Source organism: Podarcis erhardii (assembly GCF_964252035.2).
Source record: "Podarcis erhardii genome assembly, chromosome: 10".
Taxonomy (NCBI): domain Eukaryota; kingdom Metazoa; phylum Chordata; class Lepidosauria; order Squamata; family Lacertidae; genus Podarcis; species Podarcis erhardii.
In genome coordinates this window covers 73810533-73954711 of record NC_138500.1, presented here as the reverse complement: position 1 = coordinate 73954711, position 144179 = coordinate 73810533, and the positions used below count along the sequence as shown (strand labels likewise).

Genomic DNA, 144179 nt, shown 5'->3' with positions numbered 1-144179 from the left:
ATTAAAGAGCCAGAAAGAATGGGTCATGAACAATATGATGTAGAAGAGCAATTCAGAGATACTGGTGCTATGCAATAATAAGAGATAACAGCATGCAACTACCAATAAAAGGAGCTTCTTAAAATGTGGTTTATCATCTTCTATTTTATTCAACTATATTTTAAAATTTAAATGTATGCATATTATGGCAACTTGAATATATATGCCCTTCTGAGGATGTTGGAATAAGTTTATCATTGCTTCTATGTAGATAGCCAGATTCAACTGAATAGTTGCACTGGCGGGAGCTGGCACAATGGGTCTCTCTCTCCTCTTCTGAAGACCTCTGGACCCCAAATTAGCTCTGCAGGAGAACACTCAGAACTGTTTGTGGGGTAGGGGAGAGCATTCTGACTGACAAACAGAAATTCTTGCACTGACAGAATAATTGTATTCATGTGATGATGATGATGAATTCTGCCCATAATTTACTACTATATACTGCTCTAATGTTCATATTTTCTGAAGTTTAAATCTGTTTTAAATTTTGTACATGATATTTTTAATTTTTTTGTAAGACATTTTGAAATACTTCATAAGCCACTTTTTTTCTTTAAATAATAAAAGGGAAATGAAATGAAATAAATTTGATTTGAAGAGTTACCCATTATTATTAAAGGTTTGTATGCCATCACTCTCAGCTTTTCAATGACTGGTCAAGATGCATGATTCCACGTTTTCAGATGAGTGTGCTCTGCTGGAGCACGTGATCTGAGGGGGAGGAGCTACTGCTGAGAGAAAGCCAGGCTGAATGAGGAAGTGAGTTGAGGAAGGAGTTAGCAGTCAGCAGCTGTCAAACGTAGCTCACTGCAGCTCCTGGGAGTTCGCGACCAAGAGCTCACAAACAGGACTCCAAAACAGGGCTGTTTGCAAGGGTGTTGTGTGGGAAAGTCTAAGGGGGAGGCCATTACTCTGGTACTGTCCCATGGTGTGCATAGGACTAAAAGACATGGAGGGCGAGGGAGCTGCTGCAGAGACCTGCAACATCTGTGCTACGTTTGTCTTTCTGCCAGAGAACATCCAAACGTACACTTGTAGCAAGTACAAGCTGGTTCTCTTGCTGGAACTCGAGGCCCACCTAGTCACACTTCAAGCTACAGGGCAACATGCAGAGTTTCTCGTTGGAGCTGAGTGGTCTGTGATGGAACAGCAGCACAGGTGGGATGCTCCTAGGGAGAAGGAAGAGCGCCCATTGCAAGAGACTAACTCCTGGAGGAATGCATAGAAGTAGGACAGTCACGAGCCATGCTTAGTCATTGGAGTTACAAAATCACTTCCATGCTCTCACCTCAGACACCAATTCTGGGCCAGAGGAGCTAGGAAAGCAGTTGCCAACCTCAGAGTACACCAAGGTGGTTGTCGATAGCCACGGAGAATTCTTGGAGAACAGGGGAAGTCCCTACAGACTAGGGGCAGGCAATTGTTGTCCCATCTTCAAAAAGTTGGTGGGGGGGAGAGAAAACCCAGGAAACTACAGACCGGTAAGCTTAACATCAATACCAGGGAAGGTCCTAGAAAACACAATTCAACAGTCAGTCTGTGAGCACTTAAAAAAGGATGCTGTAATGACTAAGACCCAGCATGTGTTTCTCAAAAGTTAGTAATGTCAGATGAATCTCATTTCGTATTTTTGATGGAGTCAAAAGCCTGGTGGATCAGGGGGATGCTGTGGACATAGTATATCTTGATTTCAGTAAGGCTTTTGTCAAAGTCCCTCATGATATTATCATGAGGAACAAGGTGGATTTGTACCTGGTTGACTGACTGAACCCAATGAGTACTCATTTATGGTTCATCATCATCCTGAAAAAAAGTGACAAGTTGGGTGCCGCAGGGTTCTGTCCTGGGCCCATTGTTGTTCAATGTCTTAATAAATTACTAAAGGAACTGAGGGGGTGTTCATCAAATTTGCCGATGACACCACACTGTACAATTCTATGATTCCATTATTATTTCCTCCTCCTCCATTGCTCTGCATTGCTACACACTGCTGTTGCATCCAGCTCTTTTGTTATTCTGATACTGGTTTTTCTGAATGTTTAGTTGGAATCTCCTTTCTTGTCACTTGAAGCCATTGCCTCAAGTCCTACCCTCCAGAGTAGGAGTTTACCGTAATTATATATTGCACTTATTTAATTATTATACTGTTATAACCTGCCCTGGAACCATCTGGGGATAAGCTATAAGTAGTAATAATAATAAAAACAGACAAGCTTGGCAAAGGAAGGAAAGAGTAGCTATGCCTGTACATTTTACACAGAGGTCTGCACATTTGCATTGGCCTGACTGATTAATTAGGGGCCTGTTTTAATGCGCAATTATAGCACTAGCTCAGTAACTTCCCACTTCAGGTGATTGAAATTGGACTTATATGTGCAGGTGGGTGGGGCTATGAAGTACATTGTAATGCCCAAACGTCAGTTAGGGAGTTAACATCTGACAGAAATAAGAATTTCTGGCTCAGGTGATGCGCATTGTCCATGAGCAGGCATTATATCTCAGGGGCCCTCTTGGACCGAGCTTTGGCACTCTTCAGAGTGGGACACACACTTTAGATGGCACACACAGAAGGATAAGGGACAGTGCTTTGTGTGCCCCGTGTAGCTCCTATATTAGCCCACTGTCCTCGGGTGAACTACCATTGTCCTATTGCTGGTGCTCCTGCCAGCCTGCTTGTCTTGCCTACATGGAATAGGAGGAGGTGCCATCATCTCCTCTGCCTAAGGTAGCCAAATAATTTGGACTGGACCTGTTCCAGGTTGTAACACATCAGACTGCAAGTGGTGGCTCAGTGGACCGAATACGCCTCCAGATAACAGTAATTTCCTGCACATAGAAAGGCAGGTGCCAGGGAGAAGACAAGACTAGAACTTAGAATTCCTTTTCCCCATGACACTGACTTTTCTTCATGCTTGGATCTCCCTGTCCCTTCCTCCATCATTCAGTTATGTAAATCCTACCTGCATTCTCTGTATTACAAATAGGTTTGCGAACGTGACATGAAGGCTGGCAACATTAACATTGCCATATGGGAATCCCTTGCAGATGATCACAGCACCTAGAGAGAAAGTCAGTTTGTATATCCACAGCAGTGACCAGAGAAGGAATGACCCTTGGGAGGAGCACAGAGAGAAGAATTGCCCTGGTGCACCTGTAGCAGCAAAACCAGACGCCTCTATCTGCCCCACCTGCAATAAAACGTGTCTCTCCCATATCAGTCTCTACAACCACAACATGCACTCTAACTCTCCAATGGTGTGACTTTACCCCCGAGACAGACAGATGCCAATACACCTGCAGTCTTCTCTTAATTGATACAATCAAAATATATGTTTACTACATCTATAAAAACAATACTGTAATTTTCTGGAGCTGTATAAACTATAGCAAATACCACTCCATGTTGTTATAAAGCAAGCACTTATTGCTCCATTGTCCAGGGCTTTATATTGACTTTGCAAGTAGCTAAGCATTCTCTCTCCAACACAAAAGGAAAGATTAGGGATTGAGTTTTTAAACACACACACACTGCAAATGTGGTGTATGAACATGGCATAGATAATCTCATGGGCAACTATATTATAGAGCCAGTAATATATGAGAAAGGGAATGTCTTGATGATTTCCTGTGACAATGGTAGCAGCAGGAGGATTATTACTGATAAGAATAGAAGAAGATTAGATGGAATTCTCCAGTTTACAATAAACATGTTTTTCCACAAAACAAATGGCAGCCTTCAATAGTATGTATATAGCCTGGCTTGCCTGAAGTGTTCAGTACAAAATGCTAAGCATCAGTTGAGTTTTTAATAAATACATACAAAAACGCTGAAATTCATGCTTTGCTATTTTGAGACATAAAATTAGATTGGTATTTGCTTGATACCTTGCCAGTAAAATAAGTTTGGAGATGACTGCATTGTAAAAAGAACAAAAGAGGGGAAACAGTAATTGCATTTCAGCCTTGTTCAACTTAGAAATTTCAATAGTGAAGGACTATGGCGGAGGCAGGAGCTTCACTCCTTAGAGCAGAGGTGAGGGGTGAGTGGCCCTCTGGATATTGCTGGACTGCAACTCCCCTTATGCCAAGCTGGCAGGGGTGAATGGGAGTTGGAGTACATCCCTGCTGTAAGCACCACAGAATTCTACAATGGGCATTTTTTTTCCATTTCAGCAGCAAGAGTCCCCTAGCTTGAAAGGATGGGCAGCATGGCTCTCCAAGGTGAAAGCAAGAAAGAAAGCTACAGAACTGTAATATCGGAGGAATGTTTTAAGGGGGTGCACTGTTCTGTATAAGAAGCCAGTGCACAGTCATGACATGAACCCCATAAACCTTAATGGCATTAGGCACTCCTCCCACATTTATCATTTTATTAGAAACAGTTAGTCATGAGGATTGTGCTCCAGAAATAGTTAGCAGAACCAGATTTTCTGTCTGGATTTCTGACAGGTTTCCGGGACTGTCTCTGGAATTGGCTTCGACATTTTAGAAGTGGCATTTTTTTAATTCTAAGATGCACATGGGCAGAGGCGTCCGATGCCTTGTCCAGGGACTTCTAGGGAGACAACAAACCTGGTCAGCTGCAGTTGTCAAAAGCTCCAACAGATAATTAAGTGGTAGATTTATGATAGAGATTTTCTATTATTTTTATCTCTGATGACAGAGATAATGCTGAGATGAACTTCTAAAGCTCTAAAAAGGAACATTATCCGCCATGGGATCCAGAAGACTTCAAGGACGAGTGAAACCAGAGTGGAACAAAATACAAGCTTCCCAGTCACCACTTACCGTATCTTTTGCTCTATAGGGTGCACCGGACCATAGGGCGCACCTAGATTTTAGGTAGGGAAATAAAGAAAGAAAAATTATTTTCCCCCTCAGCCCCAAAGAGCAAAGAAGCCAAGACAGCAAACGGGTCCAGGAGCGGTGGCAAGGTTGCGCGCAACCCCGCCTTCGCTCCCGGAGCTTGCTCGGCTGGGAGCTGGGCTGGGAGCTTCCCCCGACCCCAGCCCCCAGAATGGGTCTGGGAGTGGGGGCGAGGTTGCGCTTCGCTCCCGGAGCTTGCTGCTATACGCAAGCCTTCTGAGCCCAGCAGGAACTCCTGCCAGGCTCCGAAGGCTTGCGGATAGCTGCCTGAAGCCTGGGGTGCGCAGTGGGAGTTGGTGCTGCCCTCCCTGGGCTTCAGGCTGCAGGCTGCTATCTGCAAGCCTTCGGAGCCCGGCAGAAACTCCCGCCGGACTCAGAAGGCTTGTGGATAGCTGCCTGAAGCCTGCATTCACTCCATAGGACGCACACACATTTTCCCTTCATTTTTGGAGGGGGTGCGTCCTATAGAGCGAAAATACGGTACTTTCTAGGGCAAAAACCAGTAAAAACAACCTTTCTTCAATTAATTTTGAAATCTTTCCAAAGTATTACACAGACGTTATCTAATTGTTGGTTTTAATAATCTTTGATTTAATAATAAATCAAAGAAAGTTACTCACTGCTGAGAGATCCTTAACTTTGGAGAGGTATTTTTGTTATATTTTATGGCTTTCCTCTCAGTCCAATATGGCAATTGAGGTTAGAGTGGAAAGCTGAGAATCCATTTTCTAACTGCGTAGTAAGAATTGTAAAGATTATTTACAGAAATATTGTAAAATTAATGAGCTATAGAAAAATGGTGGAGTGAAGTTATATGGCTTTGGCAGAAATGTTATAAGGAACTAGGTACAGATAGACTGTTAATGTATTAAAGGGAAAAAACAAGGTCAGAATATGTTAAGATTAATTACAGGACAGAAAACAGAGGAAGATGGAAAGGAATTGCTGAAACAGTTAATTGAAGTGGAATACAAAAAGGGAGGCGTGAGGAAGTCAATGAAACAAGTGAATGAAAGATAAGCTTGAAAATACTGGAAGTGTTTTTAATTGTTCTTGTTTTGTTTTGTTAATTTAATGTTTTATGTAGTGTTTTTGTTTCTGTTTTTGTATTGTATTATATTGATTTGTTTAATTCTTTTTTTTTCTTTTTGTAATCTTTAAACTCTTAATAAATATTATTTTTTAAAAAAAAAGAATTGTGAGAGGCAAGGACTGTGAATCTGTAAGATCCAACCCAAAGATGAAGAACTCTAACTGTATTCCATTAGCCATTGCTCTGGCACAACAACTCTTTGATGAGAAAAGACAAGCAATTAAAATGGAAATCCATGACAGAAACATCAATCTATCATCAACTGGTTGTGATTTAAACAGTGGTGCCGTCTATATTTGCCCAACAGGTAGAATAACTATCTAGTGAATGATCCTTGTTCAGAGTGACATCCTTGGTTAGCAGTTTTTGGCATCTCTAACATTTGGAGTGTGACGTTCCCAAAGTTGTAGCCTTCTGGCGGTTCTGTCACTGTGAGAAATGAAGTTACAGGGAACCAGGCAGAGGGCCTTCTCGGTAGTGGCGCCCGCCCTGTAGAACGCCCTCCTGTCAGATATCAAAGAGATGAGTAACTATATAACTCTTAGAAGACATCAGAAGGCAGTCCTGTATGGGGGGAGCTTTTTAATGTGTAATGTTTTATTACGTTTTTATATATATTGGAAGCTGCCGAGAGTGGCTGAGGCAACCCAGTAAGATGAGCGGGGTACAAATAATAAAGTTGTTGTTAAATTGTGCACCAGTTACGAAGAAGAAATGTTGATTTTTGTTTTAAGATTATATATATATTTAGTACATATTAGGAAAAATCTGCTGCACTGGAGAATAATTATGTTAATTTAATTTAGGCAAAAATTATGGTAATTGGGAACATCTCCTGTGGCAGGCATTTCCATGACTGCAACGTTCCAGTTTTGCTGAACTTGCTGTGTTTGGTAATTAGGGTGGCTTTGCAAAACATCTGAAATTTTATGCAAATGTAATGGCAGTTGTTTTCTAAAAAGCCAGCTAGGTGTAACTCCATATAATTTATTTTATAGCATGCAATCTTAGAGGACTAAAACAGAGCAGGCGCATTGTGAGTTGCGCAAGTGCAAGATTTTACTCAGATATTTCTGTTAGAGAGTTTATCCGCTTCAGGAAAACACTTCTTGAAGCAAGAGGACTAATGACTTCCCTTACCCAATTAAGAGTTTGCTGCTTTTTGCATGAACCAATTTCCATAGGTGCTGCTGATTTGCAGCCACAGCAATCCTAGATTTTGCGTTATGTTCTGAGTATATTTATATATGAGGCAAAAACTAAACCTGTGTGTGTGTGTGTGTGTGTGTGTCTTTCCCATATTATGCTCTGAAGTATTCTGGAATTTCTCAGAAAGCCTATCTGTGATTCTTTGAAGAGGAGATTGGTAAAGGTAGACAAGGTACCCTAAAGGCAGCTTACCTGGAACTACTGATCAACCCCTGCAATATGCAGGTGAAGGGAGTGCTCTCATTTCAGCCAGGCAACAGTGAAACCCAGCTGTTTGGTCCACATAAAGTGCACTTCATACAACTATGGTAAGGTTACCAGATGTCCCCGTTTACTGGGGACAGTCCCCAGATTTAGAAATCAGTCCCCATACAAAATCCTATCATTCCTATTGAAGTTGAAAAGTGTCCCCGGATTCATTGGAAAAAATCTGGTAACCTTAAACTAGGGTTTCCTTATTACCTGTTTGACTGGGTTTCACGTGGATTCCAGCTATACCCCCAGGGTTCATTACCACCATTAGAGGGCCCAGATTCCCAGAACCATGTTCAGGTCCTATTCTGCTCAGTCATTTTGTGAGCAATGGGCCTGCCACTACCCTTCAGTGCTTTTAGCCAATGAACAAAGTCACAGCTATGATTAACATTGAAGCAGTAGTGGGTGGCAGGGTGGAGGAGCAGCACTCCTGTTGAGTTACAGTTGCTTGCTGGGAAGGAGAAGGGGGAACGGTGGTGGAAAGCAAGGTACAGTGCAGAGGCACAGGAAAAGATGCCAGGCTGGCTCGGCCAACATGTTTACACCATGTCACCCTCTCTGCCAACTCCTCCCTCCCTCCCTCCCTCCCTCCCTCCCTCCCTCCCTCCCTCCTAGTAAGCAGCAGCGACTAGGCTGCCAGGAGGTCAGATGAACACGGCCACCTTGGCCCACCATTGACTGCTGCACTTAGGTGAATAGATATGCACTTAGGCATAGATATTTTTTTAAAAAAAAAATTAGAAGTGATATATCCATGGCCTGGAGAAGGAACCTCCTGGTTCATCTTGAATCCATTTTGTGCGTATGTCTTCCAGCTGATGAAGTTATTACTGCCCACAGCCTGTGGCGTGAAATTTAGCCTCCCCCCACCATAGCGCTGCAGGTCTGGCTCTTGTAGCTTGTCGCCTGAGGACCAGCTTCAAACTGCTGAGACGATGGAGTTCCTCAGCACCCCTGCAACAGGCAGCTCCGGAGACAGACCAGGGACTTCCCAACCAGGCAGGACTTCCCAGGGAAGGACGGAAGCATCAAGCAGCAGCAACCGGGAGCAGTGTGGGTTAGAAGAGAGATGGGGGGGGGTGTTTGTGCCTTGGTTGTCCCATATAGGGTGGTGGAGGATGGAATGAAGCAAAGATCAGCCTCTCCCGCCCCCCTTAGTCCATTTGACCTCTGGAAGATGATAATTACCATAGGCATCCGAACAACATGACCAGTCCAACAAAGTTGATGTTGAAGAATCATTGCTTTGACACTGGTGATCTTTGCTTCTTCCAGTACACTGACATTAGTTCACCTGTCTTCCCCAAGTGATTTGTAAATTTTTTCGGAGACACCGTTGATGGAATCTTTCAAGGAGTTGGAGATGGTGTTTATAAGTGGTCCATGTTTCACAAGCATACAGTAATGTTGGTAGTACAATAGCTTTGTAAACAAGCATTTGGGTTTCCCTGTGAAAGTCCCGGTCCTCAAACACTCTGCACATCAATCCGGAGAAAGCCAAATTAGCAGAGCTCAGGTGATGCTGGGTTTTGGCATCAATTCCCTTGTGGAAAGATACAGGTAGGAAAAGTCATCGACATTTTCCAACATTACACCATTGAGTTGGATTTGTGGCACTGCAGAGGGGTTGTTTTGTGCTTATTGGTGCAGCACTTTGGTTTTTTGGATGTTGACCATAGGCCAAGCTTTCCGTAGGCTTCTGCAAAGATATTTAGGATGGTTTGGAGGTCATCCTCTGAGTGTGCACACACTACGTTGCCATCAGCATATTGATGCTCTATGATGAAAGTTATGGTAACCTTACTCTTTGCTTTCAGCCTGCTCAAGTTAAAAAACTTTCCATCTGTTTTATATATGATTTCTACCCCGGTGGATAGTTTCATTTTGACAATGTGTAGCTTCATGGCAATAAAAATAATCAATAGAGTTGGGGTGATTACACATCCCTGTTTAACACCTGATCCCCCTGTGAACATATATGTAACAAAGAGGGTAAATAACAATTGGGTTTAATTTGGTGTTATGTACTGAGTTGAATAGGATCCAAACTGCAGCAGTCTGATTGGTCCTAGAACAATAGGATCCAGAATGCAGCAGTCTGATTGGTCCTAGAACAATGCAGCAATATGATTGGTTGGCAGGAACCACCCAATCCAGCTCCAGGTGGAAATGAATCCACAACCTGATTGGCCTACAGGAGAATTCCGGAATTAGCCAATCACGTGCAGCCCATTGTGTAAATAATGTATATAAAGCAGATACTTTGAGGGGACTTTCATTCCCTCCTCACCACTATGAGCTGAATAAAGAGCATGAAATCCACTCTCGACTCTGAGTATATTTCATTTGGAAATGCAGAAAAACAACATAAAAATAAGGAACTGAAGAAAGAGGGGGAAGGGAGTTGAAATAAGAGAAATGAAAGATTGTTTGTGTTTCAAATTTTTGATTTTGTGAATATTGTAAAAGCTTATAAATAAAATTAGTTTAAAAAATATTATGAGTTATACTGAAGTCATTCTGTTTTAAAGTTTTGTGTTGTATGCTGTTTAGTATGTTGTAAACTGGAGACAAAGTGCTAATACAAATGCAGGTCACATCTTTCTTCCCTAATTGTGAAACTCTGTACATATTTACAAGGATAGGAAATTCAGGTGCTGTACAGCATACTCAGTACTGCCAGCCAGAAAGCTCTTCCTTGCCTGGGTCTGAAGCTCCTCCTCATTATTTCATCTTCCTTAGAGTAAGTAGGCCCAAACCCACTTCCTAATTGTAGGGATTGTACAAATCTGTCAATTTCAGTTTCTCATTTTCCCCATCTGTTTTGCACATTTCTGTATCCATTTGCGAATTTCTCTAATGTAAACACAGAGAGAGAGAAATCTGCATGCCCTTTTGTGTGGATTTCTGCATTGTTGTACACAGCTTGGTCTAATAGATACATTGCCGCAAGCAACAGTCCCTCATATGCTGTTTTGAACATTATTTTAACTAACATACACATTTTTCAGTGCACACTTTCTGGTTGGCGAACTGCATCACAAAATTCGGAGAACTGCAAAGGATAGCTGTGTTTTGGTTCACTTCTTAGTTCAGGAAGTGTGAATTAGGTATGCTCACATGAAAATGTGAATTCCTTCCCCATTCCTGCTATAATAGTAGCTGGGTGGCCAGCTCATTTCATCCCTAAGAAACTCTTTTCCCAGGTGGGTACAGATCTTCCTCGCTGTGCCACACTTGGGAAGGTGTGCTTTTCAAGGCTAATCTGACAGATGCTTCTTGAAATGCTCCACTGCTCTCTGGAATGCTCAGCATCTGTTTCTGCTGGGAGCGATGTCAGAAATGGTAGGATATGGGTGACAGCTGTTTCTGAGACATGTCATGGCTGTTGTTCCCAACTGCATTGGCAGCATCTGTTTGCCAAACAACAAACACAGCTTGGGTCAAAGTGTTTGCCTCTACTTGACAAATCTGAAAGAGAACAGAATCGTTCTCCTTGATCACAACAGTTTGTGTTGCTGAACAAAGTGCCTTATCCTTTACTCCATTCTCCCTGCCCCCGTGACCCCAAAAAGGAAGTGCAGCTTTTGAAATATAGCTGTGTTTCGGTGTGCATAGTGGTTTCAGAGGTGCAAATTCAGTAGATTCTCGTTAAAATGCAAATGAAATCAAATTCCCTCTACTCCCTGCCCCATAGTTTTTGTTGCCTGAGGCAGGTGCCCATCCTGAGCACGCCTAGCCCGAGGAAGGCAAACAGCCACTAGTTTAATTCTTTCTTGACAAAGCGCACGCTTAATGGTAGCTCCCAAAGTGCACAGAACACACTTCTGGTGACTAAGCAGCTGGCATCCCCTCCCCCAGCTTGTGCTCTGAGCTGGACTGCTGAAGCAACAGCATGGCCCAACTTAAGTACCCTCTACCCAAACTTAAGAACCCTCATCTGATGGGGTCCATGCAAGCAACCTGTGACCTCTCCAACATGTTGCTGTGCCTGGGGTCAGCAGCCAGAGTCAGGGGCAGGGAAGCAACAAAACACTGAGTGTCCGTTAACTAAAACAGTGCAGGCCTAGTGATCACAGCAACTCTTCCTAGTAGATCTGGCCCTAGTGAGGCAGTTGCAAGGACTGAAGGTCCTTCCCAGCGCTCTCTAAGGCTTCTCCCCCAGCAGACCAAGGCTGCTTTGTCACGTCTCTTTGCTCCACCGTCTTCATTTCTCTGCACGTTCTGGGAGATCAGGAGGGAGGGGAGCTGGTCACATTGGGAGTGTTAGATTTTTTGGCTTCTTCAGCAGCCTGCCTCCATTCTGCCTCTTGACCCACCTCTGATTCTGATTCTAGACTGCTCTCTGCCACAGCCTCTACCTGCTCACAAAGTCCTGTTACCTCTTCAGCTTCTGATGTCTCCTCCCATTCTAGTCCTCTTCTCCCTCTGACCACCCATCATCGTCTCACCACCAATCCCCTGGCTCTGAGCTTTCTTTCCCTGGGGGCTCCCTTGGGGGCTCCCAAGCTGCTGCCTCCCACAGCTCCCTTGCATCCTGCCTCACAGGAGCCACTAAACCACATAAATTGCTATCCCCTCTGACACTGCCTCAGTCTGCCTCATGGTAGGGCCGGCCTTTGCTCCTGGTGTTCCTTTTCTTTCTTCTTTAGAGGACTGTGTCCTTCTGGACCTTTCTGAATATCGACAAACGCATTCTGCACAGCAACGAGAAAGGAATGTGATTGTCCTTTGTGTGGTTTCGACAGGACTAACAGCTAGGACAAAAGTGCAGTAGCGCAAGTTTCAAACGCAAATGAGATTTCTTCCTTAAATAATTGGCCTGCTTTAAAGAGCACAAGCATCCAAGCACTAATTAATTTTTTCAAATGAAAATGGACATGAGGAGGTAAAGAGGGAAACAAACTGTCAGAGCTGAAGTGGTGGTAGAATGGGTTCCTTCACTGCCCAGGATTCTCTTCAATCCCTAGAAGGGTCTCACTCTCGAATCATCACAAAATCCCACCCCACTCTGGCAATCAGTCTTTAGAAATTGTACAACTGGACTATTGAATGAGCTGCCAGTGGTGACTGAAGCACTACATTGGCAAGGCAGTGTGGAAAAACTGCAACTGCTCTCAACAGGCATGTTACTGTGACTGCATAACTTTATTTTTGGTTGGTGACTGATTTTTCCATGGTAACCTGCACACCACTGATATGATAGAATTCTGTTTCAGGATGAGGGAGAAATCAGATTCAGTTTGCATTTGAAGGCAAACCTACTTACTTTGCAATTTCTGAAAATAACCCAGAACGGAAATGTAGCTAATCCATTTGAATCTGCACTTCTCTGAATTTTGCAGTGCAGTTCTTCAGCTATGTAATGTGCACATAAAGACGTATATAGGAGCAAAATGTGCATAAAAAGTCAGAATATACAGAATATAACATAAAGATATGTATTAGGAGAACTGTGGAGATCTGAATTTAAGAATGGAACAATGAGATACTCAAATTGACTGATTTGCCCATCTCAACTACTGTTCCTACTCAGACAGTCTAAAAAGGCTGACTAAAATCTCAGCTCCAAGAAATTTTCAGCTTCATTTCCCCAAACATACAGAAATGAGTTGAGTAGTGTGATGTTGGTTTTTTTAGTAAAAAAAAAAAAAGTATGATTGAAAGTGACACAGTGGAGGGGGCAGAAAGCAGATCAGGATCTACTCATAGCACTGTAGCATTAGAAGGGACCATGAGAGTCATCTCGTTCAACCCTCTGCAATGCACAACATGGGGCTCAGACCAACAACCCTCATGTGCTTTGCTGCAGAGCTCTCCAAACTCTGTGTGGACTGCAGTGTGTAGGTGTGTCACGCAGACACTACCTATGCTCCTCCCGGGGCTGGAAAGGGGTTAGTTTAACTTCCGGTTTGATAGTAAAACTGAATTACTGTGTTGCAAAATGATGCATGTCCAAAAAGTGTGTCACCAACATGAAAAGTTTGGAAAGCTCTGCTCTACTGACTGAGCTAACCCAGGCCTGGTAGGTTGCTGGATTATTTGATCAGCAAAGTTTCTGACTCCCAATAGCAACATGGCCCCCACCCCTTGCATTAGGCTGGAAGAATGCTTTATCTGTAGTAACTCTAGGGTTGCCATACATCCGGAATATTCCAGACATTGCCAGGATTCGGCCATTGGAAACTGTGTCTGGGCTAAAATTGCTTTAACATCTAGGAAAATCCGGACGTATGGCAACCCATGTCAAAATTTTAACCCATGTTAAAAATAGCCAAAAAATCTCAAGAACTTTTGTGTCTAGATTTTCACTTTTTTAACTACGGCAACCCTAAGTAACTCAGATGTACATTTGCATCTGAATATGCAGTTCCTCACAGAGTATGGCTCTTGGAATGCAGGGGAATTGACCCTCCTCCTGTGCCACTTACGCTACCCTCAAAATCATCATGCAAATCATCATGAAGCCTAAATTCTTCCCATGCCTGTCATGGGAAAATATGCCCAAAAAAGACCATTCCAATATTGCCTTGTACAGGATTTCCATGCAAGTACTGAACTCAGCCATGATATTTTTCAGGTTAAACCCACTCCAATGCAATCCTATGCATGGTTACTCAGAAGTGAGTCCAACTGAATTTAGTGGGCCTTCCTCTCGGATAAGTGGAGTCAGGATGGCAGCTTAAGTGCATAACCAGTTCAGCAGCAGTAGAACTGGCCTTCCTCTACCTCTGTTTATTCCTCTCCATGTAAGCTATAAAACTGCCGATGTTGCACTGTGTTTCATTCATCTTAGTGCACTGCATCAGGCAGCCCCTGCAAGGGTGACAAACCTGCTTTATGCAGAGTCAGCTGATGAGATAACAAGATCCTTTATGTATTTAAAACTGGGAAAGAAATGGGTCATGTTGCCGACATTAGCATAATTCTCACCAGAGGCTCTGGGAGAAGGTAGGTCACATCACATCGTTTCTACAGAAATGTGCGATGTCAGGAAGGTTAGCAGACAGCAGCCCTTGTGGCAGATCTGTTTGCTGGTGTGCACGCTATAGAATCAGTGAATCAGACAGAATGAATCAGCGAGGGCAATGGTGGATCAAGGGTGCAAAGTATTTCCCTCTACAGAGGATCACATCTAGGATCAATGGAGGAAAATCAAAGGTGATATAGCCAAGGGAAGCCTGCTTGTCAGTGCACATGACCCTTGATGGAGTGGAGCATCTGCACCTCCTGCTCAAAATGTCTTCCTCCTCGGGATTGGGGCCATTGTTCTCCCCCACCCCCACCCATGGCACACTGACCAGCTGCCGTTGCTGCAAATGGTTGTTGCCATTTTATTAATGGTGATAGGGCAGGTCTCCCAGCATCTGTGGATACATTTCACCCCACAATCCTTCACTTTGTGTGGGAGCCATGAAGCCATGGCAGAGGCTTGTAGTGCCGCTGGTGCCTCGCTGACCTCGGTGACGCGGCATGTCTGTGCTTTGCAGTGTATTGAGTGTATTGACCTTATATGGAGTTGTGTTCCCGCTGGGCAGTAATACCATATATGGTAATGAGTGTTGTATAGCCATGATCGGGCGATGTGACGTGGGACATTGGCAGATGGCCACATAGGCTGTTAGAGAAAGGAGAGGATAATAAAAATACCGGAGAAGAGGAACGTTCAAGTGAGCTGCCCTCCACCCTGAAGATACTCGCTGTCTCTGTGTTTTCTCTATGCTGCGCACCACCCATTGACGGCTGGTTTCCGTCAGCTTTGAATGTTAAAGGGGTTCTTCCTCATTGTGGGCAAGGTGAGCCAAACAGAGCCTGTGCTGTCACTGTTTTACAGTGGTAGGAAATGTTGTTGTTTAAAAAAACATGGTGTGCTACCATTATTTTTTAAATACTCTTGGCTACTGCCACAAACAATGCCAAACAGCCATAGAAGACGAGGAATTCATAGAATCATAGAATCATAGAATCATAGAGTTGGAAGAGACCACAAGGGCCATCGAGTCCAACCCCCTGCCAAGCAGGAAACACCATCAGAGCACTCCTGACATATGGTTGTCAAGCCTCTGCTTAAAGACCTCCAAAGAAGGAGACTCCACCACACTCCTTGGCAGCAAATTCCACTGTCGAACAGCTCTTACTGTCAGGAAGTTCTTCCTAATGTTTAGGTGGAATCTTCTTTCTTGTAGTTTGGATCCATTGCTCCGTGTCCGCTTCTCTGGAGCAGCAGAAAACAACCTTTCTCCCTCCACAGTACTCCAGGTGAGGTCTGACCAGAGCAGAATACAGTGGCACTATTACTTCCCTTGATCTAGATGCTATACTCCTATTGATGCAGCCCAGAATTGCATTGGCTTTTTTAGCTGCCGCGTCACACTGTTGGCTCATGTCAAGTTTGTGGTCAACCAAGACTCCTAAGATCCTTTTCACATGTACTGCTCTCAAGCCAGGTGTCACCCATCTTGTATTTGTGCCTCTCATTTTTTTTATTTATTTTTTTGCCCAAGTGCAATACTTTACATTTCTCCCTGTTAAAATTCATCTTGTTTGTTTTGGCCCAGTTCTCTAATCTGTCAAGGTCATTTTGAAGTGTGATCCTGTCCTCTGGGGTGTTAGCCACCCCTCCCAGTTTGGTGTCATCTGCAAATTTGATCAGGATGCCCTTGAGTCCATCATCCAAGTCGTTGATAAAGATGTTGAATAAGACCGGGCCCAAGACAGAAACCTGTGGCACCCCACTAGTCACTCTTCTCCAGGATGAAGAGGAACCATTGATGAGCACCCTTTGGGTTCGGTCAGTCAGCCAGTTACAAATCCACTGAGTGGTAGCATAGTCAAGTCTGCATTTTACCAGCTTCTTTACAAGAATATCATGGGGCACCTTGTCAAATGCCTTGCTGAAATCAAGGTAGGCTACATCCACTGCGTTCCCTTCATCTACCAGGCTTGTAATTCTGTCAAAAAACGAGATCAGGTTAGTCTGACATGACTTATTTTTCAGAAATCCATGCTGACTATTGGTGATCACAGCATTCCTTTCTAGGTGCTCACAGACTGTTTGCTTAATGATCTGCTCCAGAATCTTCCCTGGTATTGATATCAGACTGACTGGGCGGTAATTATTTGGGTCCTCTCTTTTCCCCTTTTTGAAAATAGGGACAACATTTGCCCTCCTCCAGTCTGCCGGGACTTCGCCTGCTCTCCAGGAATTCTCAAAGATGACTGCCAGTGGTTCTGAATTGTATGCAGGTGAGTGAATGAATTGGTGTAAGGATGGAGAGCTCTGTCAGTCCTCAGCACCCAGCAGAGAAAGCAAGCAAGGTGTCAGAAGATGGAAGTTCCCTCCTCCACAACCACAACCAGCAAAAATAGTGGGAGAAACAAAGCCCTTCATTCCTCCCCAGGGGGCTAGTAAGGACTTTTCTTGCTTGCTTGCTTGCTTGCTTGCTTGCTTGCTTGCTTGCTTGGCATGCTAGTAACTCTTGCGGACTTACTTACAAGGCTGATGTAAGCCATTTTAACATCATTTTAAACAGTTTAAAATCAGTGCCTGGAAAAGCAGGATTCCACAACAAGTTGTGCAAATTTACCTAGGTTTTATGCATGTGTGCCTGCAAATTACTCTGCATTTTTTCTGGGTTTTGTGTTGTTGTTTTTTAAAAATAATCCATAACTCCTTATGGGTTTGCTAGTCATGGGAAAAGCATTGAAACTCTACCCCAGCTCTGTAGGTTTTGGACTTTCATGGACAGATCTTTTGCAGGCATAGGGACTAGAAGCCTGCTTTTTTTGAAAAAAGAACAAATAAGGATTTCAAGATCCTGAGAAAGTTGGATTCTGAGCTCTGGGCTCCTGTTGAAACACACAGAGCCCTAGCCATGCCGAAAGTAAAGGGAAGCCATGACTAGTGGGACAGAATGACTAATTTCAGAGTATATTTTTAAAATGTTACACATGCAAGTACACACCCTCTCTCAGACAACTCAATACTAAGCAGATGTAGTTCAGTGGATATTATTACATCTTAGTAATAAACAAGTTTAAATATAAAGTTAATCTGCCTTCCTGAAAGCTTAAGGCCCTGCAGATGAAGTTGAGGCTGAGCAAGGCGGAGAGAAGCCTCATTGAAATACATTGGCATAATTTGTTTTCCTGGCAGCTGGGTAAAAATAGGATAGGATATGCGCCGTTTATATTAGGGAGATATGTTCCTATCTAACCCAGACATATTTCATCAGTTTTCCTTTCTGATAATCCGATTGCCGTTTTTATAGTCCATAAAATCATGGGCCGACGTGATAGGAAATGACTTTCAAATATCTTCTTGCTGCCGCTGCTCTATTTTTCTACATTTGCTTCACGACTGATTGACAGCTCAGTAATCAACTGCAGATCAGATTTAGGGAAGCCACAATCTACTCTTGTTAATTAATAAGGGCATGTATTCCCCCTCCCCCGGTGCCAAGAGGCTGTGACAATAGGGCCAACATCCTTTGGCATGGTTCTAAAGAACTTTCAACATATATGTTTCAGTAAAGTTATAATGCACAAAGCAGATTTGTATATTTGAAACCCAGGTGTTTGGGTTCCATCACATTCCAATGAACCCAAGGAATGTCAAGACGCAGCAGCAGCAAGGTTTGGAATATGGGGATAAGCGGTTGCTCAGGTGTTTGTGGGTTTCATTGAGCTCATTGGGACTGGTTCATCTATGCCTGTGCTTATCACATGAACAATAGTGTTTGAACTGAATGTGTAAACTAACTGACTCATTTTGTTGTTGTTGTTTTGTTACCCACCCTTCATGCTAATGTCCCAGGGTGGGTTCCACAATCTAAAATGCAATATTAAAAGCAATTTTAAAAATTGTCAAAGAATACAATCACAATAAATAAGAAGAGTCCTACAAATAAACATCTCAGGTGTCAAAGGCCAGGATGAAGAGATGCATTATGTAAGAGGTACTACGAAAGTTCTGTCTCTCATGTTAAATCAATAGCCCATCCATACATGGAAGTTATCCATTGATGTCATCAAGTGATAAGTGCATGAAAAAGTTATCAAGCATTCAAGGGCAAGCACTATTCTTTTAAATGCAGTTAAGAATCCAATTCACCTTTCTCTCTTGCTGCCAACTTGTTAAATGAATATAAATCAGAACGGCTGTATCAGTTATTGGTGATTGCCCTTCTGCAAATTAACACAAATGACGTCTTTGTGCTCCAACCATTATGGGCTATTTGAAAATCCTTACTAATTTTTTACCCCATTGATCTTACATACAACGACGAATTCTGTCTACGTCTACGTATTGTTTTAGCTAGCAATGACTAAGCTATGAGGATTTGTCAGTCTTGTTTAGCCCAATTTCATGGAGGTCCTTCTTCCCTGGAGATCTTGCAATAGAAGTGTTGCACGCCATGATGCCTCCATTCTTCCCCCTACAAAAGCATTTACCATAATCCCACAGATGATCCATCTGCATGTCCAGATCCACAGGCTGTTCTGCAGCTAACCTGTGTGGTTATTTCTTTCTCTCAATAACATGAAGATTTAAAGGAAGCATGGGCAATTATGCTTAATCACATAAAATGTCACATGAGGATTAATATGTGGTTTTTATTGTTATTATTAATAATAATTTATTTCATTTATTAATTGCTTCCAATTAGGCATCTCAAAGTGATTTACAATGCAATAAAACCATGTATAAAACACAATTTTAAAATAAAAAGTTAACATTTAACAGTTAAAACAACAACAATTAAATATATAAAATCTTTTCAAATTTAGTACAGATACCGACTGGGATAACAATCTTCAATTGCAAGTCTCATTGAAAGAAGAAGCTTTTAATTTCACACTAAAAAGACAGTAGAGCTGATGCTTAGAATCACAGAATTGTAGGGTTGCAAGGGACCATAAGGGTCATCTAGTCCAATCATCTGCCATGAAGGAAGCTTTTTGCCCAATGTGGGGCTTGAACCCATAACTCTGAGATTAAGAGTCTCATGCTCTAGCAACTGAGCTATCAACTGATATTGTCTGATATATGGGAGGCAGTTACAGATAGGTAGCCATGTTGGTCTGCCATAGTCAAAACAAAATAAAAAAATTCCTTCCAGTAGCACCTTAAAGACCAACTAAGTTAGTTCTTGGTATGAGCTTTCGTGTGCATGCACACTTCTTCAGATATCTGAAGAAGTGTGCATGCACACGAAAGCTCATACCAAGAACTAACTTAGTTGGTCTTTAAGGTGCTACTGGAAGGAATTTTTTTATATGGGAGGCAGTTCTTAAGTGCAGGTGCCACCACACAAAAGGCACTATTCTGATACCTTGTGAATTGCATGGTATCTGCAGAAGGCCTTCTCTTGCAACACAGTGATCAACTGAGTATACAAGGGATAAAATTATCTTTTAGTTATCCAGTTCTCAAGGCTTGCATACCAGTAGTGGCTCCTTGAATTAGGTAGCTAATTGGCAGCCAATGCACTTTTTTTAGCATAGTATATGTATGCCAGGGACCTGCTGGACAATGAGGAGTTGTGGGAGGCTGTAGCCAGAAAACCCCTAGGGAAGCCTTAGAGGAGGAAGAATCAAAACCAGGGGAGAGGTGGTGGTACAGGTCAGAGGATTAAGGGGGGTAGAACGGTTGGATGTTGAACAAGCAACAAGCTTGAGTGAGAGAGAGGAGACAGAGGCAGAAAGCACTGCAGATGCAGGACAGGCAGCTGATGAGGAGGAGACAGAGGCTGCTGCAACTTCACAGGAGCCTGCTGGCCCTACTGTATTAAGCTCCCTCCCTTGTCTCCAAGGGCATGAAGAACCCTGCATGTAGCAAAACAAAGAACAGAGAGAGCACAGAGGAGCACTCCCCAATGGAGTTTAAGTCTGCTTGGAAAACATCCGGCTTAGGAGAAAGTGGGAGGCACAGGTTGTCATTTCTGGCAGCTGTTTTACTGGAGGCCAATGTTGCCCATAGGTTTCTCTGTATTCTGTTTCCTTGAATAAAGAATAAACTTTACTGCTTGTCTCTCAGTCTCTGTGCTGACCTGCAGCTGAACCAGCCCTGACAATGTATCATCTAAGGCAGGCATCAGCCCTCCAGATGTTTTGGTACTACAACTCCCATCATCTCTAGCTAACAGGACCAGTGGTCAGGGATGATGGGAGTTGTAGTCCTAAAACACCTGGAGGGCTGAGTTTGGGGATGCCTGATCCAAGGTGTACATATTAGGGATTTGCACCAGTTGCAAAGTTCACATTTTTTCTGTATATTTAACATTAGGATCTGTATTTCTAGTTTGACTTGTTATTCAGATCTGTGTCAGATACATTAATGCTGAAGCTCTGTTTTCCCCATTACCTGTAATGCTGAACCTAAACACAGTCTATAGCTCTCCCCCTTTTCACAAAAGTGGATGAAATTTGCAGGTGAAGAACTCCTTGCTGAATGGATAATGCATGCCTAATCACAGACTGGACCACTTCCTCCCTTCTGTTCAGATATCAGCTTAAAGCAGGTGTAGGAAACCTGAATGCGGTTCTCTGGGCCTCTCCATCTGGCCCTTGGGGCTTTCCTCAGCTCACAGCCCTCTCTTGGCTTGCTTCACACTCTCCTTGAATGCTTTTGCCTAACTTGAAGGCATCCTTGCACTCTAATAATAGCCTGGATGGAAGATAGTGGGTGGTGTGTCAAAGCTAGGCTACTGTGCAATGCTCACATTTATAGTCATGGTTCTGTCCACTTTTGCTTCTGCCTTTGCCCACCCCTGGAAGGTTTCTCAAAAGAGAATGTGGCCCTTAGGCTGAAAACAGTTCCCCACTGCCTTAGAGCTTTCCAGTGCAATTAGATGCACAACTATGGTCATGGTTGCAACTGTGCTTTTAAGAGTGCCTAGATTTACAGTTTTCAAATGTTAAATGCATGTCTGGGGGATATTACTTGGCATTCAAGAAGGCTACCTCTGGGTGTTGAAAAAACATCTGCCCTCATTAAAATCATTTAAAGGAAGCACCATAGCAGCATTCTGGGTAGCTTTAATTGAAACTAGTTGAAATGGCATATGTTTTGACTGCAAAAGAAAAGATTGTTCTGATCCCTGCTGTGTGGGAAATGACCACAATTACACTATCTGGTGCCTAATGCACACGTTTCTTTCATCACATAAATTTATTCATTACAGTGCACCAGGGCTTGTTAAAACTGAAATAATAAAAAAATTGTATGCTGTTAGGAAACAGGTTTCATAAACATCGTGCATCAGTGATAAGCTGTTATACTGGGACAAGGAGATCTTAAAGACTGAAGTAATCTGCACTAAAGTCATATTGGTCGGCTAAATGGGAAAAGCTAGTTAACTCCATTATCTCAAGGAAATGGATCTATCAAAGCTGGCAAAACCCAAAGAACAATGTTTTTCTTCCGTGGTTGTCCCACTCAGGTTTCCTTTTGCTGTGTCCACAAAGATGTATTAAAGAATGCACTTAATGGGTGATCCTCCATGAGTCAGCAGAGATGACTCATTCCCCACAATGCACCTGCAGACATCTTGTGACTCTCTTATCTCTATTACTGGGCAGATTTGGCAAGTAATTTGTGTATAGAAGGACTCAGGTTACAGTGTACTGTGGGTCGTAGCAGGAGAGTTCACAAATTTTTGAAGGCTATCTGTTGGAACTGTGGATTCAAGTGAAGACTTTTTGAAGAGAGAGTCTGAGGAAGAAGCTGGGAAACTGCCAGACTGCAAAAGTCAAAGAACTCTATCAGTTACAGCAGCGGCACAGCATGGAGGGTACCAGAGGCGCTGTTGCCCTGGGTGCACAGTCTGGGGGGTATAAACCACCCCCACCACCCCTGCAGAGATCCTTGTTGTGCGCCCTCCGCGCTCTGCCCAGCGTCCGGTGGCAGTGCAGGGTGGGGGGGGGCAGAGGGTGCTCTTCACTCTCCGCACCCTTCCCTTGCCTGACGCACAAGCACCTGACCAGTGACGGGGGCTGGGTGTGTGCATACTCGCCCCAGGTGGGGGCAAACAGCGCAATGCCCCTGGGTTACAGGACTTTGCAAGCAACTGAACTTAGCCTTGGCTGTGGACTTTAACACAGCAAGGACTTTGAAGCAAATAATCCTTTGTGTATATAGTATGTAAATATAGAGTGTGCTTTGAGTGTGCCAAGTAAAATAACATAGCTAAAAAAAAAACTTTTTCAAGCTGGGGAGCTTAACTGCTTGACTGAAGTTTCCATGGTGCATAACAAAGAGAAGACCCTAACAAATTTTGCTTTTGTGTTGTAGTTGGGAAATTTGGGGTTCATCACACTGCCAATTTCCTCCACTTGGTTGGTACACACTCTAGAGACTATGCCCCTTCTCACTTCGCTTGCCAGAGGCACACTCCCCTCGGTAAACTTGCATGCGCACCTTGCCAAACCTCCCACACACCCTCACCAACTCCGCTCCCATTCGCACCCAATGACCCCGTTGCCAAATAGTAAGATATGGGCTAGCGTGAACCAGACACTAGACACAGGAAGCCAGGATTTGTCCCCCAAAGCACAGCCAATGCAAAAAGCCTACCAGAAATAATGCTGGCTATGCAAACAGGGGTGAAACTAGGCTTTCCTTCACCCAGGTCAAAGACTCAGTTCGGCAAACCCACCCACCCCCATGCATGTTAGCATACACATGCGCACGCACACGCACACCTCTCCACACATTTGTTCTTAAAGGGCATAAAAATAGGCAATGTACTATCTGAATATTTTGAATAAAATATTTTTATGTAATATTTTTATTGACTTCAAACATAATTTTCACAACAAAATATCCACCATAACTTATAACAAGTAAAAAAAAGTATGCATTTTATAGCATTGGGAGATATAATGTATATCAACTTATAGCATTATAATTTTAAAGCTAGTATCACTGGATCAAGTTACTCCATTTTGTTGAATTGATTAAATAGCTTTGATTAGATTTTGAATAAATGTGAAATTAATTGTTACTGTTCTGAATCATGCTTTTATAAGGTATGGGGTACTGGGGATGAGTTTATGGACTCAAGGGACGGTGGCCTGAAAAAAGGGGGTGCAGAGAAGTTTAGCATCTCTTGGCCCTCAAGGGACAAACAGTTGTGAGGGGAGGAAGCTTCAGGGGAGATTGTGCAATGGAGACCATGCAGCTGTTGCATCTCCAATTTGCAGCTGGATTGCATGGCTTCAGGCCCCTGCCAATGGGTCCCAGGAAAGGAGCTTTTGTGGGGTGGGGTCTCTTTGCCCGTTCTTCTTTCTCCCCTCTCTCATCACCATACTGCATCTTTACCTCATTGTCCTCTCTGGAGATCCACCTCCTCTTGCTTGCTATACCAATTTCATTTCCTTCAATATAAAGGGGGGGGGGGCGTTTTCCACTGTCACCCCTCCTCCCCTTTCTAAAACCTCCCATTTCTTGAGATGCTCGTTTAGTCTGCTTGGAAACTTCTGGTCCATAGAGCAGGTTGCAGAGCAACCCCTGCCTTTGTTGGGATAAGAAAAAGGACGTGTTGGCTCTGCCTTTTTACCTCCTGCTCTCTGGGCTCTGCTGGGAAATTGCCCCCTCCCCATTTACTGGGAAAGTTGCTGAAGGAGGATCAGGATTAAAAGTTGGGGGTGAGTGGGGAGACAGTATCCCCCTCCCCACTACCTCATAAAGGCTCCCCCCCCCTTCACCTGCCATGAAGATTTGCATTGCAGGATCCTGGTGCGAATCAGCTGGGAGTCTCCTTCCCACAGCGGAGAGTCTGAATGGTGGTGGGAGGAGGGGTGGCTTTGAGTGCAAAGATAAAGATGGCAAGCTAGGAACCTTAACAGTGTCCTCTGGAGGCATAACCCACAGCAAAGGTCCTGGGTACCCCCCCCCAAAAAAAAGTTTCACCCCTGTGCACACTCTTACATTAGCCCATCTCCACATGGTCCTGCATCTGGGTATGCAATCCCATGGGTGGATTTAGCAGTGTGGCCCCTGCCTTGCTGCTCTCCTTATGGGCCTTTTCTTAAGCAAATTTGAGACACGCTCATGCTTTGTGTGTCGAACTTCAGTACACTGAATGAGGTAGAATGATGCATCAATTACTCAAATATAGGTGGTAATTGTGTTTTGCTGAATTTTAAACATCTCTGAATTTAAGCAGTGGGTTTCTGCAGCTGCACTTATTCCTCACATATTTGGGGAGATTACTGGAGCATGCATAAGGCCAAATGGACCCAGAAAGGCTGTGGGGCCAGACAACTCTGTGCTCATTGTCTTATCTAGATGACATACAGGAATCCTGTGGCTCTCCAGGAGTTGCTGGACTCTGGATTCCCATCAGGCCCAGTCAGCATGGCCAATGGTCAGGGATGGTGGGAGTTGTAGTCCTTCTACATGCTGAGGGACACAGATTAGACACCCTGATCTAGACAATTAATTTGGGTTGCCAAATTATGCAGACTAAATTGGCTCACAGTCTTCCTCAGATGTTCAGTATAAGACCAATGAAATTGGAAACATGTATTTTGAGTACTGAGACCAGTTTTAATGTTTTTTTAAAAAGATAACTCATTCCTAAAATTCACGATTTCCACCAACATCTCCCTTTGTTTTTCTTCACCTTTACATAGTAAAATGTTTTTTACTTTTCATTTAAACATTCAGAAGACAGCTGAGGAGGGAAAAACAACTGCCAATTTTTTTGAGGAAGAAATGGAATCCTTTTAAAATATAATTTTATAATGTTATATATTATGTGAACTTTGTAAGGAAATGGGTTTTGTGAAGCACTGTCCAAAATGAAAAGCAGTTGTCTGAAAATGCAGTCATTATATTCAGGATGGATTCTTCTAGCCTCAATTTAGAAAAATGTGACTGGCTTACTGTGTGCATAAATTTGCCTTGATTGAAAAACCACTTTTTTTGTAGAGAGCTACATACTTCAGTCTTTTGAAAGTGCATTTCCTTTACCCAATTCCCTTTTCTATAATAAACCAGGGAAACTATCTTGTTGAACCAAAGGTGAAATGTTCTGGAAGGTCTGCAAACGCCATCTTGGTAGTCAAGATAACCCCAAAACTAATTGGTAGGTGTTGTAAGAATGAGTTCATATATGTTTAAATTCACTTGCTTTGATATATGCTAATTGCCTTGCTTTGATGTTGTGCTTATCTGTGGACCCTCGAATGCTGGGCTCTTGGGCCAGAAAGGGGAGTTATCTGTAATAATAATAATAATAATTTATTATTTATACCCCGCCCATCTGGTTGGGTTTCCGCAGCCACACTGGGCGGCTCTCAACAGAATAATAATAATAAAGCAATGTCTTCTAAAAGTCAGAGAGTTGTTTCTTTCCTTGACATCTGATGGGAGGGCATTCCACAGGGCGGGTGCCACTACCGAGAAAGCCCTCTGCCTGGATCCCTGTAACTTTGCTTCTCAGTGTCCGGGCAGAACAATAGGAGTGGAGCTGCTCCTTCAGGTATACTGGACCAAGGCCATTTAGAGCTTTAAAGGTCAGCACCAGCACTTTGAATTGTGCTCGGAAACGTGCTGGGAGCCAATGTAGGTCTTTCAGGACTGGTGTTATATGGTCTCAGCGGCTACTCCCAGTCACCAGTCTAGCTGCTGCACTCTGGATTAGTTGTAGTTTCCGGGTCACCTTCAAAGGTGGCCCCACGCAGAGCGCATTGCAGTAGTCCAAGCGGGAGATAACTAAGGCATGCACCACTCTGGCGAGACAGTCTGCAGGCAGATAGGGTCTCAGCCTGCGTACCAGTTGGAGTTGGTAGACAGCTGCCCTGGATACAGAATTGACCTGCGCCTCCATGGACAGCTGTGAGTCCAAAATGACTCCCAGGCTGCACACCTGGTCCTTCAGGGCACAGTTACCCAATTCAGCTCCAAGGAGTCCCCCACACCTGCCTGCCCCCTGTCCCCCCAAAATAGTACTTCTGTCTTGTCAGGATTCAACCTCAAGCTGTTAGCCACCATCCATCCTCCAACCGCCTCCACACACTCACACAGGACATTCACCACCTTCACTGGTTCCAATTTAAAAGAGAGATAGAGCTGGGTATCATCCGCATACTGATGAACACTCAGCCCAAACCCCCTGATGATCTCTCCCAGCAGCTTCATATAGATGTTAACAAGCATGGGGGAGAGGACGGAACCCTAAAGCACTCCACAAGTGAGAGCCCAGGAGTCTGAACACTCATCCCCCACCACCACTTTCTGAACACGGCCCAGGAGGAAGTTTCAGGACCAACATATAACAGTGCTGCCAGCTCCCAACTCCTCTAGATGGTCCTGAAGGATGTAATGGTCAATGGTATCAAAGGCCTCTGAGAGATCCAGCAGAACTAGGAAACAGCTTTCACCTTTGTCCCTAACCCACTGGAGATCATCGACTAGCACAACCAAGGCAGTTTCAGTCCCATGATGAGGCTTGAATCCCAATTGGAAGGGATCCAAATGGTCCGCATCCTCCAGGCGTGCCTGGAGTTGTTCAGCAACCACCTGCTCAATCATCTTGCCCAAGAATAGTAGATTTGAGACAGAGTGATAGTTGACCATATTGGCTGGGTCCAAAGATTTTTTTTAAGAAGCGGTTTAATAACTGCCTCTTTCAGCGGGTCTGGGAAGGTTCCCTCACAGAGGGAAGCATTCGCCACCCTGCAGAGCCCACCCCTTCCCTGCTCACTTTTATGAGCCAGGATGGGCAAGGATCAAGGAGACAGGTGGCCTGTCCACATCCTCGGAGGTAACAGATTGGAATTGATCCCTTCCAACTGTAAGCTTTGGATAGTTGCTACGTATGGACTCAATGGTCAGGTGTATTGATGGGGGGGTCTGGCATGCTGATTTGTATATAAAGAATGTATAAATGTTTGCTTGGGTGTGGACAAGTCATAATGACCTCCCACTGTTGTGGTGTCTGTGGTGTCTTTGAACATTTTGGAAGTTGAACGGAATTCCGGAACATATTCCATTTGACTTCCAAGTCCTTTTTTCTTTAATTCCACCCCACCAATCCTCACAGGTTAAGAACGCCTCTTCTCACCCCAATTCTAAACTTAGTCACTACATAGCTCATTTGGCTTCTTGTCATTCCTAGGAATGTATGTATGTAGGAAGCTGAATTTGTCCTTCTCTGCTGTGAGGCTGGATGCAGAGCTGACACCTCTTTTTTCCTATGGATTGCTCAAGGTTGTTGAAACCAAAAGAGATCATAAAGGTAAAGGTAAAGGTACCCCTGCCCGTACGGGCCAGTCGTGACTGACTCTGGGGTTGCACACCCATCTCACTAAAGAGGCCGGGGGCCAGCGCTGTCCGGAGACACTTCCGGGTCACGTGGCCAGCGTGACGAAGCTGCTCTGGCGAGCCTGCACCAGCACAGCACACGGAAACGCCATTTACCTTCCCACTATAAAGCGGTACCTATTTATCTACTTGCACTTAAGGGTGCTTTCAAACTGCTAGGTGTGCAGGAGCTGGGACCGAACAACGGGAGCTCACCCCGCCGCGGGGATTTGAACCGCCGACCATATGATTGGCAAGTCCTAGGCGCTGAGGTTTTACCTCCAAAAAAGTGCATGAGTGGTAGCATGGCCAATGAGTTTCCTCCCAGGTCAGGAAGTTAAGTTTAATCTGCCCCATAAAGCTTCCTCATCCACCGTTCCATCCAAACTGAGAACTACCCTTCTCACGGTAATTGGACTCAAACCATTCCATTGCTTGTAGGTTTGTGCTCTGAGTAGCTGAACTGTTCAGTGCCATCACACCAACTCAGCCAGTTAAGGAAACTGCAAGCAATGAAACAATCTAACTTAGCATGGTCTATGCCCAGTATGAGGAGATGTTTCTGCAGTGCTCTTATTATTGCAGCTAATTGTTTGTAAATAATTGATTTAGGTTACATTAATTGTTTTGCATCTGTTAGGCTTAGATATAAAAATGCAATCTTAAATGTTTATTAGCTTACCCACTCTCTTTTCAAGTCTCAGCTGAACAAAAAGATAATTAGTCCTAGAAACAATTTCTGAAGGACTCCATTTAAGTAATTATTTTGTTGTGTCCTGGAATATGTTTGGTTTAACAAATGCTGTCCCCTAGAGTTTGCAATTTAATGGTATGCTTTGGGTAGGGAGAGGGGGAACTGTGTCCAAAGAGAGTAGAAGTTTCATTTTTTAAATACGAATTTATTTTCAACAAAATTATTCTTTTGCAGTCTAAAGGCTCCCCCCCCCCTTGTGTTTATATCACTTTAAAAATGTCTTGCCTATAAATAACTATAAAGGAACTGAGCTTCTTGATGGCTATGAGCACTGATCTTTACTTCACAATTCAATAAATGGAATGGATTTTGCTGGGTAAGCTCACTGTTAAATCTCATTTTAGAGTGAACCACCTACACATTTCATGTTGCAAGACCTTGAAACACAAACTCAGGATGATGTCCACATTTTTGAGAGGTGAAACATTAAAGCAGTTTGGAAGTAAGTGTTATAGAAAAACTCCAATGCTGCGATTCTGCTATTTTGCTTCCTCTCATGTAAAATACATGATAAGTGAACAAATGTTTGTTTGCTGCTTATATTTGTCAGCTGCAAGCCCTTTTTTAGATGTGCAAGGACCTCTAGAGGAATTTTTGCTAGTGTTTTTGAAAATCTTTTGGTTTTCCTTAGGCTAGGATGTACTTCACATTTTGCCTTGTATAAATTCACATTGTGCAATGTTCCACTGCTTATAATAAAGGTTTCAGGGAAAACACTTGTATCCACAACAAGGATCTTTGTTGAACTGAAACTTGGATAAGTGGCTTGTTGATCAAGTTAATGGTAGTTGCTATAGACTTGGTGCCCATATTCATGCCTTCATGAACTTGAAGACTCATGTCTAGCAGGGCCAACCCACCCATGAGGCAAGGTGAGGTGACAGCCTTGGATGGCAGAATCCACAGGGGCAGCAAATCCAGCATCCAAGGAATGTATCGTCTTCTGCTGCAGTGACAGCAATGTGCGCTCCCTGGAGGCAGCTCCCCATTGCAACCTTTAGAGCAGCCTCTCAGCAAATAGGTGGTGCTATTGGTCTCTTCTCACTCTTAAGGAGGAAACAGTGGGGTTGCCCTCAGGGTTTTCTGAGCTCTGCACCCACCCAACATGAGCCAGAGTGGGCCCCTTTGCTAAGCATAGTGATTTAATTCACTGAAATTGGGAGTGCTTAAACGCATTACTGTGTGTTTCATTCTGGAATGTTCCTCAGTAACTCTCATCTGTTTGGTTAACTCTGGTCACATGGGAGGTATCTTAATATATTCTCCATTTTGTTTTGTGTGTGAGTGACTTGACTGTAATGTCTGCATCTCCATGAACACTGAAGAAGAGACCGTGCTAGATAATTCTCTCTCTAAACACAGTAGAGGAGTGCTCATGCTTTTGTGTGAATGTATGTGACAGAAAGAAGTAGAAAAGTGGGTGTTCTCCGAAGCAGTAAGGAGAGGTCTGCTGGAAGGAGAACATGGAAACCTTTCTGAAGGAATTGCATGGCTGGGCTGGGTCATGTGCAGAAGGCTGAGTGCAAGTACTGAAAGAGAGAAAGACACAGTTTGTTTGAGTGTTTAAGGAAGAAACTGTAATCTTCAGCTAAGAAAAAATAAGCCCATGCTGGGATAAGCATGTGAATGTAAATATTCTGCATCTATTCTGCTTTAGCTATATGTTCTTCAAGTAAAAGCTTTTTGAATATTTTAACAAGTGTTTGGACATTGTTTTAATTTCAATAAAAGTGCCAGTATTGCACATGATTTGACTTCCTACCTGCGGTTTAGGTATTCTGCCAAATCCTTTATCCCCATGATGGCCCACTTCAACCATCAAGCAAGGTTTTGATTTGATTTTCCCCTTGTTCCCAATATAAATCTTCACTCCCTTCTCCCCTGGGGGGTGGTGTGCCATTTTGTGGGTCTCCTCAGGCGCCAAAATGTTTTGGGCTGGCCCTGATGTCTAGACTACTGTTATCTGAACTAAATGGGAAACACCCTAGAAGGTTGCCTGGTGCAGAAAGCGATGGCACGTATCCTCATGTGCATTTATGAGTGGAAGCTCCTATGCTTCAGCATTGGCAGTAGCTCCCAGCTGTCTTGTAGACACAAATCAGCATTCTGATATTGACCTCTAAAATTCTTAGGAACTAGTGCATTGAAGGCCCACAGTTTAAAAATGAATTGAATAAGGCTGCTAGCTTTGCCTATTGATTTATATTCGGTAACCATTTATCGTAGAGGAAAGTAAGAGGCAGATGAGGCTCATCAACCTGAGAAGATAACCCATCTAGGAAAAGGAAAACTCTGATCCTAAACCTCCCCTGCCTTGTGGGTTTTCTTAGGGAGAAGAAAGGCTAAGGAGGAAACCCTACACAAATCCAGAGTGGAGTCCCTAAGACCATTTGATGGCATCTTGTATGCCTCCTTTCAGCAGTTCCTGCAGCTGGAACCTATTGCTCTGCTTTCATTTGAACCAGATCAGTAAGGCCAAGAGGAGGGTTTGATCTTCTGGGCAGCCCAGGACCTCCTTACTCACTGCCCAGGCTTCCGCCCCAGGGAGCTTACTTCAGCGCTGCTAACACAGTGGTTTGATTTCACCCCTGGAGGCGCACTCCATTGTCTCTTGAGACAGACAGATGCCAACAACAACATATTTGGATGTAGGGTTGCCATATTTCAAACAGTGAACATCCGGATAGAAAAGATGTTGGGCTTTCTTGCCAAATTCGCAAAAGAAGAAGAATTAGTTTTGGAGCTATTTTTTAAGGAAAATCACCAAAAACGACACTGCCATCATAGGCTGCCATACGTCTGTATTTTCCAGGACATTTTAACAATTTCCACCCAGACACTGCTTCCAACTGCAGTATTCTGGATATGTCTGGGAAATTTTGGGCGTATGACAACCCTATTGACGGGAATATAAAAAAGGTCATCAATTTTCTGTGTAAGGAACAACTGCATCATTTCATAACTACACCAGTTGTCATGCAGGCATCAAACATTTTCCTTTTAGTTCCTATTCACTTTAATTTGAGGGCTGGTTTTGAGCTTTCAAAACCTGAGCAGCCTGGCACCAGGGTACCTGAAGGATCTCATCCTTTCATTTGCACTGACACATAACTGGGCATTGTAGGATGTAATCGTTCTTGCCCATGCCAGTTCTCCCTGTTCCATGTGGATTTGGAATGTCTGATAGACCAGACAGAGGTCCTATTTTGGCCATGGGCTTGGCCTGAGGTTTCCTACTCTATGGTACAAGGATCGGCTCTTTCAAATATTCAATTGAACATGCTAAGGGAGCAGAATGGGCCCCATGGGCATTCAGACACACTTTTCAGCAGGGCTATTATGGCAAGTGTAGGCATGAAATGCTCTTTCAGTTTGGGTTCTCTCAGTTTCTCATTTTCCCCACTTTAAATTCAGTTCTCCACTTTTTAACAGCAATTTGTGGGGGGTTTTGAGTCATTGTGAAAATTCATCTTGATTTTAGTGTGAATTTCTCCTAATAAACATATTTTCGTTTGCAATTTTGACCAATATACACATTTTTGCATGTTATTGTCACTAGCATGTGCCATTGCACATTTCCTCAATATTCATGCATTCTTGTGAAGATGGTTTGGCTGGAGAACATTTTTGCAAAATTAAGGTTAGTGCAAATTTTGAAGGACAGCTTCATATTATTTCTGAAAGTGCAAATCTCATTGATTCAGTTTTAAATGTGACCTGAATCACATCTCTCCCCTATCCCTAGTCTAGAATTGTTCTATATTGATATGTATCTAAGGAAAATCTTCTGTAATGGATTATGCAATCGGAAAAGTAGCACTTTTAAAACACAGTGCAGCTAGGATAACATAGGATGATAAGAACCCTTCTGGAAGAGGGGCATGAATGTGTTACGATGAAATGATATCTCAGGGAATTCTTCTGAAATACTTTGCTTAGTTCTAAGTGGCATCTTTAAAGGTTGCATGAGGAGCTGGTGCTTGTTTTATAAGACAGAATATTCAGTGACATATAGAAAATCAGGCATTTAAGTGACTGATAAGGCTTGCCGCTTCCTGCCCTCTTTCCCCCTTTTCATTTGCTACGCTGAATATGCTTTTCTGTATTCTGTGAACCATTTATTTCTTCTGCCTAGATAACTGCTGTCTTGTAGAATAGCCTATCACAATACATTTCAAACATTTCCCCCCATGTACACTTTGAGGTTTCTGCCAGCGTTTTGCTTTCCAATTGTTTTATTATCATCATCAAAGATTGCTGAAATATTTGCTGTAAAACATTCTTTGGTTTCTTCAGTTTACAAGCAAGTTCAATTGCCTGGCCATTTTATGGATTTATTTATTTATTTATTAGGCAGAAAGGAGTCTGCTTGGCATGAAATGATCTATGCTCAGGTCATTAAGCAGAAGAGAATGCTAAGCAAAGACCATCAAAATTAGCCATTGGGCAGGTGGCTAACTCAGCTCTGGCTAAGTTGTCACTAATGAAAGTTGCCACTGGTGTCTGTCTCTTTTGTGTGTGTGTGTGTGTGTGTGTGTGTGTGTGTGGTGAAGCCGCCATTTCCTTCTCCCCACAGTTATCCAGTACAATGTTGCATCTGAAGATTGTAAGGGTGGCTGATCTATCAAGTGGGAAGTTCTGCTTGCTGCAACCTCACTTGTAGCAGCAGCCACTGCCAGCTAACAAAAATGTTTGGGGAAATTTAATGGAGCTTATTTCCAGGTAAGTGAGCATAGGCCTGCAGCCTGAAAGTCACTTAAAAACACTAACACCAATAGCCCTGGTCCTTCCAAGGAGTGTGTGGCTCTGTAATATGGTGATGTGAATTCTCTGGCCTTCCAGAAGTTGCTGGACTTTAAATCATGGGTAGCCAATATGGCAACCTCTGCATTCTTTCTGTATTACATTCATCAACCCCAGCCATTATGGCCAATGTTCAGTGATAATGGGAGTTCAGGAACATCCCTGGCACAACATATTCCAAATTCTCCAAATGAGAAATGCTCGATGAACCAACCTGTGTTATTATCATTTCCATTTCACTTCACATCAAGCAAGCCTTTTCAGCATTTATAAGCAACATTTGTGCCTGAGTCATCTCCTGCTGTGGCATTTGATTAAATAAAATAATGTATATGTACAGATCAATATTGGGGTTTCACTGGAGAAGATATTATCACAGCAGCATTACTACAAACCCTGGAAATTTGTCCTGGCTCCTAAAACTCTTGTCCCAGCATTCTGTGTGATGTAGTTCACAAGTGCACACTCACAAAATAAACCACATGTCCTCACTGAGGTGTCAGTGTCAAGGACCTAGGTTTGCTTCCATTTATACTATATAGTTTTCTCCTTCTCGGTGAGAATGTAATCAACTCTAGAGAACAGAAAGATGCAGCAGCACCACCTGCTGACAAATGAATACACAGAGCTTGAAGCAGTTTACAATAAAGATAAATCTTTATTATTATTATTATTATTATTATTATTAGCTATTTATATACCACCCTTTATCAAAAGATCCCAGGGTGGTGTACAACATTAAAAACACATTACAGAACATCAGTGATAAAAATGATAAACTCAAATGAGTTACTTTAAACCCAAGCACATGATATCTAGGGACGCGGGTGGTGCTGTGGTCTAAACCACTGAGCCTTGGGCTTGCCAAACGGAAGGTTGGTGGTTCGAATCCCTGCGACGGGGTGAGCTCCCGTTGCTCAGTCCCAGCTCCTGCCAACCTAGCAGTTCGAAAGCATGTCAAAGTGCATGTAGATAAATAGGTACCGCTCTGGCAGGAAGGTAAACGGCGTTTCCGTGCACTGCTCTGTCCTGCTGGCCACATGACCCGGAAGCTGTACGCTGACTCCCTCGGCCAATAAAACGAGATGAGCGCCGCAACCCCAGAGTCAGTCATGACTGGACCTAATGGTCAGGGGTCCCTTTACCTTTACTTTTACATGATATCTATATCTAGACAACTAAGATTTAAGTTGTTTAGATCTTTAACTCCCAACCAATATAAAAAGCATGCTGTTCACACAACCACTGACACAATCTCACTCTCACACAGCCACTGCAACCAATGGATGCCTTTAAAAGAGAAGTAGCCTTATCCTTCATGAATTTATCAATCAATGGCTACTGGCCACAATGGTTATATTTTACCTCCACTGTTGGAGACCTTATGCCTCTGAATACCAGTTGTTGCAGTTGGTGAGAGGGTTGTTGTGCTCAGGTTCTGCCTGTGGCCACTATGAGAACAGGACGCTGGATTAAATGGGAGTCTGGCCTAATTCAGCAGGGTTCATTCCCCACGTCATACAATATCTCCACCAATCAACCACTCGTACCCAAACCACTCACACTCAGCAACACTACAACCCACAAAGACTCACTCTGCACTCATATCCTTCCAATTGCTCTTGTGGGTTACAGGGTTGTTTGTTCTCCTGGCTTCCCAAAACTGCGCTGCCACTTACTGAATCAGGAAGGCAGCAGCATGCTCACAGCAACTGCAGGGAACCCCAAAATGGCACCCACTGAGGGAAGAAAGGGTGTGTGAAGAGCTACGTCACAAACAAGGGGGGGGGGATAAAGATCTACATTGGGAATAAGGGTGGGAGGAGACCAGCAGCAACACCTATTTGTCAGAAGCTCACTGTAGAAGTGGTATTTGGGGGGGCCAAGGAGAAAGTACTTCTGGCCTCCAATGAGTTGCTGCCACTGCAGTGACGCTGAGAGAGCAACACAGCCTCACAAAGACCGCACTGTCATCGACTACTGGTCCCTGTGATTGAGAGGAGGTTGAAACTATTGGGTATAACTTACTATTTTGTAACCTTTATCAAGATCTCCGGAAAGAGGACATTAATCTCTGGCAACAGTACCTTAAGTCTTATAATAAATAAAAACGAGTAGCCTCGATGTGACTTGCATTATTTACACAGTTTGGTTACTTGGAAGCAGAGGGTAAGATATAAGTGAACCAATGTCCTGTGTTGAGAGTGCTAAGACTAGGATGTGGTGGGCTGAGGTTCAAATCCCCACTACAAAGCTCACTGAATAACCTTGAAAAAGTCACTGTCTCTCAGTCTAACCTACCTCACAGGGTTATGAAACATGTTTTGGTGGTGGAGGAGGAACCATGTATGTTTCCTGAACTCTTTGAAGTCACTGAGGGGAACTGCAAGCAATAGGAATGAGTGGATTTCCCTCATTCTGTGGGTTCATCCAGCTGTTCTGACTTGAAAGGTTTCAAATTTTGGAGCTGGTGTTTGCATAGCTTGCCACAGCTTCCATCTGACTCTTTTCTCAGGTTATTGTCAACAGTCCACAACTGAATACAAAATGCAATTACATGATAGATATTTTTGCACTTTGATTTAATCACTGTGAGTGTGAATTGACAATCCAAATTTTCATGTGGCGTGCAGTGACCAGGCAGTAGCCTGAACAAGGAAAGCCTGGGAATAGAACTTAAAAATGGAAAAATGGGGGGATTAGTAATATGCTGATGCATATTACTACATCTTATCTACATTTATGTAGATAAATAAGAATAAGGGGTAATTTAGAACTCCAAAGTTTGGGATGCCCACATAAGCCTATAAGCCAGGGAGGTCCAACTTTTCATACTAAGTGGCCCACAAGAGTACAGTCCACACACTGTGTTGTTGCACATGAAGGGAGAGTGAGGCAGGATCCTGCAGCCCTGCTTCCCATAGCTGGGAAAGCATGAGCCAGGCTTTGAGGAGCAGCAGGCAGGAGTCATCATTGTGGCAGCTTCCCAAAGCCAGGCGTCTCACTTACCTGACTTTGGGAAGGCAACACAAGGGCTTCGGGGGGTGGGGTCAAATTTTGCCCTCGCATGACCCTCCCATGTGACAAGGCAGTACGTGGGCCGTGGGAAGGCAGTGTGAGGGCTGCGCACCAGGGGGGCATCAGATGTTGCCAAGGGCTGCCAAAAAAGCCCTCAAGGGCTGCATGCAACCCTCAGGCCATCAGTTGGCTCACCCTCCTATAAGCATCCTGAGAGCAACAGCACTCTTCCCTCTTGCAGTTTCCAGCACCTGTTGTTCAGAAACATGCTACTGTGGTTTGCTATTTGCAGAATTCAAAGCTAGTTTAATGAGCTCCTTTCATGGGGAGGAGAGACTCTTGCATTCTGGATATGCTTAATAACATACCCCCCAAATGTCCCAATTTTCCAGGGACGGTCCTGGTATTACTAAAGCCATCCCAGCTTCTGATTTTATCCGAGAATGTCCCTATTTCCCCCACCAGTGCTGCCGCCACTGAGCTAGGGCAGGCGAGGAGCCGGAGCTTGTTCCGAGAGGGGACGAGGGAGCATCCTTCTGCCTCTGCATGGCCTCTCCATGGCTGCTGCTGCTGCTGCAGGCCTTCTCCTTTGGGCAGCTTGCAGCGGCTGCTAGAGAGCCAGTGAGGAGGTCAAGACACTTCTGCTGCAGAGGCCCATCCCTGTGTGATACGCTGGCTCTGAGGGGCAAGTAGAGGGCAGGGCCTCCCTGGGCAGGAAGAAAGGGGGAGCAGAGCAGAGTGCAAGGAGTTTTGATTTTTTAAAAAAGAATGCTTTGTTCGTCCGCATCTAGTTTTGCCCCTTTCTACAATTTATTTATTGGGGTGTGTTTTTCTTTCATAAATCTACCAAAGAATAAAATAAAATAACATAAAATAAAAATTAAGAGGTTTTCTCAGGACAGTGGAGGGCATGTGTTGGTGGCACTCACCCTTCTTCTGATAGGGAATGATCTGAAGGGGGGTAGGGGGGGAAATGGGGGGTCAAGGAGGGTCAGTTGGGAAGGAATGAGAAATGTCCCAATTTTCTTCTGAGGGATGTTGGAGGATATGTAATAAGACCTGGCAGAATGCAAACTGTGTGGGTGCTGCCTATTTTAGAATAAAGCTGTGAGGCGGGGAGAAGAGAATACATCTTGAAAGATGTCAAAAGATAAATTCTTGCCTTTTCTCTGGAAAGTGTTGAGGGGAGAGTTGCAACATTGTTCTCATTATCTCAGAGGAGGAAGGGTAGCATTTGAAAGTCAAATAAATTGCATGGAGACAGATTCATTTAATTTTTTTTAAGTACCCATATTGCAGCTTAAGGCATTGACTCTCCTGTCAAATGCACAATAGCAAGGGATGGGGAAAGTTTTAAGTTATGAACACTTGATTGAGACTAGATTGTCAGCAACAGAAAGGCTACAGCCTCGGGGGCTGTTTAATCTTTTTCAGGAGAAAAGAGGAAAGCTGCTGGATGCTCCTGCCTGCCTTTCAGAGTTGTGGGGCCAGGAGGCCAGGTGAGGTGACTGCCTCAGGTGGCAGGGTCCACAGGGTCCGCAGATTCCGGTGCAGACCTTTCTTCCTCCTTGTTCCTGAGGTAGATCTTCCCTCAGACATTTTTCCTTGTCAGGAGGAGCACTGCTGGGTGGTTTGCTTCAGGTGCCAAAATGTACTGGGCCAGTCCTGGGCTGTGGGGAGAGAGGGACCGGGTCTGAAATAATGACAATTACAGAATGAATAAAAATATTGAAGCACTGTGTCTCAGGCTGTGTACATACCACACCTTTCATGTGGGTGGGATGTGGGTGGTGCTGTGGTCTAGATCAATGAGTCTCTTGGGCTTGCTGATTGTAAGGTCGGCAGTTTGAATCCACACAGTGGGGTGAGCTCCCATTTTTCTGTCCCAGCTTCTGCCAACCTAGCAGTTTGAAAGCACACTGGTGCAAGTACAGTGGTGCCTCGCAAGACGAAATTAATTCGTTCCGTGAGGCTCTTCGTATAGCGGTTTTTTCGTCTTGTGAAGCAAGCCCATTGACAGCTTAGCGGATTAGCGCTATTAGCGGTTTAGCGGCTTTTAGCGGATCAGCTGATAAGCGGCTTAGGGCTTAGGAAAAGGGGGGGAAAGGGGAAAAAACCCCGCAGGAACTCGCAAGACATTTTCGTCTTGCAAAGCAAGCCCATAGGGAAATTTGTTTTGCGAAGCGCCTCCAAAACGGAAAACCCTTTCGTCTAGCGGGTTTTCCGTCTTGCGAGGTGTTCGTCTTGCAGGGCACCACTGTAGATAAATTAGGTACCTTTGCAGCAGGAAGGTAAACGGAGTTCTCATTATCATTTTAAATGCAAATTAGGCATGCTTACTATTAGCTGCCTCTCCTAAGACAATTTGAAGGGGAAGTGGAATGAAAGGAAAGGAAGGAGTCTTGGTACAAAAGTCCTTCTTCTGCCCATAGGAGCCAACTCCTGGGGACCAAGGGGTCTCTGCCCCCTAAAATATTTGAGGGGACTGCCCCCCCAAAGTTAAGCCATTCAATTAGTGTGTGCGCACCGGATCATGTGATCGATTATGCGGGGTGGGGCTTGCCTTATAGTCTCATTTTTGAAGAAGTGCCCTTTCCCACAGCTAGTCAGCCATTCTTTTTGACTGCTGGATCATGAGGGGAAGGAGAGGAAATTAGGAGGAGCTTTGGGGGGGGGGGTGGAAAGAAAACCTTTGCTAAGTTTTACAGACATACATCATCTGCATGTGCATCTGTTCCTGTCTTGGGCCAGGCTGTGCTGCTTCTCTTGATCTGCCACCTTCTGTGTCCAGTGAGGTCACACAGCCCGGCCACTGCAGAAATATTTGGAGAAAACCTTCCACTAACCATTCTGCATTCATAAAAAGCTCAGTTCATCTGTGTCTGGCTGGGGGGATTTTATTACTGGCATTATCATCTACTCTTTGCTCTCAGCTGACAAACGCATGTTGCAGTGGTGTGCCCATAAAAATACTCCGGTAGATGGATTCCCCTGCTCCTCTGTAGCCTGCCAAAAGCATATGACACTTCTCAGGCATTACACCTCCTGTCAGATAATTGCATCTCACTCTGAAGGAAGCCCAATCAAAATCGCCTTAGCCTTAATCGGTTTTATTGATCATTAAACCCCAGAGTCACCAGGTCTGCTGGATTTTAACAAGCGCCTCACAAGAGAGCACTTTCAATCAAAGCTAAATGACGACTTTCGGAAGAGGTTCAAAAGATTCTTGTTTTCTAGCTTTTGCTTCATTAAGCCTGTCAGCCTTCCGTATAGATGAGTTTTGTCAAGATATCAGAGTCCCACAGGGGCTCCAGTACAGCATTTGTCAGGCACCTGGTGCAGATTGTTGTAAAAATGTGGCTATCTGTGTGGCTTAGGCCTAGAGCTGGACTGGAGTAGATTTTCATGGCACTTTGGTTCCTGCAACAAAATATGTGCTTTCTACAGTATAGGTATTTATCAGATCAGTAGGCAAGTTGTGAAAATTTGACCCAACCATAGGTGCCAACTTGCACCCCAGATTGCAGGAGGGAGGCGCAGTGTTGTGCATTGTGTGATGTTGTGATGTTGTGATGTCACACGTGTATGACCCTGAGCTCCATGCATGGCCTCCTAAGGTGTGTGTGATGCTTCCCACCAGCACCACCAGCACCCTCTGCCTACGGACATGACCCAGACTGCTGCCACCGCCTGCCTGCCTCCCACCACCTTCCCTTCGCAACTAGGCCAAGGCTCCCACCTCCGCCGCAAGGCCTCCATTGAAGCCTGCTGCAGCCCAGCTTCCAAAAGGATGTCTGCAGATGTAGCGGACCTCAATGGAGGCCTTGCAGAGGAGGTGGAGGCCTTTGTGGGTGGTGGGTGGGCAGTGGGGGTCCTCTGGCCACTGCCACAGGCTGGGGGGCTGCTTCCTCTCTGTGGAGCCACCATGCTCCTGGCTTCTGCGATCAAACCCGAACACGAAACTGAACCCAAACAGTAACTGTAATCGTTACCCTAACCTTGTTAACCCTAACCCTAACCCTAACCCTAACTGTAACTGTAACCTTAACTCTAACTCTAACCCTAACTCAAATCCAACCATAATCCTCAACCTGTGCCTTTTTTTTTACAACACTTTGCCCCTTTTTGCAGGGGGGGTTTAGTTATTGCTTCATTTTGTAGGTTTCTTTGTTTCTTGCTGTGTTGCTTCATTTCACAGGTTTTTAATGGGCTTTTGTCTTTCTTTTGGTATTGCATCATCTTTATTAGTTTTTTTGCTTTCTGATGAATAGCTTTTTTTTGTCAGTTCATAATAATTTTGCCTTTCCTTCAGTTTGCATTTGTTTGGTTTCTGGTAGTTCTGCTTCTTTGCGATTCATTTTTGCATTTCTGGGGTTTTTTTGGCTTGGTTTAGGGGGATTATCAAATCTCATAAAATTTAAGAAATACCACAAGAAACACAAAAACCAATAAATATTCCCAAAATGTAGCAACACCAGAAGAAACATGGAAAAACAAGCCAGATCAAGGGAAAAGAAACAATTCACCAAAAACCCCAGAACCAATCATAGTAAAAGAAGCAAAACAACAAAATGCAAGAAATAAGCAAAACCGCCCTAAATTAAGCAAATCAGCAGAAACCAAAAGAAGAAGCAAAGCCACAAGAAACTGGAAACAAATATAAAAAGACAACCATAAACCCAACAAGCAGGCAACTTATGGGAGTCCAAAAAGGGTGCTCATCAATGGTTCCTCTTCATCCTGGAGAAGAGTGACTAGTGGGGTGCCACAGGGTTCTATCTTGGGCCCGGTCTTATTCAACATCTTTATCAACGACTTGGATGATGAACTCAAGGGCATCCTGATCAAAGTTGCAGATGACACCAAACTGGGAGGGGTGGCTAACACCCCAGAGGACAGGATCACACTTCAAAACGACCTTGACAGATTAGAGAACTGGGCCAAAACAAACAAGATGAATTTTAACAGGGAGAAATGTAAAGTATTGCACTTGGGCAAAAAAAATGAGAGGCACAAATACAAGATGGGTGACACCTGGCTTGAGAGCAGTACATGTGAAAAGGATCTAGGAGTCTTGGTTGACCACAAACTTGACATGAGCCAACAGTGTGACGCGGCAGCTAAAAAAGCCAATGCAATTCTGGGCTGCATCAATAGGAGTATAGCATCTAGATCAAGGGAAGTAATAGTGCCACTGTATTCTGCTCTGGTCAGACCTCACCTGGAGTACTGTGTCCAGTTCTGGGCACCACAGTTCAAGGACACGGACAAACTGGAACGTGTCCTGAGGAGGGCAACCAAAATGGTCAAAGGCCTGGAAAAGATGCCTTATGAGGAACGGCTAAGGGAGCTGGGCATGTTTAGCCTGGAGAAGAGGAGGTTAAGGGGTGATATGATAGCCATGTTCAAATATATAAAAGGATGTCACATAGAGGAGGGAGAAAGGTTGTTTTCTGCTGCTCCAGAGAAGCGGACACAGAGCAATGGCTCCAAACTACAAGAAAGAAGATTCCACCTAAACATTAGGAAGAACTTCCTGACAGTGAGAGCTGTTCGACAGTGGAATTTGCTGCCAAGGAGTGTGGTGGAGTCTCCTTCTTTGGAGGTCTTTAAGCAGAGGCTTGACAACCATATGTCAGGAGTGCTCTGATGGTGTTTCCTGCTTGGCAGGGGGTTGGACTCGATGGCTCTTGTGGTCTATTCCAAATCTATGATTCTATGATTCTATGAAAATCACTACAAACGCCAAAATTAACCAACACTTAGCATATTCGTTTTCACTGGTTCCTGGGTTTCTGGTGAATGTGCCTCATTTGGGGTTTGTCTTCTGCTGGTTTCATTTTTTTTCCATTGGTTTGCCTTGTTTTTTGCACCTTTGCACCATTGCTTCTTTTGAGAAGTTTTATTCTTTTTGTATTCTGGTGGTAATACTCATTAGACATTTCTGGTAGTTTTGTTTCATTTTGGGTGGTTTTCCTTTTTTTCTTGGGATTATCTCATAAAAATGAATCACGCTGCTATGCTTTAGAACTGCTAGGCTGGCAGGAGCTGGGACAAAGCAACGGGAGCCCAAGAGGCTTAGTGGTTTAAACCAGAGTGCCACCCGCATCCCTAGATAAAGAGGTACTGTGGCGGCAAGGTAAACGGCATTTCCGTTCGCTCTGGCACTCATCACAGTGTTGCATGTGCCAGAAGTAGTTTACTCATGCTGGTCATATGACCCGGAAAAGCTGTCTGCAGACAAACACCGTCTCTCTCGGCCTGAAAGCGGAGATGAGTGCCGCACTCCAGTCAAATTTGACTGGACTTAACCATCCAGGAGTCCTTTACCTTTACTTAACATAAAGGGCTGGTTTATTTTACTTGCTCAGGCTGAGTTTATGTCTAGTCACATACAAAAAATCATTGACAGTGAGCAGCTAAACTAAACTGACTTGAGGATTTTTGTTTGTTCATTTTGTTTTTAAGCTGCTAGTTGAAGACCCCCCTCAGGGAGCCCTAGTATAGCATTTCATCTCCTAGATACCAAACTGGCCTTCTCCGTCATTACAAGAGAGATGAACTGGGGAAACACCATCATAATCTCTTAAGGATGATTCTCAAGTAAAGAAACCTTATGTAAGTCTTGTATGGGTTTCAAATGTTCCTGCCTTGTTAACTTTAACAATGCTTTGTTCTTCTACAGTTCTGACCTTTGTGATGAGACAACCACATCCACCTTCCTTGATTATTCCTTCCTATCTAAGAATGGCTGCTTCAGACATTTGTCTTTCCTCAGGTGCCACTTTGCTGCTGCAGAGGCAAATTCCGATGGCTCTCTCCTTGCTCCTCAGCCTGGTCTATCTCACCACAATCAGGCCGGCTGCTGTTGCCAAGGAACTGCTGCATAGGACATGTGAAGAAATACAGGCCTTGCAAGGAGTTCAAGATGCAAGAGCAGTTGCGGGGAGAGTTTTTTCTTATCCCATATCACCATTTGCTTTCCAAGGGAAAATAACTCACTACAAGGTAATGTAGCATTGCTGGCAATAATTCTGTCTGGTACCTGTCACAGTATTTAAATGGTTTTGTTCAGTTGTAAAATATGCTGCAGGAAAACAGCAGGGCATGGATGCCCTTTAAAGAGGGAAACGGGGGTTATTTCTCCCTGTATGCATATACCACAGAAACACCTATATTTTTGGTCAGTGGTTGTTTGACTTGTGTCAATAACACCAATGTAGTTTTTTATGAGGTATAAATACAAAATTATAACAACTGCTTCTAAAATATGCAGCTTTTTAGCAATTACCAGCATGATTCTTATCTCACGAATGCATACTTGGAAATACTTGGAAATAAAGCCCACAGTGTTCCCTGAGGCTCGCTTCCTTATAAGTATCTTAATTATATCTAAGAGTGTTCCTTTACATCTTGCTGAGAAACTTGCACTCCTATGTGTAAAATCTGAAATGGCAGCCCTGCAACACAGGTTGCTTCAGGTGAGTTGTCTAAACAACCACATCTTAAGGTAGAACTAGATGTGGTAACTCTGACTTCTGATGAGGAAGCACCTGACTTCTGCTGGTGCGCTTTTTAAACAAAACTGGTAGAGTTTGAAAACTGTAAAATGGTGGGGGAAGCATTTGAAATCAACTCATATTCTTCCCTTTATGACTATTTGATGGTCTGCTCACAATACATCTAGTTTGGCTGTGAAAAATCTAACTTCTAGTTGTTCAGAGTATTATGGGAACTTGGCAATCTTCCTTTGTTCTAGAAATTGCTTGTTATTGACCAGAATGACTGGTAGATGTTTCCTGAATGGGAGCTAATGAGTAAGAAATAGCTGGCTGTGAAAGACCAGTATTAGTTGTCCTGCTGTGGTGTGAAAATCAGGATTCGCCCATCACCATCTGCTTGTTCGGACAGTCATCTGCAGGTCCATATACCAGGCAAATTAAGAGAGTACCAAATATATATATATTACATCTTACGAATCTGAAACAAGCAGCCCTGTTGCATCTAATATGATGATTGTGGAAACAATATATTTTTTATTATTCATTATTTTGATTATACTACATTCCATCTCCTGTGCCCACATCTTTTTAATAATTAAACAGGTTACTCTGGCTAGTGGTACAGCTTTACCAATGTGGTTGGAATATAACCCTAACACAAATGCTCTTCAAGGACTGCCAATGGTGGAGGAAAGTGGAGAATACCATCTAACTATAGTTGCATATGGAGAGTCTTGTGGCTGGAAAACACCAACAGCTAGTGCAAACTTTGCAATTCATGTTCACAACGGTGCTCTTGTCCATGAAAAGGAAGTGGTCACAGACCCACAGCATAACAGGTAAGTTGCAGTGATTTCCAAAAAGGAATGTATTTGATTAAATTGATCATTATTTCATTTATTCTGAACTATGTGCAAATATATATATGTGTGTGTGTATAACATATTCAGAACAAAGTTGGAAAAAGACACAGGTTGGATTCAAGGTTCCATCAGCAAAACAAGGCCCTCTTAGGTCTCATCCCCTCCTTCTCCCTGCAGCCCCCTATACCTGCCATCTGCTCTGGAGGGTTGGGGGACCCTCTGAAAGAGTGAGAAGCAGCACAGATGACTGCAGAAAACCAGGGGGAAATAAATCACCTCCCTTCACTTCTGTTCAGAGAACCTCTGCTAGATCCAAGCCCTTTCCTCAAACAGAAAGACACATTTCGTATAGTTATTAAATAACATTAGAGATAAAATAAGTGCCCTTGGCATCCCTTGGAATAACTGCCAGGGGGTGAAAAGCACTCTGCCAGCTGACTAGGAGTGCCTTTTCCAGCTTGGGTTTTTTGTGGACCAGGATAACTTGACCACAGTAGTCCAGGCACTGGTAACTTCAGGTTTAGATTACTGCAATGCAGTAATTACTGCCATGGGGCTTCTCTTGCAATTGGTTCAGAAGCTGCAGTTAGTGCAGAGTGCTGCAACACGGCGGCTGCAGGAATAAGACAAGAGCATATTTACACCTCTGCACAAAGGTCTACACTGGCTGCTGACCTGTGCCCGGCCCAAGTTCAGGGTTTTTCTATTGGTGCCTAAAGCCCTTAACAACTTGGCCTTGCCCTTTATGTACCTACTCAACCACTTTGATCTACAGAGCTTGCATTATTACAAGTGCTGTATAATAATCATTCCACAGTTGTAAGGAGTCAGTTTTTCAGTATGACAGCACCTATGCCTAATAACTACCTGCCTATTAACATTAGGCAGGGACCCTCACTATATTTAGACACCCACTACAAACTTTATTTCAACAAGCCTATTCAGATAGATAATCTACCATTCGATTTTACATTTCGCTGACTTGATCTGCATATTTTGCTTTATGTATCCTGTACTGTTCAGAGATTTATTATTATGCTGTTTATATGTTTTTTTCTAAATAAGTAAGATAACCCTTTTTAATGCCAAATTATTTTAATAGCACATGTTTTGGGGCTTTCAGTATCTGTTCTGCAGCACTGTGTGAAAGGGGAATGTCGGTCACCTTTGCTGAGATTATAATTCATACAGAAAATTATTTAGAAATTCAAAAGCGACTAGATCTAGTTTGCACCATGGCAGACTATCTCCATTTGCATCCCTCTTCATTGACACTTGCTTCATTTGAAAGCCCACTTAATAAACACTATTGGAATCTAACCATATTAGCTGAAGACATTCAATACCTCAACACTATGAAAAAGCATTGTGTTGGAATCCACTGGCCAGTTGGGTTTGGAGTGTTCACTATGCTTTATGAATTAGTACAAATTCTACAACACAATGTGGTGTCAAACCATCTCTCACAGCTGCTGGGGTATGAAATTGCTGGCTGGAGAATACTTAAAAAAGAAGGCAATGGAAAAAATCATTTAGGAAAGCGGCAGAGGAGGCAATTAATGGCCACCCCTGGACTCGTACTGAGACCAACCAAAATAGAGTCTTTAACAATTTTGTCAACTACTATGGCATATACACAGTCTGTTATAATACCTAGTGAAAGTTCATCCCTTTTGTATGAAGCTGTAAAAGAAGTTATCCCCACTTACATGGGTAACTTGGGGTCCATGGACATTCAAATGTTACTGAATGGTCAGATTAAAACCCAAGTATCTGGCTTTTTCCAGTCGCTTTCTTCTGAACTTTCACCTTCTCTGGTATCACCATCAGCAGAATTTGAGGGTAAAGTGGCTTCCAGAACACCAACAATATTGGAGGAACTACAGTCTCAAGTGCCACAACAAAATGTGTATTCTGTGCCTAAAAAATCCAAGCCAAAGCACAATTCCACACTGTATTTTTTAGATTTTTCTGTGCCAATGAGCAAAACCCAGATCTCAATACCTGCTCACAACTTGGAAACTTCAGTTTCACCAGACGTAACTGCTTCTAGAACAGAATCACTAGCATACTCAGAGGAATTAACAAGAAGTCTCGATTATACAGGCCCATATGCACAGCTAACAGCATCTGGATTACTATCTAAAGACACCATATATGTTGCAAATCTTCCTCTACCATCCATATCAACACTGATGAATTTAAGAGCATCATCTAGAGTCCTGTTTTCCAATGTTGTAGTTTCTTTGCTCTCATCAGATGGTAGCTACGAGATTCAAGACCTACTCAGCAACTACAAACATGCCTCAGAGTCATTTATATCTTTACCACAAACTACAACGCTGATTGATGTGCCCAGCAGGAATGTAGGCTTCAGTTTGATTGGTATTACATCACTAGGCATAAATGGTGCTTCCGTCCACAAATTTAGACTGCCGGTCAACACAAGTCCGTCTCAGTTCTATTACAGTAACAATGCTTCAGCTTTGGCAATGCATAGCAGTCAGCAATTCAGGATATCTCCATTTGTCCATTCACTAGAATTTGGATTTCTATCAAGAACAAGCAACACTCCAGCAATGGCTTCCTCTTTAACATTATCAACACCAGCAGAATTCCCTGTATCATTTGGACATAGTAATATGATAACAATGGGGGAAAATTTGTCTGAAAGGACACAGGTTAGCCAACAGGTAATTAAAATATACACACTTGCATCAGAGTCTTTTATGACTGTTCCAGAGACGGACAAATTTTTAATTTCAAAAACCAAACTATTAGCTCCTACCACATCCCAGATGGACACTCTCCTGTGGGAAACACAACATTTAATTTATGATGCATCATCCAGTGCTTCAGTTTCAAGCAGCAGACTCCGTGAAGGTGACCCATCTTCTAAAATGAGTCCATCCTCAGAGTGTGATTCTCATGATGCTTTGCTGCCTACCTGGTCTACAGAATTTGCTGGCACCCCCAAATCAGCTTTTTCTACAGATGAAATTGGCTCTTACGACTGCAATGCTGTTAGAACTCACAAGCCATGCTTTGATGCTTTACAACTAGACACAAGTGATCTAAGCTTGGATAGCTCATTTGGAACCAAAATTAACTTCCAAATTACCAGGGACTTAACTTTAGAACTGTTGGAAAACTCAGCTATTACTTCCAATAAAGATATGTCCAAACAAACTGGATTCTATGTCACTACTTTATACCAAGGTAAGCTATTAATATTGGTGCGTCAAATTTTGATCCATTGTGAGTAACTCACACCAGGTTTCATTAGTTACTACATTGTTACTACTGCTACAACCTCAATTTATGTATATACCTCCTTTTGACCAAAAGCCCCCCCCCATGACTAACATAATAAAAGAACAAAATGTACAGTATAGTTTAATAAGTAAGCAAAAGACAATAAGCAAGCAAAATAATATGACAGCCAAATCACCATATAGAAGGGCGGTAAGAAGAAAGTGTTCCCAAGCTAAAGGGTTAAAAGGTACTTAGCTAAAAGGTACATTCTAGACTTAAAAATCTAGACAATGAGAAATATTCAGAAGTGTGCCCTAGTTCAAAGAATTAAGGGGCACTCACAACAACTCCCATTCTAACTAATTTTCAGGGGTTTGGCCCAAATAACCTTAGTAATTAACAGTTGTCCAATAACATTTTAAACAAACAAAAATAAAATTAGGAATACTAGCAATATTAACAGTTGCCACAAAAGGAAGAGACCCACAGCCCACCCCATGCTTTTTAGGTGAGTAAAGTCTCCCAAGAGCTTAGGATAAATAGGGTGCAACTCTTGCCTTTGGGCCAACACAAGGTGAGGCCTCTCTCTCACACAGCGGCTGATTAGTCTCCATATGTGGTACAAATGGGACCATTCCTCCTCAGCTGCTACACCTCAGGCCTTTCAGGGGAAATAGCTGTCAAGATGACACATAACACATAGGTTTACACAGAGAGATGTTTGGAGGTTTCATGACTCACGACTGTTTTTGACACTGAAGCTATTTTTTACCAGTTTAATTTGATTTTTAATTATGTTTAAATTGTTTTCATGGTTTTATTAAGTGTGTGCTTAATACCCTGGCATTCAGACAAAATGAGGAGCAGTAAATACACATCCATTCTCATGTCACCTCAGATGTTAACAAGTCACTCCCCATCTGTTGTATACTTTCAAATTATTTTACCCATTTCATGGCTGATTTGAACTTGTGGCAGCATTACTGTAATAAAACCAATTACCTTGAATAAGCAAAAGCTTTCTTCTCTCAGTTCAAGTGAAATGCTTAGTTATGTTTTTTCACATTTCTGTCAACTGTCTGTAGTCAGTTTACAATTCAGTCATACACTGAACTAACAGGACAGCAATTTTTTCATATATTCCACATGTATTCCCTCCCCCAACCCCCCACCTTCTCCATAATTTGAATTTTTTGGTAGGGGCTAGAACAATGATAAATGTACAAAGGTGTAAAGGGTGCAATGTGTGTTGAGCAGTGAGAAGCGGTTTGGAAACAAAAGGAAGCATGGAAGATTGTCACAACTCCTATAACTGTTATATGTTTTGTGAGTCTTTGGGCTTTAGTGGCCCTTAAACACCGAACAATCATCCAGCCCCTCCCTCAAGCACAGCACCCAGGTGTCTGTCCCGTGATAGGTGTAGGGATCCTAGTGAGAAGACTTCCTTCAAGGGGGAGTAAGGCTGCATACACACCTGTGTTTTAAAACACATGGCTCCCCCCCCAAAGGATCCTGGGAACTGTAGTTTACCCCTCACAGAGCTACAATTCCCAGAATCCTTAAGGAATTAGCTCCCAGGTTTCTTTGAGAGGACGTCATATACTTCGAACATCACCTACTTTGCCTCTGTCTTCACTCAAAAGGAAAGCGATGCCCAACCTGGTGATAACAGAATAAATGAGGAGGGAGCTGTGGCCCCTAGCTACTTTAAATGAATTCACATCTCCAGGGCTGCATCCAAGGGTACTAAAGGAGTTATGGATGTAACCTCAGTGCCTTTGTCTATGATCTTTGAGAAATCTTGGAGAACATGTGAGGTCCCTACAGATTGGACAGGCAAATGTTGTTACCATCTTCGAAAATGTAACTACCGACTGGTGAACTTGACCAGGAAAGGTCCTAGAATAGATAATTCAACAGTCGGTCTGTAAGCATTTAGAAAAGGATGCTGCAATTACTAAGACCCAGCATGGGTTTCTCAAAAATAAGTCATGCCAGACCAATCTGATTTCTTTTTTGGATGGAATTACAAACTTGGTGGATATGGGGAATGCCGTGATTTCAGTAAGGCTTTTGGCAATGTCCCCCACAATATTCTCATGAGGAAGCTGGTAAAATGTGGGTTGAAGTACAGTGGTGCCTTACAAGACGAAAAGAATCCGTTCCGCGAGTCTCTTCGTCTAGCGGTTTTTTCGTCCTGCGAAGCAAGCCCATTGACGGCTTAGTGGATTAGCGCTATTAGCGGTTTAGCGGCTTTTAGCAGCTTATCGGCTTATCGGATAAGCGGCTTAGAAAAGGGGGGGGGGAGAAAAAAAAAACCCGCAGGAACTCGCAAGACATTTTCGTCTTGCGAAGCAAGCCCATAGGAAATTCGTTTTGCGAAGCACCTCCAAAATGGAAAACTCTTTCGTCTAGCGAGTTTTCCGTCTTGCAAGGCATTCGTCTTGCGGGGCACCACTGTATTAGGTGGATTTGTAGCTGGTTGACTGACCAAACACAGTAAGTATTCATTAATGGTTCCTCGTCATCCTGGGAAAAAGTTACAAGGGGATGCCACAGGGATCTGTCCTGGGCCCATTGTTCAACATATTTACTTGGATGAAGAAATTGAGGTGATGCTAATCAAACTTGCAGATGACACAAAACTGGGAAGGGTAGCTAATGCCACAAAAGACAGAATCAAAATTCAAAATGACCTTAACAGATTGGAGAATTGGGCACAAGCTAACAATAGGGACAAATGTAAGGTTCTGCACTTGGGCAGGAAGAACCAGATGAGCAAATATAGCGTGGGGGACACCTGGCTTACTAGCAGTACATGTAAAAAGCATCTAGGGACCTTGGTGGACCACAAACTTAACATGAGTCAACAGTGTGATGCAGCAGCAAAAAAAAATGAATGCTATTCTAGGCTGCATCAACAAAAGTATAGTGTCCACATCAGGGGAAGTCATAGTACCACTCTATTCTGCCTTGGTCAGACCACACCTGGAATACTGTGTCCAGTTCTGAGTATCTCAGTTTAAGAAGGATGTTGAGAAGCTGGAACATGTGCAGAGGGGGGCAACTAGTATAATCAAGGGTCCAGAAGCCAAGCATTATGAGGAGCTGGGTGTGTTTAGCTTGGAAAAGAGGAGACTGAGGGAAGATAAGATAGCCACCTTCAAATCTCTAAAGAACTGTCACATGGAAGAAGCTTGTTTTCTCCTGCTCTGGAGCGTAGGACTTGAACCAATGGCTTCAAGTTACAAGAAAGGAGATTCTAACTAAAAATCAGGAAGAACTTCCTGACAATAAGAGCTGTTGAACAGTAGAACGGTCTCCCTCGGGAGGTGGTGGACTCTCCTTCCTTGAAGGTTTTAAAGCAGAGGTTGGATGGCCATCTGTCATGGATGCTTTAGCTGAGATTCCTGCACGGCAGGGGGTTGGACTAGATGACCCTTGAGTCCCTTCCAACTCTAAGATTCTATAATTCTATGGTGTGTATGCAGCAGAATTGAACTGGCCAGAATTACACCTGGGATGATCTACCTGAAGCAAGAGGACAGCTGTCTTAGTGGGGGTGAGACACTAGGGCTTATCTCAGAAAAATTCTGTGAGATAAATTGACATAAACATTTTACAAATTCCTCTTGTCATTTTTTGTCAGACTTCTCAAAACTTGGTTTTTATATTTCCTCTCTGTTACCTTCACTCCTATGTAGGTCCAATAAACACCTCCCCAAGAGTTGTTAATGCCATTAAGTGGATAACAGCAACAATTGGACACAATTTTTCCTTTTCAGTACCTCCAGACACATTTTATGACCAGGAAGATGGAGATACAACCCACCTGACCCTTGGAATAAACCCAGCCGATGGTTCACCAACAGGTTCGGAAAGCTGGTTGCAGTTTAATTCAGATTATCAAACCATGTATGGTTACCCACTTGATCACGATTTTCAGTATTCACCTCAGGAATTTTTACTCTTTGCCACCGATTCAGGAGGGCTGAGGACATCCGATACCCTCACAATTGTACTACTCAGGCCAACCACTATCCCATGTCATACTTATACCATAAGAACAAAAAATAGTTACCACTCCTTTCTGAGAGACAGGGATAGAGTCAACTTGTTTTTTGAGAAGCTTTCCAAGTATTTGATTTCTGGCTGTCCTGGCAATATGACACTACTTGATCTCAAACCTGGGTCCACTGTGATCACCTGGTACAACAGCTGTTTCTGCACAAGGGCCAGTGGATGTGCAAGGGATGAAATCCAGGCTGTGCTGAGGAAACTAAGAGTACCTGGTGGAAATATAAATCCACATTTTGTTGAGGCAATGTTGCCAGCCTACAAAATTGATCGAATTGAAGAAGTTGCTTTTGGTGGAATCTGCTCACCAATCACAAAACCAGTGAATGAATCCCTGATATCAAACAGCACCTTGGCTACATTTGACAACCATTGCTGGATAAGAAACATTTTTACTTCCTTGTTAATAAGTGTATGCATTACAATTATAGTGATTCTGATAGTTGCCTTCCACTGCTGCAGACATCCCAAGAAAATAACTGGATTACAATCTACAACATCTCATGGAAGACCCTTCTTCAGCTACATTGATTTGGAAATGGATATGCTGAAATCCCGGAAGTCACCAATGCTTGAACAAGAGAGCCCACCATCAGCTCAGTTATGGTTGCCTGTTCCAACACCTTCCCCTCAGCATATCTACAGAACAAACAGAAATCTTGTTGCCTCAGGTCTACCTCCGCCACCAAAATACAGACTACCACCATTTTATGGAATGCAAGAATCTAGTCAGACTCACCAGGATACCAGTCCCAGAAGGTATTATCCCAAAGCTAGCCTATACTGAGAATGCTATTCTGGGAGGGGCGGATTTTTTTCATTCTTATATAGAATTATATAGGAATTATTAATGATGATACATTAACAAAGAAGCTAAAGAAATGCCAAGTACAACAGATTTAGATACAAAATCCTACTACATAAGGCAATGTGTTTATTGTAAACACAAATATCTGCCATGTACAGAAAGCCTAGAAAAAACACAAGCTGCTTTTTCACAGGCAAGGACACCAATAACAATGAGAAACACCACCACTTCCACCTGTTTCATCTCTTATATACTCCCTGGGACAATAAAACAGTATTCCCAGTGGTACTGTAGATATGTTAATGATTTTGTTATTTTCTTAAAATTTCTGTAGATAGTTATTGGCAGAACACTTAAATGTTATGAATCAAAGCCAGGAAATCCTTTTTGAAAGTGTCAGTTTTTTATGATGGGAATAGTGTGGCAGCTGCTGTTCCATGGCTTCATCCATCCCATGTCAATCTAGTAAACTTAAGAATATAAAATTGTCACACGGGAAGAACTATGCCAATATTGCCTCCTCTCATCCAGCATGAGCATAAAGGACTTTTCCACACAATTGCTTTCTTCTGATGTAACTTTTACATGTGATTGAGGGATCAGGAAGAAATAAACCATGTCACTTAAGACCCAGTCCTTTAAATAGCATGATGCATGCTGTAGGCATTAACTGTTTTCTCTTGCCTAGATGGTGTCAAAGAAATACTGGGAGACCAGAGTTCAAATCCCCAGTTGGGCATTAAGCTCACTGGGTGGTCTTGGGCGAGTCATAAAACTCTTTGCCTAGCCTACCTCACAGGGTTGTTGCAAGGATAATATTGAGGTGGTGAGAGCCATGCATGCATGCCACCTTGAGCTGAAGGAATACAAATGCAATAAATAAAAAGAAATTAACTTCTTACTAGCTTCATGTGCAGCAACTTGATCTGTAGACATTAGCAGATGTTTCTCAAAGCCATTAAAGATTTAGATTACTGCTGAGATGGCCCTTCAGCTGTTGTGGAACAACTCACTGTGCTGGCTGGGGGCTGCTGGGAGCCATGACTCCAACAACTAGAAGGCCACAGCTTACTCACCAATGCAATCCTAATGTCTGCTTTCAGAAGCACAGGAGCAGGCCAGACTTGTGCTTGGGGTAAGCTAGCCATCCTTAGTCTTTTCTTGTGCTATGACTGCCACAGGTTCCCTGAAACCAATGTTATCAGTTTTGAAAGTATTAATTTAAAGGTGTTATAAGTAAGGAACATTGTTTTACTTCACAAGTTTTTAAAATAATTTCCAGATTGCTTAAGACTTGAAGGGTAATCTAAGGTAAGAACTGAAAAGGGCAATTTAATCATTCTTATACCATCCCAGTAAAGCAGGCATGCCTAAAATGCTAAATGATTAATATAGGATTGCTCAGCCTAATTAGGAATATTTCTGAGTGCCTTCACTGAACTCCATTATGCTTTCTTGGAACCAAACATCCCCTTTACTCCCAACACACAAGCAGGTAAAAAGTTGACAAACACCAAATACACCTTAACAATTAAATCAAAGCCACACCCACACAATTTGGAACCAGAAATCATTTCCCATCTAAGAAGTTTGTTTTTATATATCTGAACCATGGCCTATTTCTGAATAATAGATTACAATTTAATTTAACATGCTGAAATGGCTGCTAATCAAAGAATCAAATTTGATGCCAAATTCAGAAGGGGGATTAGTGTCTGAGCTCAAAATCACGGAAGGAGCCAGAGTGTTGATTTTTGGCTCGACCAAGTGCTTTTAACAACCAGCAAAAAGTAGCTGAAACGGTTTTAATTTAGGAATTAAATTAAGGGAGCGGTTTTAATTTAGGAATAAACATCACCAACAAAAATTTGGCTTATTTTGCTGAAAAACCAAGTTTATTCTTAAACAATTGTTCTCATGCTTCCCTCTCCCATCACCCCACAATTCAAAAGCTGTGCTGGCCAATACGGAGTTGCAATCAAGAATACTATCTTTGTATACAAAGCACAAAATAATGCTATCTTTATAGCTTTAACAGTGTTGCAGAGCTACTTCCCCTTCTGTAACTGTTTTGATCTCAGGTATTAGTTGTGATAGTTGGCAGGATGTCTATTCCCCTTTGCAACAGGGTTTTACTTAATGTATCAGCCTTCATATCCACTACAGTGGTGCCTCGCAAGACGAAAATAATCCGTTCCGCGATTCTCTTCGTCTAGCGGTTTTTTCGTCTTGCAAAGCAAGCCCATTGACGGCTTAGTGGATTAGCGCTATTAGCGGCTTAGCGGATCAGCTGATAAGCAGCTTAGCGGCTTAGAAAAAGGGGGGGGAGAAAAAAAAAACGCAGGAACTCGCAATACATTTTCATCTTGCGAAGCAAGCCCATAGGGAAATTCGTTTTGCGAAGCGCCACCAAAACGGAAAACCCTTTCATCTAACGGGTTTTCCTTTTTGAAGGCATTCGTCTTGCGGGGCACCACTGTATGCAGTAAGAGAACTAATGGAGAAAGCCCAGTGTGAACTGGACTGTACAAATACCCTGTAGCCATGTTGTCAATGAAACCAGCTGCAGCCTGTCTTTCTGTATAGCCCAGTTTAGACTTAGGTTTCTTGTGCCTTTCAATACACAAAAGATTATTTGCAGCCCCATCTATATCAATACATGTTTAAATAGCACACACTAACCCAAACAACTGATCACAGACAACCATACTTAAATCTATATTTCTTATTATCTAGGACTGATATAAGCAGTTCAGCATTTTAGATAGCATTTTATTTACGGAATGTGCTATATAATCTTTTTAGCCTCAAAACAATTGTGTGTGGCAGGTCTCTGTTACCCTCAACTGCCCCTTCTTTAATGGAATTAAGAGCCCATTGTTGCTCTATAACATACCCAGACAGTTTATCACTGTTCTGTCATTAAAACCAGGACATTGTGTCCAACAACAATTGTCTTTATGTAGCACTCTGCTAAGGTACAATCTCCTAAAAAGTTTTAATGTATCTAAAAGCACACCTGAAAACACAACCCAGGTAAAAAAAAAATACCGTGTTTCTCCAGAGGGAATCAAAAACATTTTAAAATTCATTTTTTTATAAAGACCTTACTATTAGTTGGAAATGAAGTCTTGCTTTATTTGATCCTAGAGTAAAAAGGGATTTGGGACAAATGATTTACACATTTAATATAATATTGAGATTTTCTATTTTTATAGAAAAGTGCTAAAAATAGGAAAAAACCAATCAAAGCAACTGAAGTTTGAATCAATTTTAAGCAAGAATAAAATGTTTATGCAACATAACAAAATATAATTCTTAGATTCCATTTTCACTGCCGGCTGGCTTTCCCATTTTCTGTTGTTTCCATTCTGAAACAAAGCAAATAAACAAATAAATTTTGCCTTAAGAGCATTCTAGTAATTATTTTTTTTAAAAAATGGCATTTTTCTATTTACAACAAAATTGATTAGTATGTTTCAAAAATATTTATGCTTCTAGACTAAACCTGACCCAACTGCATGCATAACTAATTGCCAAAATAACACGTGTGTCTCTTAACCTTTCATCATTATTTTGAGACTGCAGAAGAACAAGATAAACTGAGGAAAACAAGTTTGCTTACTCCAATTTTGTTTTGCTTACTAAAATCCTATTTCTGATTGTCAGTTTGCATTTCTTGGTGCAGAAAGTTTTGATCTGATGTGTAGAGATCTTTCCTATTCTAATTAATTCAAGAGGGTTCTGGAAGCTTCTCTATGTGAAAGAAGCAAGCAGAAAGTTCATGATGTTTGGATTATACCTTCAGAGAAGCTGAGAACAGCTGGTTTAAACTGGTTCTCTTTTCTCTTCTGTCAAGGTCATGTTTATAAAAATAGGCCAGAAGGAGTCTGGGTTTCACTTTCTCTTTCTATCTCTTTTCCTTCTGGTGCAGTGTTCTGTACATAGTATGTTTAGTGTTAAGTTTTATTAGAAGTCTTATTATAAGTTATTGTAAGCTTAAGCTTAAGTGGGGGACGCGGGTGGCGCTGTGGGTAAAACCTCAGTGCCTAGGACTTGCTGATCGTATGGTCGGCGGTTTGAATCCCCATGGCGGGGTGAGCTCCCGTCGTTCGGTCCCAGCTCCTGCACACCTAGCAGTTCGAAAGCACCCCTAAGTGCAAGTAGATAAATAGGTACCACTTTACAGCGGGAAGGTAAACGGCGTTTCCGTGCGCTCCACTGGTGCTGGCTCGCCAGATGCAGCTTCGTCACGCTGGCCACGTGACCCGGAAGTGTCTTCAGACAGCCCTGGCTCCCGGCCTCTTGAGCGAGATGGGCGTGCAACCCCAGAGTCGGACACGACTGGCCCATACGGGCAGGGGTACCTTTACCTTTAAGCTTAAGTGAAGTCTGCTGCAACTGGTTTTCTTATGGACTGTGCTTATCCTGAATGTATTGGATTTGTGACCATTAGGCTCATTTGCCTTCAGAAGCAGTAAAGCTCTGCTGGATCAAATATTAATTGCCTCTGGTCTATTTTCTGGGAATTCTGCAACGTGTTTAAGTTTTTACTCTGCTAATTATATGCTGGAATCTGCTCTGGATCAATACTGAGTAGAATTCCATGACACTGATATAATTATAAATATGATATTCAGACAATTTTTGGCTAGTAAAAAAAAATCACTTCAAGTAACATGCTATTTAGTAGTACAAACCCATTCTCGTCTTTAAGATGTTGATATAACTCAGCTTTGTTGTTGACAGAGTTCAAGCGACCAGTAAATTCCTGATGTTTCCTAGAATTTGCAGTGTTAATTCTGTTGCTCCATAAAGACAGGAGAGAAACTGGCCCTAGGTTTGGTAAACACAATTTAAGTACGTTCAATAGTTTTCATTCAAAAACTCATACAACAAGCAGCATACATTTTACAGATACATGAACACAGCATTTCCCCCTTGTTCATATTTCACCAGCAGTGGATCCAGGATAAATAGCACCTTCATTTCTAACAGACCAGGGAATATCTAAAAGCAACCCACATTTTAATTCAGGGACAAAATCCAAAATTAAGCTCTATCAGTACAATTTATCACAGGGACAACAGAGCCTCCAGACCTTCTTCAACCCAACTGGTTTCTTACAACACTAGTTTCTCAATGAAAGTACAAAACAATAACGATTTCACTTCATAACTAGGGACAGACATTTTTCACAATTATAGTCAAACCTCGGTTCCTGAATGGCTCTGTTTTGGAACGTTTCGGCTCCCAAATACCAAAAACCTAGAAGTAAATGCTTCTGTTTTCAAACGTTTTTTGGAAGCTGAACATCTGATGTGGCTTCTGCTGAGTGCAGGAAGCTCTTGCAACCAATCAGAAGCCGCACCTCAGTTGTCAAACATTTTGGAAGCTGAATGGGCTTCCAGAACAGATTATGTTTGACAACCGAGGTTTGACTCTAAGTGAAAAAGCTCTGCCAGTTGTATTATTTCTGTCACCTCTTACGTCATATTTTGTAGACACAAGGATGTTTATTGCAGTTCTATCAGTGTAACCCTGATCAGCAACTGATCATAACAATGGGTCACTGAGTTGGGAAGAGGAAATGTGGTCTGGTCCTTCCTTGTGCTGGCAAGGCCACCTGTCACTCTTCTAGAGCAGCAGCGGGCAGTTTCTTTGGCATCAAGATTGTAGAGTTGAAAGGGACCAAGTGGGTCACCAAGTCCAACCTGTTGCAATGCAGGAATCTTTTGCTCAAATTGGGGCTTGAACACACAACCCTGAGATTCAGAGTCTCAAGTTCTAATGACCGAGCTACCTAGGGAAGTTCTTTGGCATCAAGATGAGAGGGAAGAATGTGTGGTGAAGAGATTCCTCTGCATAGCCCTTTGGCAATGCCGATTCCTATCTTGCAAAGACAGAAATGGCTCATAAAACTGAAACGGAAAGGGGAACAGGAAAGTATGTAAGCAACAGGATCCCTCCTGCTGCCATGCCTTCAAAGGCATGGGGGGGGCGTCACCACTGTTGCCCTGGGTATATTTTTTGAGGGGGCACAGCTATCTTATCCCTGTTTACCTAGGAGCAAGTCTCACTGAACTCAATACATAGGATGATGCTGAAAATGAATTGGGTTGGGGGGGGGTGAGATTGTGGCTAAACCTGATTTGAAGGGTGGCTGAAGGCTATTTATTTTTGTGCTCCGTTTTGTTGTGCAAGTTTTCTCCTGCCTCCTTGCAAAAGATCTTTCATCAGGAGCTGAAAGGTACTACCTCCTGAATGGTAAATTGGGGTTCTTACAGGAAATTAAAGGAAACAACAACACACGCTTTGTACAGAAAATATAGCATTTCAGAAAGAAACTTTAATCTTCATACAGCAGTGTGTATGTATATTCCTGTGTTAACTGGGACTGCCTAGTAAATTATTTCTTCTTATTCTTCATTACATTTTTATGCCACGTTTTCTCCAAAGGAGCTCAAGATGGTGCGCATGGTTCTCCTCCCCATTTTATCCTCACAACAACTCTGTGAAATGGGTTAGGCTGAGAGATGGTGAGTGGCCCAAGGTCACCCAGTGAGCTTCATTGCCAAGTGGGGGTCCAATACTCTAACCATTGAGAGCATTGCTTAGCTTTGTCTGGTATGGTTGGTTTCTAATTGGATGGGGGACAGCATGTTGAGAATTCCTGCATTGCAGGTTGGACTAGATGACCCTTGAGGCCACTTCCAACTCCACAATCTGATGATTCTAAGTTTTGTGGGGTCTTTAAAAGACTGGTCATTGCAAAAAGCACATTGGGCTGGTGTTGTGAATTAGTGTGTTAAGCTTTTTAATTAACCCCTTTTGAGCTTGCAAATAAATGTTTGTGTTAGGCCATGACACCGTTCACCCTCTGCCCAGTCCATGGGGGGGGGGGAGTGCAGCACTTGTCCCACCCTGTGCTACACCACTTACATGCCTCTCTCCCCACAGGAACACTTGTTACATTGCAGTACTTCTTTGCAGAGACATTTAAGAATATTTGAGTCGCTTCTTCTGAAGGCATCCTGCAAGCATAGTTTGCATTCTATAGCCCCAGATATACGACTCTTTCATTCACTTTTATTAAAACAACATTGGCAGCATCCAGCAGATATACAGGCCTATGTCTTGTTGAAGTTATTCTTCTTCCACCCAAACAAGCAAGTTTTCTAGTTATTTACAGCACAAAAGTAACTCTAACCTTTACACTTTATAAATAATTTTTTAAATCTCCAAGGTTACTGGGTGTTGTTGTTGTTGTTTTAAAAAGCTTAATGTTAGGTCACACATGATAATGCACCTCAAATCAGTTTTTAACTTTTTCTTTCTTTCCTTTTTTTAAAAAAAACCTATTTGGCAATTATTCAAAATCTACCTTTAGTTTTTTCAATGGTTGGAATTTCATCCACTGCAACAAGGGGCTTTTTGTTTGGTGGCTCAGGAGAATCAGGTGAATCTTTTATTACTTCTGCCTCTGCTAGTTCCTCTTTTTCACGCTCTAATAAGCCTTTTAACCTGCGGAAATAAATAAAAAGAATTACCACTGCAATTTCAACGCCAACAGTTCCGTTTAGTAAGTTGTGAGACAGTGATATTACCTAGAGAATCAAAGAATGGGCCAAAAATGCTGGAGACTTGCGCTGAAAAGAGCTTGTTATTTAACAAACTATGTTGGGAAGAAATTAGAATTAAATCTATGGACAGCAAATTACTATACAGTGGTGCCTCACAAGACGAAAAGAATCCGTTCCGCGATTCTCTTCGTCTAGCGGTTTTTTCGTCTTGCGAAGCAAGCCCATTGACAGCTTAGCGGATTAGCGCTATTAGCGGTCTAGCGGCTTTTAGCGATCAGCTGTTAAGCGGCTTATCAGCAGAACAGCTGATAAGCGGCTTAGCTGCTTAGGAAAAGGGGGGGGAGCGGAAAAAACCCGCGGGGACTCGCAAGATTTTTTCGTCTTGTGAAGCAACCCCATAGAGAAATTTGTTTAGCGAAGCGCCTCCAAAACAGAAAACCCTTTCGTCTAGAGGGTTTTCCGTCTTGCGAGGCGTTCGTCTTGCGGGGCACCACTGTACTTCTGTTACTTTTGAAGCATGAATAACTACTTAATTTGTATCTTTTTAAATTAAAGCCAGCTTTTCTTTCTTTTTTAGTTTAACCTTTCAGTTCCCAGTGTGTGTAAACACACAAACATTCATGAGGTAAGCACATTATGCTTGTAGGCAAATCGCAGAATACACATTCCACAAACACTTCTTGATACTCGGAACTTAGCATGAACCTCAAGTAAAAGGTAAGGGCAGATGTAGCCTGGGTTCTCCCCTCTGCTGATGGGGGGTTCTTGAACAATTTTTTAAAGCTACTAATACTTTCTGGAGAGCTCCCATTCCATGCTTTGGGCTTCGTGCTAGAGTCTCCTTGGAACAGGCCAAAATCAACTCTTTCTAATGGTGCTGAGACAAAGAAAACTGGCCTGTCACTCCTGCCGTTTATATAAATATAAAACCTGAAATAAAATTCTATCGGTACTGATAAAGCACCTTTCCGATTCCTGCCAGGATTTTTCTGGTTCATAGTCTTTTCCTGCTTTCTCTGACTTTTCTTCTTTTTCTTCTCTTTTCCTCCCCCGTTTCTTGCGCTCCTCTTCTTCAGGTGGTTTGCTTCTGCAAGCCAGAAGGCACTCCAAAACTCGTTGATGTTTATCCGAGTTGGCTATGTGTGCTCTAACAAGAGTCTCCAGTTCATTCCACATGATCCTGTACTGTTCATCTCTATTGAAAAAGACAACATGATTTGATTCTTATCTACACAAATTCTCCAATCTCAAGTATCTAATTTATCCTCACTTCTATTTTAAGACTTCTAGATTCATTTCAACAGTTTATTCTGGAATGGACAAGCTTCTGAGTAAAAAATAATTATTAATGCAATACCTCTGATGTATGTGGTGCACTGCACAATCAATGAGTAAAAAGGAGAGGGGCAAGGGGGTAACTTCTGCTTTCAAAATATAATTTGAGTTAAATGTACCAAAAAGTCATATTTACCTTTTAGGACCCTTTCCTCTTGTTCCAACTGTTGATATGGGCAGTGGGTCATTTTTTCTTTCCATGTCTACTAAATTGTAAATTGTTTTCTGACAATTGAGGACATCTTCATCTGTCAATGCTTCCTTGACAATAACACTGGCCAATGGCACCACCTATGAGATAAAAAGAAAACAGATGTTCTTCATGAACACAAGAAAAGCCTGCTGAATCAGGCCCATCTAGTCCAGCATTCTGTTCTCACAGTGAGCAAGCAGGTGCCTGTGGGAAACCCGCAACCAGGACCCAATGGGGTTTCCATCAACTGGTATTCTGAAGCCTCTGACCGTGAAGACAGAGCAACTCCATAAGGGAGAGCCTCATCCTCCATGAACTTGATGGCAGTGAAATCATTATATGCTGAAGAGTTAACAATGCAAGTAACCAGCAGGAAGCCATAAATTGGTTTTATTAAGACACTTACCCAAATTCATTCCATCTAATAGCTCAGTGCCCTTGTCCTGACAAAAATGGAGCCAAAATGGGTTCAGGGAGGAGTCAGCATGCTTGGAGGAACCTCAAGTTTTAAAGAAGTATCAATAATAATGATAATAAAATCATTAAGGGGGGGCAATCTCTCCCGCAAACAAAACAGCTCAAATAGAACTGAATGTGTTCAGTGGGACGCGGGTGGCACTGTGGGTAAAACCTCAGCGCCTAGGACTTGCCGATCGCATGGTCGGCGGTTCGAATCCCCGCGGCGGGGTGCGCTCCTGTTGCTTGGTCCCAGCGCCTGCCAACCTAGCAGTTCGAAAGCACCCCCGGGTGCAAGTAGATAAATAGGGACCGCTTACCAGCGGGAAGCTAAACGGCGTTTCCGTGTGCTGCGCTGGCTCGCCAGATGCAGCTTGTCACGCTGGCCACGTGACCCGGAAGTGTCTTCGGACAGCGCTGGCCCCCGGCCTCTTAAGCGAGATGGGCGTGCAACCCCAGAGTCGGACACGACTGGCCCGTACGGGCAGGGGTACCTTTATCTTTACCTTATGTTCAGTGAAGCCTAGAAACCACACAATACCAGAAGGGGAAATATCCCTGAAAACTTGGGGGGTGTAGAAAGAACAGTGAACTTGATTGCCTGAACCCCCAAAAAGCTTAAGAGTATTCTTGTTAAGGGCTGAGGAGATATTGTAACATTTTGAAACTACCACGTGTATAGATTAATATTAAGCAAACATTAAATGCATAATGCATTCCCAACTATATTTAATTGCCTATTACCAAGTAAATTGTGGTTTAGGCCTGGGATTTAAAAACAATCCATAGTCACCTACTGCTTGCATGTTGAATATAGTAGTCTGTGAGATGATCATGGGCCAGTAGCGAGTATGCTTCTCTAGCTGATCTTTGGCTCGCTCCAAGGGAATCTCAGAACTTTCATCGCTCTTGTATCTGGGTTCCAGAAAAGGAGTAAGCCTGTTTTCCCTCATAAATTCACCAAAATCCTAAATAAGCAAGCAAGATAAAATGAGAATCTTTCCCAGCATTTCATCATTATTGTTCAATTATAATATCCTGTCTGATCATCATATATTACATGCAACTTAGCTTAAATAGGCTTTTTTAGTTTTCAGTATCAGTGCCAAATCTTGCAGTTGTTACCAACAGGGAAAGTTTAGCTGCACAAAGTTTTGAAAAGTTTTGAAACATTCACACATTAAGTTGCTAAAATATTGACCAGAATTTTTTTAATGAAGCCATTTCAGATCCTGTAAGCGTTGTTCAAGATTCAAGCAACATCTATTTAAAGCTGAGATCACATAGCAGAAAATGGCACAGTGAAGAAGAAAAGTTGTGTTTTGTGAGCTTCAGAGTGGATGTTGTTGACTGGAATTTCTTGAAGTACTGTACAGTGGTACCTTGGTTTATGAACTTACTCCATTCCGGAAGTCCATTCTTAAACCAAAGCGTTCTTAAACTAAGGCATGCTTTCCCATAGCAGGGGGAACTCAATTTACAAATGGAACACACTCAACAGGAAGTGAAACATATTCTTATTCCAAGGCAAAGTTCACAAACCAAAACACCTACTTCCGGGTTTGCAATATTCTTAATCCAAGCTGTTCATAAACTAAGCTGTTCTTAAACCAAGGTACCACTATATAGTTAATGCTACCAATGCTACGATAAAGCTGGATTTTGGGCCAAGGACAACTGAGACGTCCGATTATAATAGACCCAAATAAGTTTAAAAACCAACCATTTATTGCTTGCCCAGATCCCACAAAAAACCTGTTGGTGGCCCCAATTTCAGTCCAGAAGGATGAAAACTAAGGTTGCCTTCAAAGTCCAGGTTATTCTGTCATTCCTCAAAGGAGAAATTAATCAGTTTCACTTTTTCTTGAAATTTCTTGAAAAGTAGGCCCAGCTTCCTTTTTCCCTGTCCCTTAATTATAAGCTCCCCTCTGTGACATTAGTACAAGGGTTCTGCCTAGCTTTGTGGCTGTGAGAGGATAATGGCTTAAAGAAAAAATACATAAAGACATTTACTGTAATCCTGTAGTCTGTGACTCTACCACCACATCCTTCACTAATTGAAGGAGGATCTTCCAAAATGGATCGAGAACTGCTTAGAACATGAAGAAAAATCTCTCCTCCGTGGCTACTAAGCATATGACTAATTACTTTAGAGCCAGACTTCCGTGGTTGTTCCAACAACACAGAACGACCTATTGAAAGAGAAATTAATTCATTAGTTACCTAGCTTAAAAATTCTACAAGATACCTGGTTATCCAGCTGTATTTTTAAAAAGCACATAAAATATTTGTCGGAAAGGACATTTTCATTTGTTTGCATTATTAAAAGATTTTTTTTGCCTACTTTCTGAAATTGATCCCACACCCCTCTTTCTTCTGCCTCCTGCTCGCCCATCTCACCCCTTAGCAGCCAAGTGAAGTTTTTTGATACTGAAAGAAGCTGACCAAGAATATCCTTGAGCTAGAGGAAGCTAGTAGATTATGCAAGCACAAATTACATTTTAAAACAAATATTTATATCAATCACTTGCTGGAAAAGTAAACTTACAAGCTTTGGAAATTGTGTCTTAAGAGTGGCAAACATTATGTTGAAATTAAAATAGTGGCATCAGTTATGTGGCATACACCTAAGCAGTTTAAATTCCAACCTCTGTCCCTAACAGTTCCTATCTCTGTCCTTGGTATTAAAATGAGGCTTGAGATTAACCCAGGAGCATCATTTTATATTTGTGACTGTTTGGTACACTAGCAGAAGCCAATGTTGAAAAGCAGCTTATGGCTTGTCTGAAAGGTGTGGAGAAAAAAACACCTGCTTCAAGAAAACAAAAGCAGTATCGAACTAAACCCTTGTATGCACAGAACAACTTCTGTGAGTGCAACTTAACTTTCCCTCCCTCTCTTCCCCAGTTTACCCTGGATTCCCCCCAAACTTCAGGAGCAGATTGGGAAGAGGGGTGAAGTTGCATTGTGCTCACAAAATTCCTTCAAGCATGCAGTGATTTAGTTGAATACAATCCTAAGAATCACAAGTGAACAAACTTAATTGTACAGCTCATGGCATCATGGCCAGAGTTCTTAACACAATGAGACATTTTCCACATTCAAATAATCAAGGAAATCCTACCAGAGACAAAAGCAAATCTTTTGTGGGAAGCAGCCCAAATTTTAGGCAAGGCAACATAGATATTGCAAGCAGAAGTTACACTTCCTGAATCTATGCAACTATCAAGAGTATAAGCACTTGTATATTATGTTCAGACAATATGACTGAATACAAAGTTTCCATTTTGTAAGGCCCCAGCCAGGATGCTCGGGGGGGGGCAAGTATGGGGGGCTCTGGGTGCCTGAGGTCTTGCAAGGCCTTGGACAGCATCTCCAAGGCCTTGAAAATGCTTTCTGAGGGCTTGCGAGAACCAGACTTCTGGTGACACCGGAAATAAGATTCGGACGTCTTAGAAGGCCTCAGACACCATCTCCGAGGCCTCTTGCCTCAGAGGTGCTTTCCGAGCTCTTGTGAGGTCTCGGAACCTGACTTCTGGTACCATCGGAAGTCAGATACCGAGGCCAGGGGGCCCAAGTGAAATGACGTCATATTACAACGTGACATCAGAACGTCACACATGCTGGGCACCCATAACCAGGGGCCTAAGTTGGCGCCTCTGGTGTGTGTGTGTGCACATGCGCATGTGCACACATGTCCACACAACCAAAACTGATATTTGATCAGCTCAGTATCATTAAGGACAGTGGCTTGAAATGGAAGTCAAGATGTAGCCAACAGAAAGCACTACACGGCCGAGCAGTCAAATGCAAGAGGTCAGGCTCCTCTTATTCATACCAGGCCTGGGCAGTCCAGAGACTTCCAAGTGCCTGCACTTCAAGCAAGTTCCTTGGCACTCCAGAAGACTCACTAGGTTAGATTTCACATTCTACAGCTCTGAGTTCAAACCTGAATCCAGAACAATTAAAATAAAATATATTTTTTTCTGAGTTTTTAGCCAGAAAGTATTTTACCATTAAGGAGAAAGTTGGTAAGGCAAGAAGAAGGCCGACTATTTACATCTACAGGTGATATTCTGAAAGCTCCAGTACAATAATGAAGTTCTAAAGGGGGGGAGAGGAAGAGAAACTTTAGTTTGATTACAATACAGGAAAAAAATACCTAATTCATAAAACAAACAAAAATTAAACACCATAGAATGTAATGAACATTAACCACACTGCAAAACAAGCAAAACCGATATTGGTGGTAATGTAAGTGGTATAAAAGCAAAAGCAAATACTGGTCTTCGTGCACACATACATGAAGAATATGTCATTCAGTTGTGCACTAACAGGGGCTTTCATATGCTCCCCAGCACAATAATAACTTCTAAGCGTATATGATTCATTTCTGCACATTCTTCAACATTGTTTTGAGATGACACTTTCATGTAAGCTCACATAGTCTCCATTCAACACTCATTTACTGCAGTGTATATCTGATAATTTTAAGTTATTTTGACCCTCTCTCTCTTTTTAATTAAAGCTCACAAAATTATAGGAATTCAGTCATGAAACAAAGATCAAACTGTCATATTTAAAACAAATTAATGTGGCACAGGTCTCCTGACTCTGTGCAATGCATGATCAACAAAAAACAGCAAGGTGGAGGAAAAGAAGAAATAATAATGTTAGCATTATGCAGTTCATGGCCATATCTGAGAGAGAGAAAAGGGGCACCTACCAACACTGTTTGTTCTTGGTGTACACCATTTTAAAGTTACAGTTTCTTTTAATGTACCTTCTTTGCTACTACCACCCATATGATTATCACCTGCAAAACAACATTTGAGATAAATGTAAGTACACAATTTAGTAAAACACGGAAAATAATAGAAGTCAATATACAATAGCAAATGAATATCACAACCAATTCATTTGCTTGTCGCCTTGTTGGTGATTAACTCTTTCAGATACTCTGCCCTATAACTGCTATATCTGTACTAGATCCCTGGTATTATTTTTAGTTCCAAAAATTCTCAGTTTTCCTCAACATTTAAATTGCATCATCTTTCCTATTTTAAAAATTCCTTTTCACACCTTCTATACCTGTAATTATGTACATAACTGAGGCAACTTGTGTGCCTTCCACTGTTGGGTATCAACCCTGAATTGATACAGCTGGGACCAGAGAGAGGGTCTTCTCCCCTAACCTTATACTGCATACAGCATTAATGTCTCAGATCGAACGTAACAAATTTGTAGAAAAGACTATGACCTGCAAACAGAGACAATGCACATACTTTTGTAACCCAAGAAAATCTTTAAGAAAAAATATCCAAATGAACAATAAGTAGAGTTCTGTTGAGTAAATAGAGCTTTCCCACCTATTCTTCCTACACCAGCCTTTTAGATCCCAGCAAAGAAGCCACACTCAACAGTTGGGAACCCTTGGAACAATACGGGGTATGGAGCTGAAGATGGGAAATTGGAGGAGGGTTTTGGCTTGTGCAAGAAGCTCCATAGAAGTTGTAATGGGAATTGGGGTTGCTTGTGTGTAAGCCGCAACTGCTCCAGGCTGGGTTGTCTGGCTAAATCTTTTCCCTGGCCGGACAGCCCTTACACCGTGGCTGTCTTAATCACTGGCAGAATCCGTCAGTGGGCGTTTCCTGAACTTCTTCCAACATAAAAGTTCTTTTACACCAAGTCTCCTCCTAGCCTCCCTGCGCGGAAGCTTTCTGCGCAGAGTGGGCGTGCCAAGCGGAGGTCCTGTGCTCTCCCCGCTGGTGGAAGAGTCTCGGAGCCCTCCCTCCGAAGCCCTCTCAGCCTCCCCTTTCTTCCTGGCGTCACGCTGATTTCCTTCCCCAGAGGAAGCTCTCCCTCTCTCCTTGCTGGTTCCCTCTCCGGCGTCATTGGGGAGCCTTACCTCCACTCTTGGTTCCGATGGCAGTTCCCTGACAGAAGTTAACCAATAAGCTTTCAAAAAATCATAAATTCTAAAAGCAGTCCCAAAATACAAAACAGCCTTAATATCCACAGTTGTAACTATATTATATCTCAGATTATATTATTATATATTATCTATATTATTTGTTCTACTCACCACTTTTTAAAAAGTCTACGTGTGCTTCCTTGTGATGAAGTAGTTCCACATCATAATTGGCAGATGTATTGGCATGCTGCTCTTCCTTTTAAAGAAACACACACACACACACACACACACACACACGTATGTGTGTGAAAGAAGATTAGTTTTAAAAAAAGAAACAAAAGAATACAAGGATAATTTTATGTTTTGCCTTTCAATATAAGACTGCAAAAGGAAAAAGAACACTTAGACATGAAAGCATTAATGAGTTGGAATTGAGGAAATTTATTGAGTTATTGACTTCTTTAACGATCTAGCAGCTTATAATCATAAACAGAACAATCTTATGCATGTTTTCTCTAAAGTAAATCCCACTGTGTTTAATGAGGCTTACTTCCAGTAAGCACAAATGCTTGTATCCTTCAATTACTTTATTTAGATTACTTTTTAAAAATAACTACAATGAATGTTCAAAATCCAATGCCAAATTAAGATGTGAGTTCATTCAATAGCCTTGTCCTTGTTTATTTCTACACATAAAATTAAGTAGGAATGCAATATAAAAACCGATCCAACATCCACTTCCATTCAGAGATAAGTTATCCAACAGGGAAGCATTTTCATTTCATAAGCAATGAACAATAATTATGATTATAACACCACCATCAGCAAGTGTAGCCATTTCTCATTTTATGGGGATTTCTTTCACTTCAGATTAAGAAGAGAAACCACACATAGTCTTATCTGGCTTCCACAGCTGGATTAGCAGCTACTATGGTTCAAACTGCATGCATAAGGGTAAAAAGATAAAAGGAAACACCAACTTTTAAATAGTTGAGGCAGATTAGCAAACACCACATATTGCAGATTAGCAAAAGACATTCACTAGGACTTGTTTTTGAATAAATAATACAAAGGGAACCCAACATATATACTATTACTAGAAACAACAAAAGGCAAGAAGAGAAAGCATAGCAGCAGCACACAGGTCAGTAAGTTGCAAACAAGGTATTTGCAAACATAAAACATTGTATGCGATGGTTCACTGAAGTTTAATTCAAATGGCCAGGGTGCATCATTCACAAAAAAATGTAACTGCTGCCTTAGGTTACACAATCCAGGCAGTACAATTAATGTTCAGCAAAAACAACAACAACCACACACAAACCCCACTGTTTATTAGTGTTACAATGCTTTTCCTTTTGTGCATTCTTTTAACCAATACAAATACTGGGTATGTTCTTTCCAAATAGTGCTCAATTACAACATATAATTGAAATTTCAGGCTAATAAGGAGGACAGGTTTCTCCAATGGCCACTGCAGGGCCAAGTAAGGCCAATAATAAAAGGAAACCCCCCACTAGGGCTGCAATCCTAAACATGCTTACTAGGGAGTAAGCCCCTATGAACACAGTGAGATATACTTCTGAGTAAACATGCATAGGATTACACTAAGTATCAGCAGGGAGAATGTCAAAGCCAGGTAAAGGGCCACATTTTTTATAATATCTCATCAAAATTGTTTTCCTGTTTCTACCTTTCTTGCTGAAATAGCACTAAATCGCTTGGGATTTATTTTTTAACTCCTGTGTGTTTCTTCTACTTGTTACAAACACCTTTATGTTGGAAGGAATGCATGGAAATGACACAGAGGAAAGAAAGGCTCACTATGCCACTAAAATGCACAAGGGGCAGAAATTTCTAACACATGTATTAAAAACAAAAGAATCACAGACAAAGTAATTTGAAGCCAACTAGACTACATTTATGTAAAATAAAGGAAAACAAATACTACTTTCATAATTGAACGAATCGCTGAATTTTGTTCTGTGATCCTTTTTTTCTCCTTCATAAAATTTACTAACCTGGTCACAGACATTGAATGTGGGCTAATAAAAAACAGAAAAAATATGATATGGAGAGAAAAAAACAAATGTAAAAATATCATTAAATAAACATTAAAACCATTAAACAAATTTAAAAGAAACGGTGCAGCTACTTCAGCACAGAGCTGCTGACACAACCTTACCTTCATGGGGATGTTAGTTATAGTGGTTGAAGCCAGATCAAAATGCTGCTGTACTAAAACATTCAGTCTGGTGGCCAGATGCCGTCCAGCCCGAACACTATGTACTTCGCTGGTTAAGACAGGAGAGAGCTTTTTAAAAAAAGACAAATACACACATACACACACAGAATACTCAGTAGTAGCAATTATGGTATGGCAGCATATACTTCAGTAAGAATATCTAGATAAGAACAGGAAATTTTTTATCTAGTGAATGGCCAATCTGTTAAAATGTATAATCTTATATTCACAGATAAATCTCTGAAAATGTGGTCCTAGTCTTTTATATAATATACCGTCTGCAACTATCCCCTCTTCCAGGACTCACTCATTCATACAGATCCCATTCACGCAAAGTTCTCATTGTCAGATTGGTGAAGGATAGCCAACTTCTTTAGCCCAATAAGTTTCTGGCAGATAGTATAAAAACATGGAATTAAATCCTGGATTATGCGAAACCCATCTTTACATATCACAATTTACGCACTTTTAACTTGTGTGTATTCAGTTTATGTGCTTGGCAAATAAAAATGAAAATATATTTTTTAAATAGGCTGGAAAAGGGAAGGCATCCAGGAAAAAAGACTGGCAATCCCACCTGCCATTTAACCCAATGTGTCTTGACTACATGTGATTTTGGTTTTACCACTCCAGAACATAATGCCCATGTAAATTGTGGGCTTTGTGTGCTGGAGGCAAGTCATTTCTTTTACTCCACTACAGTACCAACATTTTCCTATTAACAAAAAATATTTAATTTTACATGTATGCAGCATAAACACCAAGATAAAATTCTAAACACACGAAAGTGCTATATAAAGTTATGCAGTAATTTAAGAGCCTTACCTCTTTTTTAAGATGATCTGACACAAGACTTTCCTCACCAACAGGGTAAGTGTGAATTAAGACCAGCTCACATCTCTGGATCTGCATAAGACTAGAAAGCACAAAACATTCTGTTACCAAGGCAGTAATGCCACATCAACTGCAAAATACCTAGCATTCAGAAACTTTTAACTTATTTCATGAATATGAAGCCAGACAAAAGCACTGATTGTAGTATAGTACAGTTAGCACACACTGCAATTTTCAATTTCTTGATATACTTTCAGGATCACGCTTCCATTTCCTGTAAGTAAAACACACAATTTAAATTTTAAAGATTTGTAACTTGTACTAGATGGCCATGATGATGCCAGATATATTGTTTATATGTGCCAATTGTAAGCCAAAAATGTTAACAATAATTATTATGGCCCATTTTTCTTGTCTGAACCCGTAAACTGTTCAAATTCTCCCAAATAAGATAGCAACATGATTTCATGCAATATACTCTCTTGTTTCCATTGAGTCAGGAGTGTGTGGTTTTATGTGCTTAAGGAAGCTTTAGTGCAGTCTTTTAATAGAGAAGAGTCATTCCCAAATATAAGGTATCTTTGGGCTTTTGTTTGCTCACCTACTCTCATGAACAAACAAATGGACTACATTTAGTATACCTAAGAATTTCTTACTGCAAGGAATATTCCAGATGCTTTGCACACAATCTGCCCCACTTTTTCTCACTAGGGAATACTTGACTACCATATCTCACAATACATGGGAAATAGATTGGGCACAGAGTACAAGATGCTTCTCACAATGCTTGTAAAATATGCTAATGAAAGGTGAAAATAAGGTTTTAGTAAAAACAAACTCCATGCAAGACACTCTCATCCTTCTCTCACCTAGGAGCATAGGAATGCTGTCTTATAACTTCAGTCCACTGAACCATTTAATTCAGTAATATCCACATTGCCTGCCAATGACTTTCTTAGAGTTTCAGACAGAAACCTCTCTTACCCCTTTCTACAGATGCAAGGGATTAAACCAGGAAGCTTTTGCATGAAAAGCGTGTGCTTTACACTGAGCCACAGCCCCAAAAGGTCTCACAAATTCCATTTTTAGCACCACAAATACAGAATTCAATAAAATTATGCATTCAAATGGAATAACTAGTCTGCATACTTACTGATCTGAATTAGCTGCTAGTTTGTTGTGTTCATGTATCGTTTCCTGGACAAACTCCTCAAGCATTCGTACATGGCTGTCACTGGAATGGAGGAACACATTTATCTTAGAAAAAAATATTGAAAATCAACTATCATGAGAAAATATAATAATTCATTTATTATTACAACTGGTATTTACAATGATGATACTGTAGTATTGTTATTCTAACTGCTAAAATTATATACTGTGTACCTCTATGTGCTACATTCTATAATTTTGGATAAAAACATTTTTAAGAACTTGAGAGCCATAGTTCATATAGGAATTCCGGTCTTTATTATCTGAAGAAGTGTGCATGCACATGAAAGCTTATATTCAGAACAAATAAATAAATAAATTGTCCAGGAGAACCTTCAAGACCAGAACAAACTTGGTCTCTAAGATGCTACTGGACTATTTATTTATTTATTTCTCTATTCCACAGTTTGCAAAATAGAAGTGCATTTCCCTCCTTACGAGGACAGCTAAGAGAAACAGGTATTTGACAATTTACTCTAATTTTGCAATAGACACATGATGCTTGCCATACTTTCTACTTCCCCTCTACACACCTCTGTAGCAACACAGATGGTCACTGTCAGACTCTGAACATGGGTTAATTTTTCAGCAGTCTTCCACCAATATATTAATATGCAAGAAGTCTTACAGGTAAAACAGAACCTAAAAAGCTTTGCTAAGTTATAAAATTGTTACATTAATACAGGAGGTGCTACAAACCTCTTTGCGTTAGTAATACAGATTATTCGTCCTCTGTTTCCAACACGGTCAGCATTCTCCATTAATAAGGTTCGGGCCTCATGTTGGTATTCAGTAATTTTGCAGAGTGCCTCTACTGCTGCAACTAAGCCATGAAGTATACTGCAGCATTCAGGGTCTGCACGAGGATTGGGAGGTCCAACAGCTGCTAAAGCGGCCATTAACTGATTAAAAAAAAAAGTTTTGTTGCAATCCTAGTTCTTATTACTGAAGAGATCATGTCACAAAAACAAGTTATTCCATACACAAAAGCACATTGACAAGAAAAGTTCCAGAGGTTTTCCACTATACTATATTGCTATAAAGCATCTAGGTCTATTATCCTCTTAAAATAACAATGCACATTTTGTCTGCATATGTCTACAAATAGCTAGATCATTAATCTGTAGGGATATAAACTGCTACGACCCCAAACAAATTCTTTTTCCATAAAGTACCTAACCATGGCTACTCAAAAGTAACTCCTAGTGAATGTTAATGGAGCTTACTCTCGGAAAAGTGGGGTTAAGATTGCAGCCGTAGCCAATAACAATGAAAAATTAATAGAACAAACCCAATGAAACCCTGACAATCTTTAATACAAAAAATTTCTTCCCATTCAAAATTTGTGCTCTATAAATAACATTTTAACCATTAACCCAGGTCGTATTTGCTTTCCATCACTTTTATATTTGGAATCTCTCTCTTTGCCTGTCATGAAATTAGAAGCAAATTTGATTTTCCCATTAATGATGAATTATTCCTAGACTTTGCTGATGAAACTTTCTTTTGAAGCATAGTATAATAATGTGTAGGGATGTGCTAGAGACTAGTTCTCAGTCCCATAGATAATACATATGGGCTGGAGCCAAAGATTCTCTTCCTCCATTGGAAAAGGACTCCTTTCATTGGAGGAAGAGAACTTTTTGATGTAATCCTTTGTTATTTTAAAAAATATTTTAAATATTTCAGATACACAATACTGAACAGGGTTGGGATGTTCACTGGTCAAATATGATCAAGTAAGAACTCAATTGGCTTCTTGTTATTATTATTTTCATTTAAAAATAGTTTATTTGCCACAGTATATATTTCAAACATTCTCATAATCTTAAAAACCATAAAATAACATGTCATGTGTTCCAATCTCATTAAAAAGGAGTACATTATATCTGCAACAATTTGAATGGTTAAAATGTATATTTCAGGTGTTCCAAACTATGTTACCCCCCCCAAACACTACTCCCACATGTTCCTCACTACCTATGCGTTCAATAAAATTGTTTTTCTTTTGACCTCTTGCTACCTGCAGTTTCCATGTTAGCTTTTCCAACAAAGCTATCAGCCAGACCACTTAATACCACTTAGCCACAGTTGCAATGTTTTCCATGTTCTGGCTATGGTTGTTCTTGCCGTGGTCAATAAACGGGTTATAAGATCTTTATTTCTAATTCTTGGTGAGCCCTGACTATACAAATTAAGCAATGCCAGTCCTGGGGACATAGGAACTGTCTGCCTTGAAATGAAATATATGTCTGCAAAGATACTTCCCCAGAATTTTTGAACACTCCCACCACATATGTCTGTATGTCCCCCTTTTCATCATGAACCACATAAGCGCAAAAAATGGCTGGCATCTGCACTGGATGCCAATTATTATACTGTACTGCAAGCTATCTACAATTTAATTCAAATTCAACTCCACTATCTGCAGTAGCCTCAGTCAGACCTTTGAAAAAACTCAAATAGTCTAGGCTGATTCTATTTCAGTATTGGACTACCCTATTTTTCGCTCTATAACACGCATCTGACCATAACACGCACATAGTTTTTAGAGGAGGAAAACAAGAAAAAAAAATTCTGAATGAAACGGTGGATGTATCATTTTTGTGCTTCATGCTGTGGCCACAGACATGTGATTTGACGGTGAGTTTGGGGTAGCCCAATGCAAAAATCCTGAGAATCTATGTGGATCTGTGCTTTGTAACCACGTTTTTGCACCATTGTGGCCCCGGGCAACAGTGGGTACGTGGTTTTTTTGGTGCAGGCTGTAGCCATGGACATGCTATGTTATCTGATGGTGAATTTGGGGCGATCCAATGCAAAAATCCTGAGGATCCATGTGGATCCGTGCTTTGTCACCACGTTTTAAATGGGGAGGGAAGGAAAAACACAGAAGGGACAAGGAGCACGAGAGGGGTGTGCGGAAAAGCAGCTGGCTAAGAATGCAGGGGAGGGATTTAACGGGAGGGAGGAAAGGAAGGCAAAAGTTCCCCCCCCCACCCAAGCCAGCCCTCCCCCCCCCTCTCTCTCTCCCACCTGCATGTTTTTCGGCTGCCTGCGAGTCCCTAGAGCAGGGAGAGGAGGAGGTGGTGGGCTGGAGCCTGCGAGCAGTGTGACTAGGAAGGAATTAGAAGGAAGGACTCAATCCTTTCCTTAACCCTCTGCTTGCCAGGAGGGCAGGGGATTTCCCTGCTCTTTGTTGCGTTTGAGCAAACGCAGCAACCCAAAACAGAAGCGGGTGGGCAGTAAGACCCTAAGGCAGAATGCAGGAAAGCAGCAGCTTCCGCCTTCCCTCCGCCCGCCCGCCCGATCTTATTTTTGCCTGATTTTTGCCTCTGCGCTCGAGCGAGTCAACTCCAGGGACCACACATTTGCTCAATAACACGAACAAACATTTCCCCTTACTTTTTAGGAGAAAAAATCTGCGTGTTATAGAGCGAAAATTACGGTAAACAAATCAATTGAAAAAGGAAAGGAATAAGACTTCATGGTGCCTCAATATCCCCAAAAGATGAATACAGGATAGGGTGAAGAAATAACTTGCATCTATGTAGGCCCTTCCTACATTTTGGCTCTCCAGCAAATAGTTAAGGGTAGCTTTATAAATCATTTTTAGGACCCACCTTATTTTTGTGATTGTAAGTTGTTTTAAACTGTTTTTAATATTGTGTTTTAATGTTGTAACCTACCCTGGGATCTTAGTTACTATAATTTATTATCTTCCCTTAACCCTAACAAAAATCATACCTCTTGCAAACTTTGATCTTCTTGGTTCCAAGAGTTTAAGACATTTGCTCCAGAATCACTTACAATGAAGTTCACCTGAAAATTTACAAAACACAGCTTAAGAAAACATTTTTAAATCTTGATACTGTAACAATTAACACTATCCATAGGGTCAGGGAACACGTGCTGAATCTTCAAGCTCCTCCCAACAAATTATAATGGTATTACAAAAAGATGAGCTGAAGATGCATAGAACATCACATCTGGCTGGTTCACATAACACACTAAGCCAAAGCTTGGCTTAGCATAAATGTGCACAGAGAATCTTGGACCTGCTTTGCTCCTCCCAGGTCCCTTTGCTGCTGCACTGCATCAATGTTTAACTCTTGGTTTAACTCTCATTAATAGCAACCTGTAACCACAAAGTCTGACGAGGAGAAAACCTAACCACAAATCCCAGTTTGGGCGGCACGCTATGTCAAGCCCTGGCTAACTTGATCCAACAATTCCTCCCCCCCCCCCCCGGCAAACAAATCTCACTGCAGCCAACTAAAGACAACCAATCACACCCTGCTCCCCCCCCCACCTCTCTCACTACCAAGAAATAATAAGCGAATGGGGGGGGGGGACCTACCCAAGTGATGGTGACAAAAACCCCACACATATATTAAGTAAAATAATATGTTTTGCCACCCCAGTACCCCTCTTTTTTCTTCTCCAACCTTATACTGTATACAATACTAATGTCTCCCAACAAATGTAATTGATCTGTAGAAAACACAACACGAAAAAAGACAATGCACGTACCGTTGTAAACCAAGAAAATAGTTAATAGTTTTTTTAAAAAAGGACCAGGGAGCAGCGAAGCTTTTGTGAGCATAGGAGATCTCAATAAGCCAAGGTTTCACTGAGCATGTCATACAAACCAGACCATTATGTTAAAAGCTAAAAAAAGTCATTGTGTCACCTATGTTTCATAAAAAAATTGAGTTGATTTTTTTTTAAATAACCTGTTATTCCTTCAAGTGATGTGTCAATAATAACTAGTTAAATGAATGTAACTCCTATCAGAAAGAGAAGCTGAAGCTCTGAAAGCTTATACACACACTGTAAAATCTAATAGTAAGAAGTCCCATTAATCACAATGGATAATTTGAATTTGCCTCTACCAATAGCTGTATGACTGTAGGTAGTAAAGATCTAATTATTCTACTTTAGAATATTCAGCTGGCAAAGATAAATTGCTGCAGAGAATCTAAAATGAGAAAGGTATTGCCACTTTTAATACGCCAAACCCTTCATCTAAACAACTATAGTGAGGGGGGGAGGTCTGGAACTTTAGTACAGCAATGCTAATGTTTTTATTCTGAATTCTGTTATTCTTATTTTTATTTCATTTTATTTTTATTTCTGTTAGTGTATGAAATTAATTTTAAATTAATCTTAGAATGGATTTTATTAATTTCATCTGTTTTTATTAATTTTATTAATTTCATCTTAATTTTATTAATTTCATCTGTTTTTATTATATTTTATATAATTTTGTTAAATCACCTTACCATATCATTTTATCAAAATCCGAGCACAATATGAACATTTAAAAAAAAATATGAAAGGGACTAACAGGGGAGGATGCCTCATTGAACATAGTGGAATAATTCTGAGTACAGGCATACCTTGTTTTATCATGCATTGCTTTATTGTGCCTCACAGATACTGCTCCTCACAAGGACGTAGGTGCAGCCACAGGCACCCTGGCTCCTTCCAGGGGAGGGAAACCACCCCACTTCTGGCCATGGGAGTGAAAGTGGCTGGTTTTTCGCTGCCCACCCCTGCAGCCAGGGTGGCTGCGCTTAAGAGACTACAGTATAGTGTAAACATAACTTCAATTGCACTGGGAAACAAACAAAAAATGTATGACACACTTTATTGCAATATTCACTTTATCGCAGTGGTCTGGAACCAAACCTGCAATATCCCCAAGGTATGCACAGGATGTGCAGTGAATTGCATGTCAATCATTACTGAAAGCTGTAACTAATTGTATTTCTTAAGTGTGAAGAAAAATGTGGTAGCAAGTACCAAATTCAAAATACAGATTTCTATTCAGTGATTTTTAGAAAATAAAATGAAAGAGTTGCCAGTTTCTACTAACACAATGTCCCCATGGCTATGGAATGGGTTGAGCTTACCATGGCTACCAATTCTTTACAAAATATGGTTACTTCCATACCTTTGCAAACTTATTCATCATCTCTTCTGTATCTCTCACTATCTTCAGTTTCAGCAATTTTGTCTTAGGCACCAATGTAAATGCAGGCACAACTGTACTTTACACAATACTAAAATCAAAAGACCAACAACAAATTGTGCAACTGCATAAGGTGGCCAAAGATCAAGATTGCAAATTTCAAGAAGCACTAAACTGCAATCATGACCACTAAAGTACAAATCCTACAGAACTCAAGAGTAAACATAGTTATGATGCACTATTAGTGTAGACTCCCCTAAATACAAAATATAATTTTACCTGTTACTTACTAGTTTTTTAAAGGGGAATATATCAAACATTATTCTACAATATTCCATGGATGATTCTACTGAACAGGTCCATAGCGATCGTGATATAGGTGCAAGAGGTATGATTCCTTGGGTCCGATTCTTCATTAACATATCAAAGTCAACATGTTGTCTGCAAGATTCTGCCATATAAGGGCAGTGATCCACCACAAAAACTGTTTTGTGTGATTCTGAAAAAAGTTTCATTTTCTTCCTACAAGAAATGAGTAACAGAATTAGTAAACACTATGCAAATTTCAGCACAATCATACATATCTATTCAGACATAATTCCTAGAGTTCAATGAAGCTTACTTCCAGCAAGTGACTATAGGATTGTAGCCTCATAAGCAAGCCTAAAAGTGAAGATGTGAATAAAAAATACAAAAAGGATTGGGAAATGTTTGTAAGGTATTTTTAAAATCAGTATAAACAAGTGAACAGATTAGTAGGACTTGAATAAATTCATCAGTGTAAGAGAAAGCAGGAGATAAAGCGTAAGAAGAGTAGAATTAGGGAATTTAGAATATGCAGAAGGGGTAGAAAACAAAAGAAACCAGCAAAGGAGAAGAAGGGGAGTCCTTATGAGTTTTGTTCTTTGTTCTTATTTTTGTGGGGGGGGGGTCCCTTTTTCTTTCTTTTTATGTCTTTTCTGAATCATATGCAAAAATGCAAATAAAATTTTTATATATTAAAAATAGTGTAGTTGTGAAAATACAGTGGACGCTCGGATTGCGAACGTAATCCTTGCAGGATGCACCTTTGCAACCCGCAGCGGCACGTCTGCGCACGCGTGGGTTGCGATTCGGCACTTCTGTGCATAGCGCAATTTAGCGCTTCTGCAGCTTCTGCACATGTGCGACCGCCGAAACCCGGAAGTAACCCGTTCCAGTACTTCCGGGTTTCGGCAGTCCGCAACCTGAATTGTCTGTAACCCAAGGTATGACTGTACTTCTTTTGATGCACTTTTGCAGTGTACCTATTGGCAATCCTTTCCTGCTTCCTTTGATGTGTGGTTCAGTAATTACTTTGAAAAAAGCAAATACGTACAGTGCCCCCGTTTGCACAATACAGTAAACAGTAATGATTTGCTAGGATGGGCTGATTTGCTCCTTCCTGCTTGTGCTGGGGAGAAACAAACCACTACCCCTGGGCACAGTTTTACGTTGTGATTTGCTTCATTCCAAAAAATCATGCTTGGTATGTCAAGGGCATTTCCTTCAAATGGGATCCAATGTAGGTTTCCAAGTCAGTAATGCTTTTAAAGACACAAATACCAACATCCACATTTATTAGGACTAAAAGATATTTATGAAAGTTTCCATCTTACTAGGAACCTTCTGATATTATAGATCAGGCATCCCCAAACTCGGCCCTAAAGATGTTTTTGGACTACAACTCCCATCATCCCTAGCTAACAGGACCAGTAGTCAGGGATGATGAGAACTGTAGTCCCAAACCATCTGGAGGGCTGAGTTTGGGGGTACCTGTTTTAGATTAATCATTTTAGTGTATTAGTTGGCTTCTCAAATAGTTAGCTCATAATATTTAAATTAAGAAACTTTGTTCAGTACTGTTGCACTTTTATTCTTGTCTCAATTAACACTGCATAATATTGCTTTTCCATGTGTCACATCTCTCACAAGATTATGTAAAATGTAAAATGTGACACTTTTACTCAGTGCTAAAGACAACCAATTTGTTTTCCATCTCATCTTAAACATTTCTTCAATTTATGAGGGGTAAGCAGTACTCAACTAATAGGTAAAGGGTAAAGGGACCCCTAACCATTCGGTCCAGTCATGACCGACTCTGGGGTTGCGGCGCTCATCTTGCTTTACTGGCCGAGGAGCCTGTGTACAGCTTCCGGGTCAAGTGGCCGGCATGAATAAGCCGCTTCTGCCAAACCAGAGCAGCTCACGGAAACGCCATTTACCTTCCCGCCGGAGCGGTACCTATTTATCTACTTGCACTTTGATGTGCTTTCGAACTGCTAGGTTGGCAGGAGCAGGGACCGAGCAACGGGAGCTCACCCCGTCGCAGGGATTCGAACCGCCGACCTTCTGATCGGCAAGTCCTAGGCTCTGTGGTTTAACCCACAGTGCCACCTGCGTCCCTTACTCAACTAATAATAATAATAATAATAATACATAATTATTCTTCTAAAGAAGATTTCAAACTTAAGAAAACAATCTGTGTGAAACCAAGAACCACAATCCCCTTTCAACAGATTTTGAAGATGTGAAAACCCAAGCCATGTTGATAGTGATCTGGTTGAGATTCCTGCATTGTAAGGGATTGGACTAGATGACCCTCAGGATCCCTACCAATTCTACAATTCTATGATTCTAATTGTCATTCTTTCTCAACCCCCCCCAACAAAAAGACAATAAAAACTTTTTGTAGATATATGCTTGTTTATAGGTCACATGCCCATTCACCTAAAACTCTGAAAAGACAGCAGCTGAAGGGGGAAAAAGCCCCAAATGAGTTAAGAATTGGGATTTTTAAAAAATCTTGAACTTCCGCACAATTTGCTTCTGCATGAGGATTTCTAGGATAGAAGCCCCTCTCCCTTCAGTGGAAACTCTTTAGTTAGTTAGCAAGTTGTTGTTGCTGTTTTAAATGTAGGTAGGAAAAGAATGTGTTCTTTTGTGGATCTTGCAAGCAGTTGTCTCTAGGGCTGGTAGTGATGGTAGAATTCTCCAGCTTGCAGAATTACAAAAGACTGCTCCATTGAGCTAGGGGGAAAGGAATCACAGTGCGTGTTTCATCTTGGGCTCCATCAGGGCCTGCCCACCCATGAGAGGAGGCAAGGAGAGTGCCGGGTCCACTGGGGCAGCTGTTCCTTATGCAGATCTCCCCTGACCCCTTTCCCCCCTGGTGGGGACGAGAGCAGCACAAGTTGGGGGTTTGCCGCAGATGCCAAAATGCCCTGAGCTGACCCTGGGCGCCAGGCAACCGAGCAGCACCTATTCAGATCTTCCAACCTATCCAAATGCCTCCTCCACGAGAGGTCCAGAGGGCAGCCACACGAAAATCAGCCTTTTTCTGCAGTGGCCCCACGTCTGTGGAATGCTCTTGGCCATGAGGCTCACCTGAGGCCTTCATTACACACCTTTACCTTTAGGTATCAGGCCTTGTGGCTGACGAATATCCCACAGCCTTTTTAAATGTGTGTTTTTTTTTGGGGGGGGGAGTTTTTGTTTTGTTTTTGTCCTTGCTTTTCTTGTGTATCTTGTGTTCCTATATTGTATTTCGATGCCGTGGAGCGCCCTGAGATTACCAAAGGGCGACATACAAATTTAATAAGTAAAAATAAAAGGGGCTTAATTCGCGCGGGTTTTATCGAAAAGTAGCATTTAGTCCGGCTGGGGCTGACGGGGTTGGCGCGCAGCGGCTGAGGGGAGGGCGCGAGAGGGGCTCGGAGGGTGTTTCTTACTGTGGCTCCTGACACCGGCCGCCCTCCCGAAGTCTCGCCGCACCGAAAGCGGAAGAGGCTTCGGCCGCCCTGGGACTCGCCTGACGGGAAACGGGCCAGCCGGCGCCTTCCCGCTTCTTCTCGGAGCCGGCCCAGCCGCCCTCGCCTTTTCCGCGGCGGCTCCCTTAAGACATCGCGAGAGCCTCCGCCGGTTTCATAGAGGCGAGAAAGGCGAGAGGAGGGCTCCGGCTGCTGCTGGGAAACGCCAATGCCCCGGCTCCTCCTTTCGAGAAACAATGCGGGAAGGTTCTGGATGCTGACGGGCATCTGTGGCCAGAGGAGCCACAGGGGCTTTGGTCCCCGCAAAGTGAATGGGCATTGTTGCCATTCCAATGGAGAGCATGCCTTGTGTCATGTGATCACTGATGTGGGGCGGGGCTTACCTGGGCTCCCACAATATTCCGTTTCAGTTGGCGCCCCTGCCTGTCACTTCTGACAAAAAGTAGCTCGAAGTCAACCCAGAAGCAAGCTCCTCAGTACACGTCTACATGCGCACATCTGTAATGTCTGCTTCTCCCTTGAGGGAGATTCTCGCGATATCTTGGCGCAGAGTTCTATTAGCTGGAGAAATTGAGAGGCATTTCCTCCTCTCCCCTTCAGGGAAGTCCCGCGATACTGCATTGGCGCCGCCCTTCGGCCCCGCCCCCGGGAGAGCGGAGGTGGTGCTGGGTGAGCTCGCCGCGAAGTCTCGCGAGAGCCGCTTTTGAGTGACGCTCGGGCCCATCCTTCCGCCGGCGTCGAGCTCGCTCTTCCCCACCTACCTCACGGCCCCCTCATGGGGTCTGTCGGCGGGTCTGCGCCGCCTCCGCGTCCTCCGCTCCCGCCAGCCGTCGCCGCCATCTGAGGAAGCGCCGCGGCGGACGAGAGGCGAAGGCGAAGGGCTGCGGGGGCCTCGCCACATCCCCCCCCCGCCCGGCGAGGAATGAGGTGGAACCATCGGTGAGCGGGGGGGGGGGGAGAAGGGGGGCGGCGACCAACCCCCGAGGGCCATCTAGTCCAACCCCCAGCCATGCGGGAAACTCAGCTCAAGCCTAAGTGACAGGTGGCCAGCCAGCCTCTGCTTGAAAACCTCCAGGGAAGGAGAGTCCTTTCCGCTGTCATCCAGCTCTTCCAAGGAAGGAAGGAAATGAACTTTGTGACAGTAACTTGAAGCCACTGGTTCAGGTGGGGGGGGGGAGGTGCCCCTGCTAGAGAACTGCTGGAGGATGTGGATTATTGGCATGTGTGTGTATGTGCTCCTTGATTGTGTGCTTAAATGTAAAAAAAAAAAAAACCACACACAACAAAACATGCATTAAAAGATAAGGAACTTGGGTTTTGTACCCATCACAGTCCCTGCACTGATAGCTGCAGGGCTGACTGTAATGTACTTACTTACTTCGCATGATTTATATCCCACAACTTTGACACAGTTTAAGGTTTCCAGGGCACCTAATAAAGTAGAAAGAAACACAAAGTACCATTTAAAATAAATACTATTATAAAAACAAAAAGTATAAACTAACACAACAAATTAAAAAAACAACAAATCAAAACATTTAATAGCCAATTTAAATTGCTTTCCCCATCTCTGCTCTAAGGTTTCACTAACATTGTAAACCACCCCCACCCCATATCATAAATGCTAACACTGGAAAAACACATTAGAAATTCACTGACAGTCACAATCCATGCCTGCCTAGGTAGTATTTCAAGCCACCATACAAATAAGAAGTCAACATGATTATCCTGTCTTTGATTGTACACTTCCTCTGACACATCTTTTGGTAATGTAATTTACATAACAGGACACTTTACACTAGCAAAGTTCTTAAATTCAAAATGTAACACCTAGTTTTAATCCTGCCCATTCTAATGTGCAAATTCTTTTACTCTCATTGCTGTAGTTTTTGTTTTTAAGCGTTTATATTAATGCTTTTAGAAATTGGTTGGTATCTGTATATTTTATTCATTATACAGCATCATTTATGATTATATTGTGTGTCATTATGGGTACTGTTAGTAGACGAGCAGGATATAAGTTTTGAGAAATGTGTGAAACAGCACCAGATTTAGGGTGATACAGGTGGTTTCCCAGCACAAGGCGCCGAGCTGAAGGGGAATTTCCTCCATCATCATTAACATTTTTGACAGATTGTCTTATGCTTTAGTGGGGGGGGGGGTGGCACTTGGCATCAGGCAAGCTGACACCCTGGCCAGTCCGCCACTGCACATTCATGTGGTTGATACACTATAGCTACAATGGTAATCTGGGGTGGGGGCAAATCTTCAAAGAAACCAGTGATCTTTAAATGGTGGAGTATCCCCCTACTTTTTAAAAGAATTACATGAGTGCTCCTGTACCATTTACAGGGAAATGCTTTCCTTTATAGAAATAAAAACATTAGAACTTTGAAAATAATCCTGTTATGTGGGCATGACAAAGTGAGACAATGTCCCTCACTGGCAGTTCCACCTATCACAGAAGCTGTGACTTTGCAAGCTAAAAGAAAAAAGGTTTACTCCTGTGAGAGTCAGTGTGGTGTAGTGGTTAGAGTATTTGTAGGTCTAGGACCTGGGAGACCCAGATTCAAATCCCCACTCAGCCAAGAAGTTCACTGGGTGTTACTATAATACTAATACTAATAATAATTTTAATATTTATACGCTTCCCATCTGGCTGGTTTTCCCCAGCCACTCTGTCCTATACATGCCTAAACTTAAGTCCCACTGTGCTGTCTGTATGACCTGTTTTGCTATGGCTAGTTACAACTTTCCAAATACCACAAACTGCAAAAAGAACCAAATTATGAAAAAATAAATAGAAAGTGCTGTTGCATTGGAAAAAAATATGACTAGTCATTCTGTTTTTGCGCCCATAACCCAGGTTCCAGGAGCCATGTGACGAATAGCTTTTCTATCTCAGTTGCTAACACTAGAGTACATATTAAAATGGTTCCTCTGGCTGGGGAGTAAGATGATAATTATATTTTAATGTTTCAGAATATGGGAACACACACGCCACACATCTTGCAAGTAATGACTTTGTGTTTACATTATGCAACAAACACTTTGTCCAATCATTTATTATAGAAATGAGTTGCACAATTGAGAAGGCCCTAGCTGATGCAAAAGCACTAGTGGAGCAACTGAGAGAACATGATAATGCAGCGGAAGCTCTGATTGAACAAACTACGGCACTCAACAAACGAGTGGAAGCAATGAAGCAGGTGTGTGGTCTCTTGTTTATTGTTCCTATTTGGAAATAGACTGTTTAAATGTGACCGTTTAAGATTATTTGCAGTGGCCTAGGGAGTAAAATGAATTACACAGTCAGTTAAATGTTTAATAAGGCGTTTGAATTAGTTGATGTAATCTGTATATTGTGTGTTGTGTGTGCGAGAGAGAGAGGACCTTCAGCTTTTTGCATATAAATTTGAGACCAGTTTAAATAATGTAGTGTTGTATAGTCTTGCAAAATCTTATGCATCCACAATTGAAGCCTAGGGATTCTTTTGCATTATGTTGTTCAACTTTGATCAGATTTTCCTTGTATCAATCATATTGTAAATATATTAAATTTTTGGCAGGCACTTGGACTTTTAAACTCATTTTTCTGCAAAAAAAAATCTCTCTAACACATATTTTAATAATAATAATAATTTATTTATACCCCACCCATCTGGCTGGGTTTCCCTAGCCACTCTTTTTTAAAGCTTCAATAGACTCTTTTACCTGCTAGGACTTGCATCTGAACACTCTACTGTTGCTTTCCATTAGTATTCTTGTCCTTTATTTAACTTTTTAAAATTTAACTATATTTATGCCTTGCCTTTCCATCCATGAAGGCTCATAAATGGCTTAATAGTATTAAACCTAGAATTAAAACAGCAGTATAAAAAGAGAATAACAATCTACAGCACAACATGGGCATAGAAACAATCAATAAGCTGTTATCTGCAAAGACCTTTCTAACAGTAGCATTGCAGCCTGCTACCTAAACCACATTCGTGAAAGAACCAAGTGAGCTCTTTGGAAGGTATTTTTGCTGAGAGAAACATATATACTGTGCTTATTTTGCATATATTTAAGTTATAATCTAATAGTCACAGGCATTTTTGTATGTGTTTCATTTCCATTCAATACCCCTGCCACACCCATAGGTAAGTATGCCAGCCAGCTGAAAATAACAGTTCATACATGTACTGTAACATAAGGGTGGTGGGCCCATTCTGATGGCCAACCCTCAGAGACTGATGGAACCTGATGCATTTCTGAATGCTCTGGGGGATTTTTCTAGTAGAGAAAGGTGATGATCTTGTTGAAGCCGTGGTCTTGCTATGGCAGTGTTTCTCAAACTTGAGTCTCCAGCTGTTGTTTTACTACAAATTCCATCATCCCTAGCTAGCCGGGCCAGTGGTCAGGGATGACCCAAGTTTGAGAAACGCTGTGCTATGGAATGGCAAGAAGAATGGGTGGTTGACACAATCATTCCTGAGTGTCCACTCCAGTGTTTTGGAGCTCAAGCAGCTCCTTGATACTCTGAGAGGCTCTATACTATAAAGCAGGCTGGACAAATACTGGAGAACAAGTGGCGCAAGTTTCGCTGTGAAGCTGACTGAACAGAGTGTAGGCAGCATGCAGCTGCAGACACTGATTTAACAACCCTTTCCCCCCATAAGATAAGGGGGAGGGTTTGGTGAAAGGATACTTCAGAGTACAATTATGGAAATACCACAATATTATGCAGTACAGCATGCCAATTATGAAAAATTTGCCTACTTTCAGTACCAAGAAGAAATTCAAGAACTTAATGAAGTAGCAAGACATAGGCCCCGCTCTTCACTGGTACTGGGAATCCAGCAGGAAAACAGGCAGATCAGGGAACTACAGCAAGAAAATAAAGGTGAGTAAGCATTCACTCTGGAAGGAGATTCTGCACCATTTACATAGTTTATAATGTAAGTTCCAGTAACTGAATCCCAAAGATTGTTCATTAACTTTAAAACATTTCATTGAAACTAATCATTTGTTTACTACCACTGTTACTGTTACTACTACTACTACTACATCTGAGGTGCATATACACTGTTAATTCATTAAAAGGTCTGAAGCAATAGGTGGATGCTGCTTTGAAGATAGATGGGATGGGCGCCTGATTGGACTGAAAGCTCTAAGGAAATGTGTCAAGATTCTGCAGATGATTGGATAGCTAGAGACTAGTAGTAAAAATGCTCAGTACCCAAGATAAACGCGGGTGGCGCTGTGGGTAAAACCTCAGCGCCTAGGACTTACCGATCGCATGGTCGGCGGTTCGAATCCCCACAGCGGGGTGCACTCCCATTGCTCGGTCCCAGCGCCTGCCAACCTAGCAGTTCGAAAGCACCCCCGGGTGCAAGTAGATAAATAGGGACCGCTTACTAGCGGGAAGGTAAATGGCGTTTCCGTGTGCTGCTCTGGCTCGCCAGAGCAGCTTCGTCACGCTGGCCACGTGACCCAGAAGTGTCTGCGGACAGCGCTGGCTCCCAGCCTCTAGAGTGAGATGAGCGCACAACCCTAGAGTCTGTCAAGACTGGCCCATACGGGCAGGGGTACCTTTACCTTTACCTTTCCCAAGATAAAAGATGATGATGATTTATTTGTAACCCTTTCATCCTGACGGGGTCAGACACTTATAAAGATTGGATGGGTAAAAAGTTCATGGACGTATGCTTATAATGCATTAATGCTAACAACTAGACCTACTAATAGAATACTTTATTTTTTTCTGTGTGACAGTATTGGTGTAACTCTTATCAGATTGAACAGAAACTGCTTCCACATCTGGGTTTTAGGAACTAGGGGTGATTGTTATGGAATGATTGAACAGGTGGTCTACTGTTGCTAAAGAAATTATCTGAATACAGAAAATTTAAAAGGGGAGTAATTAGCAAATCTTCTACAGATAACTTGCAACTTGCGTGCATTTAACCTGTGCACATTCAGCTTTACACGCTTGGGGGATGGACAAAGGGAGAAGAGGCCGACGTCTGGGGGAAAATAACTGGCAATCCCACCCTCCATTGAACCCAATGTGCTTTCACCAATGGTGTCCAAACGTTTTCCAAAGAGGGCCAGATTTGATGAAGTGAGGGCCAACCAAAGGACCAACCAAAATTGTTAACCTTTTTTTAGCATTGAAGTTGAGCTTTTTTTAGGATTTTACCCCAGGAAATAAACTGCCACAGGGGCCAGATTAAACCGACCACCGGGCCGGATTAGACCCCGAAAACGGACTTTGGGCATGCCTGGCTTTCACTATATGCAGTTTTGGCTTTACACTCTAGCCCTGGAACATAACCCCTATGTAAGAGTTGCCTGTAGGTAGTTGTTTGGTTTGATTAAACATGTTGCCACGTATATTAATGGTGTACCAACACACATTTGCTTATCTGTTTGTTGTAGTGCTAGACACTATCAATTCATAGTATCAGAAATTTGGGTTAGTTTCATATATCCACCCCCCAATTAATTAATACTATGGCAACTATAATGAAATGGGTAGTTCTCCAGTAGTCTGAGCAATATAGTGGATTGTTTGTATACAACATTAGCCTGCTCAGAGCAAACCCACTGAAATGAATGGACATTACTAACGTTGGGCAATTCATTTCCATGGGGCTACTCTGAGTATAATTCAGTTGGATACAACACAAGCAGAAGCACCTGCTATGTTTAGATAGTTTCCTGTGCACAAGTGAAATGTATTGAACTTATTTCGACAGAATTACGTACTTCTCTTGAAGAACACCAATCTGCCTTGGAGCTAATAATGAGCAAATACAGAGAGCAGATGTTTAGGCTGCTCATGGCCAGTAAAAAGGATGATCCAGGTATAATAATGAAGTTAAAGGAGCAGCACTCTAAGGTAGTATGCCTTTTAAAATTCTCTAAGCCTTTTGCAGTACTAATGTTTTACCTTCTGATTTATGCACCTTCAGTAGTTTTAACTTCAGACTTTACTTTTTTACTCTAAGACTAGAGCTGCGTGGCCAAGACTCATTTCCAGATCTTCACCCTCTTCTACTGCACATTGGCACTGGGGAAAAAAGATTTGCAAAGTAGTAGGTGATAGCAGGAGGAGTACTTAATTCTTTTTCCATCCACTACTTTTGCTTGTAACTCCTGATTTCACCTAGCCAGAATTCCAGACCTGTACACATCTAAACAAATTTAACTGCATACCATGCATAGGTTTGGTGTCATACTGAAGACATATTGAAGACTACAAAATAACCTGAAGTAGTCAATGGAATGCTAACTCTCCAAAGAGCTAAATGGAAACTTTTCAGTTTGTCTAAAGGCCAGTGTATTAGATAGAATACACTGCCCAAAGAACTGGGTTGTTTTTCTCAGGGCTGATAACCCAATAGAGTGCTGTTAGCCTACGCACTTGCTTACTGAAGCTAATTTAACAGATTTGTTTCCTTAGTTTCCAATCACCTTTTGAATGACTTATTTAATGTTCCTCCTGAATTGATGTGCTACATGTTCATTGCAAAGTGAGATGAGGTGCTTTAATTGCTCAAAAAATGGAATGCAACTCCTGTTTGAACACTATGTCATTGATACCCCAAGACCCTTGCACATAGAAGTATAGTGTACCATCATGGAGAAGGCAGTTGTTCATTATGTCTGTTCTCCTGAAGGTGGCTCTAAAACCATGGTTCCTAATGTGGGACACATGCCCCACGGGGGGGGGGGGCAATTTGATTTTTATGGGGGGCAATTCGAGAATGAGTTAGACCAAGTTAATGGCCTTTTAGGCTTCCTCCACATGAATAGGATTTCACTTTTTGAATAATAAGAATTCTATGTCATGGGAGGGCATCAGGATTTTAGAGATGCTTAGGTGGGGCATGGCCAAAAAACCGGTTGGGAACCACTGCTCTAAAAAAACCCCTGCTGGATATGAAGAATGGGAAGAAATTATTTTGGAATAGTAATATTACCAAAGACTACCTGTGGTTTATTGTGTTGGAAAGACTTATAATAAAATATTGAAATAAAAAAATATTATGCTTTTTATAAACTTTTATTATTTACAACTCAGTTGGCATTTTAAATTTGAAATGTTACTAGTGGTTTTTATTCTTTTGGTTTAGGAGCTACAAGAACATGTGGACCAAATCACAGAAATGGCAGCAGTCATGCGAAAGGCCATTGAAATTGATGAACAGCAGGGTTGCAAAGAACAGGAACGCATTTTTCAGCTTGAGGTAAATATTCAATTCTATGGAAATTGAAAAAATAAGTGATACTTCTAAACTGATGAATTCAGATCATTAGTAAATGACAGAATTCATTTTCGGAATCATTTTCCGTTTTGAATGAAATTGGTCACTTAGCACGAGGCAAACATTTTACACAATTTACCTTAAAATGCATTTTTAATTACATTTGGTAGTCATACCTTATGTGGTAAACAGACTTACTTTATCGTGTAAAAAACACCATTTGGCATCTAGATCCTAGGGGCTGGCTTTCATTGCAGTGGCCCAAGTAATGGCTTCTGCTGCTGCTGTAAGCTTATTTTTAGTCTTATGATTGTTTCCAGTAGCATATTCTGGGAAAGAATTTATTGTGTAGCCTCATGGGAAACCTAGCAGATGACACCAAACTGGGAGGGGTGGCTAACACCCCAGAGGACAGGATCACACTTCAAAACGACCTTGACAGTTTAGAGAACTGGGCCAAAACAAACAAGATGAATTTTAACAGGGAGAAATGTAAAGTATTGCACTTGGGCAAAAAAAATGAGAGGCACAAATACAAGATGGGTGACACCTGGCTTGAGAGCAGTACATGTGAAAAGGATCTAGGAGTCTTGGTTGACCACAAACTTGACATGAGCCAAGAGCGTGACGCGGCAGCTAAAAAAGCCAATGCAATTCTGGGCTGCATCAATAGGAGTATAGCATCTAGATCAAGGGAAGTAATAGTGCCACTGTATGACTTGAACTTTATCTGTGTTTTCCAATTTTTTTCCTTTTACGTGCTTGAAATAATTTAATATATTCCCTCCATAATGTCTTCTCTGTTCAAATATTATTTCATGCTTTACTATGCTACATTTAAAAGCATTGTGTCCTTGCTTACAGCAGGAAAACAAAGGACTGAGAGAGATCCTGCAAATAACTAGAGAATCATTCCTGAATCTCAAAGATGATGCATCAGAAAGTACATCTCTGTCAGCATTAGTAACGAACAGCGACTTGAGCCTGAGGAAGAGTTGAAGATCCTAAGGAAATTTTGTATGGCCAACTGCACATAAGATCATAAAGTATCAGGGTTCACTTGTTAAGCAGCTGTTTCCCAATGCAGCCTTGACAAGTTAATGCATTCTAAATTAGATGACAATTTGATACTTTTTATACCATGTACGGTACATTCAGATTTATTTAAAATTGTCATTACTGCCCAATATTGATTACCGGAAACATAATTTCTGAAGGAAACTGGCTAACATCAGTTAAAGTTTTGAAAACAGCACCACAGCTGGTGGTGCAAAGAGCTGCAAAACTACACACATGTATTTAGAAGGTTCAAACTACTCCTATCGGGTGCTTAGAAATATAGATAAAAACAGAGGTTCCTTCTCTCTTGGGCACATTCACAACATCATCTACCCACATACTTATTCCATTCATGGACTGAACTTGAAGAAAATCAGTTGTTTTGAACAGTACTGATTGTCTTACACCTTTAGTCTCTATCTGCTCCAGGTCATGTGACATTTTACAAATGGGTTGTATTTAAGAAAAATAAAAAACAAGGTACCAAATAAATTAATGCATTGTCCCTTTTTTTAGGTACAATTCTTTTGTAAAATATTGTAATCTCTGTAGTGAGGAAGGGAGAAAGTTGGGTTTTTCTTGCTTGTAGAAAAGATTGCAACAATTGTTAATACTTGTACTCATTGGTAATCTAAATAGAATGAAGTCCGAGGTCTAAGATCAATCTGTAGCTAATAGTTACAGTATTGTTGCACATCCAGTGCACTTCTAACATTAATTGCCTTTCAAATAATTGGTAGTGGCTCCTTACAGTGGAAAGAAATGTTGGGAGTCCAGGGAAATAGTTCTATTTCACGTCGCCAAATAATGGGTTTAAAAATACAAGGCTTGCTTTTCAGCTGTAAATAAATCAAACCTAGCAAGCCCCACACCTACTTGTAGACAAGGAACTAACGATCTTTGAGATTCTAAATCCACTATCTTGTGGTCTCTATACTATATTCATTTTTCAAAGAAATGTAGAAAGTAAATAATTTTTCAGAATATTTTTCTAGATCAATAATAATTTTGCTCAGCTATTTAGTGTGAAGCACTTCATTTTCTTCCACTATAAATTAAACACAGAGGCTTGGATTCAGTAGCTGTCTATGGTGTTAATGTGTTTGCACTCTGGGTTTCCCACTGCAGCTCCCTATACCCTCTGGGAAGTCACTTCCAAAGAGTTTTCAGAATGGTGTGTGCAGGGCTGCAGCCGAGGGTGGGCAGAGAATGGGTTCCCATTCCCCCTGGGGTTTCCAGTTGTGCATGACACACTTTGGGATCCAAGCCTAAATATAGAAGCTACTCATCTACTAAAACAAGTTGAAGTTTCAGTAATATTTTTTTGAAGCACCTGGAACATTATTTCTGTGTGTCAGTCTTCTGACAGATGAGATGCCCAAAAATAACATTGTGGAACAATAAGATTAATTTGCTCTGATATACTCAACTTTGACCATTTGTCAACCAGAAACAAATAGTATATATTTGATAAGAAATCCCATTCTTCAAGCCGCATGATGGGCTGCAGTTATTTCTTAAGTACTTTGCAGAACGCTCCTGTTTATGAGAGGTGTGCTATTCTAGTAGTCATGTACTAGACAAAGGAAATTTTAAAATGAACAGTTTATGGAGGCAAAGCTTCAGAAGCAGCATGAGATACATCCTTGGGGAAATCTAGAGCTAAATCTGGACAATTTAGAAACATGTAGAAAAGCGGTACTTAACTTGGCCTCAATTTATAAGCAAAGTAGCAGCTACGCTTTATTCATAACACAATATTTTGTTTAGATTGCAACCACACATGGTACAGTGCACACTCATCTAATAAAACCACTTCACCTGCACTATCAGCCCAAATAGTAGCCAGTTGGAATATCTGTTTAATCCTAAACATTTGCAATGCCATATCTAGGCATAGGGCTGGATTTTTTTGATGCTAAAAACATAGCTTTTGAAAATACAAGCTGGTCAAAATATGTGACTTCTATTTCAACTTTATTTAAAACATTTTGTCCTTTATCTCAATCTGTTTAGTCTGCTCTGGTGTATGCAGTTAATTGTGGTAGGCACTAAAGCAACTTTAAAATAATTGACAAATGAACATAATTTATTATTACCGCAATGGAAAGGATCTTGTTTATAATTTGCGCTTAGAAATTTTATAATCTGACTTTCTCAAACAAATTGTTTGTCAAATAAATTATTAGCCTAAGCACAAACCTTTTGTATACATTTTTTTCTTCCAGGTGGACAAGAGTGGAATTTCTAGCTCTACTTAATCCTCTCTGTAAATTATGAAATATTTATGTAAATAGTTTAACGAAAACCTATTTTCATTATATTTGGAGTGTAAAATACTAACTAAAATGCAGTCATCTCCAAGCTTGTGGAATGGATGTAGTAGTAAACTCACCAGTAATTCTGTACGGAAAAAGAGGCTTGACTAATGATTTGTAACTGTAAATTATTGTGATTGTCTAGTTCAGATTTCCGGTTGTCTTGAGTATTATTCTTTTGCATGCCCAAAGCAGCATAACTTTCTTGGAACGTGGCATGAGTTTTCCTTATATCATTATTTTTGTAAGGCAGATGCTTGTAATGACCTTGAAATGCATCCTGTACAGTAAACTTATTTTTGCCAGTATTTTGGGTCAGGTAGATGTTTAAACCATTCAAGTTTTGTCAAATGCCAACATGAAGTGTCTGTTCTGGTACAGCTGCCTCAGCTCCTAGCAACCAGCACCCCCTGGCCAGCTCCAGAGGCACCATTCGTCTGGGGAGCTTATAGCCAGAGCTGCTGCAACAGACAGCTGTGCAAGCCTTTGGGAGGCAGAGACACAAGAGGGCATCAGAGGAGGAAAGAGGGACAGAGGCCAGTGTTGCCATGGCCCTCCTGACCATTGTACACTGGTTGGAAACCACTGCTTTAAGAGGCCCATCAGGTTGAGAATGACATATTTTTTCAGTGGTGGCACCAGTTGCAGTATTCCATTGTCAAGAAAGCAGCTGGAAAGGGCATGCATAACACCCCACCCCAGATACTCACTAAGCCTGCTGTGGCCTGGAACTGGTTGTATAAAGTGCAGGTGGCCAATTGCTGAATGGACACAGCTATGGAAAAACTCCATCAGAACTTGGTGGCTGCCCACAAAAACAAGCCCTGCCACAAGTGTTAGGCCACCACCACTGGTGCTGGCAAATGGACTTAATCCCTTTGGGTTACCCCTCAGAAGAGTTACAGGACAGGAGTGCCACTCATCTTGATTTCCAACCACCATGAAGTTTGCACCAAGATAGACTAGGGGGCTGAGGTCACCTGGGTGAGAGGCAGGAGAATGAGAGGGGTTGAGTGGGTAGGTGTTGTCAGGCCTGTGATGGAAGAAGGGGTGTGTGGTACAACCAGTATGCAATTATGGTATTGATATTGTTATATAGCACTTTATGAGATGTTGCTAGCATGTTAATCACTAGCACACACCTTGTAGCATTTATATAAATTCCCAGTTTGCATATTGTAATGGATTGTATGTTTGGGGGGTCATGGGTTGGGTTGTTTTTACCATTTTAATGTTTTTTATATGCTATAACCCCCTTTGGTACTGTCTAGTAAAATGTTGATAAATACAAAATCACTCCACCTTTCTGGTTCCCCCCCCCCAAGCCCTTTAGTGGTCCCCTAAAGACTTTTTATTCTGCTAAATGTTTTAATATGCACTTTATCTGATGTTAAAACAACTGAACGCCATTTTGTAAACATTTTTATTGCAAAACTGCCTTTGAGAAATTGCCCTAAAATGTTGGGATAGAAATAAAGAAGTACGACCAGTAACCATGAAATGCAATATATGTAGTAGATTTAAGGACAGAGTTTGAGAGGCCATCAACTAATACTCCAGTGGCAGACTGATGCGTATTTGATCCTAATGTGCAGGAAGTTTCCATACAGAAGCCAGTCACTGCTGTCGTAGCTACATATTCACTTACCTTGCAAAGCAGGAATTGTATTTCCCATTCCTTCACTTGGAAAAACACATATAAGCTGCCCTTCCCTTCAAGATAAAAAACATGAGACAGAATGAACTCAGACACACAGATGAGTCCCTAAAGGGTAACACACACAGGGAGATCATGCAAATAGCACACCTTTCAAGTACACCTTTATTATAAAAAGGAGTAGAAAATGGGTTTGTTTTTTGTTTCTTTGCATTGTAAATAATGGCAGTTATAAAAACCAAAGCATTTGGAACTAGTTGCTTTATAACAAAGTGTGGCCTAAGCAGCCAATATGCAGCAATTACTGTAATTATCAGTACAAAAAGGTCAGAGCTAGTAAAATGAAGCTGCCCTTGACAGAAAGGGACACAGTATATTTCATCTACAGCTTCTACTTTTCAACATTAAAATGGAAATAATCTCTGTCTAGTTGCCAAGAACTATGGACTTTTCCATCTTCTTTCCACCACCAACTATTGCTTTCAACTGTCAGCCTTCTTGCATCTGAAAATGGTTTAGGTTAAGTATCAAGGTCTGTTTGTCACAAGAATGTCCTACAGCTCTTCAAAAAGCTAAATAGCTTAAGGTGGAATCCAGCACCCCACAAATTGACTTCACCTTCTTCCCCCTCACTGCAGCCCCCGCCCCCATGCACACAGCCCAATCCATGCATTCTCAGAACAGATTATGGGGGTACTGCAGTGAGTTTGAGAAGGTGAAGTCCCATAGTGCAGGCAGACGTTCATCTTGTTCATGGATATAATCCACAGTTTGAACATATGTGGGAGTTGCTGGGATGAAACCTGGAGATCCACACAGTACCTTTAAATTCCTTGATGCATACAAGGCGAATGAAGCAGTATCTGCCTTGTATCCCCTTCCTGATGTACAGCGCACATGAGGCCTTGTTATGCGAGGCAGGGAAGAGGTGAATATCAGAGCCAGGAGAGGAATGGACCGGCTCATCTCCTGCACATGGAGAACTGTAAAAGGTGCAAAGCATCTCCTCTGGTTTCTACCTAGCAGCCTTAGGGGCCTGAGATACAAATAAAGCATATTTAAAATTAGGTAAGTTCAGATATGCACCTTCCAAGATGTGCTCTTGTTTAGAAGGTGTCCTACCACAGCAGCTTTCCTGGACTAGGAGTGAGTGCAGTCCATGCAGTCTGCCAACAAACCTACCCACCCTGCAACACCATTATTGCTAGAATATACAAATGGCACAAGCAGCAAGCAACTCGAGCATCAACATGGAATGCAACAGATCCAAGTTGTGTTTGAACAGAAAGGGGAGATAATAGAAAACAGTCTTCTGTTCTTACACCACCTGACTGCAAATCAAAATACAGATTATGCACATAGTGCCAGGTTCTGCAGTGATGGGGCTCCTCCACCTTGAATAGCTGTGTACATCTACAGGCACAGCTTTTAACGCTGCTACAATGAGAGGACAAACACACCTGCTGAAGTTCTCTCTGCTGGCTGCCTTCTGAAGATCAGGAACCCCAATTCAAACACTGGAGGAATCTTACAACCCTAGCCAAGCCAGACACCTCCACCAGTTTCCTCTCCCACGATAAAAAAAGCCCTGAGAATAAGGCTTCAGCCTGGGTGCACATTGACTAATGCAGTCACAAACTTCAGGTTTAAACTGGATGTTTATCATGCTTCACGGCACTTTTGCTCCCTGCACCCACACAAGTGGTTTGAGCAGTTCATTACAGGAAATGTGTTCGTCAAATAAGGTACTGGTATAATGTTCAACTAACTGCTTTACGTATAACTGCATTACTCCAAGCCAAAGGGTTATTATTGGGGAGGGCCAATTGATAAGCTAAAGAGGCACAAAGGCAGGGGCAACTCTGTGCGTGAGCTGCAAAGCTAGGAGTAAACGGGTATATGGCCAGAAGCAGGAGATTAAATGGTTCCGTTTTCTCCTCTGCCTGCAGAATCCTCTTCTCAGAACTCGGTGTCCCAAATATAGGCTTGGGGACCACCCCACTCCCACTCCTCTAAGCCTAGAAGTGACACCATGGCTGAGGGTGATCTGGTCTGGACTCCTAGGCAAATTACCCAAGATCTGCCCTTCTTTCCCCACCCTCAAGGCTCTGGAAGCTGGCTGCCCTAGATGTCTGTTACATCTTTCTGAGCAGCAGTGCCCCCAAATGCCTGCAAACTGGGTTTAGGGGTTTCTTTTCTTCTCAAATATTAAAAAAGGAGAGAGAGAGAAAGTCCAGTGACAATTAGTGTGGTAGCAAACACTTCAATATGAAAAGAAACTTAAGCAACTGAACTGCCGTAAAGGCTACTCATTGTGTCTTGCACCACCGATCCTAATAAAAACAACCTTCCATTTCAAAGTGCATCAAAAGACTATCCTTTTTTCCAGCCTTAGCAGCCACCACTCACTACAACCAGATTTACAGCCTAGTAGAAAATTGAGCGCTAAACTTTCAGAAAACTTTTTCTCCTCTTGGGTATTGGAATCAAAATTACTTGAAGAGAATTATGCGTGTGCTTGAAGTATCCATTTCCATCTCTCAAGATTTTGAAGTTGCACATCTGTCCATTACATTCTCTCCCCATCTTACCCACCCATCCCCATATTTTCACACATTGCACATACGTATACTCCATCCTTGTGGCGAACTACCAACAGATGCAAGTGTGTGCCACAGCAAACCATCAAGCAGGACTACTTTAAGTAAACTAGTGTTGATCTTCTTCCAGTTCATTCTTATTTCTGTTTAGCAAGGCAAGGTGACAGAGGAAGTTCTCAGCACCACTGGGTGTCTGCTGGCTCCAGAAAAATCTCTGCCTGCATTTCCCAAGTCTTCCCAGCTGCCTGACAGTTTACAAGAGTAGTGGTGTTCTCTCCCCTGCTGGCTGCTCTTTTTGGAAAAAGTCCTTGATCTGAGATAGCTTGCTATGAATTCTTTCTTTCAAGGGAGGGACGTGGTGACTTGGATCTAGGATGTTAGTTATCCTGCGCTCTCTTTCACGCCTCCATATCAGGTAGGGATGTGGTGGAAAAGGGGCTTCGCGTTTCTCTCTGCGCAGCTGTATCGTTATTCCTCCAATGGCCAGCATTGCCCAGACCGCCAAGAGTATGATGTCTGCAAGATGAGGAAACCAACAGGTAAGTCTCGACTGAAGTGGGATCTCTTCCTTCTCTTTTAGTAAGCCAGACCAACCTCATTTACTTATCCAGGCCAGTTTTCCTTTACAGTTTCTAACACCTACACCTGCTTTTTGAAATCCATCTTCACATCTACTTTCCCCCACAAAGGCCTTGGAACTGCTACTCTGCCCCACACCCTCAAGCGATTTAAGATGTTCCATAAAAGTGTGAAAAGGAAGAAAAGTATGCTGCTGAGTCTTGTCTGAAGGGACAAGGTACAGAGTATTCATCTCCAACCAGGACAAAACACATGCACCTCTCTCCTTTCCCTTTGGCCAAGACCCAGAAGCTTGGGAAAGAGCAGCATAGTCATTCATGCGTTTGGAACATCCAATGCAGCGCTAAGCTAAGTGTATCTGCAATGGCACTCTTCAGGCACAATTCTTTTCTGTCCTCTACTTTAAGCTTTTTGGAAGCATTCTTGGTTGCTACAAACTTCTCTTCTGAGGTTCTCAGTTGCAAGCCTCCAATCAAGAAGCTCACTCATCTGAAGACACACTTACCGTTACGCTGAAAGGGCACATTGGTGAAAGCTCTTTTGAAGTTTTCATCTAGAATCCTCCGGAGCAGGTCGATGCTAATGTAAGAGAGACTTGTGTACAAGTAACATGCTGTAGCCAAGACTATGGTGTAGGACCCTATGATGCCACATGTCAAGATGTTCAGCTAAAGAGAAAGAACAGACTGTGAATGGCTTTGAAAAGAGGTTGGCCACTATCTATGAAGGTAGAAGATTGCAAAGCACCATCTAGACAGCTACAAATTCCCTTTCCCGAAATTAGTGCTTTGTAGGGGTTTTTTAGAGCATGTCTTTCATAAGGGAAAACTACTGTAGGTTCCACTGTAGCTCATGAAGACATACAGAACAAAAAGTTGAATTGCTTAGAAATGCAGTTAAGCAGATGCAAAATGTAGCCAGGCTGAGCCAATGCAATTCACCAAGGATGGGTCATTATTAACAGAAACTGTCCTTCTACTGTAAGGTACACCTGGAGCAGCAAACAATTACAGTAATAAAAAATTAAACATAAAATAAAGTGGGGCTGTGGGAATTGGGTGGGTGGGTGGGGGAAAGAAAACATAATGAAACAGGAATTCATATATCAAAAGCTTGCCTCCGGCAGCTTGTCTCCCTGGTTATGTAACATATGCATAACAGAATGTAAATGAGAGGGAGTAAGCAAGCACTAGGGACACGGGTGGCGCTGTGGGTTAAACCACAAAGCCTAGGACTTGCCAATCAGAAGGGTGAGCTCCCATTGCTCGGTCCCTGCTCCTGCCAACCTAGCAGTCTGAAAGCACCTCAAAGTGCAAGTAGAGAAATAGGTACCGCTCCAGCGGGAAGGTAAACGGTGTTTCCGTGCGCTGCTCTGGTTCGCCAGAAGCGGCTTAGTCATGCTGGCCACATGACCCGGAAGCTGTACACCAGCTCCCTCGGCCAATAAAGTGAGATGAGCGCCGCAACCCCAGAGTTGGTCACGACTGGACCTAATGGTCAGGGGTCCCTTTACCTTTACAAGCAAGCACTGGTTTTTCACAACTATGTCCAAAAGGGGAAAAGTTTAGTTACAGCATTCTGCCCACCATCACTCCAAAATGTACAAGAACAGAAGCTGAAACAATTACACTTTAAAAAATCAAATAAGGTACTTACAACTCTGGGGTATCCAACAAAAAGTATTGGGACTATCAAGGCAATGCAACAGAAGGTCACCCAGAATACTGCATCATCTTGGAAAACTTTATAGTCTCCTGTGAAGGTCAAGTCAAGTCAAATCATTTTATTATAGTCAATGACCAGTATCAAGACAAAAACACCAATTACAAAATTTAAAAGCTCAAAACAAGATAAAATTGCATACACCTTAAAAAAGCAGATCTGGGTGGTCACTTATCTGTCAGAAAGGAAACCCTTCTGACCTAGAAGTGTGTGAAGGCATCAGATTAATGTGAGTTAAATGCAATTCCAGGTGGCATTCAAAGTCCTTTATCAATGTTCAAAACCGTGCCCACATAGGGAAGTATCTTGCAAGAGGCATCTGGAGGCCAATATCCCCAGTCCATTATTTTGAGAGAAGTAACTGCATTTAAAGGAATGACTGAGGAGCAAACTCATTGCCAAGTGTTGGCTGCAATACTTTCCTCAAAGTGGATTCTTGTTAAAACATTTGCTGAAGTATATCTGAACTCCTATTAGATAACCAACACAAGATTTGCCATGTTTAGAAAAATAATATATAAAATATGACCATTCTTACACAAGTCCATTGTAAATAATACATAATACTTTAGAGTGTAGCTTCTTTTTATGTAGCAGTTCTGCCTCTATGACATTAGTATACAGGATAGTTTTGCTATAAGCCACCTTGGGAAGGTTTTGCCCTGAAAGGTAGTACATACATTTTTGAAAAGGACAGAAATTAAATTGACAGCACTCTGTTTTAATACAATATTTTTGCTCTCAGAAGTGCAACTGGTAGCGCCCTTCTCTTCAGACCTAAATCAGTGGAAAGCAAAAGACAGCAAGAGTAATCGCAACACAAAACTTCATAAAGTAACAAAGAATATTCACATTTCATAGGAATCATAACTATGTGACATACCTATTGGAGTGAAGAAAACTGTAGAGGCGACAAGGAAGCCCAGCACAAGCCCCACAATCAACATACAGAGGATCACAAAGCCAAATCGCCACCAGTAAGCGACCAAGAGGAGACCTCCAAGAACTCCAGCTACTGCAGTAAGACCAAGATTGACTGGGATGACCAAGGAAGGAGAAGAAGAGGGAAAAGTGAGGTTTGTTTCTCCAACATCACCCACGCCTGTGCAAATGCACTTTGATTTTTAAAGAATCCATGCCAACACATTCCCAGAAAGGTAGCTATGTCAGTTTGTTGTAACAAACAAGGAGCCTTAGAGAATGGTAGAAAGACTAACACATTAATTATGGGATGCATTTTTGTGGACTAGCCTCTGGGGTCCTAAAAGACTAAGTTCTGCTAATCAAGATGACTCCGGCTGCATGTTGGACTCCTCCATACTGGTTTAAAAAGAAAAGGGAAATTAAAGGGTTGCTGATTAACCATGTTGCCCAAGTAACATTTTGAGTAACCACAGCAGTGCAGGATCATTCATGGGAAATCAGCAGCTACACAGCACTAGAGATAAGAATAACAGAAATAGCAGTAGTAGCAGTGGTGGTGGTGGTGTTTATTTATATCCTGTCTTTTTCTCTGACAGGGACTCATGGCTGCTTCCAGACAAAATGAGAACAGCTAAACAATTATGAATGTAACTTGTAGTTTTAGCTACTTATTCCACGACTACCTGTGGTCCTCTCATTAATCAAGAAATAAAATAAATATAAAATTTTCAAGGCAACAATGGGATTTACATTTGCCTGAATTTTTCAACTGGCTATATGAGATTGTCAAAGAGGATTCTGAAACCACTAGCATAAAAAATTATCAGCCTCTATAAAGAACTGTGCATCTGTTACGCTAACACAATTCATTTAGTATCAATATGCAGAATTCTGCTACAAAAAAATGGAAATAAATCTTGGTTGTATCTTTCTGCATAGTTTATTACACTTTATCTTCTTTCCAGGATTTACTTTTGTTTTGCTCATCATGGCAAAGGGTAAAAAGTTATGCAACATACTGAATCTTACCGAAGCAAAGAAAATAATAACTTAACCATCTATTTGGTTTTGAGTGTCGGCAGCAACCGCCCACATACTTTCACACATATCTTCACAGCAAGAAAGGTGAGAACCTTTGGTTTTTTTAAAAGTGAGAGTCAAAATATTCAGGAAACTGAGTTCTGAACTTGCACCCGCCATGCTGTTTCTAGAGGGCAATGGAACTGAAGTACAGTGGTGCCCCGCAAGACGAACGCCTCGCAAGACGAAAAACCCGCTAGACGAAAGGGTTTTCCATTTTTGGAGGCGCTTCGCAAAACGAATTTCCCTATGGGCTTGCTTCGCAAGAAGAAAGCCCATAGGGAAATCTCCGGGGACCTCTTTTAAATGCTGGCGGTGGGGAGCAAAGCCTCCCCCCCCCCGGCCTTCAGAAGAGGTCCAGGAAGGCCGGCGGGGGCCGAAAGGCTTTGCTCCCCACCGCCAGCATTTTAAAAGCAGTCCGGGATAGCAGGGAAGCGCTTCCCGCTATCCCGGATGGCTTTTGAAGGCAGGCGGGGGGGAGCAAAGACTCTCGCCCCGCGCCAGCCTTCAGAAGAGGTCCAGGACCTCTTCTGAAGGCTGGCGGGGGGCAAAAGTCTTTGTCCCCCCTGCCTGCCTTCCTGGGGGCTTTTAAATCGCCCCGGGACAGTGGAGAATTCCTCTGCTGTCCCGGGGCAATTTTAAAATGCTGGCAGGCGGCAGCGCTGCCGCCCGCCAGCATTTTAAGATCGCCCCGGACAGCGGAGAAGTCCTCCGCTGTCCCGGGGTTTTTAAAATGCTGGCGGGCGGCAGCGAAGACTTCGCTGCCGCCCGCCAGCATTTTAAAATCGCCCCGGGACAGCGGAGAAGTCTTCACTGTCCCGGGAAGGCAGGCGGGGGGGGAGCAAAGACTTTCGCCCCCCGCCGGCCTTCAGAAGAGGTCGGGGGACAGACTGTCCCCGGACCTGGTCTGAAGGCGGTTTCCATAGGAACGCATTGATTGATTTTCAATGCATTCCTATGGGAAACCGTGCTTTGCAAGACAAAAATCTCGCAAGACGAAAAGACTTGCGGAACGAATTAATTTCGTCTTGCGAGGCACCACTGTATACACACAGTCATGGCTTATGGAGTTAAACTTCTGCAGCTCAAACCTTTAACTGAAAGAAATGCTGACAGATTTATAGATGTAATGTGGACTTTGCTTTCTCCTAGCACAAATATTAGTACCAGATTAAGGAAAAAACAAAAGTCATTTCTGTTGATTCTAATCCATCCTTAAATCTTAGCCATGCACTGTACCTTTCAGTATTACTTGAAAAGTCTTCTTTAGTCACTGTTCAGTAATTCAGGAGTGAGATGCAACTGTTAATCGCACCACAAAGGTACACAGCATCAAGCTGGCCAGCTGATATTAACAAGAGGACCTATGTTCTAATGCTGGTCTTCAAACAAACATTCCCAAGGTATTAATAAATCCATACTTGTCTCTGCTTACCATCATAACTGAGAGCAGATGTTCTCGAAATGGTTATGAAGAAAAAGAATGCCGTAAAGATGAAGCCCATGAAGAATAAATCTAAGAGGGGAAATTAATATATTTTTAAAAACAGTATTTTCCGGATTTTGAATGAGAAGGGTCTATTTGGATTTAAAAGAGTTCTACAAGTTCACCACCCCACAACCTGGGCGTGTAACCTTTACTGCCATGACACTTTTATATGTACAGGGACTCAAAAACTGATAAAGCCCACTGTCTTGTCCTTGAATAAGCCAGTGAACATTTTTTGAGACAATGGAACTAGCAAGAGCCATTCTGCAACACCAATGTATTCCTGCAGCTATGTGATTTCACCTTTTTTTTTCAAGGCAACAGTCCACACACACACACACACACACACACACACACTGGGTTGTAACTGACCATTTGATCATTCCTGATGCAGAGACACTGCAGAACTGCCTACCATAAAAGAGGCTACCTGTTAACGTCCAGCTCTGGGATGGCCTTTGACCAAATCACCACAGATTAGTGATGTGGTACTCATACAGTAACACAGGGAGTATATAATTCTCTTTCAGTCTTTCTAAAATGGGTGGGGAGGTCTTCCTTTTCAGGTGCAACTAAAGCCACAATTGCACAGTGGCTTAAATTCAAGCCAGGAACGCAAATTAAGAGTTCTTGCATTCTTCTTACTTTTACCAACAGCTTGAACTTTCCCATGCCCCTCACGTACAATACCAGGGCCAGGGGAAGGGAATGTGGTTAGCCCAAAACAGCCTGATGAGCCAACCTCAGATACCTGGCTATAAGAATTAAGTATGCTTTCTATTATAATTGGGGAAGCGAATAAGCGGTGCCTCTGCAAAAATAAAGGCACTGCTCTCTATTTTTGTAATAATAATGCTGATAATGATATTATTATTATTATTATTATTATTATTATTATTATTATTATTATTATTTACTTGTACCCTGCCCATCTGAATGGGTTGCCCCAGCCACTCAGGACAGCTTCCAACAAAATATAAAAGCTCATCAATTAAACTAACCTGCAGGGATCAGAATTGGCAAAATGCAATTGTGCTGGGAACCAAGACTTTGTAAGACATACACTCTCTCCTTAACCAGTACCTGTTTTCCAGAATCTGTGTCCATGAAAACAGATGAAGAGGCCAAGGACAGCAAGCACGGTGAAAAATATTTTGGTGGAGAGTCTCTCTACAGAAGAAAAGAACATTTCATGGTATGCCATTAAACAGGGGCAACGGTGTGCAACTTTCATCCAAGGAATGACCACCATGTCTCCTTATGTACACTGAGTTGGGAGGAGGATATAGATACACTCCAATGACTTACTAAGAGAGGAACAGTTATCCACCGAGCCAGAAAGGCTACACATGTATGTATGAGCAGGCACATAGGCAGCAGAGGTATTCCACAGTGGATCCTTTACTATGACATTATAGATCACTCCTTGTCCAGGAAGCGAGGAGAAGAACAAGTCAGTTTTGTCTTGGTTCACTAAGGTCATCATCTGTGGAGGACATATAAAGAGTAAGGGAACAAAAGAGATTGGTTATGTACACATGCCTTACTTTTCCCACACCTCAAGTTTTAGAGACAAGTTGTGTGTTGCCTCTTAGCCCTCTGAATTATTGAAATAAGGATAGCCCACTATTTGACTGAAGAGTCTCCTAAGGCAGTTGACATACTGGAAGCTATATAAAAACAACAAAACGCAAAAAGGTTCTAGCACAATAACTATATGAAATATCATTAAAGCAAGTCACCGCAAACATGGACTACAAAAGGCTTCAAGAAATCTTCATTCAAAACGGACTAAAGAAATTAGCACAGTCACACCACGGGATCTGCAGAGCGCCACTCATTCATACACTGAGACTGCACAACTTACTTTAGTGCCATGCCTTCTGATGCTTTGCACTTCAGACATCTTTCTCATGTGGCTCACAAACGATGCTTCAGATAAGTCATTCTCTGGCAAGAAATACTGATAGACTTCATAAGATAGTCGCCACCTAGAGCTACTGCCCAAATCACACAATGGTGGGTTTGTACCTCTGGAAAATTGCAGGGGAGAATATTAATTTGAACTTGTTAGGCTCATTTTCACACTTCGTTTTGAGGCTAGAGTTTGTAGTGCCAATAGCTACTTCCCTCCCATACATTGCAGAACGGTTTAATATATCTTATTGTGATCCACAGGCAAAAAGCCTAGCTCCAAAGTTACAAATCACAGTAAATAACCGGGAAATTCTGTTTCACAAAATGTTAAGCTGGAGCCTCTTCCTTCCCATCTACTGCAGATCCATTATTAAAGAGGCTTGGAGTGGTGGGTCATTACCCAATCTCAAGAGGACTGCAAAGTTGCTACTTCTACCATTAAAGGTAAAGGTACCCCTGCCCGTACGGGCCAGTCTTGCCAGACTCTGGGGTTGGTGCGTCCATCTCACTCAAGAGGCCGGGGGCCAGCGCTGTCCGGAGACACTTCCGGGTCACGTGGCCAGCGTGACATCGCTGCTCTGGCGAGCCAGAGCCGCACACGGAAACGCCGTTTACCTTCCCGCTGGTAAGCGGTCCCTATTTATCTACTTGCACCCGGGGGTGCTTTCGAACTGCTAGGTTGGCAGGCGCTGGGACCAAACGACGGGAGCGCACCCCACCGCAGGGATTCGAACCGCCGACCTTTCGATCGGCAAGCCCTAGGCACTGAGGCTTTTACCCACAGCGCCACCTGCGTCCCTGCCACTTCTACCATTAAAAAAACCAAAAACCTGACTGCTGATAAAAGATGTATTTTAATTTTGGGGTATTTATGTCAGCTTGTTAATTTAGCAGAATTAATATACCACTTAATCATCTATAACCTCTCAATGGTTTAGTGAGGTTGTAAATTTGTTATTTTAAAATGTTGATAAAATCTAATTATAAAAGTAAGTTAACCTAAAGAATTATCAAAATATAAGTGAAAACAGGTGCTATTAAAAATATACACAATAAAATTACATGTCTGGGTAGGCCCGCTTAAATAAACAAAAGCAAGCCTACCCAGAATTGTTATTTTATTATGTATATGACTGAACATATAATTACTTCAATTACCATTTTCTGCCATTGCCTTTACATTTATTTGCAAGTCTAAGGGTTAGAAGTCTACATTCTTCCTTACCCTCACCTCTTCTGACCACAAGAACCGGCCTTGGTTTGCCCCAATATGTCTGAAGGATTAAAAAAAAAATCATAGATTGCATACTGCCGGTCCTCTGGACAAAAATGGCTAGTCTAGCTCTGAAAACCACCTTAATTCCTTCCTTTCAGGCTGCAGAAAGCAGGTATGCCTTAAGATTATGATGCAGACTCACCTAAAACAACTTTGTTCGGAAGTCTAGAAACACAATAACCCATATAGTCACCATCTAAGAGGAAGATACATACCTCACATATCCTAGATTTGCTGGGGCAAATTTAATGTGTGTCTCAGCCAAGTTATATTCTAAATAAATATTGGGGTCAATTTCCAAGTTAAATTCCATGTTGCAGCCTCCAGGGATTGGATCTAAACAGAAAGAGTCAAATGACTTCAATAAAAAGGAGTAACACATTTTCAATCAGCTGTTAAAGTAAGATACTGTGTCTTATGTTCACTGCTTTTGTGAATAGGCTCCTGTTGCATAAAGCCAGTGCAATCATAAGGGCAGCAAAAAATGGTTTGCAACTCAAGAACCAGATTCATGAACATGTGATCTCTCTGCTCCCACCCCAGACCATGGTTCTGCATTACGGATCTGCCAGGCCAAGCCATGGTTCCTTCAAAAGTGAAGGAAAACCATGACTTGAAGTGGGATTGCACTTAAAAACTAGTTCTGAGAGGGAGTCCAGAGTGACGTAAGGTAGAAAGTGTGGCGTTCTCAGAGTCTGCCAGAGGTTCTTGAGAAGCTGAGGGGAGTGAATTAAATAGCTACAGGCCAGGAAAATTAAAAGCTCAGATAAAATTGGATGAAGAAATACAATGGAGGAGGATTTTTTAACGGGATGAAAAGAGAGCAAGACATGACGTTTTGCATTTCTGCTTGATTTCCCAAACCTTCACTCTCCTCTATGCAGGGAGACTGGAAGGCACAAAATTTGTATTACACACAGGAGCTCAAAGCGGACAGCCTTGGAGAACGCCACACATCATTTTGACCCTGACTGCAGAAAAAATAAGATGGCTTACCTCTTTCAGCATAAGAGAAAGAAACAGCTGTGCTCAACACCTGGTCAGCACCCACAGCTTGCAAGTACCACGTACACACTGTCTGCTGAGGCCGAAGGATAGAAACCAGTCCTTTGTCCGTCCCAGCCCCAGAGTTATTGCTGGAAGGTTTCTAAGAAGCAAAGAGATTAGTGAGTACCTCTAAAAGCTGCAACGTGCCAAGTTTATTTTTGTGCATGCTCTCACAGATTGCAGGGTGCTGGAGTAATGCCCAATTGCCCATTTTGAGAGCAATCACTAAATCCAATTGTCAGCTACTGAGTCTTTGACAAGAGCCCCTAGACAAACAGGGATGTTGGGCTTTCTGCAGATGCAGCAACAGGGAATTGAAGGGCATTAGAGTTCATGAGATCCCACTGAACCTACCTATCCACGCTCCGTCCACACAATGTGTCCATTATTCCACTGGATGCTGGGTATTCCAGATGCAAGTGAACCAAGTATTAGATCAGTGACTAGGCCTGGGCAATATATAAATATATCACCCAGGATGGGTATGAGGGGCAGACCGTCATGACACCTTCACTCAGCAGTATATCGCTGGTGAAACCGCCACCACTCCTGAGTCCTTCTGCCACCAGCGCCCAGCATGCCAAGGGAAAAACAAGCTCCAGCCAGGCACTGGAGACAGAGGGACTCAGGAGCGGTTTCACCAGCAATGTTCTGTTGAGTGAAGGCATCATGGCGGTCTACCCCTCATACCACCACAGAGGGAGAAGCAATCTGCATTGCTTGTTCCTCCCTCCGCTTCTTAAAATTGCTTGGTGGGGTGGGGGCTCCGTTAGAGTGCTCCCCCTCCCCAGCAGAGAGAGCCCTAATTGTGTTCCTGCTTGCTTGAGAGCAGGATCAGGATCACGGCTGCTCAGCTGGGGAATGCGATCCCAGGCTCCCCAGCTGAGAGATTGCCCCCCTGCCCCTGCTTGTTACACCCCAGGAGGAAAAGAGACAGCACGCCTGCACAGACGAAGGCAGCCAAACGCACAGAGCCTGGCAAGCTCCATGCACTTGAGTATTGCTGCCCGGTCTGTCTTCGGGAAGGGGTGGCCTGCTGGCTTGCCCAGCCCCAGCTCAGCTGGAGGCAGGAGCGTTTCCGCCCCCCACCTGAGCAGCAGGCTGGGGCCAGTTGCATTGGCCCCAGCCCGCGAGGCGCTGAGTCAAAGCACCTCAGCTCCCACAGTGAGAGCTGTGGCAGTTTCACCCTGTGCCTCACTGGCTGGGGCCAATTCAGCTTCTTTCAGCATCACGGTTCATCACCAATCCACAATGCTTGGCCGCTGATACACCGTGCTGTTGAAAACCCAACATCACCCAGTCCTGACAGTGACTGAAACATCACAAGGGCTAATAAGAAGCAATTCAGATACCTTATCAAAGGAAATAGTCACATTCTTGTGGTGGGTGTGGATCTGAAAGATAATGACAGTCACATTGCTGTCAATATTCCTCAACACTGCTTCAGCTGGAATGGTTTCGTTCAGCAACACATTCTTAAATTTTCCCAAAGAAAGCTCCAAGAGAGGGCCTGCATTAAAAGGGGGAAAGCAAGTGATACTCGTTAGTTGACTTGAGTAGATGAAGGCATACAGCTAACTAGCAGCCTACAAGAATGGAGGTGAAGTCGACTGGTCAAATATTGTCATGAGTTGCTTGAACTGTCTTCGTTTAAATGGTTGCCTCCCTTTTCCACTGGGTCACTGGTCATCCTAACTACTTTTTCATCAGCCCTCCAGAAGTCTGGGTCACAAGGTGCCACCTATTCTCTAGAACAGGCACCCCCAAACTTAGCCCTCCAGCTGTTTGGGAACTACAATTCCCATCATCCCTGACCCCTGGTCCTGTTAGCCAGGGATGATGGGAGTTGTAGTCCCAAAACAGCAGGAGGGTCGAGTTTGGGGGTGCCTGCTCTAGAAACTCTAGTGGGCCAGACTTTGGAGAGGTCAGTGAGCCTTCTAGTTCCAACTTCTTCCTTCTGAAATAAGCCACATGGCCAAGCCTACGCTGGTTATTGTGTTACAACTGCATGCAATTCTAATGTGGCCAGAGTGGAGGAACCATGCTTCATGACAAAATAACACAAGCAACCATTATATTAACACAGGACACAACTGCTGCACCACTGCATTCCCTGAGTCAAGGCATGTTCACTCTGTAAAGTTTCTCAGAAGGCTTGGAGTTTTCTGCAAGGCCATCAATTTGTAAATACAAGAACTTTGCTTGGAGTTTTCTGCAAGGCCATCAATTTGTAAATACAAGAACTTTGCTTGGAGTTTTCTGCAAGGCCATCGATTTGTAAAAACAAGAACTTTCTTTGCTACTGTTATTAATCACCGTTAATTGACATTTTTAGCCAAAATTCAACTGACAGTGGAGCATGTTTTTGACCAGTCAAGAGCTAGCCCTATCTTAACCCAGATACGCCAGCAGTCAAGAGCCTCTGTTTGCTAGAGTCAGAGCTATTTAACTGGCCTCAGCCATTTTTCCCTCATAAGAAACAAAGTGGGATATGGGTGGGAGAATTTTGGTGAAAATTTTAGGGGCTTTCGGGAGATTACCTTAATAATGTTTACAAGGTGGCTGAGAGGTGTGGGTGTTCTCTTAACACTTAAAAAAATTACTTGTGTTGCTTTTTCTACAGGGCTCCACAATCTCGCTGGCCAGCACACTTCCAGAAGCACTCATGAGGGAAAGTCATAAAATGAATGTCCTCAGCTGGGAACACCATTAACTACATCAGTCGGGGAGGCCAAAGAAAAAGGAGCGTCTGCACTAAGTAGGATTGGTTGGATGGATGTAGCCTGTTATTATAAGCAAAGTATCCTACCCCAAAAGATCTACACAAACCAGTTTATCTGACTGCATTATTCTCATTTATTTCTAATTGCCTAATCATATGGACCTAAATTACATTATGCTGTAAGGACCTTTAATAAAATCTTAGAATTGTAGAGCTGGAAAGAACCCTGAGGGTCATCTAGTCCAACTCCCTGCAATGCAGCATCCATGCCAGATGGCCGTCCAACCTCTGCTTATAAACCCCCAAGGAAGGAGAGTCCACTACCTCCCAAGTGAGACCGTTCCACAATTGAACGGCTATTACTGTCAGAAAGTTTTTTCTGAAGTTTAGTTGGAATCTCCTTTCTTGTAACTTGAAGCCATTGGTTCATGTCCTATCCTCCGGAGCAGGAGAAAAGGGGCCTGAATAAAAGTGGTCGCTTGTGAGTAGAACACACGCAAGTTGAGGGATGCCTGCACTCTCAAGGTCCATTAGCAGTTCCTCCATTAGACCAGGGTTAGCCAACATTGTGCACTCCAGATTTTGTTGGACTAACTCCCACCATCCTTCACCACTGGCCATGTTTACAGGGGCTGATAGGAACTGGAGCCCAAGAACATCTGGAGGACACACCATTATCTACCTCTTCACTGGGGCTTTCGTCACTGATGGTCAAATGTCTTTTCTCAGCTCCACTCCCATCTCCAACCTTTCAGCCCTTACAACATGCCACAAAACCAAGCAATAATGATTTTTAAAGAAGATGTTGGGATATTACTGTTTGATGTACTAGCATTTTTGTAGTTAAGACTTTAAGGAAAAAAAATATTTGCATTAATTACATAAAGAATTAACTGAAGGCAGCCCTGTTTAGGGAAGTTTTTCATGTTTGAAGTTTTATTCTGTGTAGAATATTCCTGCATTATGAATGGTCCATGTCACCTTTAAGAAAAAGAGGTAGGATTAGGCCAGGCATGGCCAAACTTGGTCCTCCAGCTGCTTTGGGACTACAACTCCCATAATCCCTAGCTAACAGTGGTCAGGGATGATTGAAATTGTAGTCCCAAAACAGCTGGAGGGCCAAGTTTGGCCATACCTGGATTAGGCCAACCTTCCATATTCCTGGATCAAGTGACTTTTCTTCTTTAAGTTCTCAAAGTTCTTAACCTACCTCAAGGTTGTCATCTGAACTAGCCAGATGTTTAACTGATAATCAATCACAGCCAGTCAATCCTTTGAAAAAACAAGACTTGAGAGCCGTCTTGTCCAAAAACAGCAACTACGGTAGACATTCTGTTTTGGCAATTGTAACCTTGGTTTAAGGAGCATTTTGGTGCCTAGATTATATAGCTGAGTTTCTAACACTGCCAACCTCAATATAAAAACATGGGATATGCAAACATTGTACAGTCCGCAACATGGAAAACGCAGAACATCTCCCATTTATGTTACTTTTTCAAGGTTCTTCTTTTCACACTTCCTGCTCTGGTCTGGTTGTGTGCAACAAGTGCAGGAAGCTCCGTTGTGGGTTTGTCCTGTGGCTCTTATGTTGACCTAGACCTGCACAGCGTGCACCCCATTATCATCAAAGAGGCTCCACCCATGGATTGTGGCTTGTGCACCCGCTTCTATCTGGCCATTTCAGGAAGGTGGCAAAAGAAAGAAAGAAAGAAAGAAAGAAAGAAAGAAAGAGAGAGAGAGAGAGAGAGAACAGGAGGTTCTCCATCCAGTGAAAACAATTTTTGTATGGCCACATTACAATGGTTGGTCATATTTCTTTAGCTACATACACCTCACAATAGACTCAAGGCAACTTACAAACATAAATTTAAAAAATTATCTAAAATACAATAAAGACAATTTCATACTCTAAAACCAAGTCAGGTAAAACAGAATTCTGCTCTTTGCAGACTAAAGCAAGTTAATTTCTATTTCAATTTGGAACTGCACAATTTTAAACATACAGACTATGTTAAAGGGATCTTTTCTCTTCCTCCCCACCGGTTTAACCCTGCTCTTCTGAAACCTTTGAGATCTGAGGCATTTATAATTCTTTCTGAGAAGTACAAAACAGCCCTTAGCTTCAAAGAGTTTATGATGCCTTAAGGTGATGTTATGTAAGCACTAAATACCGCAAGAGCAATCTTCTGCCTCTCTCTCTTCAAAGGATAGATGCTGTGGAGAACAAATTAATCATTACTTTCCCAGCACACTCATCAAAAGCACATGACAAAGCTTTCAAAATAGGTGTGAAGGAATATTGCAGCACATAAAATGTGAGTGTAGGTCATGAGCTGCATTCATACATTGGTACAACGCTGGTATCTCTCTCCTCCATAATAATTACAATTTTATCCTTCCACACCTCTCTTTTGAGCAATTTAACAGGCTGGTTGAGCGTATTCATTTGCCTATTGTCATGGCTCAGCCAAAAGGGCTGTGCATTTTGCACAAATCAAGAGGCATTTGGATATTAGTCACCTTTCCTCACCCCCTACTTTGATCAACTGCTTTGGCAACAGACCACAATTTCTGTATTCATGAATGTATACCCCCCCCCCTTCCATACTGAAAATAGCTATCTATAATCCTGGTAATGAGCATGTGAGGTTCTGTTGTTGGCATCTGTCTGTCTTGGGAGACAATGGGGGAGTGCGCCTTTCACTGTCTTATGCTAGACGGGGATGTTTGGAAAACGTGTTTTCTTGAAGATCTACTAAACCAAAAGCGGAGCTTTATTTTCATTTAGTGAGACGCTTATTCCAGCCCTTTATCACTTTTTGCTTTGCCTTCACTGTGGTTAAAAGAGGTGGCTGGTGGCCTTCAATCATTATTTGATTCCAATAGCAGATTCACATACAGTGGTACCTTGGGTTACAAACTTAATTCGTTCCGGAGGTCCGTTCTTAACCCGAAACCATTCTTAACCTGAGGCGCACTTTCGCTAACGGGGCTTCCCACTGCAGCTGCGCTACCGGCGTGCAATTTCCGTTCTCATCCTGGGGCAAAGTTCTTAACCCGAAGTAACTACTTCCAGGTTAGCGGAGTTTGTAACCCAAAGCATTTGTAACCCAAGGTACCACTGTATTAGAAAGAAGAGTTCAGAAAAGAAGTGAAAGCTGTTAATGGGAAGGATGTCAGTCATAAAGATGAACGTATTACTGAAGATGCTCTTTTAATTTCAAACTGCTCCAGTAACTGGCAAAACAGGATGTTTCAAAGAATGGCAAAAATATATTTCAAGATTTATCTGGCAGGCAGGGAAATGGAGGATAAAACATAATTTTTTGATAAATGCTAAAGGAAGAGGTGGATTTTCCCTGCCAGATTTAAGACTATATTATGAGGCATCCTGTCTTTATTGGTTAAAGGCGTGGTTAACATTAAAAATGTGCAAATTTTGGATTTAGAAGGACATGATAATAGATTTGGCTGGCATGCATATTTGTAGTATGGAAAAACTGAAATACATAAAGGTTTCATGAATCTTGTCATTAGGAAAAACTTATATAAAGTGTGGGATAAATACAAAAACTTGCTGTAAAGGAAAACACCATTATGGCTGTCACACATAGAAACCATAGTGGTGAAAAAAAAGAAATATGAGTGATGAATGGGTAACATATAGAGATTTGCTAATAGAAGGGGAAGGGAAGATCAAATTAAACAGGTTTGAAGAAATAGCAGAAATATTAACGAGTTGGTTACAATATTATCAACTTAAGAAGTTATTTAAGTTGGGCAAATATAGTGGCTTTACAAACCAAACCTCTCAGCTAGAAAAGGACCTGCTAGAGAAGAATCAAAAAGTGATGTCTAAAATGCTATTAGAATGGCAAGCGAAAGACGAACAGGTGAAATCATCAATGATACACTAGGCAATGTATATAGGACTTAATAGTGAAATGGCAACATGGGAAAGATTGTGGAATGTGGATTTGAAATTTACAGCGTGCTCTGCTATAAAAGAAAATTACACGAAAATGATGTATAGATGGTATCTGACTCCTACTAAATTAGCAAAAATGTATGTCGGAATCAGATACCTGATGGAAATGTAAAGAGGAGGGGTACCTTTTTCCATATGTGGTGGTCAGGCAAGGCAGCAAAAGCTTTCTGGGGAATGATTAATAATGAATTGGGGAAAAATGTTGAAGATAACTTTAGTTAAAAAAAACCCAGAAGCTTTTCTTTTAGGTATAATTGGTGGAGAGGTACCCAAAGAACAGAGGAAGAGATTATGTATGCTACAGCTGTCTGATTGATTTATGCCAAGAGATGGAAAGAAGAAAGAGTTCAAATGAAGGAAGAACGGCAATTAAAACTGATGGAATATGCAGAAATGGCAAAACTAACCAGAAGAATAAAAAACCAAGAAGAGAGACTTTTAAAAACAGAATAGGGAAAATTTATTGATTATTGGAAGATGTATTGTAAACAACCTAAAACATTAGCAGGATTGACATAAACACCTGCAGTAAGAAATAATGAAAAGGGAATACAAAGGGGAAATTAGTAAAAAGTTTTGAACGGGATATGCAGTAGCAAAAGATATAAAATAGGTAACCACAGAAAGGAGGGGAGGGAAGTTGAGGGAAATGCAGATTGATTATGTAAAGATTTTGCTTTTTTGTTAAAATATTTGTAAAATGAGAAATAAAATTAAAAGAAAAAAGAAGTGAAAGCTTGCATCATCGCTATGTCTTATTTTATTTTATTTTATTTTAGTATTACTTGAACCTTATCCAAGCCATGTGATTCTGAGGGTTGCTGTCTGAGATCAAGGGCAGTTGTAAATTCATTGAATTTATCAGCTCTCCTTAGTGCATAAGGAAATTGCTGGATTGGCAAGCATAGTCTGGAATGAGAGCCACTTCCTTGGTGCCTGCCTTTTCGAAGTCTCTTGTACACAGGAAATGCTGTACTTTGGGCTTGAACTGTGCTGGTTTTTCAGAGAACAGCTACTTTATACAGCAGTTTCACGCTGCTTTAAAAAAGAGAGAGAGATAAATACTTTATCCAGAGTCCCTGTCCTTAAATCATGAGATGTTAAACAAACCAGAATTTCTTTGCTAAAGTTCTGGGCTACCAACAGTAACAGTTGCTTATAACCTACTTGAGTGTGAAACATTTTTAATTTTGTTAAAGTTGACAACTGAATCTTGCTCATTAAAATGGCATGAATCTTGGCATGACACATATTTGAAAAACAGCACCACAGAACTCTATGTGTGAGACCTTTAGTGAACCAAATGATGATTTGTAGATCCTCTTCCTGTTTGAAGGTGGATAACAACACATAATACTTGTACATAGCTCTTCATGTGAAAACATGCAGTGAGGAATGCATTTCACAGAAATGTGATAATGAAAACTACCGGTAAAAGGCACTTTGAGGAATAGAGTGTTGGTAAGGGGCAGTGCAGGCAGATTACCACAGCCAAGGAGCCATTTTCACATTCAAGAAGAGTGACCGACAGGATTTCGTACCAAAGAAAGGATTCTTCTTTTCTGTATTGCACCACTACCCAAAGTCAAAGGACAAACTAGTGCAAACACTTGTGCAAGGCATGACAGAAAAAGTACTTAGTTTACTTCAGGGACTGAAAAGCACACTGATCTTATACACAAAATATAATCCCAAGGGAAGCTAGGCAATGCAAAACCCCATTGCAAATAATGAGATTTATTCAGAGTCACACAAGTACACAATTACTCTTAAGATCCATTCGTTCTAATGAGCCAGATGCATACCTAACTGATTGGGGATGGTGCTCATTATGTTTCAACAAGACAAGATATTTTCTATAGCTAACATAACAAGAGATACTATTGAATTTGGCCTCAAATGACTTCGTACCAATTGCACTGTCCAAATAAAGCACCATTCTGTTAGTAAAGACTACTTCGTTCCACATTCTCTGCTTTTCTACTTGACAAGGGTTTTCAAAGATTCACAACACTGAAGGCAAAGAAAACCCTTTACAGTGTGGCTGTCACATTTTTTTCAGTTGCTCCATATGCTTTTGTTGATTAATCTGTGAACAGCCTATATAACCCATGTGCTCTGAGCAAGGCATAATTCTGATTAGATTGTTTTGGAACATGAGTACCATTTGTGAAAACTGCTGATCAATACACTGCGTATCATATTTGAGTGACTGTAGGGCAGTTCAAAAGCACGTCAAGTGCAAGTAGATAAATAGGTACCACTCCGGCAGGAAGGTGAATGGCGTTTCCGTGCGCTGCTCTGGTTCGCCAGAAGTGGCTTAGTCATGCTGGCCACATGACCTGGAAGGGAGGAGGTTGGGGGCAAACTAGAATGAGTTGAGCTCCTATTGCTCTGTCCCAGCTCCTGCCAACCTAGCAGTTCGAAAGCACACCAGTGCAAGTAGATAAATGGGTACTGCTGCGGTGGGAAGGTAAATGGCGTTTCTGTGTGCTCTGGCTTCCGTCACTGTGTCCCGTTGTGCCAGAAGCAGTTTGGTCATGCTGCCACATGACCCGGAAAGCTGTCTGCGGACAAACACTGGCTTCTTCGGGCTGAAGCAAGATGATTGCCGCAACCCCAGTTGCCTTTGACTGGACTTAACCGTCCAGGAGTACCTTTACCTTATCAGTTGTATGTGCCTGCCTAAAGTTAAGGTAGTAGCATAAAATGGGCAGCTTTGCTGCTTTTGCCATCTTAGGTCAGGAATGAGATGGCATTACACAAGTCAAAAGAGAGACTTAAACATAAAGAAATAATTTGCTTTAAAATACCAATACAGCACATAGTTCAACTGTGGAATTTGCTCTCACCAGAAGTAATGATGGCCACCAAATTGGATGGCTTTAAAGGAGGATTAAAAAACCTTATAGAGGATAAGGCTATAATCTACCTCCACTGTCTGAATACCATTTGCTCAGAATCACAAGTGGGGAGAGAGCTGTTGCACTCAGGACCTCTTTTCAAGCATCCCATAAGCATCTGGCTGGATACTGAGAACAAAATGCTGGACTAGATGGGCAACTGGCTCGATCCAGCAGGGCTTTTCTCATGTTCTTATTTTTTAGACTCTGGTTTTGTTTTGGTTTTTTGGAATTGGAAAACAAATGAGTCTCTCCAATGTGCATTCCTTTTATGTGTCATCAAGACAGCTCTGGAGAGGTGTTAAGATAGAAAACCTATCTTTCCTGGTGTAACCAGTGGCTCAGCAATCAGACATGGTTCCAAAATTCTATGAACTCCAACAGAGTCTAAGCTGCTTCTGGCGAAACCAGAGCAGCGCATGGAAACACTGTTTACCTTCCCGCCAGAGTGGTACCTATTCATCTACTTGCACTTGACGTGTTTTTGAACAGACGTGTACTTGATGTGTTTTTGAACTGCTAGGTGGGCAGGAGCTGGAACTCACCCCGTCATGGAGATTTGAACTGCCGACCTTCTGCCTCCTGAAGTCAAAGGAAAAGCAGTTTAGCTTACCAGCTGTGTACAGTATTGCAAAATACCATGGCCCTAGAATAGTCACATTCTTCAAGCTGTAAGAATGCTCCTTGCTTCTAATATTAATTAAGTTGTTCTTCTGTAGACCATTATCAAAGCTCATGCAATATTGCAGCAAGAACTCTGACAAACCAGTGAGAGCTGCAAAACTAGTTTGAGCATTTACATATAATGTAATTGCGTCCAATGACACATTTGCTGCTGTTCCTTCTGCATTATCCACAGCAGAACTTTGTCTCAGCAATAAAAGACATGCTTGTTCATCAGCTCAGGGAACCAAGAACGCTGCACAGATACCAAGGCACATGACTCAAACTATGAAGACACATGACCAGTTCTTTTAAAACCTACAATTCCCATGACTGCTTTGCTTCCACTGGAAGACAGCTGACATGGGAAATACAGGCAACTAATGCCTATATTCCCATTGCCAGCCAAAAACAAGGAAGCCCCCTCCCTCCCTGGCCCGCCTTTGCCGCTTCCTTGAGTCTTTATGTCTGGCTGGAATGGGTCCTTGGACTCCAATAGTTCCTTCCACTTGCCTGGATCTCGGCTAGAGGGAGGTGTATTTGTGAGTGTGGAGAAGCCTGCCTGCTGTACCAAGGTAAAATTTACAGCCATTTATCTGCTCACTTTTGCCTCTGTCACCTTCCACCAGTGGTATGGGGTTCCTGGAAGGGCATGCAGCCCTGGAGCCAAAAAGGGGTTTTCCACCCTGGCAGTATATGAGTTACAGTTTCTTCATACATAAGATTTTAAGGTTTACATCTTAGGGTGTGTGTATATGTGAATATATATATATATATATATATACACACACACACACACACTCCCTCCAGAAGTTTAATGTGACAAACACACGAGACAGTGAAGCATATAAAGGAGCCAGGTTGAGAGGACACCTGGTGGCAAACTCAGGTTTGTTGTTGCACAATGTGCAAAACAGAACACAGTACCGATTAGATAAAGCAACTCTCCTTGCACCCATGGGGCGGGCGGGGGAAATTTCCCTTTGCTTTAGCTGAATTAAGTAAACACAATCAACATAGTTTTCATACAGAGCCCCGAAAACCCAATCCATCCACAACAGCATCAGTCCAAGGCGCACACAGCCTGCTTTGCTGACCGACTGTTGAGAAACCAGACAGCCCTTCCTGGCTTCCACACGAAGATCCCTTCGGAAGGAAAGCAGCTTTAAGCCCCGGCCACTCCAGCCAAGATCCAGCCCAAACTCCGTTAACTTCGGGCATGCAACAGGCACGGGGAACGGGGCACCGTTTCCCAGAAACGAAGCCAGATGTGGCACCATCTTTAACTTGAGCAAATCCAGATCAAGTGGGTACAGGATTATTATTATATAAGTATCAGCCTGTGTGGCCTTACCTGCCGCGGCGTCCTCTGCACCTTCGTACCTGTAAAAGCACCCGAGCACCAGCCAGAGCGCCAGGAGCCCCATGGTGTCTGCCGCCTCTCCGCGCGCAAGAGACGGGGGGTCGCGTGCCCACGAGCCGAGACGCAGCACAGGGCGCGGGCGGCGGCGCAAGCGGGCTCTTCTACCCCGGGCAGCAAGCGCGGACTCGCAGCATCCCGGCTCCCCGGCGCGCCTCCCTCGTCCCGCAACCCTCCGGCTGCGCAAGAGGCCGGCGGGCGCTCACTTCCGGGGAGGGCGCCCTTCGCGCTCCGCCTCCCTTTCCCGCCCAGGACGACGACACCCCCCCGTCCCCCCCCCCGGCCCGTCCCGCGGAGCTTGCTTGGCCGAGGGGCCGGTGCGGCCGGGCAGGTTGCGGCAACCCTCCTTCCCCCCAAGGGCAGCCCCCTTGCTTGGTCGGCATCTGCCTGGGAAGGCCGCCGCCTCCCCCCAATGTCAAATGCTTGAAAATTCAGTTCACCTTAAAATGAAATAACAAGGCTTGCCTGCTTCCAGAGTGTGGAGGGGACTAACTAACCCGCCAGCAACTGGGGTGGGAAGGGGGAAATGCAGCCTTGCATTCTGGAAAGAAAATACCTTGGCAGGGGACGAAGGAGCAGGCGAGACTAGAGGGACCGAAGAAAACCAGGGGGGGGGGGGCAGAAGGAGCTGGTGCCTAGGAGCCTTGGGGGGCATGGGCGCAGCCATGGAGGGGGCAGCCAAAGTGGTTGAGGTTTTGTCAGGCGCTCTGCCCCCTCTGGGCTACACCCATCTTGGAGGGGCCACCCTCCCTCAAGGGGCCATTCAAATCGCGTATGTGCGCCAAGTCTTGTGCTCGATTGTGCTGGGTGGGGCTTACCCCCTGAGCTGATGTGCAGGTTTAGGGGCCCTGAAAGAGGCTGGTGTTACTCATTAGAGTTGCCATCTTTTTCAGCACAAACACACGTTTTAAGTGTGTTTTAAGTGCATTATACAAATGTGACACTAGATGGTGTGAGCGAGCTAATGAAAAATTCCATATATAATTTTAAATATTTTTTAATAAAAGCATTTTCACAGCGTTTTATATATGTGTGTAGATGCAGCCCTGTTTGCTCAATTATTTCTGAGTCAAATGAGGTTTTCTCCATAGTAATATCCCTGTCAGATACATGTTTCTCAGAAGTAAATCTTGCAGAGATCAGTGATTCTTCCTAGCAGGTAAGTGCAGAAAGAACTAGTCTTGTGTGTTTTTTCTTGAAAGACATTTTTTGTGTGCGCTTTTAACAGTTGCGTGATTTGCAAAAATTCAACAGGTGTAGAATCTCATGCTCTACCGAATGAGCTATACAGAGGTTGACAGCATCCTTTTCACAGCCTTTCATAATACATCACCACTGATTTCAACAGAACTTCCTGAGAAATTGGAAATGTCAGAAACTGCCTTACGCTAAGTCAGACCATTGCTCCAGCTAGCTCAATGTTGCCAACACTGACTCTGCAAGTTTCAGGCAGAGTCCCGGGATTAGAGCTGGGACCTTTTGCATGTAAACCCTGTTCTCTACCACCAAGTTATGGTGCTGTGTGCAGCCCTGTCCTGCACACATTTACTCCAAGTGAGTGTACAGAGGCTGAAAGCTCTTGCAGCTCCATCTGTTTCTCTACTGCCAATCAGAGGGGAAGCTGGGTTAGTTTGTTGCAGCAAACACCACAAAAGAGTATTGTAGAATCTTAAAATACTAACAAATGTATTATTACATAAGCTTTTGTGGATTGGAGATGGTTATGCACAAACAAGGGAAGACTGCAATGTGCAGCCACATAATTTATCAAGACCAAAGACTCTTGTGGCACCTTAAAGAGTAGCACATTTATTTAGAGGTCCAATTCTATTAACAAATGATTTGAATAGGAATAGTGACATTTTAATCACACTAGCTTACAAATGCCAGGATATATCTGCAGGATTGCCTTACCCCATGTTCACCCACTCACTTGCTTAAACCTGCGGAACTGGTACCATTATTAGTTTGGTGCCTCATAATGCTTATTCTTAGCATTTATTTAATTTGTATACCACTTTTCACCTGACGATCCCAGGGAGATTCACAGCAGAAAAATACAAAACGAGAACATCACTTTCCACAGTTGTAACAAAATCTCTTAATGTGGTGACACCTAAACTTTGGAACTTCCTGCCTATTGATTTCTGTACTCCTTTCAGTGTCTGCTTGAAAACATTTTTGTTTCGGAAAGCCTATCATGTAGGTGCTGATGTGCCTTGATAGTTTTCACTGTTGGTTTTAATGAACTTTAACTGTTTTTATTGATGCTTTTAATATTTATCGTAAACAGCTTAGTGGTTTTACTGCAATCAAGCAGTATATAAATTTCATTAAATCAATAAAATAAACATGTATGCCATCGCCAACACTGCTTTGCCCATGGCCACTGCCTCAACTTAGTGTATTTCACTGCTAATAACGTATTACTTTCATTTTCCTCTGACCTCACCGTTTACTATTCTGCTGCCATGTGTGCCATACGCAGCCAAAACTCTCAAGCTACAATTTGCTAGTCTTTAAGGCGCCCCAAGACTTTCCCCCTTTTTGCCTTCTCAAAATGAGAGCGGCAGCGCCTCCTCCTCTCCGACAGAGGGCGCACCACGAAACGGTTCTCGCTGCCGCAGAGACGCGACTCTCGCCTGGGTTTGGTTGAGGTTTTTCCGCTATGGCACCGGCAGCGAGTCGGACCAAAAAGGGAACGCTTCCGAGGCGTCGCCCTGGCAACCTCAAAGCCCGCCTCCCCGCTCCTGCTCCGTCCATTGGCTGCCACATTGGCCTCGCCCAATGAGGAGCGGAGGAAGAGGGCGCCGCCTCTGGATGCCGGGACTGGCGCGCAATGGCGGACCGCCTCACGCAGCTGCAGGATGCGGTGAACTCGGTGAGGGAGGCCGCGTTCCGCCCGGGACGGGGCCTGGGCCTTGAGCGGAACATCCCCGGGCCCCTTGAAAGGGGGGGGGTGGGGGGTGGGAGGGAGCGAGCCCGCCCGCCCGTGGCTGCGCGTGTTGTGATGCTGATCGTGTTACTATTTATATCTAAAAGCCTTTCTGAAGAGCCCATTAGTTAAAACCCCTAAGCAAAAACGCAGGGGTAAAGCAGTAGAAAGAGGGTCATAAAAACATTAGTAAGGTCCAAGCTTGTGAGTCAGGGAAAGAGCCTGGGCACAAAAAGGGGCTTCCTGAGATGCCTGAACAGTGACGGCTGATGCTTCGTGTATTTTGTATTTGTCAATAGCTTGCAGATCAATTTTGTAATGCGATTGGAGTATTGCAGCAGTGTGCCCCACCCGCTTCCTTCACCAATATTCAAACGGCAATAAACAAGGATCAGCCTACTAATCCTACAGAAGGCAAGTAAACTTCCCTGTAATACTTTTCAGGGAGAGAAGAGTAAAATAATGCACTGTAATGTAAAATGGGAATCTCTTTTTAATTCTGAACTGTTCTTTACTTTTTAAAAATGTCTTAATGGTTTTATAAAGGAAACAGATGTAACAAGAACAATGAAAACCAGTATTTGTCCTTTACTTTTTAATAAAGTAAATTTATGTAACTTTCTTCCTTAACAGCTTTTTAATCAATAATGAATTGGCAGGGATTATTTTTAGGATGTACAAGTGTGTGAAGCAGGTGTGGGAACTCCAACTCCAACTCCAACATGGCCAGTGATGGGAGCTGATAGTTTACCAAAATCTAGAGGGCTCAAGGTTCTCTGCAACTGATGTAAGAGAGGCCGCTAACATTTGCCTCAGTTTAATTGTCCATGAGTAATTCCTCCAAGTAAACATTGAATGAACCTTTAAGACATATTCATACCACCGTAAGTTTTTGTTTGCCTTCTATAAGGAGGGATTCTTGTGGCTATACGTTGGACAGCCTGGGGACTATGGACTGCAGGAATATACCACTTTTCTGACTTATAGTGATGCTTCCCTGCCTCCAATTGTTCAGATGTGAAGCATCTTATAACAAACTAAATCTGTGAAACTCTGGTATTTGTGTATTGTCGCTTGCATAGTAAGGTCATTTAACCTGTTCTATGCTTGTTTTAACCTATTCTATGAGATTCCTACATTGCAGGAGATTGGACTAGAGCAGTGTTTCCCAACCGGTGTTCCGCGGCACACTAGTGTGCCGCGAGACGTTGCCTGGTGTGCCGTGGGAGGGAGGCGGGCGAGAGCGCAAGGCTTGGGGCGGCAGCTGGCAGCGCGGAGCACGGGGCGCCCTTCGGAGGGCTCCGCGTGCTTCGGGCAACAGGCTGCCGCCCCAAGCCTTGCGCGCCCGGCGGGAGCTCCTGCCGGGCGCGCAAGCCTTGCAGACACTCGCCCGAAGCACGGGGAGCCCTCCGGAGGGCTCCCTGTGCTTCGGGCAACAGGCTGCCGCCCCAAGCCTTGCGCGCCTGGCGGGAGCTCCTGCCAGGCGCGCAAGGCTTGCAGACACTCGCCCGAAGCACGGGGAGCCCTCCGGAGGGCTCCCTGTGCTTCGGGCAACAGGCTGCCGCCTCAAGCCTTGCGCGCCCGGCGGGAGCTCCTGCCAGGCGCGCAAGGCTTGCAGACACTCGCCCGAAGCACGGGGAGCCCTCCGGAGGGCTCCCTGTGCTTCGGGCAACAGGCTGCCGCCCCAAGCCTTGCGCGCCCGGCGGGAGCTCCGCGCGGGGCAGACATCTGCAGCTTAGGGAGCCCTGCAGGACTTCCCCGCAGGGCTCTCCAAGCTGCGGATAGCAGCCTGCTGCCCCGCACGAGGGGCGCTCTTAAGCAGAGCGCCCCTCGCGCGGGGCAGACATCTGCAGCTTGGGGAGCCCTGCAGGACTTCCCCGCAGGGCTTTCCAAGCTGCGGATAGCAGCCTGCTGCCCCGCACGAGGGGCGCTCTTAAGCAGAGCGCCCCTCGCGCGGGGCAGACATCTGCAGCTTGGGGAGCCCTGCAGGACTTCCCCGCAGGGCTTTCCAAGCTGCGGATAGCAGCCTGCTGCCCCCCACGAGGGGTGCTCTTAAGCAGAGCGCCCCTTGGGCGGGGCAGACATCTGCAGCTTGGGGAGCCCTGCAGGACTTCCCCGCAGGGCTTTCCAAGCTGCGGATAGCAGCCTGCTGCCCCGCACGAGGGGCGCTCTTAAGCAGAGCGCCCCTTGGGCGGGGCAGACATCTGCAGCTTGGGGAGCCCTGCAGGACTTCCCCGCAGGGCTCTCCAAGCTGCGGATAGCAGCCTGCTGCCCCGCACGAGGGGTGCTCTTAAGCAGAGCGCCCCTCGCGCGGGGCAGACATCTGCAGCTTGGGGAGCCCTGCAGGACTTCCCCACAGGGCTCTCCAAGCTGCGGATAGCAGCCTGCTGCCCCCCACGAGGGGTGCTCTTAAGCAGAGCGCTCCTTGGGCGGGGCAGACATCTGCAGCTTGGGGAGCCCTGCCGGACTTCCTCGCAGGGCTCTCCGAGCTGCAGATAGCAGCCTGCTGCCCTGCACGAGGGGCGCTCTTAAGCAGAGCGCCCCTCGCGCGGGGCAGACATTCACAGCTTGGAGAGCCCTGCAGGACTTCCCCGCAGGGCTCTCCAAGCTGCGGATAGCAGCCTGCTGCCCCGGACCTGTCCTGAAGGCTTGCAGCGGGAGGAGGGCTTTCCTCCCCACCGCCAACATTCAGAATGCTGTTCTGAATGTTGGCGGTGGGGAGGAAAAACCCTCCTCCCACCGCAAGCCCCGGGAAGAGAGGAGAAGCTGTGCGCCTTCTCTTCTGTTCCCGGACCTCCCACCGCAGGCCTTCAGGACAGGTCCCAGAACAGAGGGGAAGGCGCGCAGCTTCTCCTCTCTTCCCGGGGCTTGCGGTGGGAGGAGGGTTTTTCCTCCCCACCGCCAACATTCAGAACAGCATTCTGAATGTTGGCGGTGGGGAGGAAAGCCCTCCTCCCGCCGCAGGCCTTCAGGACAGGTCCGGGAACAGAGGGGAAGGTGCGCAGCTTCTCCTCTGTTCCCAGGGCTTGCGGTGGGAGGAGGGTTCCCCGCTGTCCCGGAGATTTCCCTATGGGCTTTCTTCTTGCGAAGCAAGCCCATAGGGAAATTCGTCTTGCGAAGCCGCTAAAAAATCGGAAAGCCCTTTCGTCTTGCGGGTTTTTCGTTTAGCGAGGCATTCGTCTTGCGGGGCACCACTGTACTTTATATATAGTCAATATAGGCACAGAGTTAATTTTTTAAACATTTTCTAATGGTGGTGTGCCTCGAGATTTTTTTCATGAAACAAGTGTGCCTTTGCCCAAAAAAGGTTGGGAAACACTGGACTAGAGGACTCTTTGGGGTCCCTTCCAATTCTGTGATTCTTACAAGTCTCACCATGTTGAGTGGACCTTACTACCTAGTAAGCGTGTTTAGGATTGCAGCCTGGAGATGCTGCAAGTAAGCTACACTGAACATTGTAGAACTTATTTTTAAGTAAATATGCAAAGGGATTGTGCTGTGAAGCTTATATGGTCATTGCGATGCTCACATCTCATAATATTGTTTCCTGTTCGTTAATGGACTACTCACATAATAGAACCTATCCTGTGGAGGCTTTGCCATTGTAGCAGGGACATACCTAGGGATTGGCCAGGTTATCCCATGGCACAGGCCCAAGTGGGTGCAAAAAAAATGTACTTCTCCACTCTGGCTCGGAGTGGCTATGAGCTTCCCCTGCCGTCCACTGGTAGAACACTTAAGACAACAAAAGCAAACTTCTTGAGTTTCTGGTTGGAGATGCTGATACAGCTTTTTGCCAAGGGTGCATGAGAGCCTAGGTACACCTCCGCATAGAGAAGACACTTCCACTCATGCAGGTTGGAGCACTTATTACTGATCCCACCCACACACACACCCCTTAAGTCTCCAGTCTCCCACAGCAAAGCTTCTCCCAAGTGTTAGGGGACCCTCTGTAATGGATAATAATAATTGTAGTAGTAATAATAATAATAATTAATAATTTTATTTATACCATGTTCATCTGGCTTGGTTTCACCAGTCACTGGGTAGCTTACAGCATAGTAAAACATCAAACATTAAAAACTTCCCAATACCTTCAGATGTCTTCTAAATGTTATGTAGTTCTTTATCTCCTTAACATCTGAAGAGAGGGCGTTCTATAGGGTGGGTGCCACTACCAAGAAGGCTCTCCTCTTGGTTCCCTCTAACTTCGCTTCTCGCAGTGAGGGAACCACCAGAAGACCCTCAGAGGAGGAGGACAGTGTCTGGGCTGAATAATGGGGGTGGAGCCACTCCTTCAGGTATACTGGGCCAAGGCCATTTAGGGCTTTAAACGTCAGTACCAACACTTTGAATTGTGTTCGAAAACGTACTGGGAGCCAGTGAAGATCCTTTTGGACCAGTGTTATATGATCCCGGCAGCCACTCCCAGTCACCAGTCTTGCTGCCGCATTCCAATACAGGCAGTGGGATTGTTGAAAATCAGGTGCCCTGCCTTGCATGAACAAAGTGCTTTCTGCTTAGGCAAAACCAACACTAGATCCAACTTATTTGCACTCTGTAGGGAAATGTGTTGTTTTAGACTTTCTGTACTCCATTCCCATGTGCTGTACAGTAAATCTTTGCAGTAGTTATTGTAAAAATTTGAAGAAAACAAGTAAAATAATAAAAATATCTGCCATTATACAGTAAAAATTATTGTGCATCTTGAAATTTTAAACTATGACTTGAACAACTTGATCTTCTGCAATAATTATAAAGATGGTGTCCATGTTGTTGCTTCTACAGAATATGCCCAGCTGTTTGCTGCATTGATTGCAAGAACTGCCAAGGATATTGACGTATTAATAGATTCCTTGCCCAGTGAAGAATCAACAGCCACATTACAAGTAAAAATGAAATTTAACTGGCTCATGCTTTGTGTAATACTGCTTTTGTTTACTATTGGATGCTAAGAATATGAAACAACCATGACTGGCACAGAGAAGTCCATAATAACTGCTAATGCTGTACACTCTAAGTAAGGGGCGGAGAACCTGTGGCCCTCCAGATGCTGCAGGACTCAAACTCCCATCATTCCTGACTATTGGCAGTGCTGGCTGGGGCTGATGGGAGCGGAAGTCCAGCATCTGGAGAAGTATGTTTTATCACCTCTTATGTAAATGTCAGACAGCATTTTCTTTGGTGGGGGTGGTGATCTCTGTAGGGAACCATTGACCGAAACGTGTCTTCCAGAACACCCTTCTGGAACTGCACTTCCCAGAATGATTTGTGGTGCCAAAGCCCCATTTCAGCCTGCTAGTCCAGAAGTGTACCCAATTTTATGATATCAAACCTCTGCAGATCCAGCAGAAACACCAACTCCTGATTGATGTAGACAATGCACTTAGAACAATCAAGGTTGTTTTTGTTCTATAACTTGGGCTATAACTATATGAAAATGGACCAAACCTGGAGTTGAGAGGTTGCTATGTTCTGGTAGCTTGCCCAAGAACTGAAGACTGGCTTAGTTCCTGCTGTGACCATTAAAAAGCTTAACCTATCTTAAATACAGTTCTTGATAACTTAGAAATTATTAGCTGTGGGGGTATATACCTGTTTTTTAAAAACAACGTTTTATATCTATTTTTAAACATTAAAAATGTATTTAATTCTATTTTGCTACATGGTTGTTTGATGCCCTGGGCTCTTTGGATAGGGAAGATAAAAATTTAAATTAAATAAGAAGTCCACTTTTGAGTGCTTGAGGGGGTGTCAGCATATAGGAAGCTGGTGCGTACCAAGTCAGGCCATTGGTCCATCTCGTTTAGTATTGTCAACACAGACTGGTAGTAACTCTGCAGGGTTTCAGGTGGTGGTGTTTTCACAGCCCTGGAGGGACTTTTGGATGCAAAGCATGTGCTCTTCCACTTCTGCGAAGTCATTAAGAGAGTTATCTCCAGTAAATGAAACTGTACAGTATTAGACTTTTCAGGTTCTGTGTTACTGAAATGCGTAATAACATGCAGTATTACAATGTGTTATAAGACACCAACTATTCACAGGCTAAAAATAAGAGGGTCCCAGAAATGACTCTTACCTCCTCCTCCCCCCCCCCCACAAGAGTCAATCCTCTTCAATTTTAAAACACTAAACAGATGTGCTGTCGGCGTTTCTGTTTTTCCCAAATGTATAGGCTGCCAGTTTGCATCGCTTGGAGGAAGAGAATCACGAGGCAGCTGCACGTCTTGAAGAGGTGGTTTATCGTGGGGATATGCTTTTGGAGAAGATACAGAATGCTTTAGCTGACATTGCTCAATCACAGCTGAAAACAAGAAGTGGCAGTCATAGTCAACCTGCTCCAGATTAACCACCAGAGGTGTTGGGACTTGACCATAAAATTTGAACTTCTTGAGAAGGTGGGGAGGGGAGGACTTTTTTTAAAAAAGTTGTACATTACTGTTGAGCCTTAATCCTGCGGAAGGACGTTTGGTGTTGTGCTTCTGGGAAAACATCTCCCTGTTGACAAGATATTCAGTCTTTTGTAAGGTATTGCACTAGCAGGAAGTAATCACAAATTGAGAGTTTTTTTAATATGTTCCTTATGCCCAAAGCCCTGTGCTTTGTTTGTTAATGTTTGTTAGATCAGAATGTCTGATTTCATTTGACTGGCAACCTTGTGAAGTCATTATGAATTAAATGCCCCAGGCATGCATACTGGCACACGGTGTTTTATTGCATGGAATTGTCCTTTCGACTTCCAAAGCATTCAACTTCCAAATCGCGGCTTCTGATTGGCTGCAGGAAGCTCCTACAGCCATTTGGAAGCTGCAGAAGCCCCGTTGGACATTCGGCTTCCAAAAGAATGTTCGACAGTTGGAACAGTCACTTCCGGGTTTCGATTATTCGGGAGCCAAAATGTCCGAGTTCTAGGGCGTTTGACAACTAAGGTACGACTGTCACTAAGCCATGGTCTTTAACTTGTTCCTAATGTTTATTATTATTTTTCTATTGACTAGCGGACTAAAGAAAATCCTCTAGTTTTTCCAGTACAGATTTGCAATGGATAGCAAGAGCTTGGTTTTTATTTCTTGTTGGAGATCTGGGTACTGTCCAGCTGCTGAACAGTTTATAGACATCCTCATGTAGGTATGGATGATCACTGTACATTGGGGTAGGAAACCTCTGGCCCTCCAGACATTGTTGGACTACAACTCCCATTAGCTGCAGCCAACATGGGCAGTGGATTATTGGAGTTGTAGTCCAGCAGCATCTGCAGGGCAATAGGTTCCACATCCCTGCTGTATACACTGTTACGTATATAATTGGATGGTCTGCTTTGGTGTGGAAGGGGAAGGAGAGAAGGTATGGAAGAATTAGAGGTTTGCATACCTGTTCTACATGGGACACAGCTTGGGCCAAATCAATTGATTCAAACAAAGGTGAGCCGTCATTTTTTATTGGAAGCTCAGTCCTGATGGTATCCAAAGTTAGAACTTAGACAAGTTGCATAAATGAAGCATAGCTGAATATGACAGGTCACTTTAATGTCAAACATGTGCAGACAAATAAAAATTAATTTTTGTCTTAAAATAGTTTGTTTATATCTATATTGTCTCTCTCTCACACTCACACACACAATTTTACCCTACTGCTCTTCTTTGTGTTGTAATATTAGAAACTAGCTAAACTGCCCTCATATCATCCTGATACTTTTAAATTTATTTTTATTCTACCATCAATTATATAAATGTAAAAAATTTAAAAAAAACAAGTGCTTTTTACAATATTTTGTACACCAACTAATTTTTTCATGTCCGCTTAATAAGAAAACTTATAAACAGTACAAAATCAGAATTACAAATATACTAAAAGCAGATTAAAACAATAAAACTCAGACCCTAAAATGGACTAGGAAAACACACACACAAACACATGTACGCGTCAAAAGATAGAAAAGTAGTTGCCAGATGGGTCTGTGGGGAGGAAATTACACAAATGAGGTGTTGCACTCTGATTGCCAGTCGTTTCATCTTGGGCACTATGAAGATCCTTTTCGCTGACAACAAAAGACAGCATTGCCTGGGCTTTATATGCATGTTATAAAGATTTTGTTGAACTATCAGAGCATAATCTTTGTGCCAGATTTAATATTACTGATATTCAGGGAATGGTGAGGATTTCTGAATATTTAAAACAGTTGCTTGAAGAAATGTGGATCTTCCTTCTCAGCTACTCTAGTACTGGACCGTCCCATTCACTTTGGTATTAGAAAATGAAGAATGAAATCAAGGTTCAGCGTTTGTGCTAGAAAATACTACACGTGGTTGACAGCATCCATTGTTCAAGAGAATGCAAATATAGGCACTAGCACTGATTTATATTGCTTGGGCTTTCTTGGGTGCTAATTAGTGTAAGCCGTTGTCTATGTCCCTTTCCTGGAAACAATTCCTAGGGGTCCCTGTTCATTCGTCATCAGAATAGTTCTCTCAAGTCTAGTAGATACAAAAGTTTTGCTATCTTTTCACTATGTTAACCATTTTTTTCCTCTTTCATAATTGGATACAGAATGGAATACAGGGTATAGCAGAGGATGTATACCATTTATTTATGTACGGTATTTTTATTTTTAAAGATTTTAGATTTCCCTGAAGTATGACCAGTTAGGATCTGAAACATGTTAGATCTATAAGCAGAACCAGGCAGACTACTAAGGAGGGCTTGGGAGAACCTGAAACTTGAATGTAAAGAACAACATGCAGCTCTTAATTCAGTTCAATGACCATCAACTCTTTTATGGTGAGGGCCTTTCTGGTGTAGATCAGTGGTGCTGTTTTGCAGTCTTTAATTAAAAGGGACACAAAATACTTGCAATTCTTGTGTGTCATAGCTTATCAGTGGTGTTTATCAATGGTACTTTAAAAATCAAAGTATTGTTGCATTTATCAAAATTATTTTTATTACTTTATTTTCAACAAAGGAAATATGTTTTTTTAAAATAATTTTTTATTGGATTTTCACATTTTATAAAGACATCACAAACACACAAAAAGACAAAGACAAAACATGTATAATTTCATATCCTTACTTTCTTGACCCCACTCCCTGACTTCCCCCCACCCACCCCCTTCATACATCCCAATTCTAATAGTTAGCTCAGCAAGTTCTTGTCCCTCATCCTTAACATATTATTATTATTTTGAAGCTTAGCTCTTTTTACTTGGCCAAATTTTACTTATCCAATTCTCTTATAAATATTAAATCCTTTTCTAAGGTCGACCCAGATTCCCTTCCACGAATTTCCCCCTTTTTATATTAAGTATAGGTCATAATGGCCAAACACAAAAGTCATGAAAATTTTGAAATTCTGTTCTCCCCTCCCTCCCTACCCCGGTTTCCGTCCCTTCCCAAATAAATGTCCACAAAAACAGTTCTTAGCCTGGATTCCTCACATCCAAGGCCTTCAAATCTCTGTCAGTCTCTCTCTGCCGGTTTTGTTGGTAGCCCTTTTTGTTGGTCCTCAGGTCTCGAAGGAGTTCTATCACAGTCACATCAAATTTTCTTCCATCCAAAATACTTGAAAGCAGCTGCTGCAAAAGGTCGACTGATCTCCAATACTCAAAGAGGAAGTCCCGATCATATTTCTTATCTCTTTTAAATTCCAGTATTCCAAGTACTCCAGGGGCTTCCTCCTTCATCTTTCGCATCTTTCGCAGATTTGTAATCCAAAGATCTTCTTTATATTCTAACAATATAGGCTTCTGGTTGGTATTTTCCACCTGTACTTTCTCCACTCCTTCTTCCCTCTCCACCAGTTCCAAAGATATCTCTTCTGGTTCAGCTGCAGATTTTTTTCCAGTCAGGTCCTTTATGCATTCAGCAGAGTTGCTTGTTTTAGAAGTCAAGGTCATAAGTTCTTTGTTCATAGCCATGCTCTGCTCTTGCAATATTCCCACGAGAAAAAACATTCTTTCTATCTCTGCCTGTAATTTTCCATCTGCAGCCATTGTAATGTCTCAAAGTTCCCCCTAGGGGGATTCTAATTACTTATTAATCCTTTTCCAACAATCCGTTACTTTGTTGTTTATTACTACTTTGTTCCCAACCACTTTGATTCAAATGTAACACGTTTAGTCCAGAGAGATATTAAGTAGTAAAATTTTTAACTTTAACTGCCCGTTTGACAGCTCCTTTGACAGCTGTCAAACTCCTTATTCTTTCTCCTCAGGCTCACACACCGGACGCTCCCGGGGGGGGGTTTACACAAAAACTTCTAAAATTCCGCTCTTACTCTCCAGCACAAAAACTTCTTCTGTCAAATTCATGGAATTATTGTCTTTTATCTGACACCGAGAAAACAATGATCTCTCCACCTTAGTTCTCCGATCCTTGCTTTAAATCGTTTGTAGGTAGGGGGGGTGCGGACTTCCCTTTAGGACATCCCCCGTTCCTACCGAATTCAAAGGTAAGAATTTTAAAGTCCAAATTCCGTTCTACTCACGGGTTGTTTGTTTTCAAGTCCAAATTTTGGGGAAAAAGTCAGCGCTCTCCGGCCATGGCACGCGGCTTCGCTCCACTGAAGTAGCGGTCTACTCACAGCACCACGCCACTCTCCGTACCCTCTCCGTAGCCTTTAAAAAGGCTCTTTGTGGGTCGGGGAGGGCGCTTAAGGTGCCCGCCGAGTCACCAAGTCCGCAGGCTTCCGCGCCTGCGGTTTTTGAGGGTCTCCGCATCGCCGTCGCGGCAAGACCCGTCTCCAGCAGAGCCGGAGCTCGGAGGGAATCCGCCATTAGCCGATCGCGCTAACCCGGAAGTCCCCTCAACAAAGGAAATATGAAAAGGAATAGTACAATCCTGTGAACCATAAAGAGAAATGCAATTATGCAGAGGGTGGTATAGCTCCATTAAAGCTGTATTTCACTGTCCAATGCATTTCTCCACAGGTGACACGGTCATCTAGTCCAACCCCCTGCAATGCTAAAGCATCCATGATGGATGGCCACCCAACCTCTCCTTAAAAACCTCCAAGGAAGGAGAGTCCACAACCTTTCAAGGGAGTCCATTTCACTGTTGAACTGTTCTTACTGTCAGAAAATCCTTCTTGATGTTTCATCAGAATCTCCTTTCTTGTAGCTTGAAGCCATTGGTTTGAGCCCTGCTCTCCAGAGCAAGAGAAAACCAGCTTGTTCTCTTTTCCATGTGCCGGCCCTTGAGACATTTGAAGATGGCTATTCTATCTCCTCTCAGTCTCCTCTTTTCCAGTCCAAACATACCCAGCTCCTTCAGAGCTTCCATTCATTTCAGGGCAGATGAATGAAACTATAAGACATTTTTTCCACCAGTATTTGTGACCTTCTTGTCTAGTCCCCTCCACTTTAGCCATTTTGAGACCACTATGATATATTTCCCCTTAAATAGATTTATGCAGTTTTAAAAAGTCTTCTGTCACTGGAAATTTTCCTGCAAACTAAATTTTCCCAATGTTGCTTACACAGCATGAAACACTTACATTGGTCTGGGAAATCCATTAAGGTGAGATCTGCCACCACAAAGCCCCATCTGGCATTTATTTGTTCAATACTTATTAAGGTAGCTAGTGACGTGCTTCCTTGGGCTTGCCGACTCTTTCAGCCACAGATGTCAGCTGTCTAGCATTGTCTGAAATTACCTATATTTGTCTTACTCTCAGGCTGTTGTGTCTGCAGCTGGTGTGTGTTTGCATTTCTCACAGTCTTTATCCTCCATTAAAGTCACCCCTTGTAATAGGGCAATACAGCCTCATCTTCCGAGGCAAAACAAGCATTTATTTAACTAACCACATTTATTGACTGACTTTACAGTAACATAGTCCTTTGACCTTTTGCTATGAACTCTGTTTATTTACAGCATAGACAAAAGTATACTAATTAGCCTGGGAACGACATTTGTTATTATTAGGAAACTAGCTCACTTTCTAAACACTCACAAATCTGAACAGATGAACTTTCAATATTTAAAAATAGCTTTCAGCCTTCCATTCTGGTGTTATACAGTTGATTTGACATCTTAATGGACTTTATAACTGCAAGTATTTCACAGCCATGGAGTTGCCATTGTTGCAAAATATTAGAAATCCACATACAAAATGTGTAGAAATTCTATACAAATATGCAAAATGGAACTACAATAGAGCTGAAGTTTTAATAATGTAAATACTTTTATTTGACTATCAAAAGTATATACCACCAATTCAATACAATTTAACATGGCAGTTTACAGCACTATGCATAATAAAATATAAAATCAGCAAAAAAGGACTAAAGTGACTGGTTAATAAAAATTGTAAACAGTTGCATAGATCTGTTTACATTAAAAGGTCTTCAAGAGATTCCCTTTTAATGCTGAACAAAAGTCCAGAAATAGCATTTGTTTGACAAGGTTAAATGTACCCAAACTATGAAGGACTTAACTTACAAACTTGCTGGCAGTGGCAAGGGTTGTTATAGCTAGGAAATGGAAAAAGCAAGGTGGATATCAAATAGAAGAATGGTATAAAGAAGTATAGGATATAGCAATTAATGATCAATTAACATCTGCTATCAAAGAAGGGGAAAATGGAAGATATTTGTGGAATTTGTATTGCTAAAATAGAAAGGGTTAAATCATTTCAAGAAGTGTTACATTTTGGAAAGTTTGATAATTATGATAAATAATGGTCTCAGGGGCAGGGTACACATTTTTATTTGTATTATTCTTATTTGTTAAAAGAAAGAAAGAAGATGCTCTTACCTCTTGTACTGATAAGAGATGTAGATGCCACCCTCCACACGCTTATAAAGCCAAATCATCTGCCCTCCAATGTTTCTCTGAGGAAAATAGAGACAACCTACTCAGCATCAGGAAGCTTCTCTCGCACTGGATCTCACAGCACAGGTATACCTCATATTTGTCATACATTGATATTGATCACCTTGAGCCAATGGCAACCTCTGCACCTCGCCTATCTCACAGGATTGCTGTAAAGAAAACATGTGCAAGGGAAGGGATCCACAGATAAATGGAACAAAATAAAATTTTAGTGTAAGCTGCCTTGAGTCCCTGTCAGGGAAAAAGGAGGAGGAGGAGGAGGAGAATGGAAACAGAGAATGACCAGGAACATGCCACAGAGCCTACCCCACCCCCTTTCTTGTGTGTGTTTGTTTTTAAGATTCTCTGGGAGCTGCATTCTGCACCCACTACCATATTTGGGGGGGTGGGTTTCTGGAACATAAGAAATTGCCTTCTACCATGTCAGACCATTGATCCATCTACTACCGATGCTGTGTTGCAGATATTAAATATTGCAGTTTGAAGTGACTGGAAGCATAAAAAACTGACTCCTTTAGAAGTGAAATATTGTCCAGACCCATAGAAATATTCAAACTTTAGCTGGCAGAACTTTCGTCAAAAGAGAATAAACAAATTTAAAATATCCATGCAATATCTTGTGCTATCCAACACAGGCTCAGCATCTTACAAAATATGAAATGATCCAATCAGACCTATAAGCAAAGGTCTTTCTCTCCAGTCTGCTTTCCAGCCTCCAGGCTGTTTGATCTCCCGTCAGGAGAGCCATTTACTTTTGTTGTTCTTTGTGTACCACTCAGAGAGAAAACTCCATTTGCATCTTCACTCCCATTAAGTTTGAGAGGCGAAGACTCAAAGGCAACTCCTTATGAAGGGACAGGATACCCAAATCCTGTCTGTGTAATCACCCCAGGCCTCAAAACTGTCCAAAATTCCTTTCTCTCTCATAAAATCCACAGCTACAGCTTTTCTGTGGATTCTCACAAGATGACTGTTCGAAAGGCAAAATGTTACTTTTAAAGGCTAATGAATAGCCTCTGTAATTCCCAAGAATACTCAGGCCTGAGAAACGAATCTTATCTCATTCAGTTGCAACATCTTTGGACATGCTGAACCACTCTCATTCCCCTTTCCTGGGAAGGGTGCCAAGAGTCCCAATAGTCCCAATACAGCTTTCTGTTCATGCTCAGAGGAACTCATGGGGCAGGACTCCTGGAAAAGGAGGAGAAAGGAGGAGGGATCTGGTCCGGGGTATATATGCTTGTGCACATGACTCTGAACTTCGTGCTTGCTTTTTGTGACTTATCTTTTTTTAAAATAATTTTTATTAAATTTCCTATTTCCAAATTAAACACATAAAATCAATTAGTCTAAATTATAACAATACATATCATATAATCCAACTGTTTTCCAAATTATAAATTTTTGTGGGGGGAACCCAGGCTTCTTGATTGGCAGGAATCCAATCCTCGAATATTTGTTCTGCTTCCATATTAAGAATGATGTTTCCAGTCTCCTCTTCTCAATACTTGTCATTACTCATTTTCCTTTCCATTTTCCTCCAATATGCTCCGCAAGTGGGTTGAAAAAGACAGTCTTATTTGTATTTCTGTGTGAGCTTTGTGCTGCTCTCTCGTAAATCACTCTCCTCCAACAGTCCTTTCCGCTCGAGCGAGTAATCGCCATTTTTGTCGTTCCGATGAAATACAGTCTAGAAACTCGCTCTTTAGCTTTTCCGACCTGTTGCATCGTAAATTAGTCTTTTTGCAGGAGGGCTGCCCCTTCCAGTTCGCAATCTCCTCGAAAATAATATATCTTTGGCTCGCCCTCCCCAAGACCTACTCCAGCAACAGAGGTCTCTTATCAAGTTTCCATTCTTACTGCGTCACAAGAGAGAGCCCTTCTTCTTTCCAAATCCTTCACAGAGTAAAACCTTTAAGTTCATAATTATTCCCACACAATTCATTTTTAGTCCCATTTGCAATTTATTTCTGTGACAGATCTTCAGAGGGAGGGTTATTAATAATCACATAGAGCAAAAGAAATAAAAAGTCGTTCCCCCCCCCTTAGTTCCGGCATTCCAATCCACATACAGTGGTACCTCGCAAGACGAATGCCTCGCAAGTCGAAAAACTCGCTAGACGAAAGAGTTTTCCGTTTTTTGAGTCGTTCCGCAAGACGAATTTCCCTATGGGCTTGCTTCGCAAGATGAAACGTCTTGCGAGTTCTTGCGAGTTTGTTTCCTTTTTCTTAAAGCCGCTAAGCTGTTAATAGCCGCTAAGCCGCTAATAGCCGTGCTTCGCAAGACAAAAAAACCGCAAGACGAAGAGACTCGCGGAACGGATTAATTTCGTCTTGCGGGGCACCACTGTACCATATTTGTAGTACTTTGATGTAATCTTCCTTCTCAGTCCGTCTCAATCTTCTTCCTTTCAGTGGTAAAATTGTTAGCAGATAAAAACCTCCTGCCTCTCTTGAAGCATGTGCGTTATCTTCCCCAATTTTTTTCCTTCTAAGTAACGCAACTAGTTTCGCTCCTGGAAGCAGCTTCGGAGGAGTTCTGAGGCCCGCCGAGGGTTGTGCACCCAGTGCCTCACCCCCTCCTTCTTCCGAACTCGGGGGTGATTTATGGCAACAGCGGGTAAAAACGGCATCTCTCCCCCCTGGAGAGATGAAGGGAGACTGATATACTCCCCATAATCAGCCTCTAATTACCTCGTGCGAGCTGGATAGATGTTAATATCCGCCATCTTCCAAGGCGCCCCCTAGCGACCCCCGCTTTTTGTGACTTATCACACTTGCTCCTACTACCAGTTCATGGATGGTAGAAATAAAACCTTTTTCTCCGAAACTATTCCTTGAGTGTCTGTTGACTCCCACTTCCCTTTCCCAGCCGCAATATTTTTCCCACCCGAGGGCAAAGCCTCATAAGGCTACACTTTCAAAATGGAAATTGCGACCCCCATACCTTCTCACGTGATCCTGTTAGCTACCAGAGAACAACAATAAGTTAATCATTAACTCAGCAGGATCTCAGAGTCCTTTAGAAAAACACTTGTTTTTAGCCATTTTCCATTTCCATTAATACATACACATTTTTCATTTCTGTGTGAATTAGACCATTAACATGCTGACTGAGAGTGGCACTCCAGGGTTTTGGGCGGCCCTATCTGGAGGTGCCAGGCACTGAACCTGGGCCCTCATTCTGCACTGGTGTGGAAGCAGCCAGGAGGGAGACTTTTGTGTGAAGACCTTTTGACATAAGAACAGTACAAATAGAGACACATTTGAACATTACAGAATCAGGGGCATTCTTGATGCTACCCAGCAGACATCTTAGGAATGTATGTTACAGCAATAAGTAATAGGTCATCAGAGTCATCAGAGAATGAAGTCATTGGGCCTATTGTGTTGCCAGTCAGCTAGGATCTAAAAGGACCACATGGTGGAAATGACTACTTCATCACTATATAGTGCTGCTCTTGAATCTATTGATCAACTAGCAACAGGGAAATAGTTTTGGAGGACGAAAATATTTTAACAGTTCCTGATTTCAGATTCCCTCCATCTTGTTTCTGAGCCTAACAAATCCCAAGAACATCTTGAAGCAGAAGGATTTAAATTGGTTGCCATAGAAAACAAGAACGGGGGAAGAATTCTGCATTTTGGGAGAAGGGCTCTGTCTATGACAGTCCGACAAAGGCAGGGAGAACCAAAGGAAGGTCACTAAGGGGTAAAGTTTTGTTTGCACTTTTCTGGTAATCCAGTATTTATTAAAAGCAAGTGAAGCATGGCTTTTTCAGCATCAAGCAAGCAGCTGGGAATTTCAGCTAAATCATTTTTCTTCCACCAGAACTCAGCAGGTCAGATGTGGCTTAGTCTTGCAAAATACCCTGTGGCCAATATACCACAAAGCTTTAATGTAAGACTTGTCTCCTAGTAAATAAATGCAAATATTTCAATAATTCATTTTGTATGGTTGTACATTCTAGTGTACATTCTCAATGAGTTTTATGCCCATTTGGAGACAGCTTTCAGCGTCTAGCCCTGAAATGTTCATTCTATCCATTTAGAGAGGGGCAGGCCACCTTTCAGATGACATACACTTTATCCTACAGCAGCATCTGTTTCATTAGCTCACTGGCTTTAAACACTGAATGTTTATTGTTATAAGCAATCAAAAATACTGTCAATCTTGCTATGTTATTAACTTCCCAACTGCAACATGTTCTTAAGATATATACTGTTGTTTTTGTAATTTAATATAAAATATATCCAAGAATGGGGACAAGACGTTTTCTGTGAATTCCTGCAACCTCAAAATCATTACAATCCCCCCTGAAATGACAGCCCATCTACCTTTTTTGATAACTGCATATTATTAAATATGCACAGAATCCTCTACTGGCACCAATGGCTGCATATTAGCAGAATACTCATCTGCAGAAAATAAGGAAGAGGGTTATTAACAAACACGCTGTAGGACAAATTTGCCCCAGGGATCTTCCCCAGAGGGAGTCAATTGCTCTGTGAGAAGAAGGAGTCAGACACCAAGACCAGGCAAATCCAAAGGTTGTTTATTCTCGAGACAGTGCTGCACGGGCAACTAACTCCCCGACTCGTGCTGCAAAGAGGGAGAGCCCCGTCCTATTCACATCAAAGGTATTTTATACCACACATGCTTCCAAACTTTAGGCAGCACTGTTAAACTTGCTTAGCTTAGTAAAGAGACAGAGCCGAGAGGGAAACAGTGCTGCTCCAGTTCACCAGATGAAAATTATCACATTAATTAACCACAGTGCTTGAGAAATGAAGCAAAAGGGACAAAAGGCAAAGCTGAAGAATACAAGCAATATGTAAAATGTTAGTGGCAGCAGGCACCAGGAATAGCTCTATAAAGGGCTTCATGCTTTTCCAGCTACTGCAGTAATTATTTGTGCAAGTATTATTTATTTAGCCGGCCAGTCAAAGCCGTTTCCCAGGTGTGGCTGCTGTCACATGCTGGCAGCTTCTAGGAGCCACAAGTGAGAGCTTAGGGCAGGGCAGGGCAGGGACATACTACCCCAGTAGAAGCACAACATGTCCCCCACCAGACCTGTTCCACACTACCCCTCCGCTAACACCCCAGACCCTAGTTTGCATTCTGTTTTTAATCATGGCCTGCAAGATGCAGGATCCATTCCATTTAAAGAATAGAAAAAAAGAAAGTCTATATTTCACCAGGTAAGGTTCATAGGTTGTAAATCATAGTTGCTTTTGCTTAGAAGTAAAACCCCATTGCCTGCCAACCTAGCAGTTCGAAAGCACCCCCGGGTGCAAGTAGATAAATAGGGACCGCTTACTGGCGGGAAGGTAAACAGCGTTCCGTGTGCTGCGCTGGCTCGCCAGATGCAGCTTTGTCACGCTGGCCACGTGACCCGGAAGTGTCTCCGGACAGCGCTGGCCCCCGGCCTCTTGAGTGAGATGGGCGCACCAACCCCAGAGTCTGTCAAGACTGGCCCGTACGGGCAGGGGTACCTTTACCTTTAAAACCCCATTGAAATCAGTGGGCTTCACCTATTTGAATAGATGTAGAAAAAATAATTGCCCTCTGCAAGTTTGCCAAAGTCCAAGTACCACCAAAGGCCCTTTTATCCTCCTTGTGGCAAGGCAGTTATGACCACATAACACACATCCAATGGTCCACTGGAATTAAAGTTGCAGAAGCTAAGTAGTGGAAAGGAGGCTGTCTTTCAGAGAAGGGTGTCCACCATTACTGAGGTTTTCTTTGCAGAGCCCTTGGTTGTTCCAAGAAGCCTCGGCATTGGGGATGGGGATGAACGCAGGAAAACAATAGAATAAAAACATTTAATAGCATTGAGAACATCTAAAAACTTTCAACAGCAGTCACCCATCCCCAAATCTAATACAGGTAACTCTCAACTTACACACATTTTACTTGTGTATATTCAGCTTAATTTGCTTGGCAAAAAAAAAAAATAAAAAAAAAATTAAGGGAGAGGGCACCCAGAAAAAAAGACTTTGGCAGGCACCATTGAACCCAATGTGTTTTGACTACAGGTAATTTTGGCTTTACACGCTATCTCCAGAATGTGACCCCACATAAGCTGAGAGTTGCATGTAATCTGAAGGTTGCTGGAAGTGTATCTTGCAGCTTGGGTGAACATGAATGTTTTTAAATCCCTTCTTAGTGCTATTCATAAAGCAGACGGATGCACCTCACCAGATGTCAGGGATCGGTTGGACACTAATGAGTGGAGACTGGGAGAAGTGGGGTTGAAAAAAGGAATCAGTGATCTGGGGGAATCTGTAACCTCCAGGAAACAAGCGTCAGGCAGAAGAATTGGAAAGTGAAGAACAGGTGCAGGAGGGAGATATAGGTTGGCATAGAGCAGGGGTTGGCAAGGTTTACCTCGCCTGGGCCGGTTCACTCCAGGGGAGATCCCTCTGTGGGCCAGATTGCGCGCGCGCCTGTGATTTCCGGCTTCTACATCAGTGCAGACACGATATTCGGCGTCTACGTCTGCGCAGACATAATTTTCGGTGGCACGGAAGTGAGTCCCCACACTGCGCCGGTTTAGTGCAACACGCAGGGACTCGCAGAGCGGGCAGCTCAGTTTGGAGGTGGCTCATGGGCCAGTTAAATGACCCCTGTGGGCCGCTTGTGCCCCATGGACCTTAGGTTGCTGACCCCAGGCATAGAGTCAAGGGCTTCCCCACCTCCTTCTCCTGCCCCCTCCTCTCCTGCTCCACAGTCTCCCAGCCCAATATGATGGGCTGATTCTGTGCCTGGGTTCTGGGAATGAAGGAGCCACAGAGGTCTGTGTAAAGGAAATATACAACAGCTGTTGCAGACTCTCCACACCAGGAACAGCCAACATGGTGCCTCCAGCCTGATGGGGGGTTGTAGCCCAAGACGTCTGGAAGGCACTGGGTTAGACAAGGAAAATGTTTGCACATAAACCCAAACATTACGTAGGTGTCGGAAATAGTACTTTGGGGACTGACCCTAACTCCTGCACAGTAAAGCACGTAAAGGAAGATGACAGTTTTACTCCAACATCTCTGGCAACCAGTCCAGTAGCCTGGCAAGAGGCCAATGGATCAAAAAACCAATCAATCCGGGTTAACAATTTATGTTTACAGTACCAAATAATGCATCAATTGCTGACTTCTTTTTATACAGGAAAGAGTAACTCAGGTCCATGCAGAATTTTCAGTATATTTTTACAAGCCAATTTCTGCCAAATGGTAGCCAGACGCTCATCCAGGGTTGTGTTTCCATTGGGAAATCAAGGCATAGTGCAGTCTGCAGTGTCTTAGAAACATAGTTTATTCACACACATTTACACCTGGAGTCTTAAACCCCAAGGGTATCTTTCGTTGCTCCTTTCACTGCTTCAGCAAGCTAAGGTCCAAAGTAGAAGCCAGTCATGGCGCTTGGTCTCTCAGTGCATCCTCCTCCAACCTAGTTTCCTCCTCCTCTCCCACTCACCGGCCTGGGCAACCTCCCCCTCCATTACCAGCATGGGCATAGCCAGGATTTTGGTTAGGGGGAGCAGGAGTGATGGGATTGGTCAGTTAGTTAAGTATTCCTATTGCTTTTCTTGAGGGAGGGCAGTTGCCCCCCCCCCCGCTGTGCCCATGATTACCGGCAGGGTCGTTTGTTTTGTAGATGGCTTTTGCGATGCTTTAATGGCAAGGCCATCGTCTCCCTCCGCCCCTCTGGCAAAACAAGAAGCTCAGCCTGTCGGCTCACCTTCATTCTCAAAGCTCCGATTAAGACCCCGCAGCCCAGAATCTAGGGGAGGAAATCCGGCCCCCCACGAAGCCAGAACAAGGTAAGCTGGTGCACTTTTTAAATAAGGAGCGTCCAAAACCGGCGGGGTGGGGGGCATGATCGACAAACTGCACAGAATTTCCCCCTAGACTCAAATGCCCCCCCGCCCCCCCCCCCGCCTGCCATCTGCTGCGCTGGCCCAGTTCCCGGAGCAGCAGCCAGCCGAGCTCGCCAGCGTCCCGCGGGGAAGATCTCTTCCCTTTCCGCTCCCAGCTGCTCTCCGCTGTCCGGCTCGAGGAGAAAGCTCTGGCAGGTCCACGGAGGATGTCGGCGGGGCTTGAACACAGAAGGTCCTCCATGCACAGCAGTCGGGTTCCGCGGGAAACAGAGAAGGCAGTTCCGTGTTAGCCATTTGGACGTGCGTGTCTGCGCGCGCGCCGTTAGCCCGGCCTGGGGCGCCGGAGAGCCTTCCTTGCGCGGGCGCCGCGCCACCACCCTCGGCCCAAGCGAGGGGCGCCCGGCCCAGGGACCCGAGCCCGCTCCCTCCCGACTCCGCGGCAGCGCTGCTCGCCGGGTCCCGCGCAGCTCGGCGCCGGGATCCCCAGCTGCACGTCCGCCCGCCTTGGCCCTGGCAGCGGCGGCTCCCGA

General features: G+C 42.8%; 5 protein-coding genes and 1 long non-coding RNA gene across 9 annotated transcripts; 4 read left to right on the top strand and 2 right to left on the bottom strand.

The window, feature by feature from the left end:
* The first annotated feature begins 42912 nt into the window (after window positions 1–42912).
* LOC309351415 (uncharacterized protein) lies at window positions 42913–54651 on the top strand. The gene is given in 5 exon segments (XM_081879073.1): window positions 42913–43081; window positions 43083–43359; window positions 44457–44692; window positions 45840–47935; window positions 51676–54651. Coding segments are annotated over 5 exon segments (3870 nt in total). The 5' UTR covers window positions 42913–42980; the 3' UTR covers window positions 52836–54651.
* A 36-nt stretch (window positions 54652–54687) lies between these two features.
* Window positions 54688–56285, top strand: LOC309351489. Its single transcript, XR_014160852.1, has 2 exons — window positions 54688–55024; window positions 55343–56285. It is a non-coding gene; the product is annotated as an uncharacterized lncRNA (long non-coding RNA).
* Window positions 55974–83294, bottom strand: INTS13 (integrator complex subunit 13; the record flags this gene model as incomplete). Of its 2 annotated transcripts, XM_081879139.1 has the most annotated exons (18): window positions 55974–56227; window positions 57557–57692; window positions 60241–60380; window positions 61404–61634; window positions 61911–62065; window positions 63221–63391; window positions 64437–64615; window positions 66438–66527; window positions 67150–67239; window positions 68509–68593; window positions 70359–70382; window positions 70523–70651; window positions 71408–71498; window positions 72570–72650; window positions 73328–73530; window positions 76376–76450; window positions 78896–79127; window positions 83155–83294. In XM_081879139.1, the coding sequence occupies 18 exons, from the start codon at window positions 83292–83294 to the stop codon at window positions 56188–56190; spliced, it is 2292 nt and encodes a 763-aa protein (XP_081735265.1). In that variant the 3' UTR covers window positions 55974–56187. The 2 variants fall into 2 exon arrangements, with proteins under 2 accessions (XP_081735265.1, XP_081735266.1); XM_081879140.1 differs by lacking the exon at window positions 70359–70382.
* FGFR1OP2 (FGFR1 oncogene partner 2) lies at window positions 83205–94333 on the top strand. Of its 3 annotated transcripts, none has more exons than XM_081879231.1 (6): window positions 83205–83332; window positions 85466–85602; window positions 87161–87278; window positions 89137–89279; window positions 90517–90630; window positions 91516–94333. In XM_081879231.1, the coding sequence occupies exons 2-6, from the start codon at window positions 85468–85470 to the stop codon at window positions 91645–91647; spliced, it is 642 nt and encodes a 213-aa protein (XP_081735357.1). In that variant the 5' UTR covers window positions 83205–83332; window positions 85466–85467; the 3' UTR covers window positions 91648–94333. The 3 variants fall into 3 exon arrangements, with proteins under 3 accessions (XP_081735357.1, XP_081735355.1, XP_081735356.1); XM_081879229.1 differs by having other exon boundaries at window positions 83213–83332; window positions 91513–94333; XM_081879230.1 differs by lacking the exon at window positions 83205–83332 and adding an exon at window positions 84048–84159 and having other exon boundaries at window positions 91513–94333.
* A 4058-nt stretch (window positions 94334–98391) lies between these two features.
* On the bottom strand, window positions 98392–120067 carry TM7SF3 (transmembrane 7 superfamily member 3). Its single transcript, XM_081879152.1, has 12 exons — window positions 119947–120067; window positions 109669–109826; window positions 108266–108416; window positions 107485–107605; window positions 105944–106109; window positions 105385–105562; window positions 105160–105246; window positions 104023–104103; window positions 101467–101619; window positions 100518–100615; window positions 99367–99529; window positions 98392–98798 (listed from the first exon to the last, which is right to left on the bottom strand). Exons 1-12 carry the CDS (start codon window positions 120017–120019, stop codon window positions 98536–98538), a joined length of 1692 nt encoding a protein of 563 aa, XP_081735278.1. The 5' UTR covers window positions 120020–120067; the 3' UTR covers window positions 98392–98535.
* A 2663-nt stretch (window positions 120068–122730) lies between these two features.
* MED21 (mediator complex subunit 21) lies at window positions 122731–130519 on the top strand. Its single transcript, XM_081879394.1, has 4 exons — window positions 122731–122893; window positions 123247–123361; window positions 127736–127836; window positions 129123–130519. Exons 1-4 carry the CDS (start codon window positions 122852–122854, stop codon window positions 129294–129296), a joined length of 432 nt encoding a protein of 143 aa, XP_081735520.1. The 5' UTR covers window positions 122731–122851; the 3' UTR covers window positions 129297–130519.
* The last annotated feature ends 13660 nt before the right edge of the window (window positions 130520–144179 follow it).

Bases quoted from the DNA above. Each gene is read 5' to 3' on its own strand.
- TM7SF3 (XM_081879152.1), bottom strand. From the start codon at position 120,019: ATGGGGCTCCTGGCGCTCTGGCTGGTGCTCGGGTGCTTTTACAGGTAC. The intron at 104,104-105,159 runs GTACTGGTTAAG...TTCCCCTCTTAG, and splicing joins ACACAGATTCTGGAAAACAG to ATTTATTCTTCATGGGCTTC. The intron at 101,620-104,022 runs GTAAGCAGAGAC...TGGTCATCCCAG, and splicing joins ATCTGCTCTCAGTTATGATG to TCAATCTTGGTCTTACTGCA.
- MED21 (XM_081879394.1), top strand. From the start codon at position 122,852: ATGGCGGACCGCCTCACGCAGCTGCAGGATGCGGTGAACTCG. The intron at 122,894-123,246 runs GTGAGGGAGGCC...ATTTGTCAATAG, and splicing joins TGCAGGATGCGGTGAACTCG to CTTGCAGATCAATTTTGTAA. The intron at 127,837-129,122 runs GTAAAAATGAAA...CCAAATGTATAG, and splicing joins AATCAACAGCCACATTACAA to GCTGCCAGTTTGCATCGCTT.
- FGFR1OP2 (XM_081879229.1), top strand. From the start codon at position 85,468: ATGAGTTGCACAATTGAGAAGGCCCTAGCTGATGCAAAAGCACTAGTG. The intron at 87,279-89,136 runs GTGAGTAAGCAT...TTATTTCGACAG, and splicing joins ACTACAGCAAGAAAATAAAG to AATTACGTACTTCTCTTGAA. The intron at 89,280-90,516 runs GTAGTATGCCTT...CTTTTGGTTTAG, and splicing joins TAAAGGAGCAGCACTCTAAG to GAGCTACAAGAACATGTGGA.